The sequence below is a fragment of the Amia ocellicauda genome, chromosome 16 (genome assembly GCF_036373705.1).
Source record: "Amia ocellicauda isolate fAmiCal2 chromosome 16, fAmiCal2.hap1, whole genome shotgun sequence".
Classification (NCBI taxonomy): Eukaryota; Metazoa; Chordata; class Actinopteri; order Amiiformes; family Amiidae; genus Amia; species Amia ocellicauda.
The window spans coordinates 22,778,014-22,922,192 of NC_089865.1; positions in this window are offsets into that span (position 1 = coordinate 22,778,014).

Genomic DNA, 144,179 nt, shown 5'->3' on the forward strand with positions numbered 1-144,179 from the left:
ATGTTGTAAAATTCCATTTGTAAGCATATGTATTGCAATTGAGCACATCAAACTTTACAGAATGAAGTTATTGCAAAACCATCCAAAACAAGCTTCTTTCAGTCTGATATGCTCCCACACTATACTTTAGAGCACTCTCTGTCATAGGTGAAGAGTGTACAAGTATATTTGCAAGATAACATTACAATTCATCAATCTCTTGAAACCATGTCAGTTCTGACCTGAAACAACATGAAATGTTGTAAAATTCCATTTGTAAGCATATGTATTGCAATTGAGCACATCAAACTTTACAGAATGAAGATATTGCAAAACCATCCAAAACAAGCTTCTTTCAGTCTGATATGCTCCCACACTATACTTTAGAGCACTCTCTGTCATAGGTGAAGAGTTTACATGTATATTTGCAAGATAACATGACAATTCATCAAACTCTTGAAACCAAGTCAGTTCTGACCTGAAACAACATGAAATGTTGTAAAATTCCATTTGTAAGCATATGTATTGCAATTGAGCACTTAAACTTTACAGAATGAAGTTATTGCAAAACCATCCAAAACAAGCTTCTTTCAGTCTGATATGCTCCCACACTATACTTTAGAGCACTCTCTGTCATAGGTGAAGAGTTTACATGTATTGTTCATCAAACTCTTGAAACCAAGTCAGGTCTGACCTGAAACAACATGAAATGTTGTAAAATTCCATTTGTAAGCATATGTATAGCAAGTGAGCACATCAAACTTTACAGAATGAAGTTATTGCAAAACCATCCAAAACAAGCTTCTTTCAGTCTGATATGCTCCCACACTATACTTTAGAGTACTCTCTGTCATAGGTGAAAGGTTTACATGTATATTTGCAAGATAACATTACAATTCATCAAACTCTTGAAACCAAGTCAGTTCTGACCTGAAACAACATGAATGGTGTAAAATTCCATTTGTAAGCATATGTATTGCAATTGAGCACATCAAACTTTACAGAATGAAGTTATTGCAAAACCATCCAAAACAAGCTTCTTTCAGTCTGATATACTCCCACACTATACTTTAGAGCACTCTCTGTCATAGGTGAAGAGTTCACATGTATACTTGCAAGATAACATTACAATTCATCAAACTCTTGAAACCAAGTCAGTTCTGACCTGAAACAACATGAAATGTTGTAAAATTCAATATGTAAGCATATGTATTGCAATTGAGCACATCAAACTTTACAGAATGAAGATATTGCAAAACCATCCAAAACAAGCTTCTTTAAGTCTGATATGCTCCCACACTATACTTTAGAGCACTCTCTGTCATAGGTGAAGAGTTTACATGTATATTTGCAAGATAACATTACAATTCATCAAACTCTTGAAACCAAGTCAGTTCTGACCTGAAACAACATGAAATGTTGTAAAATTCAATATGTAAGCATATGTATTGCAATTGAGCACATCAAACTTTACAGAATGAAGATATTGCAAAACCATCCAAAACAAGCTTCATTCAGTCTGATATACTCCCATACTATACTTTAGAGCACTCTCTGTCATAGGTGAAGAGTTTACATGTATATTTGCAAGATAACATTACAATTCATCAAACTCTTGAAACCAAGTCAGTTCTGACCTGAAACAACATGAAATGTTGTAAAATGCCATTTGTAAGCATATGAATTGCAATTGAGCACATCAAACTTTACAGAATGAAGTTATTGCAAAACCATCCAAAACAAGCTTCTTTCAGTCTGATATGCTCCCACACTATACTTTAGAGCACTCTCTGTCATAGGTGAAGAGTTTACATGTATATTTGCAAGATAACATTACAATTCATCAAACTCTTGAAACCAAGTCAGTTCTGACCTGAAACAACATGAAATGTTGTAAAATGCCATTTGTAAGCATATGTATTGCAATTGAGCACATCAAACTTTACAGAATGAAGTTATTCCAAAACCATCCAAAACAAGCTTCTTTCAGTCTGATATGCTCCCACACTATACTTTAGAGCACTCTCTGTCATAGGTGAAGAGTTTACATGTATATTTGCAAGATAACATTACAATTCATCAAACTCTTGAAACCAAGTCAGTTCTGACCTGAAACAACATGAAATGTTGTAAAATTCCATTTGTAAGCATATGTATTGCAATTGAGCACATCAAACTTTACAGAATGAAGTTATTGCAAAACCATCCAAAACAAGCTTCTTTCAGTCTGATATACTCCCACACTATACTTTAGAGCACTCTCTGTCATAGGTGAAGAGTTCACATGTATACTTGCAAGATAACATTACAATTCATCAAACTCTTGAAACCAAGTCAGTTCTGACCTGAAACAACATGAAATGTTGTAAAATTCAATATGTAAGCATATGTATTGCAATTGAGCACATCAAACTTTACAGAATGAAGATATTGCAAAACCATCCAAAACAAGCTTCATTCAGTCTGATATACTCCCACACTATACTTTAGAGCACTCTCTGTCATAGGTGAAGAGTTCACATGTATATTTGCAAGATAACATTACAATTCATCAAACTCTTGAAACCAAGTCAGTTCTGACCTGAAACAACATGAAATGTTGTAAAATTCCATTTGTAAGCATATGTATTGCAATTGAGCACATCAAACTTTACAGAATGAAGTTATTGCAAAACCATCCAAAACAAGCTTCTTTCAGTCTGATATGCTCCCACACTATACTTTAGAGCACTCTCTGTCATCGGTGAAGAGTTTACATGTATATTTGCAAGATAACATTACAATTCATCAAACTCTTGAAACCAAGTCAGTTCTGACCTGAAACAACATGAAATGTTGTAAAATTCCATTTGTAAGCATATGAATTGCAATTGAGCACATCAAACTTTACAGAATGAAGTTATTGCAAAACCATCCAAAACAAGCTTCTTTCAGTTTGATATGCTCCCACACTATACTTTAGAGCACTCTCTGTCATAGGTGAAGAGTTTACATGTATATTTGCAAGATAACATTACAATTCATCAAACTCTTGAAACCAAGTCAGTTCTGACCTGAAACAACATGAAATGTTGTAAATTGCCATTTGTAAGCATATGTATTGCAATTGAGCACATCAAACTTTACAGAATGAAGTTATTGCAAAACCATCCAAAACAAGCTTCTTTCAGTCTGATATGCTCCCATACTATACTTTAGAGTACTCTCTGTCATAGGTGAAGAGTTTACATGTATATTTGCAAGATAACATTACAATTCATCACACTCTTGAAACCAAGTCAGTTCTGACCTGAAACAACATGAAATGTTGTAAAATTCCATTTGTAAGCATATGTATAGCAAGTGAGCACATCAAACTTTACAGAATGAAGTTATTGCAAAACCATCCAAAACAAGCTTCATTCAGTCTGATATACTCCCACACTATACTTTAGAGCACTCTCTGTCATAGGTGAAGAGTTCACATGTATATTTGCAAGATAACATTACAATTCATCAAACTCTTGAAACCAAGTCAGTTCTGACCTGAAACAACATGAAATGTTGTAAAATTCCATTTGTAAGCATATGTATTGCAATTGAGCACATCAAACTTTACAGAATGAAGTTATTGCAAAACCATCCAAAACAAGCTTCTTTCAGTCTGATATGCTCCCACACTATACTTTAGAGCACTCTCTGTCATAGGTGAAGAGTGTACAAGTATATTTGCAAGATAACATTACAATTCATCAATCTCTTGAAACCATGTCAGTTCTGACCTGAAACAACATGAAATGTTGTAAAATTCCATTTGTAAGCATATGTATTGCAATTGAGCACATCAAACTTTACAGAATGAAGATATTGCAAAACCATCCAAAACAAGCTTCTTTCAGTCTGATATGCTCCCACACTATACTTTAGAGCACTCTCTGTCATAGGTGAAGAGTTTACATGTATATTTGCAAGATAACATTACAATTCATCAAACTCTTGAAACCAAGTCAGTTCTGACCTGAAACAACATGAAATGTTGTAAAATTCCATTTGTAAGCATATGTATTGCAATTGAGCACTTAAACTTTACAGAATGAAGTTATTGCAAAACCATCCAAAACAAGCCTCTTTCAGTCTGATATGCTCTCACACTATACTTTAGAGCACTCTCTGTCATAGGTGAAGAGTTTACATGTGTATTTGCAAGATAACATTACAATTCATCAAACTCTTGAAACCAAGTCAGTTCTGACCTGAAACAACATGAAATGTTGTAAAATTCCATTTGTAAGCATATGTATTGCAATTGAGCACATCAAACTTTACAGAATGAAGTTATTGCAAAACCATCCAAAACAAGCTTCTTTCAGTCTGATATGCTCCCACACTATACTTTAGAGCACTCTCTGTAATAGGTGAAGAGTGTACAAGTATATTTGCAAGATAACATTACAATTCATCAATCTCTTGAAACCATGTCAGTTCTGACCTGAAACAACATGAAATGTTGTAAAATTCCATTTGTAAGCATATGTATTGCAATTGAGCACATCAAACTTTACAGAATGAAGATATTGCAAAACCATCCAAAACAAGCTTCTTTCAGTCTGATATGCTCCCACACTATACTTTATAGCACTCTCTGTCATAGGTGAAGAGTTTACATGTATATTTGCAAGATAACATTACAATTCATCAAACTCTTGAAACCAAGTCAGTTCTGACCTGAAACAACATGAAATGTTGTAAAATTCCATTTGTAAGCATATGTATTGCAATTGAGCACTTAAACTTTACAGAATGAAGTTATTGCAAAACCATCCAAAACAAGCTTCTTTCAGTCTGATATGCTCCCACACTATACTTTAGAGCACTCTCTGTCATAGGTGAAGAGTTTACATGTATATTTGCAAGATAACATTACAATTCATCAAACTCTTGAAACCAAGTCAGTTCTGACCTGAAACAACATGAAATGTTGTAAAATGCCATTTGTAAGCATATGTATTGCAATTGAGCACATCAAACTTTACAGAATGAAGTTATTCCAAAACCATCCAAAACAAGCTTCTTTCAGTCTGATATGCTCCCACACTATACTTTAGAGCACTCTCTGTCATAGGTGAAGAGTTTACATGTATATTTGCAAGATAACATTACAATTCATCAAACTCTTGAAACCAAGTCAGTTCTGACCTGAAACAACATGAAATGTTGTAAAATTCCATTTGTAAGCATATGTATTGCAATTGAGCACATCAAACTTTACAGAATGAAGTTATTGCAAAACCATCCAAAACAAGCTTCTTTCAGTCTGATATACTCCCACACTATACTTTAGAGCACTCTCTGTCATAGGTGAAGAGTTCACATGTATACTTGCAAGATAACATTACAATTCATCAAACTCTTGAAACCAAGTCAGTTCTGACCTGAAACAACATGAAATGTTGTAAAATTCAATATGTAAGCATATGTATTGCAATTGAGCACATCAAACTTTACAGAATGAAGATATTGCAAAACCATCCAAAACAAGCTTCATTCAGTCTGATATACTCCCACACTATACTTTAGAGCACTCTCTGTCATAGGTGAAGAGTTCACATGTATATTTGCAAGATAACATTACAATTCATCAAACTCTTGAAACCAAGTCAGTTCTGACCTGAAACAACATGAAATGTTGTAAAATTCCATTTGTAAGCATATGTATAGCAATTGAGCACATCAAACTTTACAGAATGAAGTTATTGCAAAACCATCCAAAACAAGCTTCTTTCAGTCTGATATGCTCCCACACTATACTTTAGAGCACTCTCTGTCATAGGTGAAGAGTTTACATGTATATTTGCAAGATAACATTACAATTCATCAAACTCTTGAAACCAAGTCAGTTCTGACCTGAAACAACATGAAATGTTGTAAAATTCCATTTGTAAGCATATGAATTGCAATTGAGCACATCAAACTTTACAGAATGAAGTTATTGCAAAACCATCCAAAACAAGCTTCTTTCAGTTTGATATGCTCCCACACTATACTTTAGAGCACTCTCTGTCATAGGTGAAGAGTTTACATGTATATTTGCAAGATAACATTACAATTCATCAAACTCTTGAAACCAAGTCAGTTCTGACCTGAAACAACATGAAATGTTGTAAATTGCCATTTGTAAGCATATGTATTGCAATTGAGCACATCAAACTTTACAGAATGAAGTTATTGCAAAACCATCCAAAACAAGCTTCTTTCAGTCTGATATGCTCCCATACTATACTTTAGAGTACTCTCTGTCATAGGTGAAGAGTTTACATGTATATTTGCAAGATAACATTACAATTCATCACACTCTTGAAACCAAGTCAGTTCTGACCTGAAACAACATGAAATGTTGTAAAATTCCATTTGTAAGCATATGTATAGCAAGTGAGCACATCAAACTTTACAGAATGAAGTTATTGCAAAACCATCCAAAACAAGCTTCATTCAGTCTGATATACTCCCACACTATACTTTAGAGCACTCTCTGTCATAGGTGAAGAGTTCACATGTATATTTGCAAGATAACATTACAATTCATCAAACTCTTGAAACCAAGTCAGTTCTGACCTGAAACAACATGAAATGTTGTAAAATTCCATTTGTAAGCATATGTATAGCAATTGAGCACATCAAACTTTACAGAATGAAGTTATTGCAAAACCATCCAAAACAAGCTTCTTTCAGTCTGATATGCTCCCACACTATACTTTAGAGCACTCTCTGTCATAGGTGAAGAGTTTACATGTATATTTGCAAGATAACATTACAATTCATCAAACTCTTGAAACCAAGTCAGTTCTGACCTGAAACAACATGAAATGTTGTAAAATTCCATTTGTAAGCATATGAATTGCAATTGAGCACATCAAACTTTACAGAATGAAGTTATTGCAAAACCATCCAAAACAAGCTTCTTTCAGTTTGATATGCTCCCACACTATACTTTAGAGCACTCTCTGTCATAGGTGAAGAGTTTACATGTATATTTGCAAGATAACATTACAATTCATCAAACTCTTGAAACCAAGTCAGTTCTGACCTGAAACAACATGAAATGTTGTAAAATGCCATTTGTAAGCATATGTATTGCAATTGAGCACATCAAACTTTACAGAATGAAGTTATTGCAAAACCATCCAAAACAAGCTTCTTTCAGTCTGATATGCTCCCACACTATACTTTAGAGTACTCTCTGTCATAGGTGAAGAGTTTACATGTATATTTGCAAGATAACATTACAATTCATCACACTCTTGAAACCAAGTCAGTTCTGACCTGAAACAACATGAAATGTTGTAAAATTCCATTTGTAAGCATATGTATAGCAAGTGAGCACATCAAACTTTACAGAATGAAGTTATTGCAAAACCATCCAAAACAAGCTTCATTCAGTCTGATATACTCCCACACTATACTTTAGAGCACTCTCTGTCATAGGTGAAGAGTTCACATGTATATTTGCAAGATAACATTACAATTCATCAAACTCTTGAAACCAAGTCAGTTCTGACCTGAAACAACATGAAATGTTGTAAAATTCCATTTGTAAGCATATGTATTGCAATTGAGCACATCAAACTTTACAGAATGAAGTTATTGCAAAACCATCCAAAACAAGCTTCTTTCAGTCTGATATGCTCCCACACTATACTTTAGAGCACTCTCTGTCATAGGTGAAGAGTGTACAAGTATATTTGCAAGATAACATTACAATTCATCAATCTCTTGAAACCATGTCAGTTCTGACCTGAAACAACATGAAATGTTGTAAAATTCCATTTGTAAGCATATGTATTGCAATTGAGCACATCAAACTTTACAGAATGAAGATATTGCAAAACCATCCAAAACAAGCTTCTTTCAGTCTGATATGCTCCCACACTATACTTTAGAGCACTCTCTGTCATAGGTGAAGAGTTTACATGTATATTTGCAAGATAACATTACAATTCATCAAACTCTTGAAACCAAGTCAGTTCTGACCTGAAACAACATGAAATGTTGTAAAATTCCATTTGTAAGCATATGTATTGCAATTGAGCACTTAAACTTTACAGAATGAAGTTATTGCAAAACCATCCAAAACAAGCCTCTTTCAGTCTGATATGCTCTCACACTATACTTTAGAGCACTCTCTGTCATAGGTGAAGAGTTTACATGTGTATTTGCAAGATAACATTACAATTCATCAAACTCTTGAAACCAAGTCAGTTCTGACCTAAAACAACATGAAATGTTGTAAAATTCCATTTGTAAGCATATGTATTGCAATTGAGCACATCAAACTTTACAGAATGAAGTTATTGCAAAACCATCCAAAACAAGCTTCTTTCAGTCTGATATGCTCCCACACTATACTTTAGAGCACTCTCTGTAATAGGTGAAGAGTGTACAAGTATATTTGCAAGATAACATTACAATTCATCAATCTCTTGAAACCATGTCAGTTCTGACCTGAAACAACATGAAATGTTGTAAAATTCCATTTGTAAGCATATGTATTGCAATTGAGCACATCAAACTTTACAGAATGAAGATATTGCAAAACCATCCAAAACAAGCTTCTTTCAGTCTGATATGCTCCCACACTATACTTTATAGCACTCTCTGTCATAGGTGAAGAGTTTACATGTATATTTGCAAGATAACATTACAATTCATCAAACTCTTGAAACCAAGTCAGTTCTGACCTGAAACAACATGAAATGTTGTAAAATTCCATTTGTAAGCATATGTATTGCAATTGAGCACTTAAACTTTACAGAATGAAGTTATTGCAAAACCATCCAAAACAAGCTTCTTTCAGTCTGATATGCTCCCACACTATACTTTAGAGCACTCTCTGTCATAGGTGAAGAGTTTACATGTATTGTTCATCAAACTCTTGAAACCAAGTCAGGTCTGACCTGAAACAACATGAAATGTTGTAAAATTCCATTTGTAAGCATATGTATAGCAAGTGAGCACATCAAACTTTACAGAATGAAGTTATTGCAAAACCATCCAAAACAAGCTTCTTTCAGTCTGATATGCTCCCACACTATACTTTAGAGTACTCTCTGTCATAGGTGAAAGGTTTACATGTATATTTGCAAGATAACATTACAATTCATCAAACTCTTGAAACCAAGTCAGTTCTGACCTGAAACAACATGAATGGTGTAAAATTCCATTTGTAAGCATATGTATTGCAATTGAGCACATCAAACTTTACAGAATGAAGTTATTGCAAAACCATCCAAAACAAGCTTCTTTCAGTCTGATATACTCCCACACTATACTTTAGAGCACTCTCTGTCATAGGTGAAGAGTTCACATGTATACTTGCAAGATAACATTACAATTCATCAAACTCTTGAAACCAAGTCAGTTCTGACCTGAAACAACATGAAATGTTGTAAAATTCAATATGTAAGCATATGTATTGCAATTGAGCACATCAAACTTTACAGAATGAAGATATTGCAAAACCATCCAAAACAAGCTTCTTTAAGTCTGATATGCTCCCACACTATACTTTAGAGCACTCTCTGTCATAGGTGAAGAGTGTACAAGTATATTTGCAAGATAACATTACAATTCATCAATCTCTTGAAACCATGTCAGTTCTGACCTGAAACAACATGAAATGTTGTAAAATTCCATTTGTAAGCATATGTATTGCAATTGAGCACATCAAACTTTACAGAATGAAGATATTGCAAAACCATCCAAAACAAGCTTCTTTCAGTCTGATATGCTCCCACACTATACTTTAGAGCACTCTCTGTCATAGGTGAAGAGTTTACATGTATATTTGCAAGATAACATTACAATTCATCAAACTCTTGAAACCAAGTCAGTTCTGACCTGAAACAACATGAAATGTTGTAAAATTCCATTTGTAAGCATATGTATTGCAATTGAGCACTTAAACTTTACAGAATGAAGTTATTGCAAAACCATCCAAAACAAGCCTCTTTCAGTCTGATATGCTCTCACACTATACTTTAGAGCACTCTCTGTCATAGGTGAAGAGTTTACATGTGTATTTGCAAGATAACATTACAATTCATCAAACTCTTGAAACCAAGTCAGTTCTGACCTAAAACAACATGAAATGTTGTAAAATTCCATTTGTAAGCATATGTATTGCAATTGAGCACATCAAACTTTACAGAATGAAGTTATTGCAAAACCATCCAAAACAAGCTTCTTTCAGTCTGATATGCTCCCACACTATACTTTAGAGCACTCTCTGTAATAGGTGAAGAGTGTACAAGTATATTTGCAAGATAACATTACAATTCATCAATCTCTTGAAACCATGTCAGTTCTGACCTGAAACAACATGAAATGTTGTAAAATTCCATTTGTAAGCATATGTATTGCAATTGAGCACATCAAACTTTACAGAATGAAGATATTGCAAAACCATCCAAAACAAGCTTCTTTCAGTCTGATATGCTCCCACACTATACTTTATAGCACTCTCTGTCATAGGTGAAGAGTTTACATGTATATTTGCAAGATAACATTACAATTCATCAAACTCTTGAAACCAAGTCAGTTCTGACCTGAAACAACATGAAATGTTGTAAAATTCCATTTGTAAGCATATGTATTGCAATTGAGCACTTAAACTTTACAGAATGAAGTTATTGCAAAACCATCCAAAACAAGCTTCTTTCAGTCTGATATGCTCCCACACTATACTTTAGAGCACTCTCTGTCATAGGTGAAGAGTTTACATGTATTGTTCATCAAACTCTTGAAACCAAGTCAGGTCTGACCTGAAACAACATGAAATGTTGTAAAATTCCATTTGTAAGCATATGTATAGCAAGTGAGCACATCAAACTTTACAGAATGAAGTTATTGCAAAACCATCCAAAACAAGCTTCTTTCAGTCTGATATGCTCCCACACTATACTTTAGAGTACTCTCTGTCATAGGTGAAAGGTTTACATGTATATTTGCAAGATAACATTACAATTCATCAAACTCTTGAAACCAAGTCAGTTCTGACCTGAAACAACATGAATGGTGTAAAATTCCATTTGTAAGCATATGTATTGCAATTGAGCACATCAAACTTTACAGAATGAAGTTATTGCAAAACCATCCAAAACAAGCTTCTTTCAGTCTGATATACTCCCACACTATACTTTAGAGCACTCTCTGTCATAGGTGAAGAGTTCACATGTATACTTGCAAGATAACATTACAATTCATCAAACTCTTGAAACCAAGTCAGTTCTGACCTGAAACAACATGAAATGTTGTAAAATTCAATATGTAAGCATATGTATTGCAATTGAGCACATCAAACTTTACAGAATGAAGATATTGCAAAACCATCCAAAACAAGCTTCTTTAAGTCTGATATGCTCCCACACTATACTTTAGAGCACTCTCTGTCATAGGTGAAGAGTTTACATGTATATTTGCAAGATAACATTACAATTCATCAAACTCTTGAAACCAAGTCAGTTCTGACCTGAAACAACATGAAATGTTGTAAAATTCAATATGTAAGCATATGTATTGCAATTGAGCACATCAAACTTTACAGAATGAAGATATTGCAAAACCATCCAAAACAAGCTTCATTCAGTCTGATATACTCCCATACTATACTTTAGAGCACTCTCTGTCATAGGTGAAGAGTTTACATGTATATTTGCAAGATAACATTACAATTCATCAAACTCTTGAAACCAAGTCAGTTCTGACCTGAAACAACATGAAATGTTGTAAAATGCCATTTGTAAGCATATGAATTGCAATTGAGCACATCAAACTTTACAGAATGAAGTTATTGCAAAACCATCCAAAACAAGCTTCTTTCAGTCTGATATGCTCCCACACTATACTTTAGAGCACTCTCTGTCATAGGTGAAGAGTTTACATGTATATTTGCAAGATAACATTACAATTCATCAAACTCTTGAAACCAAGTCAGTTCTGACCTGAAACAACATGAAATGTTGTAAAATGCCATTTGTAAGCATATGTATTGCAATTGAGCACATCAAACTTTACAGAATGAAGTTATTCCAAAACCATCCAAAACAAGCTTCTTTCAGTCTGATATGCTCCCACACTATACTTTAGAGCACTCTCTGTCATAGGTGAAGAGTTTACATGTATATTTGCAAGATAACATTACAATTCATCAAACTCTTGAAACCAAGTCAGTTCTGACCTGAAACAACATGAAATGTTGTAAAATTCCATTTGTAAGCATATGTATTGCAATTGAGCACATCAAACTTTACAGAATGAAGTTATTGCAAAACCATCCAAAACAAGCTTCTTTCAGTCTGATATACTCCCACACTATACTTTAGAGCACTCTCTGTCATAGGTGAAGAGTTCACATGTATACTTGCAAGATAACATTACAATTCATCAAACTCTTGAAACCAAGTCAGTTCTGACCTGAAACAACATGAAATGTTGTAAAATTCAATATGTAAGCATATGTATTGCAATTGAGCACATCAAACTTTACAGAATGAAGATATTGCAAAACCATCCAAAACAAGCTTCATTCAGTCTGATATACTCCCACACTATACTTTAGAGCACTCTCTGTCATAGGTGAAGAGTTCACATGTATATTTGCAAGATAACATTACAATTCATCAAACTCTTGAAACCAAGTCAGTTCTGACCTGAAACAACATGAAATGTTGTAAAATTCCATTTGTAAGCATATGTATAGCAATTGAGCACATCAAACTTTACAGAATGAAGTTATTGCAAAACCATCCAAAACAAGCTTCTTTCAGTCTGATATGCTCCCACACTATACTTTAGAGCACTCTCTGTCATAGGTGAAGAGTTTACATGTATATTTGCAAGATAACATTACAATTCATCAAACTCTTGAAACCAAGTCAGTTCTGACCTGAAACAACATGAAATGTTGTAAAATTCCATTTGTAAGCATATGAATTGCAATTGAGCACATCAAACTTTACAGAATGAAGTTATTGCAAAACCATCCAAAACAAGCTTCTTTCAGTTTGATATGCTCCCACACTATACTTTAGAGCACTCTCTGTCATAGGTGAAGAGTTTACATGTATATTTGCAAGATAACATTACAATTCATCAAACTCTTGAAACCAAGTCAGTTCTGACCTGAAACAACATGAAATGTTGTAAATTGCCATTTGTAAGCATATGTATTGCAATTGAGCACATCAAACTTTACAGAATGAAGTTATTGCAAAACCATCCAAAACAAGCTTCTTTCAGTCTGATATGCTCCCATACTATACTTTAGAGTACTCTCTGTCATAGGTGAAGAGTTTACATGTATATTTGCAAGATAACATTACAATTCATCACACTCTTGAAACCAAGTCAGTTCTGACCTGAAACAACATGAAATGTTGTAAAATTCCATTTGTAAGCATATGTATAGCAAGTGAGCACATCAAACTTTACAGAATGAAGTTATTGCAAAACCATCCAAAACAAGCTTCATTCAGTCTGATATACTCCCACACTATACTTTAGAGCACTCTCTGTCATAGGTGAAGAGTTCACATGTATATTTGCAAGATAACATTACAATTCATCAAACTCTTGAAACCAAGTCAGTTCTGACCTGAAACAACATGAAATGTTGTAAAATTCCATTTGTAAGCATATGTATTGCAATTGAGCACATCAAACTTTACAGAATGAAGTTATTGCAAAACCATCCAAAACAAGCTTCTTTCAGTCTGATATGCTCCCACACTATACTTTAGAGCACTCTCTGTCATAGGTGAAGAGTGTACAAGTATATTTGCAAGATAACATTACAATTCATCAATCTCTTGAAACCATGTCAGTTCTGACCTGAAACAACATGAAATGTTGTAAAATTCCATTTGTAAGCATATGTATTGCAATTGAGCACATCAAACTTTACAGAATGAAGATATTGCAAAACCATCCAAAACAAGCTTCTTTCAGTCTGATATGCTCCCACACTATACTTTAGAGCACTCTCTGTCATAGGTGAAGAGTTTACATGTATATTTGCAAGATAACATTACAATTCATCAAACTCTTGAAACCAAGTCAGTTCTGACCTGAAACAACATGAAATGTTGTAAAATTCCATTTGTAAGCATATGTATTGCAATTGAGCACTTAAACTTTACAGAATGAAGTTATTGCAAAACCATCCAAAACAAGCCTCTTTCAGTCTGATATGCTCTCACACTATACTTTAGAGCACTCTCTGTCATAGGTGAAGAGTTTACATGTGTATTTGCAAGATAACATTACAATTCATCAAACTCTTGAAACCAAGTCAGTTCTGACCTGAAACAACATGAAATGTTGTAAAATTCCATTTGTAAGCATATGTATTGCAATTGAGCACATCAAACTTTACAGAATGAAGTTATTGCAAAACCATCCAAAACAAGCTTCTTTCAGTCTGATATGCTCCCACACTATACTTTAGAGCACTCTCTGTAATAGGTGAAGAGTGTACAAGTATATTTGCAAGATAACATTACAATTCATCAATCTCTTGAAACCATGTCAGTTCTGACCTGAAACAACATGAAATGTTGTAAAATTCCATTTGTAAGCATATGTATTGCAATTGAGCACATCAAACTTTACAGAATGAAGATATTGCAAAACCATCCAAAACAAGCTTCTTTCAGTCTGATATGCTCCCACACTATACTTTATAGCACTCTCTGTCATAGGTGAAGAGTTTACATGTATATTTGCAAGATAACATTACAATTCATCAAACTCTTGAAACCAAGTCAGTTCTGACCTGAAACAACATGAAATGTTGTAAAATTCCATTTGTAAGCATATGTATTGCAATTGAGCACTTAAACTTTACAGAATGAAGTTATTGCAAAACCATCCAAAACAAGCTTCTTTCAGTCTGATATGCTCCCACACTATACTTTAGAGCACTCTCTGTCATAGGTGAAGAGTTTACATGTATTGTTCATCAAACTCTTGAAACCAAGTCAGGTCTGACCTGAAACAACATGAAATGTTGTAAAATTCCATTTGTAAGCATATGTATAGCAAGTGAGCACATCAAACTTTACAGAATGAAGTTATTGCAAAACCATCCAAAACAAGCTTCTTTCAGTCTGATATGCTCCCACACTATACTTTAGAGTACTCTCTGTCATAGGTGAAAGGTTTACATGTATATTTGCAAGATAACATTACAATTCATCAAACTCTTGAAACCAAGTCAGTTCTGACCTGAAACAACATGAATGGTGTAAAATTCCATTTGTAAGCATATGTATTGCAATTGAGCACATTAAACTTTACAGAATGAAGTTATTGCAAAACCATCCAAAACAAGCTTCTTTCAGTCTGATATACTCCCACACTATACTTTAGAGCACTCTCTGTCATAGGTGAAGAGTTCACATGTATACTTGCAAGATAACATTACAATTCATCAAACTCTTGAAACCAAGTCAGTTCTGACCTGAAACAACATGAAATGTTGTAAAATTCAATATGTAAGCATATGTATTGCAATTGAGCACATCAAACTTTACAGAATGAAGATATTGCAAAACCATCCAAAACAAGCTTCTTTAAGTCTGATATGCTCCCACACTATACTTTAGAGCACTCTCTGTCATAGGTGAAGAGTTTACATGTATATTTGCAAGATAACATTACAATTCATCAAACTCTTGAAACCAAGTCAGTTCTGACCTGAAACAACATGAAATGTTGTAAAATTCAATATGTAAGCATATGTATTGCAATTGAGCACATCAAACTTTACAGAATGAAGATATTGCAAAACCATCCAAAACAAGCTTCATTCAGTCTGATATACTCCCATACTATACTTTAGAGCACTCTCTGTCATAGGTGAAGAGTTTACATGTATATTTGCAAGATAACATTACAATTCATCAAACTCTTGAAACCAAGTCAGTTCTGACCTGAAACAACATGAAATGTTGTAAAATGCCATTTGTAAGCATATGAATTGCAATTGAGCACATCAAACTTTACAGAATGAAGTTATTGCAAAACCATCCAAAACAAGCTTCTTTCAGTCTGATATGCTCCCACACTATACTTTAGAGCACTCTCTGTCATAGGTGAAGAGTTTACATGTATATTTGCAAGATAACATTACAATTCATCAAACTCTTGAAACCAAGTCAGTTCTGACCTGAAACAACATGAAATGTTGTAAAATGCCATTTGTAAGCATATGTATTGCAATTGAGCACATCAAACTTTACAGAATGAAGTTATTCCAAAACCATCCAAAACAAGCTTCTTTCAGTCTGATATGCTCCCACACTATACTTTAGAGCACTCTCTGTCATAGGTGAAGAGTTTACATGTATATTTGCAAGATAACATTACAATTCATCAAACTCTTGAAACCAAGTCAGTTCTGACCTGAAACAACATGAAATGTTGTAAAATTCCATTTGTAAGCATATGTATTGCAATTGAGCACATCAAACTTTACAGAATGAAGTTATTGCAAAACCATCCAAAACAAGCTTCTTTCAGTCTGATATACTCCCACACTATACTTTAGAGCACTCTCTGTCATAGGTGAAGAGTTCACATGTATACTTGCAAGATAACATTACAATTCATCAAACTCTTGAAACCAAGTCAGTTCTGACCTGAAACAACATGAAATGTTGTAAAATTCAATATGTAAGCATATGTATTGCAATTGAGCACATCAAACTTTACAGAATGAAGATATTGCAAAACCATCCAAAACAAGCTTCATTCAGTCTGATATACTCCCACACTATACTTTAGAGCACTCTCTGTCATAGGTGAAGAGTTCACATGTATATTTGCAAGATAACATTACAATTCATCAAACTCTTGAAACCAAGTCAGTTCTGACCTGAAACAACATGAAATGTTGTAAAATTCCATTTGTAAGCATATGTATAGCAATTGAGCACATCAAACTTTACAGAATGAAGTTATTGCAAAACCATCCAAAACAAGCTTCTTTCAGTCTGATATGCTCCCACACTATACTTTAGAGCACTCTCTGTCATAGGTGAAGAGTTTACATGTATATTTGCAAGATAACATTACAATTCATCAAACTCTTGAAACCAAGTCAGTTCTGACCTGAAACAACATGAAATGTTGTAAAATTCCATTTGTAAGCATATGAATTGCAATTGAGCACATCAAACTTTACAGAATGAAGTTATTGCAAAACCATCCAAAACAAGCTTCTTTCAGTTTGATATGCTCCCACACTATACTTTAGAGCACTCTCTGTCATAGGTGAAGAGTTTACATGTATATTTGCAAGATAACATTACAATTCATCAAACTCTTGAAACCAAGTCAGTTCTGACCTGAAACAACATGAAATGTTGTAAATTGCCATTTGTAAGCATATGTATTGCAATTGAGCACATCAAACTTTACAGAATGAAGTTATTGCAAAACCATCCAAAACAAGCTTCTTTCAGTCTGATATGCTCCCATACTATACTTTAGAGTACTCTCTGTCATAGGTGAAGAGTTTACATGTATATTTGCAAGATAACATTACAATTCATCACACTCTTGAAACCAAGTCAGTTCTGACCTGAAACAACATGAAATGTTGTAAAATTCCATTTGTAAGCATATGTATAGCAAGTGAGCACATCAAACTTTACAGAATGAAGTTATTGCAAAACCATCCAAAACAAGCTTCTTTCAGTCTGATATGCTCCCACACTATACTTTAGAGCACTCTCTGTCATAGGTGAAGAGTTCACATGTATACTTGCAAGATAACATTACAATTCATCAAACTCTTGAAACCAAGTCAGTTCTGACCTGAAACAACATGAAATGTTGTAAAATTCAATATGTAAGCATATGTATTGCAATTGAGCACATCAAACTTTACAGAATGAAGATATTGCAAAACCATCCAAAACAAGCTTCATTCAGTCTGATATACTCCCACACTATACTTTAGAGCACTCTCTGTCATAGGTGAAGAGTTCACATGTATATTTGCAAGATAACATTACAATTCATCAAACTCTTGAAACCAAGTCAGTTCTGACCTGAAACAACATGAAATGTTGTAAAATTCCATTTGTAAGCATATGTATAGCAATTGAGCACATCAAACTTTACAGAATGAAGTTATTGCAAAACCATCCAAAACAAGCTTCTTTCAGTCTGATATGCTCCCACACTATACTTTAGAGCACTCTCTGTCATAGGTGAAGAGTTTACATGTATATTTGCAAGATAACATTACAATTCATCAAACTCTTGAAACCAAGTCAGTTCTGACCTGAAACAACATGAAATGTTGTAAAATTCCATTTGTAAGCATATGAATTGCAATTGAGCACATCAAACTTTACAGAATGAAGTTATTGCAAAACCATCCAAAACAAGCTTCTTTCAGTTTGATATGCTCCCACACTATACTTTAGAGCACTCTCTGTCATAGGTGAAGAGTTTACATGTATATTTGCAAGATAACATTACAATTCATCAAACTCTTGAAACCAAGTCAGTTCTGACCTGAAACAACATGAAATGTTGTAAATTGCCATTTGTAAGCATATGTATTGCAATTGAGCACATCAAACTTTACAGAATGAAGTTATTGCAAAACCATCCAAAACAAGCTTCTTTCAGTCTGATATGCTCCCATACTATACTTTAGAGTACTCTCTGTCATAGGTGAAGAGTTTACATGTATATTTGCAAGATAACATTACAATTCATCACACTCTTGAAACCAAGTCAGTTCTGACCTGAAACAACATGAAATGTTGTAAAATTCCATTTGTAAGCATATGTATAGCAAGTGAGCACATCAAACTTTACAGAATGAAGTTATTGCAAAACCATCCAAAACAAGCCTCTTTCAGTCTGATATGCTCCCACACTATACTTTAGAGCACTCTCTGTCATAGGTGAAGAGTTTACATGTGTATTTGCAAGATAACATTACAATTCATCAAACTCTTGAAACCAAGTCAGTTCTGACCTGAAACAACATGAAATGTTGTAAAATTCCATTTGTAAGCATATGTATTGCAATTGAGCACATCAAACTTTACAGAATGAAGTTATTGCAAAACCATCCAAAACAAGCTTCTTTCAGTCTGATATGCTCCCACACTATACTTTAGAGCACTCTCTGTCATAGGTGAAGAGTGTACAAGTATATTTGCAAGATAACATTACAATTCATCAATCTCTTGAAACCATGTCAGTTCTGACCTGAAACAACATGAAATGTTGTAAAATTCCATTTGTAAGCATATGTATTGCAATTGAGCACATCAAACTTTACAGAATGAAGATATTGCAAAACCATCCAAAACAAGCTTCTTTCAGTCTGATATGCTCCCACACTATACTTTAGAGCACTCTCTGTCATAGGTGAAGAGTTTACATGTATATTTGCAAGATAACATTACAATTCATCAAACTCTTGAAACCAAGTCAGTTCTGACCTGAAACAACATGAAATGTTGTAAAATTCCATTTGTAAGCATATGTATTGCAATTGAGCACTTAAACTTTACAGAATGAAGTTATTGCAAAACCATCCAAAACAAGCCTCTTTCAGTCTGATATGCTCCCACACTATACTTTAGAGCACTCTCTGTCATAGGTGAAGAGTTTACATGTGTATTTGCAAGATAACATTACAATTCATCAAACTCTTGAAACCAAGTCAGTTCTGACCTGAAACAACATGAAATGTTGTAAAATTCCATTTGTAAGCATATGTATTGCAATTGAGCACATCAAACTTTACAGAATGAAGTTATTGCAAAACCATCCAAAACAAGCTTCTTTCAGTCTGATATGCTCCCACACTATACTTTAGAGCACTCTCTGTAATAGGTGAAGAGTGTACAAGTATATTTGCAAGATAACATTACAATTCATCAATCTCTTGAAACCATGTCAGTTCTGACCTGAAACAACATGAAATGTTGTAAAATTCCATTTGTAAGCATATGTATTGCAATTGAGCACATCAAACTTTACAGAATGAAGATATTGCAAAACCATCCAAAACAAGCTTCTTTCAGTCTGATATGCTCCCACACTATACTTTATAGCACTCTCTGTCATAGGTGAAGAGTTTACATGTATATTTGCAAGATAACATTACAATTCATCAAACTCTTGAAACCAAGTCAGTTCTGACCTGAAACAACATGAAATGTTGTAAAATTCCATTTGTAAGCATATGTATTGCAATTGAGCACTTAAACTTTACAGAATGAAGTTATTGCAAAACCATCCAAAACAAGCTTCTTTCAGTCTGATATGCTCCCACACTATACTTTAGAGCACTCTCTGTCATAGGTGAAGAGTTTACATGTATTGTTCATCAAACTCTTGAAACCAAGTCAGGTCTGACCTGAAACAACATGAAATGTTGTAAAATTCCATTTGTAAGCATATGTATTGCAATTGAGCACATCGAACTTTACAGAATGAAGTTATTGCAAAACCATCCAAAACAAGCTTCTTTCAGTCTGATATGCTCCCACACTATACTTTAGAGCACTCTCTGTCATAGGTGAAGAGTTTACAAGTATATTTGCAAGATAACATTACAATTCATCAAACTCTTGAAACCAAGTCAGTTCTGACCTGAAACAACATGAAATGTTGTAAAATTCCATTTGTAAGCATATGTATTGCAATTGAGCACATCAAACTTTACAGAATGAAGTTATTGCAAAACCATCCAAAACAAGCTTCTTTCAGTCTGATATGCTCCCACACTATACTTTAGAGCACTCTCTGTCATAGGTGAAGAGTTTACATGTATATTTGCAAGATAACATTACAATTCATCAAACTCTTGAAACCAAGTCAGTTCTGACCTGAAACAACATGACATGTTGTAAAATTCCATTTGAAAGCATATGTATTGCAATTGAGCACATCAAACTTTACAGAATGAAGTTATTGCAAAACCATCCAAAACAAGCTTCTTTCAGTCTGATATGCTCCCACACTATACTGTGGAGCACTCTCTGTCATAGGTGAAGAGTTTACATGTATTGTTCATCAAACTCTTGAAACCAAGTCAGTTCTGACCTGAAACAACATGAAATGTTGTAAAATTCCATTTGTAAGCATATGTATTGCAATTGAGCACATCAAACTTTACAGTATGAAGTTATTGCAAAACCATCCAAAACAAGCTTCTTTCAGTCTGATATGCTCCCACACTATACTTTAGAGCACTCTCTGTCATAGGTGAAGAGTTTACAAGTATATTTGCAAGATAACATTACAATTCATCAATCTCTTGAAACCAAGTCAGTTCTGACCTGAAACAACATGAAATGTTGTAAAATTCCATTTGTAAGCATATGTATTGCAATTGAGCACATCAAACTTTACAGAATGAATTTATTTATTGCAAAACCATCCAAAACAAGCTTCTTTCAGTCTGATATGCTCCCACACTATACTTTAGAGCACTCTCTGTCATAGGTGAAGAGTTTACATGTATATTTGCAAGATAACATTACAATTCATCAAACTCTTGAAACCAAGTCAGTTCTGACCTGAAACAACATGAAATGTTGTAAAATTCCATTTGTAAGCATATGTATTGCAATTGAGCACATCAAACTTTACAGAATGAAGTTATTGCAAAACCATCCAAAACAAGCTTCTTTCAGTCTGATATGCTCCCACACTATACTTTAGAGCACTCTCTGTCATAGGTGAAGAGTTTACATGTATATTTGCAAGATAACATTACAATTCATCAATCTCTTGAAACCAAGTCAGTTCTGACCTGAAACAACATGAAATGTTGAAAAATTCCATTTGTAAGCATATGTATTGCATTTGAGCACATCAAACTTCACAGAATGAAGATATTGCAAAACCATCCAAAACAAGCTTCTTTCAGTCTGATATGCTCCCACACTATACTTTACAGCACTCTCTGTCATAGGTGAAGAGTTTACATGTATTGTTCATCAAACTCTTGAAACCAAGTCAGTTCTGACCTGAAACAACATGAAAAGTTGTAAAATTTTATTTGTAACCATATGTTTTGCAATTGAGCACATCAAACTTTACAGAATGAAGTTATTGCAAAACCATCCAAAACAAGCTTCTATCAGTCTGAAATGCTCCCACACTATACTTTAGAGCACTCTCTGTCATAGGTGTAGAGTTTACATGTATATTTGCAAGATAACATTACAATTCATCAAACTCTTGAAACCAAGTCAGTTCTGACCTGAAACAACATGAAGTGTTGTATAATTCCATTTGTAAGCATATGTATTGCAATTGAGCACATCAAACTTTACAGAATGAAGTTATTGCAAAACCATCCAAAACAAGCTTCTATCAGTCTGATATGCTCCCACACTATACTTTAGAGCACTCTCTGTCATAGGTGAAGAGTTTACATGTATATTTGCAAGATAACATTACAATTCATCAAACTCTTGAAACCAAGTCAGTTCTGACCTGAAACAACATGAAGTGTTGTATAATTCCATTTGTAAGCATATGTATTGCAATTGAGCACATCAAACTTTACAGAATGAAGTTATTGCAAAACCATCCAAAACAAGCTTCTATCAGTCTGATATGCTCCCACACTATACTTTAGAGCACTCTCTGTCATAGGTGAAGAGTTTACATGTATATTTGCAAGATAACATTACAATTCATCAAACTCTTGAAACCAAGTCAGTTCTGACCTGAAACAACATGAAAAGTTGTAAAATTTTATTTGTAAGCATATGTATTGCAATTGAGCACATCAAACTTTACAGAATGAAGTTATTGCAAAACCATCCAAAACAAGCTTCTTTCAGTCTGATATGCTCCCACACTATACTTTAGAGCACTCTCTGTCATAGGTGAAGAGTTTACATGTATATTTGCAAGATAACATTACAATTCATCAAACTCTTGAAACCAAGTCAGTTCTGACCTGAAACAACAAGAAATGTTGTAAAATTCCATTTGTAAGCATATGTATTGCAATTGAGCACATCAAACTTTACAGAATGAAGTTATTGCAAAACCATCCAAAACAAGCTTCTTTCAGTCTGATATGCTCCCACACTATACTTTAGAGCACTCTCTGTCATAGGTGAAGAGTTTACATTTATAATTGAAAGAAAACATTAGAATTCATCAAACTCTTGAAACCAAGTCAGTTCTGACCTGAAACAACATGAAATGTTGAAAAATTCCATTTGTAAGCATATGTATTGCAATTGAGCACATCAAACTTCACAGAATGAAGTTATTGCAAAACCATCCAAAACAAGCTTCTTTCAGTCTGATATGCTCCCACACTATACTTTAGAGCACTCTCTGTCATAGATGAAGAGTTTACATTTATAATTGAAAGAAAACATTACAATTCATCAAACTCTTGAAACCAAGTCAGTTCTGACCTGAAACAACATGAAGTGTTGTATAATTCCATTTGTAAGCATATGTATTGCAATTGAGCACATCAAACTTTACAGAATGAAGTTATTGCAAAACCATCCAAAACAAGCTTCTATCAGTCTGATATGCTCCCACACTATACTTTAGAGCACTCTCTGTCATAGGTGAAGAGTTTACATGTATATTTGCAAGATAACATTACAATTCATCAAACTCTTGAAACCAAGTCAGTTCTGACCTGAAACAACATGAAATGTTGTAAAATTCCATTTGTAAGCATATGTATTGCAATTGAGCACATCAAACTTTACAGAATGAAGTTATTGCAAAACCATCCAAAACAAGCTTCTATCAGTCTGATATGCTCCCACACTATACTTTAGAGCACTCTCTGTCATAGGTGAAGAGTTTACATGTATATTTGCAAGATAACATTACAATTCATCAAACTCTTGAAACCAAGTCAGTTCTGACCTGAAACAACATGAAATGTTGTAAAATTCCATTTGTAAGCATATGTATTGCAATTGAGCACATCAAACTTTACAGAATGAAGTTATTGCAAAACCATCCAAAACAAGCTTCTATCAGTCTGATATACTCCCACACTATACTTTAGAGCACTCTCTGTCATAGGTGAAGAGTTTACATGTATATTTGCAAGATAACATTACAATTCATCAAACTCTTGAAACCAAGTCAGTTCTGACCTGAAACAACATGAAAAGTTGTAAAATTTTATTTGTAAGCATATGTATTGCAATTGAGCACATCAAACTTTACAGAATGAAGATATTGCAAAACCATCCAAAACAAGCTTCATTCAGTCTGATATACTCCCACACTATACTTTAGAGCACTCTCTGTCATAGGAGAAGAGTTCACATGTATATTTGCAAGATAACATTACAATTCATCAAACTCTTGAAACCAAGTCAGTTCTGACCTGAAACAACATGAAATGTTGTAAAATTCCATTTGTAAGCATATGTATTGCAATTGAGCACATCAAACTTTACAGAATGAATTTATTTATTGCAAAACCATCCAAAACAAGCTTCTTTCAGTCTGATATGCTCCCACACTGTACTTTAGAGCACTCTCTGTCATAGGTGAAGAGTTTACATGTATATTTGCAAGATAACATTACAATTCATCAAACTCTTGAAACCAAGTCAGTTCTGACCTGAAACAACATGAAATGTTGTAAAATTCCATTTGAAAGCATATGTATTGCAATTGAGCACATCAAACTTTACAGAATGAAATTATTGCAAATCCATCCAAAACAAGCTTCTTTCAGTCTGATATGCTCCCACACTATACTTTAGAGCACTCTCTGTCATAGGTGAAGAGTTTACATGTATATTTGCAAGATAACATTACAATTCATCAAACTCTTGAAACCAAGTCAGTTCTGACCTGAAACAACATGAAATGTTGTAAAATTCCATTTGTAAGCATATGTATTGCAATTGAGCACATCAAACTTTACAGAATGAAGTTATTGCAAAACCATCCAAAACAAGCTTCTTTCAGTCTGATATGCTCCCACACTATACTTTAGAGTACTCTCTGTCATAGGTGAAGAGTTTACATGTATATTTGCAAGATAACATTACAATTCATCAAACTCTTGAAACCAAGTCAGTTCTGACCTGAAACAACATGAAATGTTGTAAAATTCCATTTGTATACATTTGTATTGCAATTGAGCACATCAAACTTTACAGAATGAAGTTATTGCAAAACCATCCAAAACAAGCTTCTTTCAGTCTGATATGCTCCCACACTATACTTTAGAGCACTCTCTGTCATAGGTGAAGAGTTTACATGTATATTTGCAAGATAACATTACAATTCATCAAACTCTTGAAACCAAGTCAGTTCTGACCTGAAACAACATGAAATGTTGTAAAATTCCATTTGTAAGCATATGTATTGCAATTGAGCACATCAAACTTTACAGAATGAAGTTATTGCAAAACCATCCAAAACAAGCTTCTTTCAGTCTGATATGCTCCCACACTATACTTTAGAGTACTCTCTGTCATAGGTGAAGAGTTTACATGTATATTTGCAAGATAACATTACAATTCATCAAACTCTTGAAACCAAGTCAGTTCTGACCTGAAACAACATGAAATGTTGTAAAATTCAATATGTAAGCATATGTATTGCAATTGAGCACATCAAACTTTACAGAATGAAGATATTGCAAAACCATCCAAAACAAGCTTCATTCAGTCTGATATACTACCACACTATACTTTAGAGCACTCTCTGTCATAGGTGAAGAGTTCACATGTATATTTGCAAGATAACATTACAATTCATCAAACTCTTGAAACCAAGTCAGTTCTGACCTGAAACAACATGAAATGTTGTAAAATTCCATTTGTAAGCATATTTATAGCAATTGAGCACATCAAACTTTACAGAATGAAGTTATTGCAAAACCATCCAAAACAAGCTTCTTTCAGTCTGATATGCTCCCACACTATACTTTAGAGCACTCTCTGTCATAGGTGAAGAGTTTACATGTATATTTGCAAGATAACATTACAATTCATCAAACTCTTGAAACCAAGTCAGTTCTGACCTGAAACAACATGAAATGTTGTAAAATTCCATTTGTAAGCATATGTATTTCAATTGAGCACATCAAACTTTACAGAATGAAGTTATTGCAAAACCATCCAAAACAAGCTTCTTTCAGTCTGATATACTCCCACACTATACTTTAGAGCACTCTCTGTCATAGGTGAAGAGTTCACATGTATATTTGCAAGATAACATTACAATTCATCAAACTCTTTTGAAACCAAGTCAGTTCTGACCTGAAACAACATGAAATGTTGTAAAATTCCATTTGTAAGCATATGTATTGCAATTGAGCACATCAAACTTTACAGAATGAAGTTATTGCAAAACCATCCAAAACAAGCTTCTTTCAGTCTGATATGCTCCCACACTATACTTTAGAGTACTCTCTGTCATAGGTGAAGAGTTTACATGTATATTTGCAAGATAACATTACAATTCATCAAACTCTTGAAACCAAGTCAGTTCTGACCTGAAACAACATGAAATGTTGTAAAATTCAATATGTAAGCATATGTATTGCAATTGAGCACATCAAACTTTACAGAATGAAGATATTGCAAAACCATCCAAAACAAGCTTCATTCAGTCTGATATACTACCACACTATACTTTAGAGCACTCTCTGTCATAGGTGAAGAGTTCACATGTATATTTGCAAGATAACATTACAATTCATCAAACTCTTGAAACCAAGTCAGTTCTGACCTGAAACAACATGAAATGTTGTAAAATTCCATTTGTAAGCATATTTATAGCAATTGAGCACATCAAACTTTACAGAATGAAGTTATTGCAAAACCATCCAAAACAAGCTTCTTTCAGTCTGATATGCTCCCACACTATACTTTAGAGCACTCTCTGTCATAGGTGAAGAGTTTACATGTATATTTGCAAGATAACATTACAATTCATCAAACTCTTGAAACCAAGTCAGTTCTGACCTGAAACAACATGAAATGTTGTAAAATTCCATTTGTAAGCATATGAATTGCAATTGAGCACATCAAACTTTACAGAATGAAGTTATTGCAAAACCATCCAAAACAAGCTTCTATCAGTCTGATATACTCCCACACTATACTTTAGAGCACTCTCTGTCATAGGTGAAGAGTTTACATGTATATTTGCAAGATAACATTACAATTCATCAAACTCTTGAAACCAAGTCAGTTCTGACCTGAAACAACATGAAAAGTTGTAAAATTTTATTTGTAAGCATATGTATTGCAATTGAGCACATCAAACTTTACAGAATGAAGATATTGCAAAACCATCCAAAACAAGCTTCATTCAGTCTGATATACTCCCACACTATACTTTAGAGCACTCTCTGTCATAGGAGAAGAGTTCACATGTATATTTGCAAGATAACATTACAATTCATCAAACTCTTGAAACCAAGTCAGTTCTGACCTGAAACAACATGAAATGTTGTAAAATTCCATTTGTAAGCATATGTATTGCAATTGAGCACATCAAACTTTACAGAATGAAGTTATTGCAAAACCATCCAAAACAAGCTTCTTTCAGTCTGATATGCTCCCACACTATACTTTAGAGCACTCTCTGTCATAGGTGAAGAGTTTACATGTATATTTGCAAGATAACATTACAATTCATCAATCTCTTGAAACCAAGTCAGTTCTGACCTGAAACAACATGAAATGTTGAAAAATTCCATTTGTAAGCATATGTATTGCATTTGAGCACATCAAACTTCACAGAATGAAGATATTGCAAAACCATCCAAAACAAGCTTCTTTCAGTCTGATATGCTCCCACACTATACTTTACAGCACTCTCTGTCATAGGTGAAGAGTTTACATGTATTGTTCATCAAACTCTTGAAACCAAGTCAGTTCTGACCTGAAACAACATGAAAAGTTGTAAAATTTTATTTGTAACCATATGTTTTGCAATTGAGCACATCAAACTTTACAGAATGAAGTTATTGCAAAACCATCCAAAACAAGCTTCTATCAGTCTGAAATGCTCCCACACTATAATTTAGAGCACTCTCTGTCATAGGTGTAGAGTTTACATGTATATTTGCAAGATAACATTACAATTCATCAAACTCTTGAAACCAAGTCAGTTCTGACCTGAAACAACATGAAGTGTTGTATAATTCCATTTGTAAGCATATGTATTGCAATTGAGCACATCAAACTTTACAGAATGAAGTTATTGCAAAACCATCCAAAACAAGCTTCTATCAGTCTGATATGCTCCCACACTATACTTTAGAGCACTCTCTGTCATAGGTGAAGAGTTTACATGTATATTTGCAAGATAACATTACAATTCATCAAACTCTTGAAACCAAGTCAGTTCTGACCTGAAACAACATGAAGTGTTGTATAATTCCATTTGTAAGCATATGTATTGCAATTGAGCACATCAAACTTTACAGAATGAAGTTATTGCAAAACCATCCAAAACAAGCTTCTATCAGTCTGATATGCTCCCACACTATACTTTAGAGCACTCTCTGTCATAGGTGAAGAGTTTACATGTATATTTGCAAGATAACATTACAATTCATCAAACTCTTGAAACCAAGTCAGTTCTGACCTGAAACAACATGAAAAGTTGTAAAATTTTATTTGTAAGCATATGTATTGCAATTGAGCACATCAAACTTTACAGAATGAAGTTATTGCAAAACCATCCAAAACAAGCTTCTTTCAGTCTGATATGCTCCCACACTATACTTTAGAGCACTCTCTGTCATAGGTGAAGAGTTTACATGTATATTTGCAAGATAACATTACAATTCATCAAACTCTTGAAACCAAGTCAGTTCTGACCTGAAACAACATGAAATGTTGTAAATTGCCATTTGTAAGCATATGTATTGCAATTGAGCACATCAAACTTTACAGAATGAAGTTATTGCAAAACCATCCAAAACAAGCTTCTTTCAGTCTGATATGCTCCCATACTATACTTTAGAGTACTCTCTGTCATAGGTGAAGAGTTTACATGTATATTTGCAAGATAACATTACAATTCATCACACTCTTGAAACCAAGTCAGTTCTGACCTGAAACAACATGAAATGTTGTAAAATTCCATTTGTAAGCATATGTATAGCAAGTGAGCACATCAAACTTTACAGAATGAAGTTATTGCAAAACCATCCAAAACAAGCTTCATTCAGTCTGATATACTCCCACACTATACTTTAGAGCACTCTCTGTCATAGGTGAAGAGTTCACATGTATATTTGCAAGATAACATTACAATTCATCAAACTCTTGAAACCAAGTCAGTTCTGACCTGAAACAACATGAAATGTTGTAAAATTCCATTTGTAAGCATATGTATTGCAATTGAGCACATCAAACTTTACAGAATGAAGTTATTGCAAAACCATCCAAAACAAGCTTCTTTCAGTCTGATATGCTCCCACACTATACTTTAGAGCACTCTCTGTCATAGGTGAAGAGTGTACAAGTATATTTGCAAGATAACATTACAATTCATCAATCTCTTGAAACCATGTCAGTTCTGACCTGAAACAACATGAAATGTTGTAAAATTCCATTTGTAAGCATATGTATTGCAATTGAGCACATCAAACTTTACAGAATGAAGATATTGCAAAACCATCCAAAACAAGCTTCTTTCAGTCTGATATGCTCCCACACTATACTTTAGAGCACTCTCTGTCATAGGTGAAGAGTTTACATGTATATTTGCAAGATAACATTACAATTCATCAAACTCTTGAAACCAAGTCAGTTCTGACCTGAAACAACATGAAATGTTGTAAAATTCCATTTGTAAGCATATGTATTGCAATTGAGCACTTAAACTTTACAGAATGAAGTTATTGCAAAACCATCCAAAACAAGCCTCTTTCAGTCTGATATGCTCTCACACTATACTTTAGAGCACTCTCTGTCATAGGTGAAGAGTTTACATGTGTATTTGCAAGATAACATTACAATTCATCAAACTCTTGAAACCAAGTCAGTTCTGACCTGAAACAACATGAAATGTTGTAAAATTCCATTTGTAAGCATATGTATTGCAATTGAGCACATCAAACTTTACAGAATGAAGTTATTGCAAAACCATCCAAAACAAGCTTCTTTCAGTCTGATATGCTCCCACACTATACTTTAGAGCACTCTCTGTAATAGGTGAAGAGTGTACAAGTATATTTGCAAGATAACATTACAATTCATCAATCTCTTGAAACCATGTCAGTTCTGACCTGAAACAACATGAAATGTTGTAAAATTCCATTTGTAAGCATATGTATTGCAATTGAGCACATCAAACTTTACAGAATGAAGATATTGCAAAACCATCCAAAACAAGCTTCTTTCAGTCTGATATGCTCCCACACTATACTTTATAGCACTCTCTGTCATAGGTGAAGAGTTTACATGTATATTTGCAAGATATTACAATTCATCAAACTCTTGAAACCAAGTCAGTTCTGACCTGAAACAACATGAAATGTTGTAAAATTCCATTTGTAAGCATATGTATTGCAATTGAGCACTTAAACTTTACAGAATGAAGTTATTGCAAAACCATCCAAAACAAGCTTCTTTCAGTCTGATATGCTCCCACACTATACTTTAGAGCACTCTCTGTCATAGGTGAAGAGTTTACATGTATATTTGCAAGATAACATTACAATTCATCAAACTCTTGAAACCAAGTCAGTTCTGACCTGAAACAACATGAAATGTTGTAAAATGCCATTTGTAAGCATATGTATTGCAATTGAGCACATCAAACTTTACAGAATGAAGTTATTCCAAAACCATCCAAAACAAGCTTCTTTCAGTCTGATATGCTCCCACACTATACTTTAGAGCACTCTCTGTCATAGGTGAAGAGTTTACATGTATATTTGCAAGATAACATTACAATTCATCAAACTCTTGAAACCAAGTCAGTTCTGACCTGAAACAACATGAAATGTTGTAAAATTCCATTTGTAAGCATATGTATTGCAATTGAGCACATCAAACTTTACAGAATGAAGTTATTGCAAAACCATCCAAAACAAGCTTCTTTCAGTCTGATATACTCCCACACTATACTTTAGAGCACTCTCTGTCATAGGTGAAGAGTTCACATGTATACTTGCAAGATAACATTACAATTCATCAAACTCTTGAAACCAAGTCAGTTCTGACCTGAAACAACATGAAATGTTGTAAAATTCAATATGTAAGCATATGTATTGCAATTGAGCACATCAAACTTTACAGAATGAAGATATTGCAAAACCATCCAAAACAAGCTTCATTCAGTCTGATATACTCCCACACTATACTTTAGAGCACTCTCTGTCATAGGTGAAGAGTTCACATGTATATTTGCAAGATAACATTACAATTCATCAAACTCTTGAAACCAAGTCAGTTCTGACCTGAAACAACATGAAATGTTGTAAAATTCCATTTGTAAGCATATGTATAGCAATTGAGCACATCAAACTTTACAGAATGAAGTTATTGCAAAACCATCCAAAACAAGCTTCTTTCAGTCTGATATGCTCCCACACTATACTTTAGAGCACTCTCTGTCATAGGTGAAGAGTTTACATGTATATTTGCAAGATAACATTACAATTCATCAAACTCTTGAAACCAAGTCAGTTCTGACCTGAAACAACATGAAATGTTGTAAAATTCCATTTGTAAGCATATGAATTGCAATTGAGCACATCAAACTTTACAGAATGAAGTTATTGCAAAACCATCCAAAACAAGCTTCTTTCAGTTTGATATGCTCCCACACTATACTTTAGAGCACTCTCTGTCATAGGTGAAGAGTTTACATGTATATTTGCAAGATAACATTACAATTCATCAAACTCTTGAAACCAAGTCAGTTCTGACCTGAAACAACATGAAATGTTGTAAATTGCCATTTGTAAGCATATGTATTGCAATTGAGCACATCAAACTTTACAGAATGAAGTTATTGCAAAACCATCCAAAACAAGCTTCTTTCAGTCTGATATGCTCCCATACTATACTTTAGAGTACTCTCTGTCATAGGTGAAGAGTTTACATGTATATTTGCAAGATAACATTACAATTCATCACACTCTTGAAACCAAGTCAGTTCTGACCTGAAACAACATGAAATGTTGTAAAATTCCATTTGTAAGCATATGTATAGCAAGTGAGCACATCAAACTTTACAGAATGAAGTTATTGCAAAACCATCCAAAACAAGCTTCATTCAGTCTGATATACTCCCACACTATACTTTAGAGCACTCTCTGTCATAGGTGAAGAGTTCACATGTATATTTGCAAGATAACATTACAATTCATCAAACTCTTGAAACCAAGTCAGTTCTGACCTGAAACAACATGAAATGTTGTAAAATTCCATTTGTAAGCATATGTATAGCAATTGAGCACATCAAACTTTACAGAATGAAGTTATTGCAAAACCATCCAAAACAAGCTTCTTTCAGTCTGATATGCTCCCACACTATACTTTAGAGCACTCTCTGTCATAGGTGAAGAGTTTACATGTATATTTGCAAGATAACATTACAATTCATCAAACTCTTGAAACCAAGTCAGTTCTGACCTGAAACAACATGAAATGTTGTAAAATTCCATTTGTAAGCATATGAATTGCAATTGAGCACATCAAACTTTACAGAATGAAGTTATTGCAAAACCATCCAAAACAAGCTTCTTTCAGTTTGATATGCTCCCACACTATACTTTAGAGCACTCTCTGTCATAGGTGAAGAGTTTACATGTATATTTGCAAGATAACATTACAATTCATCAAACTCTTGAAACCAAGTCAGTTCTGACCTGAAACAACATGAAATGTTGTAAAATGCCATTTGTAAGCATATGTATTGCAATTGAGCACATCAAACTTTACAGAATGAAGTTATTGCAAAACCATCCAAAACAAGCTTCTTTCAGTCTGATATGCTCCCACACTATACTTTAGAGTACTCTCTGTCATAGGTGAAGAGTTTACATGTATATTTGCAAGATAACATTACAATTCATCACACTCTTGAAACCAAGTCAGTTCTGACCTGAAACAACATGAAATGTTGTAAAATTCCATTTGTAAGCATATGTATAGCAAGTGAGCACATCAAACTTTACAGAATGAAGTTATTGCAAAACCATCCAAAACAAGCTTCATTCAGTCTGATATACTCCCACACTATACTTTAGAGCACTCTCTGTCATAGGTGAAGAGTTCACATGTATATTTGCAAGATAACATTACAATTCATCAAACTCTTGAAACCAAGTCAGTTCTGACCTGAAACAACATGAAATGTTGTAAAATTCCATTTGTAAGCATATGTATTGCAATTGAGCACATCAAACTTTACAGAATGAAGTTATTGCAAAACCATCCAAAACAAGCTTCTTTCAGTCTGATATGCTCCCACACTATACTTTAGAGCACTCTCTGTCATAGGTGAAGAGTGTACAAGTATATTTGCAAGATAACATTACAATTCATCAATCTCTTGAAACCATGTCAGTTCTGACCTGAAACAACATGAAATGTTGTAAAATTCCATTTGTAAGCATATGTATTGCAATTGAGCACATCAAACTTTACAGAATGAAGATATTGCAAAACCATCCAAAACAAGCTTCTTTCAGTCTGATATGCTCCCACACTATACTTTAGAGCACTCTCTGTCATAGGTGAAGAGTTTACATGTATATTTGCAAGATAACATTACAATTCATCAAACTCTTGAAACCAAGTCAGTTCTGACCTGAAACAACATGAAATGTTGTAAAATTCCATTTGTAAGCATATGTATTGCAATTGAGCACTTAAACTTTACAGAATGAAGTTATTGCAAAACCATCCAAAACAAGCCTCTTTCAGTCTGATATGCTCTCACACTATACTTTAGAGCACTCTCTGTCATAGGTGAAGAGTTTACATGTGTATTTGCAAGATAACATTACAATTCATCAAACTCTTGAAACCAAGTCAGTTCTGACCTAAAACAACATGAAATGTTGTAAAATTCCATTTGTAAGCATATGTATTGCAATTGAGCACATCAAACTTTACAGAATGAAGTTATTGCAAAACCATCCAAAACAAGCTTCTTTCAGTCTGATATGCTCCCACACTATACTTTAGAGCACTCTCTGTAATAGGTGAAGAGTGTACAAGTATATTTGCAAGATAACATTACAATTCATCAATCTCTTGAAACCATGTCAGTTCTGACCTGAAACAACATGAAATGTTGTAAAATTCCATTTGTAAGCATATGTATTGCAATTGAGCACATCAAACTTTACAGAATGAAGATATTGCAAAACCATCCAAAACAAGCTTCTTTCAGTCTGATATGCTCCCACACTATACTTTATAGCACTCTCTGTCATAGGTGAAGAGTTTACATGTATATTTGCAAGATAACATTACAATTCATCAAACTCTTGAAACCAAGTCAGTTCTGACCTGAAACAACATGAAATGTTGTAAAATTCCATTTGTAAGCATATGTATTGCAATTGAGCACTTAAACTTTACAGAATGAAGTTATTGCAAAACCATCCAAAACAAGCTTCTTTCAGTCTGATATGCTCCCACACTATACTTTAGAGCACTCTCTGTCATAGGTGAAGAGTTTACATGTATTGTTCATCAAACTCTTGAAACCAAGTCAGGTCTGACCTGAAACAACATGAAATGTTGTAAAATTCCATTTGTAAGCATATGTATAGCAAGTGAGCACATCAAACTTTACAGAATGAAGTTATTGCAAAACCATCCAAAACAAGCTTCTTTCAGTCTGATATGCTCCCACACTATACTTTAGAGTACTCTCTGTCATAGGTGAAAGGTTTACATGTATATTTGCAAGATAACATTACAATTCATCAAACTCTTGAAACCAAGTCAGTTCTGACCTGAAACAACATGAATGGTGTAAAATTCCATTTGTAAGCATATGTATTGCAATTGAGCACATCAAACTTTACAGAATGAAGTTATTGCAAAACCATCCAAAACAAGCTTCTTTCAGTCTGATATACTCCCACACTATACTTTAGAGCACTCTCTGTCATAGGTGAAGAGTTCACATGTATACTTGCAAGATAACATTACAATTCATCAAACTCTTGAAACCAAGTCAGTTCTGACCTGAAACAACATGAAATGTTGTAAAATTCAATATGTAAGCATATGTATTGCAATTGAGCACATCAAACTTTACAGAATGAAGATATTGCAAAACCATCCAAAACAAGCTTCTTTAAGTCTGATATGCTCCCACACTATACTTTAGAGCACTCTCTGTCATAGGTGAAGAGTGTACAAGTATATTTGCAAGATAACATTACAATTCATCAATCTCTTGAAACCATGTCAGTTCTGACCTGAAACAACATGAAATGTTGTAAAATTCCATTTGTAAGCATATGTATTGCAATTGAGCACATCAAACTTTACAGAATGAAGATATTGCAAAACCATCCAAAACAAGCTTCTTTCAGTCTGATATGCTCCCACACTATACTTTAGAGCACTCTCTGTCATAGGTGAAGAGTTTACATGTATATTTGCAAGATAACATTACAATTCATCAAACTCTTGAAACCAAGTCAGTTCTGACCTGAAACAACATGAAATGTTGTAAAATTCCATTTGTAAGCATATGTATTGCAATTGAGCACTTAAACTTTACAGAATGAAGTTATTGCAAAACCATCCAAAACAAGCCTCTTTCAGTCTGATATGCTCTCACACTATACTTTAGAGCACTCTCTGTCATAGGTGAAGAGTTTACATGTGTATTTGCAAGATAACATTACAATTCATCAAACTCTTGAAACCAAGTCAGTTCTGACCTAAAACAACATGAAATGTTGTAAAATTCCATTTGTAAGCATATGTATTGCAATTGAGCACATCAAACTTTACAGAATGAAGTTATTGCAAAACCATCCAAAACAAGCTTCTTTCAGTCTGATATGCTCCCACACTATACTTTAGAGCACTCTCTGTAATAGGTGAAGAGTGTACAAGTATATTTGCAAGATAACATTACAATTCATCAATCTCTTGAAACCATGTCAGTTCTGACCTGAAACAACATGAAATGTTGTAAAATTCCATTTGTAAGCATATGTATTGCAATTGAGCACATCAAACTTTACAGAATGAAGATATTGCAAAACCATCCAAAACAAGCTTCTTTCAGTCTGATATGCTCCCACACTATACTTTATAGCACTCTCTGTCATAGGTGAAGAGTTTACATGTATATTTGCAAGATAACATTACAATTCATCAAACTCTTGAAACCAAGTCAGTTCTGACCTGAAACAACATGAAATGTTGTAAAATTCCATTTGTAAGCATATGTATTGCAATTGAGCACTTAAACTTTACAGAATGAAGTTATTGCAAAACCATCCAAAACAAGCTTCTTTCAGTCTGATATGCTCCCACACTATACTTTAGAGCACTCTCTGTCATAGGTGAAGAGTTTACATGTATTGTTCATCAAACTCTTGAAACCAAGTCAGGTCTGACCTGAAACAACATGAAATGTTGTAAAATTCCATTTGTAAGCATATGTATAGCAAGTGAGCACATCAAACTTTACAGAATGAAGTTATTGCAAAACCATCCAAAACAAGCTTCTTTCAGTCTGATATGCTCCCACACTATACTTTAGAGTACTCTCTGTCATAGGTGAAAGGTTTACATGTATATTTGCAAGATAACATTACAATTCATCAAACTCTTGAAACCAAGTCAGTTCTGACCTGAAACAACATGAATGGTGTAAAATTCCATTTGTAAGCATATGTATTGCAATTGAGCACATCAAACTTTACAGAATGAAGTTATTGCAAAACCATCCAAAACAAGCTTCTTTCAGTCTGATATACTCCCACACTATACTTTAGAGCACTCTCTGTCATAGGTGAAGAGTTCACATGTATACTTGCAAGATAACATTACAATTCATCAAACTCTTGAAACCAAGTCAGTTCTGACCTGAAACAACATGAAATGTTGTAAAATTCAATATGTAAGCATATGTATTGCAATTGAGCACATCAAACTTTACAGAATGAAGATATTGCAAAACCATCCAAAACAAGCTTCTTTAAGTCTGATATGCTCCCACACTATACTTTAGAGCACTCTCTGTCATAGGTGAAGAGTTTACATGTATATTTGCAAGATAACATTACAATTCATCAAACTCTTGAAACCAAGTCAGTTCTGACCTGAAACAACATGAAATGTTGTAAAATTCAATATGTAAGCATATGTATTGCAATTGAGCACATCAAACTTTACAGAATGAAGATATTGCAAAACCATCCAAAACAAGCTTCATTCAGTCTGATATACTCCCATACTATACTTTAGAGCACTCTCTGTCATAGGTGAAGAGTTTACATGTATATTTGCAAGATAACATTACAATTCATCAAACTCTTGAAACCAAGTCAGTTCTGACCTGAAACAACATGAAATGTTGTAAAATGCCATTTGTAAGCATATGAATTGCAATTGAGCACATCAAACTTTACAGAATGAAGTTATTGCAAAACCATCCAAAACAAGCTTCTTTCAGTCTGATATGCTCCCACACTATACTTTAGAGCACTCTCTGTCATAGGTGAAGAGTTTACATGTATATTTGCAAGATAACATTACAATTCATCAAACTCTTGAAACCAAGTCAGTTCTGACCTGAAACAACATGAAATGTTGTAAAATGCCATTTGTAAGCATATGTATTGCAATTGAGCACATCAAACTTTACAGAATGAAGTTATTCCAAAACCATCCAAAACAAGCTTCTTTCAGTCTGATATGCTCCCACACTATACTTTAGAGCACTCTCTGTCATAGGTGAAGAGTTTACATGTATATTTGCAAGATAACATTACAATTCATCAAACTCTTGAAACCAAGTCAGTTCTGACCTGAAACAACATGAAATGTTGTAAAATTCCATTTGTAAGCATATGTATTGCAATTGAGCACATCAAACTTTACAGAATGAAGTTATTGCAAAACCATCCAAAACAAGCTTCTTTCAGTCTGATATACTCCCACACTATACTTTAGAGCACTCTCTGTCATAGGTGAAGAGTTCACATGTATACTTGCAAGATAACATTACAATTCATCAAACTCTTGAAACCAAGTCAGTTCTGACCTGAAACAACATGAAATGTTGTAAAATTCAATATGTAAGCATATGTATTGCAATTGAGCACATCAAACTTTACAGAATGAAGATATTGCAAAACCATCCAAAACAAGCTTCATTCAGTCTGATATACTCCCACACTATACTTTAGAGCACTCTCTGTCATAGGTGAAGAGTTCACATGTATATTTGCAAGATAACATTACAATTCATCAAACTCTTGAAACCAAGTCAGTTCTGACCTGAAACAACATGAAATGTTGTAAAATTCCATTTGTAAGCATATGTATAGCAATTGAGCACATCAAACTTTACAGAATGAAGTTATTGCAAAACCATCCAAAACAAGCTTCTTTCAGTCTGATATGCTCCCACACTATACTTTAGAGCACTCTCTGTCATAGGTGAAGAGTTTACATGTATATTTGCAAGATAACATTACAATTCATCAAACTCTTGAAACCAAGTCAGTTCTGACCTGAAACAACATGAAATGTTGTAAAATTCCATTTGTAAGCATATGAATTGCAATTGAGCACATCAAACTTTACAGAATGAAGTTATTGCAAAACCATCCAAAACAAGCTTCTTTCAGTTTGATATGCTCCCACACTATACTTTAGAGCACTCTCTGTCATAGGTGAAGAGTTTACATGTATATTTGCAAGATAACATTACAATTCATCAAACTCTTGAAACCAAGTCAGTTCTGACCTGAAACAACATGAAATGTTGTAAATTGCCATTTGTAAGCATATGTATTGCAATTGAGCACATCAAACTTTACAGAATGAAGTTATTGCAAAACCATCCAAAACAAGCTTCTTTCAGTCTGATATGCTCCCATACTATACTTTAGAGTACTCTCTGTCATAGGTGAAGAGTTTACATGTATATTTGCAAGATAACATTACATTTCATCACACTCTTGAAACCAAGTCAGTTCTGACCTGAAACAACATGAAATGTTGTAAAATTCCATTTGTAAGCATATGTATAGCAAGTGAGCACATCAAACTTTACAGAATGAAGTTATTGCAAAACCATCCAAAACAAGCTTCATTCAGTCTGATATACTCCCACACTATACTTTAGAGCACTCTCTGTCATAGGTGAAGAGTTCACATGTATATTTGCAAGATAACATTACAATTCATCAAACTCTTGAAACCAAGTCAGTTCTGACCTGAAACAACATGAAATGTTGTAAAATTCCATTTGTAAGCATATGTATTGCAATTGAGCACATCAAACTTTACAGAATGAAGTTATTGCAAAACCATCCAAAACAAGCTTCTTTCAGTCTGATATGCTCCCACACTATACTTTAGAGCACTCTCTGTCATAGGTGAAGAGTGTACAAGTATATTTGCAAGATAACATTACAATTCATCAATCTCTTGAAACCATGTCAGTTCTGACCTGAAACAACATGAAATGTTGTAAAATTCCATTTGTAAGCATATGTATTGCAATTGAGCACATCAAACTTTACAGAATGAAGATATTGCAAAACCATCCAAAACAAGCTTCTTTCAGTCTGATATGCTCCCACACTATACTTTAGAGCACTCTCTGTCATAGGTGAAGAGTTTACATGTATATTTGCAAGATAACATTACAATTCATCAAACTCTTGAAACCAAGTCAGTTCTGACCTGAAACAACATGAAATGTTGTAAAATTCCATTTGTAAGCATATGTATTGCAATTGAGCACTTAAACTTTACAGAATGAAGTTATTGCAAAACCATCCAAAACAAGCCTCTTTCAGTCTGATATGCTCTCACACTATACTTTAGAGCACTCTCTGTCATAGGTGAAGAGTTTACATGTGTATTTGCAAGATAACATTACAATTCATCAAACTCTTGAAACCAAGTCAGTTCTGACCTGAAACAACATGAAATGTTGTAAAATTCCATTTGTAAGCATATGTATTGCAATTGAGCACATCAAACTTTACAGAATGAAGTTATTGCAAAACCATCCAAAACAAGCTTCTTTCAGTCTGATATGCTCCCACACTATACTTTAGAGCACTCTCTGTAATAGGTGAAGAGTGTACAAGTATATTTGCAAGATAACATTACAATTCATCAATCTCTTGAAACCATGTCAGTTCTGACCTGAAACAACATGAAATGTTGTAAAATTCCATTTGTAAGCATATGTATTGCAATTGAGCACATCAAACTTTACAGAATGAAGATATTGCAAAACCATCCAAAACAAGCTTCTTTCAGTCTGATATGCTCCCACACTATACTTTATAGCACTCTCTGTCATAGGTGAAGAGTTTACATGTATATTTGCAAGATAACATTACAATTCATCAAACTCTTGAAACCAAGTCAGTTCTGACCTGAAACAACATGAAATGTTGTAAAATTCCATTTGTAAGCATATGTATTGCAATTGAGCACTTAAACTTTACAGAATGAAGTTATTGCAAAACCATCCAAAACAAGCTTCTTTCAGTCTGATATGCTCCCACACTATACTTTAGAGCACTCTCTGTCATAGGTGAAGAGTTTACATGTATTGTTCATCAAACTCTTGAAACCAAGTCAGGTCTGACCTGAAACAACATGAAATGTTGTAAAATTCCATTTGTAAGCATATGTATAGCAAGTGAGCACATCAAACTTTACAGAATGAAGTTATTGCAAAACCATCCAAAACAAGCTTCTTTCAGTCTGATATGCTCCCACACTATACTTTAGAGTACTCTCTGTCATAGGTGAAAGGTTTACATGTATATTTGCAAGATAACATTACAATTCATCAAACTCTTGAAACCAAGTCAGTTCTGACCTGAAACAACATGAATGGTGTAAAATTCCATTTGTAAGCATATGTATTGCAATTGAGCACATTAAACTTTACAGAATGAAGTTATTGCAAAACCATCCAAAACAAGCTTCTTTCAGTCTGATATACTCCCACACTATACTTTAGAGCACTCTCTGTCATAGGTGAAGAGTTCACATGTATACTTGCAAGATAACATTACAATTCATCAAACTCTTGAAACCAAGTCAGTTCTGACCTGAAACAACATGAAATGTTGTAAAATTCAATATGTAAGCATATGTATTGCAATTGAGCACATCAAACTTTACAGAATGAAGATATTGCAAAACCATCCAAAACAAGCTTCTTTAAGTCTGATATGCTCCCACACTATACTTTAGAGCACTCTCTGTCATAGGTGAAGAGTTTACATGTATATTTGCAAGATAACATTACAATTCATCAAACTCTTGAAACCAAGTCAGTTCTGACCTGAAACAACATGAAATGTTGTAAAATTCAATATGTAAGCATATGTATTGCAATTGAGCACATCAAACTTTACAGAATGAAGATATTGCAAAACCATCCAAAACAAGCTTCATTCAGTCTGATATACTCCCATACTATACTTTAGAGCACTCTCTGTCATAGGTGAAGAGTTTACATGTATATTTGCAAGATAACATTACAATTCATCAAACTCTTGAAACCAAGTCAGTTCTGACCTGAAACAACATGAAATGTTGTAAAATGCCATTTGTAAGCATATGAATTGCAATTGAGCACATCAAACTTTACAGAATGAAGTTATTGCAAAACCATCCAAAACAAGCTTCTTTCAGTCTGATATGCTCCCACACTATACTTTAGAGCACTCTCTGTCATAGGTGAAGAGTTTACATGTATATTTGCAAGATAACATTACAATTCATCAAACTCTTGAAACCAAGTCAGTTCTGACCTGAAACAACATGAAATGTTGTAAAATGCCATTTGTAAGCATATGTATTGCAATTGAGCACATCAAACTTTACAGAATGAAGTTATTCCAAAACCATCCAAAACAAGCTTCTTTCAGTCTGATATGCTCCCACACTATACTTTAGAGCACTCTCTGTCATAGGTGAAGAGTTTACATGTATATTTGCAAGATAACATTACAATTCATCAAACTCTTGAAACCAAGTCAGTTCTGACCTGAAACAACATGAAATGTTGTAAAATTCCATTTGTAAGCATATGTATTGCAATTGAGCACATCAAACTTTACAGAATGAAGTTATTGCAAAACCATCCAAAACAAGCTTCTTTCAGTCTGATATACTCCCACACTATACTTTAGAGCACTCTCTGTCATAGGTGAAGAGTTCACATGTATACTTGCAAGATAACATTACAATTCATCAAACTCTTGAAACCAAGTCAGTTCTGACCTGAAACAACATGAAATGTTGTAAAATTCAATATGTAAGCATATGTATTGCAATTGAGCACATCAAACTTTACAGAATGAAGATATTGCAAAACCATCCAAAACAAGCTTCATTCAGTCTGATATACTCCCACACTATACTTTAGAGCACTCTCTGTCATAGGTGAAGAGTTCACATGTATATTTGCAAGATAACATTACAATTCATCAAACTCTTGAAACCAAGTCAGTTCTGACCTGAAACAACATGAAATGTTGTAAAATTCCATTTGTAAGCATATGTATAGCAATTGAGCACATCAAACTTTACAGAATGAAGTTATTGCAAAACCATCCAAAACAAGCTTCTTTCAGTCTGATATGCTCCCACACTATACTTTAGAGCACTCTCTGTCATAGGTGAAGAGTTTACATGTATATTTGCAAGATAACATTACAATTCATCAAACTCTTGAAACCAAGTCAGTTCTGACCTGAAACAACATGAAATGTTGTAAAATTCCATTTGTAAGCATATGAATTGCAATTGAGCACATCAAACTTTACAGAATGAAGTTATTGCAAAACCATCCAAAACAAGCTTCTTTCAGTTTGATATGCTCCCACACTATACTTTAGAGCACTCTCTGTCATAGGTGAAGAGTTTACATGTATATTTGCAAGATAACATTACAATTCATCAAACTCTTGAAACCAAGTCAGTTCTGACCTGAAACAACATGAAATGTTGTAAATTGCCATTTGTAAGCATATGTATTGCAATTGAGCACATCAAACTTTACAGAATGAAGTTATTGCAAAACCATCCAAAACAAGCTTCTTTCAGTCTGATATGCTCCCATACTATACTTTAGAGTACTCTCTGTCATAGGTGAAGAGTTTACATGTATATTTGCAAGATAACATTACAATTCATCACACTCTTGAAACCAAGTCAGTTCTGACCTGAAACAACATGAAATGTTGTAAAATTCCATTTGTAAGCATATGTATAGCAAGTGAGCACATCAAACTTTACAGAATGAAGTTATTGCAAAACCATCCAAAACAAGCTTCTTTCAGTCTGATATGCTCCCACACTATACTTTAGAGCACTCTCTGTCATAGGTGAAGAGTTCACATGTATACTTGCAAGATAACATTACAATTCATCAAACTCTTGAAACCAAGTCAGTTCTGACCTGAAACAACATGAAATGTTGTAAAATTCAATATGTAAGCATATGTATTGCAATTGAGCACATCAAACTTTACAGAATGAAGATATTGCAAAACCATCCAAAACAAGCTTCATTCAGTCTGATATACTCCCACACTATACTTTAGAGCACTCTCTGTCATAGGTGAAGAGTTCACATGTATATTTGCAAGATAACATTACAATTCATCAAACTCTTGAAACCAAGTCAGTTCTGACCTGAAACAACATGAAATGTTGTAAAATTCCATTTGTAAGCATATGTATAGCAATTGAGCACATCAAACTTTACAGAATGAAGTTATTGCAAAACCATCCAAAACAAGCTTCTTTCAGTCTGATATGCTCCCACACTATACTTTAGAGCACTCTCTGTCATAGGTGAAGAGTTTACATGTATATTTGCAAGATAACATTACAATTCATCAAACTCTTGAAACCAAGTCAGTTCTGACCTGAAACAACATGAAATGTTGTAAAATTCCATTTGTAAGCATATGAATTGCAATTGAGCACATCAAACTTTACAGAATGAAGTTATTGCAAAACCATCCAAAACAAGCTTCTTTCAGTTTGATATGCTCCCACACTATACTTTAGAGCACTCTCTGTCATAGGTGAAGAGTTTACATGTATATTTGCAAGATAACATTACAATTCATCAAACTCTTGAAACCAAGTCAGTTCTGACCTGAAACAACATGAAATGTTGTAAATTGCCATTTGTAAGCATATGTATTGCAATTGAGCACATCAAACTTTACAGAATGAAGTTATTGCAAAACCATCCAAAACAAGCTTCTTTCAGTCTGATATGCTCCCATACTATACTTTAGAGTACTCTCTGTCATAGGTGAAGAGTTTACATGTATATTTGCAAGATAACATTACAATTCATCACACTCTTGAAACCAAGTCAGTTCTGACCTGAAACAACATGAAATGTTGTAAAATTCCATTTGTAAGCATATGTATAGCAAGTGAGCACATCAAACTTTACAGAATGAAGTTATTGCAAAACCATCCAAAACAAGCTTCATTCAGTCTGATATACTCCCACACTATACTTTAGAGCACTCTCTGTCATAGGTGAAGAGTTCACATGTATATTTGCAAGATAACATTACAATTCATCAAACTCTTGAAACCAAGTCAGTTCTGACCTGAAACAACATGAAATGTTGTAAAATTCCATTTGTAAGCATATGTATTGCAATTGAGCACATCAAACTTTACAGAATGAAGTTATTGCAAAACCATCCAAAACAAGCTTCTTTCAGTCTGATATGCTCCCACACTATACTTTAGAGCACTCTCTGTCATAGGTGAAGAGTTTACATGTATTGTTCATCAAACTCTTGAAACCAAGTCAGGTCTGACCTGAAACAACATGAAATGTTGTAAAATTCCATTTGTAAGCATATGTATTGCAATTGAGCACATCGAACTTTACAGAATGAAGTTATTGCAAAACCATCCAAAACAAGCTTCTTTCAGTCTGATATGCTCCCACACTATACTTTAGAGCACTCTCTGTCATAGGTGAAGAGTTTACAAGTATATTTGCAAGATAACATTACAATTCATCAAACTCTTGAAACCAAGTCAGTTCTGACCTGAAACAACATGAAATGTTGTAAAATTCCATTTGTAAGCATATGTATTGCAATTGAGCACATCAAACTTTACAGAATGAAGTTATTGCAAAACCATCCAAAACAAGCTTCTTTCAGTCTGATATGCTCCCACACTATACTTTAGAGCACTCTCTGTCATAGGTGAAGAGTTTACATGTATATTTGCAAGATAACATTACAATTCATCAAACTCTTGAAACCAAGTCAGTTCTGACCTGAAACAACATGACATGTTGTAAAATTCCATTTGAAAGCATATGTATTGCAATTGAGCACATCAAACTTTACAGAATGAAGTTATTGCAAAACCATCCAAAACAAGCTTCTTTCAGTCTGATATGCTCCCACACTATACTGTGGAGCACTCTCTGTCATAGGTGAAGAGTTTACATGTATTGTTCATCAAACTCTTGAAACCAAGTCAGTTCTGACCTGAAACAACATGAAATGTTGTAAAATTCCATTTGTAAGCATATGTATTGCAATTGAGCACATCAAACTTTACAGTATGAAGTTATTGCAAAACCATCCAAAACAAGCTTCTTTCAGTCTGATATGCTCCCACACTATACTTTAGAGCACTCTCTGTCATAGGTGAAGAGTTTACAAGTATATTTGCAAGATAACATTACAATTCATCAATCTCTTGAAACCAAGTCAGTTCTGACCTGAAACAACATGAAATGTTGTAAAATTCCATTTGTAAGCATATGTATTGCAATTGAGCACATCAAACTTTACAGAATGAATTTATTTATTGCAAAACCATCCAAAACAAGCTTCTTTCAGTCTGATATGCTCCCACACTATACTTTAGAGCACTCTCTGTCATAGGTGAAGAGTTTACATGTATATTTGCAAGATAACATTACAATTCATCAAACTCTTGAAACCAAGTCAGTTCTGACCTGAAACAACATGAAATGTTGTAAAATTCCATTTGTAAGCATATGTATTGCAATTGAGCACATCAAACTTTACAGAATGAAGTTATTGCAAAACCATCCAAAACAAGCTTCTTTCAGTCTGATATGCTCCCACACTATACTTTAGAGCACTCTCTGTCATAGGTGAAGAGTTTACATGTATATTTGCAAGATAACATTACAATTCATCAATCTCTTGAAACCAAGTCAGTTCTGACCTGAAACAACATGAAATGTTGAAAAATTCCATTTGTAAGCATATGTATTGCATTTGAGCACATCAAACTTCACAGAATGAAGATATTGCAAAACCATCCAAAACAAGCTTCTTTCAGTCTGATATGCTCCCACACTATACTTTACAGCACTCTCTGTCATAGGTGAAGAGTTTACATGTATTGTTCATCAAACTCTTGAAACCAAGTCAGTTCTGACCTGAAACAACATGAAAAGTTGTAAAATTTTATTTGTAACCATATGTTTTGCAATTGAGCACATCAAACTTTACAGAATGAAGTTATTGCAAAACCATCCAAAACAAGCTTCTATCAGTCTGAAATGCTCCCACACTATACTTTAGAGCACTCTCTGTCATAGGTGTAGAGTTTACATGTATATTTGCAAGATAACATTACAATTCATCAAACTCTTGAAACCAAGTCAGTTCTGACCTGAAACAACATGAAGTGTTGTATAATTCCATTTGTAAGCATATGTATTGCAATTGAGCACATCAAACTTTACAGAATGAAGTTATTGCAAAACCATCCAAAACAAGCTTCTATCAGTCTGATATGCTCCCACACTATACTTTAGAGCACTCTCTGTCATAGGTGAAGAGTTTACATGTATATTTGCAAGATAACATTACAATTCATCAAACTCTTGAAACCAAGTCAGTTCTGACCTGAAACAACATGAAGTGTTGTATAATTCCATTTGTAAGCATATGTATTGCAATTGAGCACATCAAACTTTACAGAATGAAGTTATTGCAAAACCATCCAAAACAAGCTTCTATCAGTCTGATATGCTCCCACACTATACTTTAGAGCACTCTCTGTCATAGGTGAAGAGTTTACATGTATATTTGCAAGATAACATTACAATTCATCAAACTCTTGAAACCAAGTCAGTTCTGACCTGAAACAACATGAAAAGTTGTAAAATTTTATTTGTAAGCATATGTATTGCAATTGAGCACATCAAACTTTACAGAATGAAGTTATTGCAAAACCATCCAAAACAAGCTTCTTTCAGTCTGATATGCTCCCACACTATACTTTAGAGCACTCTCTGTCATAGGTGAAGAGTTTACATGTATATTTGCAAGATAACATTACAATTCATCAAACTCTTGAAACCAAGTCAGTTCTGACCTGAAACAACAAGAAATGTTGTAAAATTCCATTTGTAAGCATATGTATTGCAATTGAGCACATCAAACTTTACAGAATGAAGTTATTGCAAAACCATCCAAAACAAGCTTCTTTCAGTCTGATATGCTCCCACACTATACTTTAGAGCACTCTCTGTCATAGGTGAAGAGTTTACATTTATAATTGAAAGAAAACATTAGAATTCATCAAACTCTTGAAACCAAGTCAGTTCTGACCTGAAACAACATGAAATGTTGAAAAATTCCATTTGTAAGCATATGTATTGCAATTGAGCACATCAAACTTCACAGAATGAAGTTATTGCAAAACCATCCAAAACAAGCTTCTTTCAGTCTGATATGCTCCCACACTATACTTTAGAGCACTCTCTGTCATAGATGAAGAGTTTACATTTATAATTGAAAGAAAACATTACAATTCATCAAACTCTTGAAACCAAGTCAGTTCTGACCTGAAACAACATGAAGTGTTGTATAATTCCATTTGTAAGCATATGTATTGCAATTGAGCACATCAAACTTTACAGAATGAAGTTATTGCAAAACCATCCAAAACAAGCTTCTATCAGTCTGATATGCTCCCACACTATACTTTAGAGCACTCTCTGTCATAGGTGAAGAGTTTACATGTATATTTGCAAGATAACATTACAATTCATCAAACTCTTGAAACCAAGTCAGTTCTGACCTGAAACAACATGAAATGTTGTAAAATTCCATTTGTAAGCATATGTATTGCAATTGAGCACATCAAACTTTACAGAATGAAGTTATTGCAAAACCATCCAAAACAAGCTTCTATCAGTCTGATATGCTCCCACACTATACTTTAGAGCACTCTCTGTCATAGGTGAAGAGTTTACATGTATATTTGCAAGATAACATTACAATTCATCAAACTCTTGAAACCAAGTCAGTTCTGACCTGAAACAACATGAAATGTTGTAAAATTCCATTTGTAAGCATATGTATTGCAATTGAGCACATCAAACTTTACAGAATGAAGTTATTGCAAAACCATCCAAAACAAGCTTCTATCAGTCTGATATACTCCCACACTATACTTTAGAGCACTCTCTGTCATAGGTGAAGAGTTTACATGTATATTTGCAAGATAACATTACAATTCATCAAACTCTTGAAACCAAGTCAGTTCTGACCTGAAACAACATGAAAAGTTGTAAAATTTTATTTGTAAGCATATGTATTGCAATTGAGCACATCAAACTTTACAGAATGAAGATATTGCAAAACCATCCAAAACAAGCTTCATTCAGTCTGATATACTCCCACACTATACTTTAGAGCACTCTCTGTCATAGGAGAAGAGTTCACATGTATATTTGCAAGATAACATTACAATTCATCAAACTCTTGAAACCAAGTCAGTTCTGACCTGAAACAACATGAAATGTTGTAAAATTCCATTTGTAAGCATATGTATTGCAATTGAGCACATCAAACTTTACAGAATGAATTTATTTATTGCAAAACCATCCAAAACAAGCTTCTTTCAGTCTGATATGCTCCCACACTGTACTTTAGAGCACTCTCTGTCATAGGTGAAGAGTTTACATGTATATTTGCAAGATAACATTACAATTCATCAAACTCTTGAAACCAAGTCAGTTCTGACCTGAAACAACATGAAATGTTGTAAAATTCCATTTGAAAGCATATGTATTGCAATTGAGCACATCAAACTTTACAGAATGAAATTATTGCAAAACCATCCAAAACAAGCTTCTTTCAGTCTGATATGCTCCCACACTATACTTTAGAGCACTCTCTGTCATAGGTGAAGAGTTTACATGTATATTTGCAAGATAACATTACAATTCATCAAACTCTTGAAACCAAGTCAGTTCTGACCTGAAACAACATGAAATGTTGTAAAATTCCATTTGTAAGCATATGTATTGCAATTGAGCACATCAAACTTTACAGAATGAAGTTATTGCAAAACCATCCAAAACAAGCTTCTTTCAGTCTGATATGCTCCCACACTATACTTTAGAGTACTCTCTGTCATAGGTGAAGAGTTTACATGTATATTTGCAAGATAACATTACAATTCATCAAACTCTTGAAACCAAGTCAGTTCTGACCTGAAACAACATGAAATGTTGTAAAATTCCATTTGTATACATTTGTATTGCAATTGAGCACATCAAACTTTACAGAATGAAGTTATTGCAAAACCATCCAAAACAAGCTTCTTTCAGTCTGATATGCTCCCACACTATACTTTAGAGCACTCTCTGTCATAGGTGAAGAGTTTACATGTATATTTGCAAGATAACATTACAATTCATCAAACTCTTGAAACCAAGTCAGTTCTGACCTGAAACAACATGAAATGTTGTAAAATTCCATTTGTAAGCATATGTATTGCAATTGAGCACATCAAACTTTACAGAATGAAGTTATTGCAAAACCATCCAAAACAAGCTTCTTTCAGTCTGATATACTCCCACACTATACTTTAGAGCACTCTCTGTCATAGGTGAAGAGTTCACATGTATATTTGCAAGATAACATTACAATTCATCAAACTCTTGAAACCAAGTCAGTTCTGACCTGAAACAACATGAAATGTTGTAAAATTCCATTTGTAAGCATATGTATTGCAATTGAGCACATCAAACTTTACAGAATGAAGTTATTGCAAAACCATCCAAAACAAGCTTCTTTCAGTCTGATATGCTCCCACACTATACTTTAGAGTACTCTCTGTCATAGGTGAAGAGTTTACATGTATATTTGCAAGATAACATTACAATTCATCAAACTCTTGAAACCAAGTCAGTTCTGACCTGAAACAACATGAAATGTTGTAAAATTCAATATGTAAGCATATGTATTGCAATTGAGCACATCAAACTTTACAGAATGAAGATATTGCAAAACCATCCAAAACAAGCTTCATTCAGTCTGATATACTACCACACTATACTTTAGAGCACTCTCTGTCATAGGTGAAGAGTTCACATGTATATTTGCAAGATAACATTACAATTCATCAAACTCTTGAAACCAAGTCAGTTCTGACCTGAAACAACATGAAATGTTGTAAAATTCCATTTGTAAGCATATTTATAGCAATTGAGCACATCAAACTTTACAGAATGAAGTTATTGCAAAACCATCCAAAACAAGCTTCTTTCAGTCTGATATGCTCCCACACTATACTTTAGAGCACTCTCTGTCATAGGTGAAGAGTTTACATGTATATTTGCAAGATAACATTACAATTCATCAAACTCTTGAAACCAAGTCAGTTCTGACCTGAAACAACATGAAATGTTGTAAAATTCCATTTGTAAGCATATGTATTTCAATTGAGCACATCAAACTTTACAGAATGAAGTTATTGCAAAACCATCCAAAACAAGCTTCTTTCAGTCTGATATACTCCCACACTATACTTTAGAGCACTCTCTGTCATAGGTGAAGAGTTCACATGTATATTTGCAAGATAACATTACAATTCATCAAACTCTTTTGAAACCAAGTCAGTTCTGACCTGAAACAACATGAAATGTTGTAAAATTCCATTTGTAAGCATATGTATTGCAATTGAGCACATCAAACTTTACAGAATGAAGTTATTGCAAAACCATCCAAAACAAGCTTCTTTCAGTCTGATATGCTCCCACACTATACTTTAGAGTACTCTCTGTCATAGGTGAAGAGTTTACATGTATATTTGCAAGATAACATTACAATTCATCAAACTCTTGAAACCAAGTCAGTTCTGACCTGAAACAACATGAAATGTTGTAAAATTCAATATGTAAGCATATGTATTGCAATTGAGCACATCAAACTTTACAGAATGAAGATATTGCAAAACCATCCAAAACAAGCTTCATTCAGTCTGATATACTACCACACTATACTTTAGAGCACTCTCTGTCATAGGTGAAGAGTTCACATGTATATTTGCAAGATAACATTACAATTCATCAAACTCTTGAAACCAAGTCAGTTCTGACCTGAAACAACATGAAATGTTGTAAAATTCCATTTGTAAGCATATTTATAGCAATTGAGCACATCAAACTTTACAGAATGAAGTTATTGCAAAACCATCCAAAACAAGCTTCTTTCAGTCTGATATGCTCCCACACTATACTTTAGAGCACTCTCTGTCATAGGTGAAGAGTTTACATGTATATTTGCAAGATAACATTACAATTCATCAAACTCTTGAAACCAAGTCAGTTCTGACCTGAAACAACATGAAATGTTGTAAAATTCCATTTGTAAGCATATGAATTGCAATTGAGCACATCAAACTTTACAGAATGAAGTTATTGCAAAACCATCCAAAACAAGCTTCTATCAGTCTGATATACTCCCACACTATACTTTAGAGCACTCTCTGTCATAGGTGAAGAGTTTACATGTATATTTGCAAGATAACATTACAATTCATCAAACTCTTGAAACCAAGTCAGTTCTGACCTGAAACAACATGAAAAGTTGTAAAATTTTATTTGTAAGCATATGTATTGCAATTGAGCACATCAAACTTTACAGAATGAAGATATTGCAAAACCATCCAAAACAAGCTTCATTCAGTCTGATATACTCCCACACTATACTTTAGAGCACTCTCTGTCATAGGAGAAGAGTTCACATGTATATTTGCAAGATAACATTACAATTCATCAAACTCTTGAAACCAAGTCAGTTCTGACCTGAAACAACATGAAATGTTGTAAAATTCCATTTGTAAGCATATGTATTGCAATTGAGCACATCAAACTTTACAGAATGAAGTTATTGCAAAACCATCCAAAACAAGCTTCTTTCAGTCTGATATGCTCCCACACTATACTTTAGAGCACTCTCTGTCATAGGTGAAGAGTTTACATGTATATTTGCAAGATAACATTACAATTCATCAATCTCTTGAAACCAAGTCAGTTCTGACCTGAAACAACATGAAATGTTGAAAAATTCCATTTGTAAGCATATGTATTGCATTTGAGCACATCAAACTTCACAGAATGAAGATATTGCAAAACCATCCAAAACAAGCTTCTTTCAGTCTGATATGCTCCCACACTATACTTTACAGCACTCTCTGTCATAGGTGAAGAGTTTACATGTATTGTTCATCAAACTCTTGAAACCAAGTCAGTTCTGACCTGAAACAACATGAAAAGTTGTAAAATTTTATTTGTAACCATATGTTTTGCAATTGAGCACATCAAACTTTACAGAATGAAGTTATTGCAAAACCATCCAAAACAAGCTTCTATCAGTCTGAAATGCTCCCACACTATAATTTAGAGCACTCTCTGTCATAGGTGTAGAGTTTACATGTATATTTGCAAGATAACATTACAATTCATCAAACTCTTGAAACCAAGTCAGTTCTGACCTGAAACAACATGAAGTGTTGTATAATTCCATTTGTAAGCATATGTATTGCAATTGAGCACATCAAACTTTACAGAATGAAGTTATTGCAAAACCATCCAAAACAAGCTTCTATCAGTCTGATATGCTCCCACACTATACTTTAGAGCACTCTCTGTCATAGGTGAAGAGTTTACATGTATATTTGCAAGATAACATTACAATTCATCAAACTCTTGAAACCAAGTCAGTTCTGACCTGAAACAACATGAAGTGTTGTATAATTCCATTTGTAAGCATATGTATTGCAATTGAGCACATCAAACTTTACAGAATGAAGTTATTGCAAAACCATCCAAAACAAGCTTCTATCAGTCTGATATGCTCCCACACTATACTTTAGAGCACTCTCTGTCATAGGTGAAGAGTTTACATGTATATTTGCAAGATAACATTACAATTCATCAAACTCTTGAAACCAAGTCAGTTCTGACCTGAAACAACATGAAAAGTTGTAAAATTTTATTTGTAAGCATATGTATTGCAATTGAGCACATCAAACTTTACAGAATGAAGTTATTGCAAAACCATCCAAAACAAGCTTCTTTCAGTCTGATATGCTCCCACACTATACTTTAGAGCACTCTCTGTCATAGGTGAAGAGTTTACATGTATATTTGCAAGATAACATTACAATTCATCAAACTCTTGAAACCAAGTCAGTTCTGACCTGAAACAACAAGAAATGTTGTAAAATTCCATTTGTAAGCATATGTATTGCAATTGAGCACATCAAACTTTACAGAATGAAGTTATTGCAAAACCATCCAAAACAAGCTTCTTTCAGTCTGATATACTCCCACACTATACTTTAGAGCACTCTCTGTCATAGGTGAAGAGTTCACATGTATACTTGCAAGATAACATTACAATTCATCAAACTCTTGAAACCAAGTCAGTTCTGACCTGAAACAACATGAAATGTTGTAAAATTCAATATGTAAGCATATGTATTGCAATTGAGCACATCAAACTTTACAGAATGAAGATATTGCAAAACCATCCAAAACAAGCTTCTTTAAGTCTGATATGCTCCCACACTATACTTTAGAGCACTCTCTGTCATAGGTGAAGAGTTTACATGTATATTTGCAAGATAACATTACAATTCATCAAACTCTTGAAACCAAGTCAGTTCTGACCTGAAACAACATGAAATGTTGTAAAATTCCATTTGTAAGCATATGTATTGCAATTGAGCACATCAAACTTTACAGAATGAAGTTATTGCAAAACCATCCAAAACAAGCTTCTATCAGTCTGATATGCTCCCACACTATACTTTAGAGCACTCTCTGTCATAGGTGAAGAGTTTACATGTATATTTGCAAGATAACATTACAATTCATCAAACTCTTGAAACCAAGTCAGTTCTGACCTGAAACAACATGAAATGTTGTAAAATGCCATTTGTAAGCATATGAAATGCAATTGAGCACATCAAACTTTACAGAATGAAGTTATTGCAAAACCATCCAAAACAAGCTTCTTTCAGTCTGATATGCTCCCACACTATACTTTAGAGCACTCTCTGTCATAGGTGAAGAGTTTACATGTATATTTGCAAGATAACATTACAATTCATCAAACTCTTGAAACCAAGTCAGTTCTGACCTGAAACAACATGAAATGTTGTAAAATGCCATTTGTAAGCATATGTATTGCAATTGAGCACATCAAACTTTACAGAATGAAGTTATTGCAAAACCATCCAAAACAAGCTTCTTTCAGTCTGATATGCTCCCACACTATACTTTAGAGCACTCTCTGTCATAGGTGAAGAGTTCACATGTATACTTGCAAGATAACATTACAATTCATCAAACTCTTGAAACCAAGTCAGTTCTGACCTGAAACAACATGAAATGTTGTAAAATTCAATATGTAAGCATATGTATTGCAATTGAGCACATCAAACTTTACAGAATGAAGATATTGCAAAACCATCCAAAACAAGCTTCATTCAGTCTGATATACTCCCACACTATACTTTAGAGCACTCTCTGTCATAGGTGAAGAGTTCACATGTATATTTGCAAGATAACATTACAATTCATCAAACTCTTGAAACCAAGTCAGTTCTGACCTGAAACAACATGAAATGTTGTAAAATTCCATTTGTAAGCATATGTATAGCAATTGAGCACATCAAACTTTACAGAATGAAGTTATTGCAAAACCATCCAAAACAAGCTTCTTTCAGTCTGATATGCTCCCACACTATACTTTAGAGCACTCTCTGTCATAGGTGAAGAGTTTACATGTATATTTGCAAGATAACATTACAATTCATCAAACTCTTGAAACCAAGTCAGTTCTGACCTGAAACAACATGAAATGTTGTAAAATTCCATTTGTAAGCATATGAATTGCAATTGAGCACATCAAACTTTACAGAATGAAGTTATTGCAAAACCATCCAAAACAAGCTTCTTTCAGTTTGATATGCTCCCACACTATACTTTAGAGCACTCTCTGTCATAGGTGAAGAGTTTACATGTATATTTGCAAGATAACATTACAATTCATCAAACTCTTGAAACCAAGTCAGTTCTGACCTGAAACAACATGAAATGTTGTAAATTGCCATTTGTAAGCATATGTATTGCAATTGAGCACATCAAACTTTACAGAATGAAGTTATTGCAAAACCATCCAAAACAAGCTTCTTTCAGTCTGATATGCTCCCATACTATACTTTAGAGTACTCTCTGTCATAGGTGAAGAGTTTACATGTATATTTGCAAGATAACATTACAATTCATCACACTCTTGAAACCAAGTCAGTTCTGACCTGAAACAACATGAAATGTTGTAAAATTCCATTTGTAAGCATATGTATAGCAAGTGAGCACATCAAACTTTACAGAATGAAGTTATTGCAAAACCATCCAAAACAAGCTTCATTCAGTCTGATATACTCCCACACTATACTTTAGAGCACTCTCTGTCATAGGTGAAGAGTTCACATGTATATTTGCAAGATAACATTACAATTCATCAAACTCTTGAAACCAAGTCAGTTCTGACCTGAAACAACATGAAATGTTGTAAAATTCCATTTGTAAGCATATGTATTGCAATTGAGCACATCAAACTTTACAGAATGAAGTTATTGCAAAACCATCCAAAACAAGCTTCTTTCAGTCTGATATGCTCCCACACTATACTTTAGAGCACTCTCTGTCATAGGTGAAGATTGTACAAGTATATTTGCAAGATAACATTACAATTCATCAATCTCTTGAAACCATGTCAGTTCTGACCTGAAACAACATGAAATGTTGTAAAATTCCATTTGCAAAGCATATGTATTGCAATTGAGCACATCAAACTTTACAGAATGAAGATATTGCAAAACCATCCAAAACAAGCTTCTTTCAGTCTGATATGCTCCCACACTATACTTTAGAGCACTCTCTGTCATAGGTGAAGAGTTTACATGTATATTTGCAAGATAACATTACAATTCATCAAACTCTTGAAACCAAGTCAGTTCTGACCTGAAACAACATGAAATGTTGTAAAATTCCATTTGTAAGCATATGTATTGCAATTGAGCACTTAAACTTTACAGAATGAAGTTATTGCAAAACCATCCAAAACAAGCCTCTTTCAGTCTGATATGCTCCCACACTATACCTTAGAGCACTCTCTGTCATAGGTGAAGAGTTTACATGTGTATTTGCAAGATAACATTACAATTCATCAAACTCTTGAAACCAAGTCAGTTCTGACCTGAAACAACATGAAATGTTGTAAAATTCAATATGTAAGCATATGTATTGCAATTGAGCACATCAAACTTTACAGAATGAAGATATTGCAAAACCATCCAAAACAAGCTTCTTTAAGTCTGATATGCTCCCACACTATACTTTAGAGCACTCTCTGTCATAGGTGAAGAGTTTACATGTATATTTGCAAGATAACATTACAATTCATCAAACTCTTGAAACCAAGTCAGTTCTGACCTGAAACAACATGAAATGTTGTAAAATTCCATTTGTAAGCATATGTATTGCAATTGAGCACATCAAACTTTACAGAATGAAGTTATTGCAAAACCATCCAAAACAAGCTTCTATCAGTCTGATATGCTCCCACACTATACTTTAGAGCACTCTCTGTCATAGGTGAAGAGTTTACATGTATATTTGCAAGATAACATTACAATTCATCAAACTCTTGAAACCAAGTCAGTTCTGACCTGAAACAACATGAAATGTTGTAAAATGCCATTTGTAAGCATATGAAATGCAATTGAGCACATCAAACTTTACAGAATGAAGTTATTGCAAAACCATCCAAAACAAGCTTCTTTCAGTCTGATATGCTCCCACACTATACTTTAGAGCACTCTCTGTCATAGGTGAAGAGTTTACATGTATATTTGCAAGATAACATTACAATTCATCAAACTCTTGAAACCAAGTCAGTTCTGACCTGAAACAACATGAAGTGTTGTATAATTCCATTTGTAAGCATATGTATTGCAATTGAGCACATCAAACTTTACAGAATGAAGTTATTGCAAAACCATCCAAAACAAGCTTCTATCAGTCTGATATGCTCCCACACTATACTTTAGAGCACTCTCTGTCATAGGTGAAGAGTTTACATGTATATTTGCAAGATAACATTACAATTCATCAAACTCTTGAAACCAAGTCAGTTCTGACCTGAAACAACATGAAAAGTTGTAAAATTTTATTTGTAAGCATATGTATTGCAATTGAGCACATCAAACTTTACAGAATGAAGTTATTGCAAAACCATCCAAAACAAGCTTCTTTCAGTCTGATATGCTCCCACACTATACTTTAGAGCACTCTCTGTCATAGGTGAAGAGTTTACATGTATATTTGCAAGATAACATTACAATTCATCAAACTCTTGAAACCAAGTCAGTTCTGACCTGAAACAACAAGAAATGTTGTAAAATTCCATTTGTAAGCATATGTATTGCAATTGAGCACATCAAACTTTACAGAATGAAGTTATTGCAAAACCATCCAAAACAAGCTTCTTTCAGTCTGATATACTCCCACACTATACTTTAGAGCACTCTCTGTCATAGGTGAAGAGTTCACATGTATACTTGCAAGATAACATTACAATTCATCAAACTCTTGAAACCAAGTCAGTTCTGACCTGAAACAACATGAAATGTTGTAAAATTCAATATGTAAGCATATGTATTGCAATTGAGCACATCAAACTTTACAGAATGAAGATATTGCAAAACCATCCAAAACAAGCTTCTTTAAGTCTGATATGCTCCCACACTATACTTTAGAGCACTCTCTGTCATAGGTGAAGAGTTTACATGTATATTTGCAAGATAACATTACAATTCATCAAACTCTTGAAACCAAGTCAGTTCTGACCTGAAACAACATGAAATGTTGTAAAATTCCATTTGTAAGCATATGTATTGCAATTGAGCACATCAAACTTTACAGAATGAAGTTATTGCAAAACCATCCAAAACAAGCTTCTATCAGTCTGATATGCTCCCACACTATACTTTAGAGCACTCTCTGTCATAGGTGAAGAGTTTACATGTATATTTGCAAGATAACATTACAATTCATCAAACTCTTGAAACCAAGTCAGTTCTGACCTGAAACAACATGAAATGTTGTAAAATGCCATTTGTAAGCATATGAAATGCAATTGAGCACATCAAACTTTACAGAATGAAGTTATTGCAAAACCATCCAAAACAAGCTTCTTTCAGTCTGATATGCTCCCACACTATACTTTAGAGCACTCTCTGTCATAGGTGAAGAGTTTACATGTATATTTGCAAGATAACATTACAATTCATCAAACTCTTGAAACCAAGTCAGTTCTGACCTGAAACAACATGAAATGTTGTAAAATGCCATTTGTAAGCATATGTATTGCAATTGAGCACATCAAACTTTACAGAATGAAGTTATTGCAAAACCATCCAAAACAAGCTTCTTTCAGTCTGATATGCTCCCACACTATACTTTAGAGCACTCTCTGTCATAGGTGAAGAGTTCACATGTATACTTGCAAGATAACATTACAATTCATCAAACTCTTGAAACCAAGTCAGTTCTGACCTGAAACAACATGAAATGTTGTAAAATTCAATATGTAAGCATATGTATTGCAATTGAGCACATCAAACTTTACAGAATGAAGATATTGCAAAACCATCCAAAACAAGCTTCATTCAGTCTGATATACTCCCACACTATACTTTAGAGCACTCTCTGTCATAGGTGAAGAGTTCACATGTATATTTGCAAGATAACATTACAATTCATCAAACTCTTGAAACCAAGTCAGTTCTGACCTGAAACAACATGAAATGTTGTAAAATTCCATTTGTAAGCATATGTATAGCAATTGAGCACATCAAACTTTACAGAATGAAGTTATTGCAAAACCATCCAAAACAAGCTTCTTTCAGTCTGATATGCTCCCACACTATACTTTAGAGCACTCTCTGTCATAGGTGAAGAGTTTACATGTATATTTGCAAGATAACATTACAATTCATCAAACTCTTGAAACCAAGTCAGTTCTGACCTGAAACAACATGAAATGTTGTAAAATTCCATTTGTAAGCATATGAATTGCAATTGAGCACATCAAACTTTACAGAATGAAGTTATTGCAAAACCATCCAAAACAAGCTTCTTTCAGTTTGATATGCTCCCACACTATACTTTAGAGCACTCTCTGTCATAGGTGAAGAGTTTACATGTATATTTGCAAGATAACATTACAATTCATCAAACTCTTGAAACCAAGTCAGTTCTGACCTGAAACAACATGAAATGTTGTAAATTGCCATTTGTAAGCATATGTATTGCAATTGAGCACATCAAACTTTACAGAATGAAGTTATTGCAAAACCATCCAAAACAAGCTTCTTTCAGTCTGATATGCTCCCATACTATACTTTAGAGTACTCTCTGTCATAGGTGAAGAGTTTACATGTATATTTGCAAGATAACATTACAATTCATCACACTCTTGAAACCAAGTCAGTTCTGACCTGAAACAACATGAAATGTTGTAAAATTCCATTTGTAAGCATATGTATAGCAAGTGAGCACATCAAACTTTACAGAATGAAGTTATTGCAAAACCATCCAAAACAAGCTTCATTCAGTCTGATATACTCCCACACTATACTTTAGAGCACTCTCTGTCATAGGTGAAGAGTTCACATGTATATTTGCAAGATAACATTACAATTCATCAAACTCTTGAAACCAAGTCAGTTCTGACCTGAAACAACATGAAATGTTGTAAAATTCCATTTGTAAGCATATGTATTGCAATTGAGCACATCAAACTTTACAGAATGAAGTTATTGCAAAACCATCCAAAACAAGCTTCTTTCAGTCTGATATGCTCCCACACTATACTTTAGAGCACTCTCTGTCATAGGTGAAGATTGTACAAGTATATTTGCAAGATAACATTACAATTCATCAATCTCTTGAAACCATGTCAGTTCTGACCTGAAACAACATGAAATGTTGTAAAATTCCATTTGCAAAGCATATGTATTGCAATTGAGCACATCAAACTTTACAGAATGAAGATATTGCAAAACCATCCAAAACAAGCTTCTTTCAGTCTGATATGCTCCCACACTATACTTTAGAGCACTCTCTGTCATAGGTGAAGAGTTTACATGTATATTTGCAAGATAACATTACAATTCATCAAACTCTTGAAACCAAGTCAGTTCTGACCTGAAACAACATGAAATGTTGTAAAATTCCATTTGTAAGCATATGTATTGCAATTGAGCACTTAAACTTTACAGAATGAAGTTATTGCAAAACCATCCAAAACAAGCCTCTTTCAGTCTGATATGCTCCCACACTATACCTTAGAGCACTCTCTGTCATAGGTGAAGAGTTTACATGTGTATTTGCAAGATAACATTACAATTCATCAAACTCTTGAAACCAAGTCAGTTCTGACCTGAAACAACATGAAATGTTGTAAAATTCAATATGTAAGCATATGTATTGCAATTGAGCACATCAAACTTTACAGAATGAAGATATTGCAAAACCATCCAAAACAAGCTTCTTTAAGTCTGATATGCTCCCACACTATACTTTAGAGCACTCTCTGTCATAGGTGAAGAGTTTACATGTATATTTGCAAGATAACATTACAATTCATCAAACTCTTGAAACCAAGTCAGTTCTGACCTGAAACAACATGAAATGTTGTAAAATTCCATTTGTAAGCATATGTATTGCAATTGAGCACATCAAACTTTACAGAATGAAGTTATTGCAAAACCATCCAAAACAAGCTTCTATCAGTCTGATATGCTCCCACACTATACTTTAGAGCACTCTCTGTCATAGGTGAAGAGTTTACATGTATATTTGCAAGATAACATTACAATTCATCAAACTCTTGAAACCAAGTCAGTTCTGACCTGAAACAACATGAAATGTTGTAAAATGCCATTTGTAAGCATATGAAATGCAATTGAGCACATCAAACTTTACAGAATGAAGTTATTGCAAAACCATCCAAAACAAGCTTCTTTCAGTCTGATATGCTCCCACACTATACTTTAGAGCACTCTCTGTCATAGGTGAAGAGTTTACATGTATATTTGCAAGATAACATTACAATTCATCAAACTCTTGAAACCAAGTCAGTTCTGACCTGAAACAACATGAAATGTTGTAAAATGCCATTTGTAAGCATATGTATTGCAATTGAGCACATCAAACTTTACAGAATGAAGTTATTGCAAAACCATCCAAAACAAGCTTCTTTCAGTCTGATATGCTCCCACACTATACTTTAGAGCACTCTCTGTCATAGGTGAAGAGTTCACATGTATACTTGCAAGATAACATTACAATTCATCAAACTCTTGAAACCAAGTCAGTTCTGACCTGAAACAACATGAAATGTTGTAAAATTCAATATGTAAGCATATGTATTGCAATTGAGCACATCAAACTTTACAGAATGAAGATATTGCAAAACCATCCAAAACAAGCTTCATTCAGTCTGATATACTCCCACACTATACTTTAGAGCACTCTCTGTCATAGGTGAAGAGTTCACATGTATATTTGCAAGATAACATTACAATTCATCAAACTCTTGAAACCAAGTCAGTTCTGACCTGAAACAACATGAAATGTTGTAAAATTCCATTTGTAAGCATATGTATAGCAATTGAGCACATCAAACTTTACAGAATGAAGTTATTGCAAAACCATCCAAAACAAGCTTCTTTCAGTCTGATATGCTCCCACACTATACTTTAGAGCACTCTCTGTCATAGGTGAAGAGTTTACATGTATATTTGCAAGATAACATTACAATTCATCAAACTCTTGAAACCAAGTCAGTTCTGACCTGAAACAACATGAAATGTTGTAAAATTCCATTTGTAAGCATATGAATTGCAATTGAGCACATCAAACTTTACAGAATGAAGTTATTGCAAAACCATCCAAAACAAGCTTCTTTCAGTTTGATATGCTCCCACACTATACTTTAGAGCACTCTCTGTCATAGGTGAAGAGTTTACATGTATATTTGCAAGATAACATTACAATTCATCAAACTCTTGAAACCAAGTCAGTTCTGACCTGAAACAACATGAAATGTTGTAAATTGCCATTTGTAAGCATATGTATTGCAATTGAGCACATCAAACTTTACAGAATGAAGTTATTGCAAAACCATCCAAAACAAGCTTCTTTCAGTCTGATATGCTCCCATACTATACTTTAGAGTACTCTCTGTCATAGGTGAAGAGTTTACATGTATATTTGCAAGATAACATTACAATTCATCACACTCTTGAAACCAAGTCAGTTCTGACCTGAAACAACATGAAATGTTGTAAAATTCCATTTGTAAGCATATGTATAGCAAGTGAGCACATCAAACTTTACAGAATGAAGTTATTGCAAAACCATCCAAAACAAGCTTCATTCAGTCTGATATACTCCCACACTATACTTTAGAGCACTCTCTGTCATAGGTGAAGAGTTCACATGTATATTTGCAAGATAACATTACAATTCATCAAACTCTTGAAACCAAGTCAGTTCTGACCTGAAACAACATGAAATGTTGTAAAATTCCATTTGTAAGCATATGTATTGCAATTGAGCACATCAAACTTTACAGAATGAAGTTATTGCAAAACCATCCAAAACAAGCTTCTTTCAGTCTGATATGCTCCCACACTATACTTTAGAGCACTCTCTGTCATAGGTGAAGATTGTACAAGTATATTTGCAAGATAACATTACAATTCATCAATCTCTTGAAACCATGTCAGTTCTGACCTGAAACAACATGAAATGTTGTAAAATTCCATTTGCAAAGCATATGTATTGCAATTGAGCACATCAAACTTTACAGAATGAAGATATTGCAAAACCATCCAAAACAAGCTTCTTTCAGTCTGATATGCTCCCACACTATACTTTAGAGCACTCTCTGTCATAGGTGAAGAGTTTACATGTATATTTGCAAGATAACATTACAATTCATCAAACTCTTGAAACCAAGTCAGTTCTGACCTGAAACAACATGAAATGTTGTAAAATTCCATTTGTAAGCATATGTATTGCAATTGAGCACTTAAACTTTACAGAATGAAGTTATTGCAAAACCATCCAAAACAAGCCTCTTTCAGTCTGATATGCTCCCACACTATACCTTAGAGCACTCTCTGTCATAGGTGAAGAGTTTACATGTGTATTTGCAAGATAACATTACAATTCATCAAACTCTTGAAACCAAGTCAGTTCTGACCTGAAACAACATGAAATGTTGTAAAATTCCATTTGTAAGCATATGTATTGCAATTGAGCACATCAAACTTTACAGAATGAAGATATTGCAAAACCATCCAAAACAAGCTTCTTTCAGTCTGATATGCTCCCACACTATACTTTAGAGCACTCTCTGTCATAGGTGAAGAGTTCACATGTATATTTGCAAGATAACATTACAATTCATCAAACTCTTGAAACCAAGTCAGTTCTGACCTGAAACAACATGAAATGTTGTAAAATTCCATTTGTAAGCATATGTATAGCAATTGAGCACATCAAACTTTACAGAATGAAGTTATTGCAAAACCATCCAAAACAAGCTTCTTTCAGTCTGATATGCTCCCACACTATACTTTAGAGCACTCTCTGTCATAGGTGAAGAGTTTACATGTATATTTGCAAGATAACATTACAATTCATCAAACTCTTGAAACCAAGTCAGTTCTGACCTGAAACAACATGAAATGTTGTAAAATTCCATTTGTAAGCATATGAATTGCAATTGAGCACATCAAACTTTACAGAATGAAGTTATTGCAAAACCATCCAAAACAAGCTTCTTTCAGTTTGATATGCTCCCACACTATACTTTAGAGCACTCTCTGTCATAGGTGAAGAGTTTACATGTATATTTGCAAGATAACATTACAATTCATCAAACTCTTGAAACCAAGTCAGTTCTGACCTGAAACAACATGAAATGTTGTAAAATGCCATTTGTAAGCATATGTATTGCAATTGAGCACATCAAACTTTACAGAATGAAGTTATTGCAAGATAACATTACAATTCATCAAACTCTTGAAACCAAGTCAGTTCTGACCTGAAACAACATGAAATGTTGTAAAATTCCATTTGTAAGCATATGAATTGCAATTGAGCACATCAAACTTTACAGAATGAAGTTATTATAAAACCATCCAAAACAAGCTTCTTTCAGTTTGATATGCTCCCACACTATACTTTAGAGCACTCTCTGTCATAGGTGAAGAGTTTACATGTATATTTGCAAGATAACATTACAATTCATCAAACTCTTGAAACCAAGTCAGTTCTGACCTGAAACAACATGAAATGTTGTAAAATGCCATTTGTAAGCATATGTATTGCAATTGAGCACATCAAACTTTACAGAATGAAGTTATTGCAAAACCATCCAAAACAAGCTTCTTTCAGTCTGATATGCTCCCACACTATACTTTAGAGTACTCTCTGTCATAGGTGAAGAGTTTACATGTATATTTGCAAGATAACATTACAATTCATCACACTCTTGAAACCAAGTCAGTTCTGACCTGAAACAACATGAAATGTTGTAAAATTCCATTTGTAAGCATATGTATAGCAAGTGAGCACATCAAACTTTACAGAATGAAGTTATTGCAAAACCATCCAAAACAAGCTTCATTCAGTCTGATATACTCCCACACTATACTTTAGAGCACTCTCTGTCATAGGTGAAGAGTTCACATGTATATTTGCAAGATAACATTACAATTCATCAAACTCTTGAAACCAAGTCAGTTCTGACCTGAAACAACATGAAATGTTGTAAAATTCCATTTGTAAGCATATGTATTGCAATTGAGCACATCAAACTTTACAGAATGAAGTTATTGCAAAACCATCCAAAACAAGCTTCTTTCAGTCTGATATGCTCCCACACTATACTTTAGAGCACTCTCTGTCATAGGTGAAGATTGTACAAGTATATTTGCAAGATAACATTACAATTCATCAATCTCTTGAAACCATGTCAGTTCTGACCTGAAACAACATGAAATGTTGTAAAATTCCATTTGTAAGCATATGTATTGCAATTGAGCACATCAAACTTTACAGAATGAAGATATTGCAAAACCATCCAAAACAAGCTTCTTTCAGTCTGATATGCTCCCACACTATACTTTAGAGCACTCTCTGTCATAGGTGAAGAGTTTACATGTATATTTGCAAGATAACATTACAATTCATCAAACTCTTGAAACCAAGTCAGTTCTGACCTGAAACAACATGAAATGTTGTAAAATTCCATTTGTAAGCATATGTATTGCAATTGAGCACTTAAACTTTACAGAATGAAGTTATTGCAAAACCATCCAAAACAAGCCTCTTTCAGTCTGATATGCTCCCACACTATACCTTAGAGCACTCTCTGTCATAGGTGAAGAGTTTACATGTGTATTTGCAAGATAACATTACAATTCATCAAACTCTTGAAACCAAGTCAGTTCTGACCTGAAACAACATGAAATGTTGTAAAATTCCATTTGTAAGCATATGTATTGCAATTGAGCACGTCAAACTTTACAGAATGAAGATATTGCAAAACCATCCAAAACAAGCTTCTTTCAGTCTGATATGCTCCCACACTATACTTTAGAGCACTCTCTGTCATAGGTGAAGAGTTCACATGTATATTTGCAAGATAACATTACAATTCATCAAACTCTTGAAACCAAGTCAGTTCTGACCTGAAACAACATGAAATGTTGTAAAATTCCATTTGTAAGCATATGTATAGCAATTGAGCACATCAAACTTTACAGAATGAAGTTATTGCAAAACCATCCAAAACAAGCTTCTTTCAGTCTGATATGCTCCCACACTATACTTTAGAGCACTCTCTGTCATAGGTGAAGAGTTTACATGTATATTTGCAAGATAACATTACAATTCATCAAACTCTTGAAACCAAGTCAGTTCTGACCTGAAACAACATGAAATGTTGTAAAATTCCATTTGTAAGCATATGAATTGCAATTGAGCACATCAAACTTTACAGAATGAAGTTATTGCAAAACCATCCAAAACAAGCTTCTTTCAGTTTGATATGCTCCCACACTATACTTTAGAGCACTCTCTGTCATAGGTGAAGAGTTTACATGTATATTTGCAAGATAACATTACAATTCATCAAACTCTTGAAACCAAGTCAGTTCTGACCTGAAACAACATGAAATGTTGTAAAATGCCATTTGTAAGCATATGTATTGCAATTGAGCACATCAAACTTTACAGAATGAAGTTATTGCAAGATAACATTACAATTCATCAAACTCTTGAAACCAAGTCAGTTCTGACCTGAAACAACATGAAATGTTGTAAAATTCCATTTGTAAGCATATGAATTGCAATTGAGCACATCAAACTTTACAGAATGAAGTTATTGCAAAACCATCCAAAACAAGCTTCTTTCAGTTTGATATGCTCCCACACTATACTTTAGAGCACTCTCTGTCATAGGTGAAGAGTTTACATGTATATTTGCAAGATAACATTACAATTCATCAAACTCTTGAAACCAAGTCAGTTCTGACCTGAAACAACATGAAATGTTGTAAAATGCCATTTGTAAGCATATGTATTGCAATTGAGCACATCAAACTTTACAGAATGAAGTTATTGCAAAACCATCCAAAACAAGCTTCTTTCAGTCTGATATGCTCCCACACTATACTTTAGAGTACTCTCTGTCATAGGTGAAGAGTTTACATGTATATTTGCAAGATAACATTACAATTCATCACACTCTTGAAACCAAGTCAGTTCTGACCTGAAACAACATGAAATGTTGTAAAATTCCATTTGTAAGCATATGTATAGCAAGTGAGCACATCAAACTTTACAGAATGAAGTTATTGCAAAACCATCCAAAACAAGCTTCATTCAGTCTGATATACTCCCACACTATACTTTAGAGCACTCTCTGTCATAGGTGAAGAGTTCACATGTATATTTGCAAGATAACATTACAATTCATCAAACTCTTGAAACCAAGTCAGTTCTGACCTGAAACAACATGAAATGTTGTAAAATTCCATTTGTAAGCATATGTATTGCAATTGAGCACATCAAACTTTACAGAATGAAGTTATTGCAAAACCATCCAAAACAAGCTTCTTTCAGTCTGATATGCTCACACACTATACTTTAGAGCACTCTCTGTCATAGGTGAAGAGTTTACATGTATATTTGCAAGATAACATTACAATTCATCAAACTCTTGAAACCAAGTCAGTTCTGACCTGAAACAACATGAAATGTTGTAAAATTCCATTTGTAAGCATATGTATTGCAATTGAGCACTTAAACTTTACAGAATGAAGTTATTGCAAAACCATCCAAAACAAGCCTCTTTCAGTCTGATATGCTCCCACACTATACTTTAGAGCACTCTCTGTCATAGGTGAAGAGTTTACATGTGTATTTGCAAGATAACATTACAATTCATCAAACTCTTGAAACCAAGTCAGTTCTGACCTGAAACAACATGAAATGTTGTAAAATTCCATTTGTAAGCATATGTATTGCAATTGAGCACATCAAACTTTACAGAATGAAGTTATTGCAAAACCATCCAAAACAAGCTTCTTTCAGTCTGATATGCTCCCACACTATACTTTAGAGCACTCTCTGTAATAGGTGAAGAGTGTACAAGTATATTTGCAAGATAACATTACAATTCATCAATCTCTTGAAACCATGTCAGTTCTGACCTGAAACAACATGAAATGTTGTAAAATTCCATTTGTAAGCATATGTATTGCAATTGAGCACATCAAACTTTACAGAATGAAGATATTGCAAAACCATCCAAAACAAGCTTCTTTCAGTCTGATATGCTCCCACACTATACTTTAGAGCACTCTCTGTCATAGGTGAAGAGTTTACATGTATATTTGCAAGATAACATTACAATTCATCAAACTCTTGAAACCAAGTCAGTTCTGACCTGAAACAACATGAAATGTTGTAAAATTCCATTTGTAAGCATATGTATTGCAATTGAGCACTTAAACTTTACAGAATGAAGTTATTGCAAAACCATCCAAAACAAGCTTCTTTCAGTCTGATATGCTCCCACCATATACTTTAGAGCACTCTCTGTCATAGGTGAAGAGTTTACATGTATTGTTCATCAAACTCTTGAAACCAAGTCAGGTCTGACCTGAAACAACATGAATGGTGTAAAATTCCATTTGTAAGCATATGTATTGCAATTGAGCACATCAAACTTTACAGAATGAAGATATTGCAAAACCATCCAAAACAAGCTTCTTTAAGTCTGATATGCTCCCACCATATACTTTAGAGCACTCTCTGTCATAGGTGAAGAGTTTACATGTATATTTGCAAGATAACATTACAATTCATCAAACTCTTGAAACCAAGTCAGTTCTGACCTGAAACAACATGAAATGTTGTAAAATTCAATATGTAAGCATATGTATTGCAATTGAGCACATCAAACTTTACAGAATGAAGATATTGCAAAACCATCCAAAACAAGCTTCATTCAGTCTGATATACTCCCACACTATACTTTAGAGCACTCTCTGTCATAGGTGAAGAGTTTACATGTATATTTGCAAGATAACATTACAATTCATCAAACTCTTGAAACCAAGTCAGTTCTGACCTGAAACAACATGAAATGTTGTAAAATGCCATTTGTAAGCATATGAATTGCAATTGAGCACATCAAACTTTACAGAATGAAGTTATTGCAAAACCATCCAAAACAAGCTTCTTTCAGTCTGATATGCTCCCACACTATACTTTAGAGCACTCTCTGTCATAGGTGAAGAGTTTACATGTATATTTGCAAGATAACATTACAATTCATCAAACTCTTGAAACCAAGTCAGTTCTGACCTGAAACAACATGAAATGTTGTAAAATGCCATTTGTAAGCATATGTATTGCAATTGAGCACATCAAACTTTACAGAATGAAGTTATTGCAAAACCATCCAAAACAAGCTTCTTTCAGTCTGATATGCTCCCACACTATACTTTAGAGCACTCTCTGTCATAGGTGAAGAGTTTACATGTATATTTGCAAGATAACATTACAATTCATCAAACTCTTGAAACCAAGTCAGTTCTGACCTGAAACAACATGAAATGTTGTAAAATTCCATTTGTAAGCATATGAATTGCAATTGAGCACATCAAACTTTACAGAATGAAGTTATTGCAAAACCATCCAAAACAAGCTTCTTTCAGTTTGATATGCTCCCACACTATACTTTAGAGCACTCTCTGTCATAGGTGAAGAGTTTACATGTATATTTGCAAGGTAACATTACAATTCATCAAACTCTTGAAACCAAGTCAGTTCTGACCTGAAACAACATGAAATGTTGTAAAATGCCATTTGTAAGCATATGTATTGCAATTGAGCACATCAAACTTTACAGAATGAAGTTATTGCAAGATAACATTACAATTCATCAAACTCTTGAAACCAAGTCAGTTCTGACCTGAAACAACATGAAATGTTGTAAAATTCCATTTGTAAGCATATGAATTGCAATTGAGCACATCAAACTTTACAGAATGAAGTTATTGCAAAACCATCCAAAACAAGCTTCTTTCAGTTTGATATGCTCCCACACTATACTTTAGAGCACTCTCTGTCATAGGTGAAGAGTTTACATGTATATTTGCAAGATAACATTACAATTCATCAAACTCTTGAAACCAAGTCAGTTCTGACCTGAAACAACATGAAATGTTGTAAAATGCCATTTGTAAGCATATGTATTGCAATTGAGCACATCAAACTTTACAGAATGAAGTTATTGCAAAACCATCCAAAACAAGCTTCTTTCAGTCTGATATGCTCCCACACTATACTTTAGAGTACTCTCTGTCATAGGTGAAGAGTTTACATGTATATTTGCAAGATAACATTACAATTCATCACACTCTTGAAACCAAGTCAGTTCTGACCTGAAACAACATGAAATGTTGTAAAATTCCATTTGTAAGCATATGTATAGCAAGTGAGCACATCAAACTTTACAGAATGAAGTTATTGCAAAACCATCCAAAACAAGCTTCATTCAGTCTGATATACTCCCACACTATACTTTAGAGCACTCTCTGTCATAGGTGAAGAGTTCACATGTATATTTGCAAGATAACATTACAATTCATCAAACTCTTGAAACCAAGTCAGTTCTGACCTGAAACAACATGAAATGTTGTAAAATTCCATTTGTAAGCATATGTATTGCAATTGAGCACATCAAACTTTACAGAATGAAGTTATTGCAAAACCATCCAAAACAAGCTTCTTTCAGTCTGATATGCTCACACACTATACTTTAGAGCACTCTCTGTCATAGGTGAAGAGTTTACATGTATATTTGCAAGATAACATTACAATTCATCAAACTCTTGAAACCAAGTCAGTTCTGACCTGAAACAACATGAAATGTTGTAAAATTCCATTTGTAAGCATATGTATTGCAATTGAGCACTTAAACTTTACAGAATGAAGTTATTGCAAAACCATCCAAAACAAGCCTCTTTCAGTCTGATATGCTCCCACACTATACTTTAGAGCACTCTCTGTCATAGGTGAAGAGTTTACATGTGTATTTGCAAGATAACATTACAATTCATCAAACTCTTGAAACCAAGTCAGTTCTGACCTGAAACAACATGAAATGTTGTAAAATTCCATTTGTAAGCATATGTATTGCAATTGAGCACATCAAACTTTACAGAATGAAGTTATTGCAAAACCATCCAAAACAAGCTTCTTTCAGTCTGATATGCTCCCACACTATACTTTAGAGCACTCTCTGTAATAGGTGAAGAGTGTACAAGTATATTTGCAAGATAACATTACAATTCATCAATCTCTTGAAACCATGTCAGTTCTGACCTGAAACAACATGAAATGTTGTAAAATTCCATTTGTAAGCATATGTATTGCAATTGAGCACATCAAACTTTACAGAATGAAGATATTGCAAAACCATCCAAAACAAGCTTCTTTCAGTCTGATATGCTCCCACACTATACTTTATAGCACTCTCTGTCATAGGTGAAGAGTTTACATGTATATTTGCAAGATAACATTACAATTCATCAAACTCTTGAAACCAAGTCAGTTCTGACCTGAAACAACATGAAATGTTGTAAAATTCCATTTGTAAGCATATGTATTGCAATTGAGCACTTAAACTTTACAGAATGAAGTTATTGCAAAACCATCCAAAACAAGCTTCTTTCAGTCTGATATGCTCCCACACTATACTTTAGAGCACTCTCTGTCATAGGTGAAGAGTTTACATGTATTGTTCATCAAACTCTTGAAACCAAGTCAGGTCTGACCTGAAACAACATGAAATGTTGTAAAATTCCATTTGTAAGCATATGTATAGCAAGTGAGCACATCAAACTTTACAGAATGAAGTTATTGCAAAACCATCCAAAACAAGCTTCTTTCAGTCTGATATGCTCCCACACTATACTTTAGAGTACTCTCTGTCATAGGTGAAAGGTTTACATGTATATTTGCAAGATAACATTACAATTCATCAAACTCTTGAAACCAAGTCAGTTCTGACCTGAAACAACATGAATGGTGTAAAATTCCATTTGTAAGCATATGTATAGCAAGTGAGCACATCAAACTTTACAGAATGAAGTTATTGCAAAACCATCCAAAACAAGCTTCTTTCAGTCTGATATGCTCCCACACTATACTTTAGAGTACTCTCTGTCATAGGTGAAAGGTTTACATGTATATTTGCAAGATAACATTACAATTCATCAAACTCTTGAAACCAAGTCAGTTCTGACCTGAAACAACATGAATGGTGTAAAATTCCATTTGTAAGCATATGTATTGCAATTGAGCACATCAAACTTTACAGAATGAAGATATTGCAAAACCATCCAAAACAAGCTTCTTTAAGTCTGATATGCTCCCACACTATACTTTAGAGCACTCTCTGTCATAGGTGAAGAGTTTACATGTATATTTGCAAGATAACATTACAATTCATCAAACTCTTGAAACCAAGTCAGTTCTGACCTGAAACAACATGAAATGTTGTAAAATTCAATATGTAAGCATATGTATTGCAATTGAGCACATCAAACTTTACAGAATGAAGATATTGCAAAACCATCCAAAACAAGCTTCATTCAGTCTGATATACTCCCACACTATACTTTAGAGCACTCTCTGTCATAGGTGAAGAGTTTACATGTATATTTGCAAGATAACATTACAATTCATCAAACTCTTGAAACCAAGTCAGTTCTGACCTGAAACAACATGAAATGTTGTAAAATGCCATTTGTAAGCATATGAATTGCAATTGAGCACATCAAACTTTACAGAATGAAGTTATTGCAAAACCATCCAAAACAAGCTTCTTTCAGTCTGATATGCTCCCACACTATACTTTAGAGCACTCTCTGTCATAGGTGAAGAGTTTACATGTATATTTGCAAGATAACATTACAATTCATCAAACTCTTGAAACCAAGTCAGTTCTGACCTGAAACAACATGAAATGTTGTAAAATGCCATTTGTAAGCATATGTATTGCAATTGAGCACATCAAACTTTACAGAATGAAGTTATTGCAAAACCATCCAAAACAAGCTTCTTTCAGTCTGATATGCTCCCACACTATACTTTAGAGCACTCTCTGTCATAGGTGAAGAGTTTACATGTATATTTGCAAGATAACATTACAATTCATCAAACTCTTGAAACCAAGTCAGTTCTGACCTGAAACAACATGAAATGTTGTAAAATTCCATTTGTAAGCATATGAATTGCAATTGAGCACATCAAACTTTACAGAATGAAGTTATTGCAAAACCATCCAAAACAAGCTTCTTTCAGTTTGATATGCTCCCACACTATACTTTAGAGCACTCTCTGTCATAGGTGAAGAGTTTACATGTATATTTGCAAGGTAACATTACAATTCATCAAACTCTTGAAACCAAGTCAGTTCTGACCTGAAACAACATGAAATGTTGTAAAATGCCATTTGTAAGCATATGTATTGCAATTGAGCACATCAAACTTTACAGAATGAAGTTATTGCAAGATAACATTACAATTCATCAAACTCTTGAAACCAAGTCAGTTCTGACCTGAAACAACATGAAATGTTGTAAAATTCCATTTGTAAGCATATGAATTGCAATTGAGCACATCAAACTTTACAGAATGAAGTTATTGCAAAACCATCCAAAACAAGCTTCTTTCAGTTTGATATGCTCCCACACTATACTTTAGAGCACTCTCTGTCATAGGTGAAGAGTTTACATGTATATTTGCAAGATAACATTACAATTCATCAAACTCTTGAAACCAAGTCAGTTCTGACCTGAAACAACATGAAATGTTGTAAAATGCCATTTGTAAGCATATGTATTGCAATTGAGCACATCAAACTTTACAGAATGAAGTTATTGCAAAACCATCCAAAACAAGCTTCTTTCAGTCTGATATGCTCCCACACTATACTTTAGAGTACTCTCTGTCATAGGTGAAGAGTTTACATGTATATTTGCAAGATAACATTACAATTCATCACACTCTTGAAACCAAGTCAGTTCTGACCTGAAACAACATGAAATGTTGTAAAATTCCATTTGTAAGCATATGTATAGCAAGTGAGCACATCAAACTTTACAGAATGAAGTTATTGCAAAACCATCCAAAACAAGCTTCATTCAGTCTGATATACTCCCACACTATACTTTAGAGCACTCTCTGTCATAGGTGAAGAGTTCACATGTATATTTGCAAGATAACATTACAATTCATCAAACTCTTGAAACCAAGTCAGTTCTGACCTGAAACAACATGAAATGTTGTAAAATTCCATTTGTAAGCATATGTATTGCAATTGAGCACATCAAACTTTACAGAATGAAGTTATTGCAAAACCATCCAAAACAAGCTTCTTTCAGTCTGATATGCTCACACACTATACTTTAGAGCACTCTCTGTCATAGGTGAAGAGTTTACATGTATATTTGCAAGATAACATTACAATTCATCAAACTCTTGAAACCAAGTCAGTTCTGACCTGAAACAACATGAAATGTTGTAAAATTCCATTTGTAAGCATATGTATTGCAATTGAGCACTTAAACTTTACAGAATGAAGTTATTGCAAAACCATCCAAAACAAGCCTCTTTCAGTCTGATATGCTCCCACACTATACTTTAGAGCACTCTCTGTCATAGGTGAAGAGTTTACATGTGTATTTGCAAGATAACATTACAATTCATCAAACTCTTGAAACCAAGTCAGTTCTGACCTGAAACAACATGAAATGTTGTAAAATTCCATTTGTAAGCATATGTATTGCAATTGAGCACATCAAACTTTACAGAATGAAGATATTGCAAAACCATCCAAAACAAGCTTCTTTCAGTCTGATATGCTCCCACACTATACTTTAGAGCACTCTCTGTAATAGGTGAAGAGTGTACAAGTATATTTGCAAGATAACATTACAATTCATCAATCTCTTGAAACCATGTCAGTTCTGACCTGAAACAACATGAAATGTTGTAAAATTCCATTTGTAAGCATATGTATTGCAATTGAGCACATCAAACTTTACAGAATGAAGATATTGCAAAACCATCCAAAACAAGCTTCTTTCAGTCTGATATGCTCCCACACTATACTTTATAGCACTCTCTGTCATAGGTGAAGAGTTTACATGTATATTTGCAAGATAACATTACAATTCATCAAACTCTTGAAACCAAGTCAGTTCTGACCTGAAACAACATGAAATGTTGTAAAATTCCATTTGTAAGCATATGTATTGCAATTGAGCACTTAAACTTTACAGAATGAAGTTATTGCAAAACCATCCAAAACAAGCTTCTTTCAGTCTGATATGCTCCCACACTATACTTTAGAGCACTCTCTGTCATAGGTGAAGAGTTTACATGTATTGTTCATCAAACTCTTGAAACCAAGTCAGGTCTGACCTGAAACAACATGAAATGTTGTAAAATTCCATTTGTAAGCATATGTATAGCAAGTGAGCACATCAAACTTTACAGAATGAAGTTATTGCAAAACCATCCAAAACAAGCTTCTTTCAGTCTGATATGCTCCCACACTATACTTTAGAGTACTCTCTGTCATAGGTGAAAGGTTTACATGTATATTTGCAAGATAACATTACAATTCATCAAACTCTTGAAACCAAGTCAGTTCTGACCTGAAACAACATGAATGGTGTAAAATTCCATTTGTAAGCATATGTATTGCAATTGAGCACATCAAACTTTACAGAATGAAGTTATTGCAAAACCATCCAAAACAAGCTTCTTTCAGTCTGATATACTCCCACACTATACTTTAGAGCACTCTCTGTCATAGGTGAAGAGTTCACATGTATACTTGCAAGATAACATTACAATTCATCAAACTCTTGAAACCAAGTCAGTTCTGACCTGAAACAACATGAAATGTTGTAAAATTCAATATGTAAGCATATGTATTGCAATTGAGCACATCAAACTTTACAGAATGAAGATATTGCAAAACCATCCAAAACAAGCTTCTTTAAGTCTGATATGCTCCCACACTATACTTTAGAGCACTCTCTGTCATAGGTGAAGAGTTTACATGTATATTTGCAAGATAACATTACAATTCATCAAACTCTTGAAACCAAGTCAGTTCTGACCTGAAACAACATGAAATGTTGTAAAATTCAATATGTAAGCATATGTATTGCAATTGAGCACATCAAACTTTACAGAATGAAGATATTGCAAAACCATCCAAAACAAGCTTCATTCAGTCTGATATACTCCCACACTATACTTTAGAGCACTCTCTGTCATAGGTGAAGAGTTTACATGTATGTTTGCAAGATAACATTACAATTCATCAAACTCTTGAAACCAAGTCAGTTCTGACCTGAAACAACATGAAATGTTGTAAAATGCCATTTGTAAGCATATGAATTGCAATTGAGCACATCAAACTTTACAGAATGAAGTTATTGCAAAACCATCCAAAACAAGCTTCTTTCAGTCTGATATGCTCCCACACAATACTTTAGAGCACTCTCTGTCATAGGTGAAGAGTTTACATGTATATTTGCAAGATAACATTACAATTCATCAAACTCTTGAAACCAAGTCAGTTCTGACCTGAAACAACATGAAATGTTGTAAAATGCCATTTGTAAGCATATGTATTGCAATTGAGCACATCAAACTTTACAGAATGAAGTTATTGCAAAACCATCCAAAACAAGCTTCTTTCAGTCTGATATGCTCCCACACTATACTTTAGAGCACTCTCTGTCATAGGTGAAGAGTTTACATGTATATTTGCAAGATAACATTACAATTCATCAAACTCTTGAAACCAAGTCAGTTCTGACCTGAAACAACATGAAATGTTGTAAAATTCCATTTGTAAGCATATGTATTGCAATTGAGCACATCAAACTTTACAGAATGAAGTTATTGCAAAACCATCCAAAACAAGCTTCTTTCAGTCTGATATACTCCCACACTATACTTTAGAGCACTCTCTGTCATAGGTGAAGAGTTCACATGTATACTTGCAAGATAACATTACAATTCATCAAACTCTTGAAACCAAGTCAGTTCTGACCTGAAACAACATGAAATGTTGTAAAATTCAATATGTAAGCATATGTATTGCAATTGAGCACATCAAACTTTACAGAATGAAGATATTGCAAAACCATCCAAAACAAGCTTCATTCAGTCTGATATACTCCCACACTATACTTTAGAGCACTCTCTGTCATAGGTGAAGAGTTCACATGTATATTTGCAAGATAACATTACAATTCATCAAACTCTTGAAACCAAGTCAGTTCTGACCTGAAACAACATGAAATGTTGTAAAATTCCATTTGTAAGCATATGTATAGCAATTGAGCACATCAAACTTTACAGAATGAAGTTATTGCAAAACCATCCAAAACAAGCTTCTTTCAGTCTGATATGCTCCCACACTATACTTTAGAGCACTCTCTGTCATAGGTGAAGAGTTTACATGTATATTTGCAAGATAACATTACAATTCATCAAACTCTTGAAACCAAGTCAGTTCTGACCTGAAACAACATGAAATGTTGTAAATTGCCATTTGTAAGCATATGTATTGCAATTGAGCACATCAAACTTTACAGAATGAAGTTATTGCAAAACCATCCAAAACAAGCTTCTTTCAGTCTGATATGCTCCCATACTATACTTTAGAGCACTCTCTGTCATAGGTGAAGAGTGTACAAGTATATTTGCAGATAACATTACAATTCATCAAACTCTTGAAACCAAGTCAGTTCTGACCTGAAACAACATGAAATGTTGTAAAATTCCATTTGTAAGCATATGTATTGCAATTGAGCACATCAAACTTTACAGAATGAAGTTATTGCAAAACCATCCAAAACAAGCTTCTTTCAGTCTGATATGCTCCCACACTAAACTTTAGAGCACTCTCTGTCATAGGTGAAGAGTTTACATGTATTGTTCATCAAACTCTTGAAACCAAGTCAGGTCTGACCTGAAACAACATGAAATGTTGTAAAATTCCATTTGTAAGCATATGTATTGCAATTGAGCACATCGAACTTTACAGAATGAAGTTATTGCAAAACCATCCAAAACAAGCTTCTTTCAGTCTGATATGCTCCCACACTATACTTTAGAGCACTCTCTGTCATAGGTGAAGAGTTTACAAGTATATTTGCAAGATAACATTACAATTCATCAAACTCTTGAAACCAAGTCAGTTCTGACCTGAAACAACATGAAATGTTGTAAAATTCCATTTGTAAGCATATGTATTGCAATTGAGCACATCAAACTTTACAGAATGAAGTTATTGCAAAACCATCCAAAACAAGCTTCTTTCAGTCTGATATGCTCCCACACTATACTTTAGAGCACTCTCTGTCATAGGTGAAGAGTTTACATGTATATTTGCAAGATAACATTACAATTCATCAAACTCTTGAAACCAAGTCAGTTCTGACCTGAAACAACATGACATGTTGTAAAATTCCATTTGAAAGCATATGTATTGCAATTGAGCACATCAAACTTTACAGAATGAAGTTATTGCAAAACCATCCAAAACAAGCTTCTTTCAGTCTGATATGCTCCCACACTATACTGTGGAGCACTCTCTGTCATAGGTGAAGAGTTTACATGTATTGTTCATCAAACTCTTGAAACCAAGTCAGTTCTGACCTGAAACAACATGAAATGTTGTAAAATTCCATTTGTAAGCATATGTATTGCAATTGAGCACATCAAACTTTACAGTATGAAGTTATTGCAAAACCATCCAAAACAAGCTTCTTTCAGTCTGATATGCTCCCACACTATACTTTAGAGCACTCTCTGTCATAGGTGAAGAGTTTACAAGTATATTTGCAAGATAACATTACAATTCATCAATCTCTTGAAACCAAGTCAGTTCTGACCTGAAACAACATGAAATGTTGTAAAATTCCATTTGTAAGCATATGTATTGCAATTGAGCACATCAAACTTTACAGAATGAAGATATTGCAAAACCATCCAAAACAAGCTTCTTTCAGTCTGATATGCTCCCACACTATACTTTAGAGCACTCTCTGTCATAGGTGAAGAGTTTACATGTATATTTGCAAGATAACATTACAATTCATCAAACTCTTGAAACCAAGTCAGTTCTGACCTGAAACAACATGAAATGTTGTAAAATTCCATTTGTAAGCATATGTATTGCAATTGAGCACATCAAACTTTACAGAATGAAGTTATTGCAAAACCATCCAAAACAAGCTTCTTTCAGTCTGATATGCTCCCACACTATACTTTAGAGCACTCTCTGTCATAGGTGAAGAGTTTACATGTATATTTGCAAGATAACATTACAATTCATCAATCTCTTGAAACCAAGTCAGTTCTGACCTGAAACAACATGAAATGTTGAAAAATTCCATTTGTAAGCATATGTATTGCATTTGAGCACATCAAACTTCACAGAATGAAGATATTGCAAAACCATCCAAAACAAGCTTCTTTCAGTCTGATATGCTCCCACACTATACTTTAGAGCACTCTCTGTCATAGGTGAAGAGTTTACATGTATTGTTCATCAAACTCTTGAAACCAAGTCAGTTCTGACCTGAAACAACATGAAAAGTTGTAAAATTTTATTTGTAACCATATGTTTTGCAATTGAGCACATCAAACTTTACAGAATGAAGTTATTGCAAAACCATCCAAAACAAGCTTCTATCAGTCTGAAATGCTCCCACACTATACTTTAGAGCACTCTCTGTCATAGGTGTAGAGTTTACATGTATATTTGCAAGATAACATTACAATTCATCAAACTCTTGAAACCAAGTCAGTTCTGACCTGAAACAACATGAAGTGTTGTATAATTCCATTTGTAAGCATATGTATTGCAATTGAGCACATCAAACTTTACAGAATGAAGTTATTGCAAAACCATCCAAAACAAGCTTCTATCAGTCTGATATGCTCCCACACTATACTTTAGAGCACTCTCTGTCATAGGTGAAGAGTTTACATGTATATTTGCAAGATAACATTACAATTCATCAAACTCTTGAAACCAAGTCAGTTCTGACCTGAAACAACATGAAGTGTTGTATAATTCCATTTGTAAGCATATGTATTGCAATTGAGCACATCAAACTTTACAGAATGAAGTTATTGCAAAACCATCCAAAACAAGCTTCTTTCAGTCTGATATGCTCCCACACTATACTTTAGAGCACTCTCTGTCATAGGTGAAGAGTTTACATTTATAATTGAAAGAAAACATTAGAATTCATCAAACTCTTGAAACCAAGTCAGTTCTGACCTGAAACAACATGAAATGTTGAAAAATTCCATTTGTAAGCATATGTATTGCAATTGAGCACATCAAACTTCACAGAATGAAGATATTGCAAAACCATCCAAAACAAGCTTCTTTCAGTCTGATATGCTCCCACACTATACCTTAGAGCACTCTGTCATAGGTGAAGAGTTTACATGTATATTTGCAAGATAACATTACAATTAATCAAACTCTTGAAACCAAGTCAGTTCTGACTTGAAACAACATGAATTGTGTAAAATTCCATTTGTAAGCATATGTATTGCAATTGAGCACATCAAACTTTACAGAATGAAGTTATTGCAAAACCATCCAAAACAAGCTTCTTTCAGTCTGATATACTCCCACACTATACTTTAGAGCACTCTCTGTCATAGGTGAAGAGTTCACATGTATACTTGCAAGATAACATTACAATTCATCAAACTCTTGAAACCAAGTCAGTTCTGACCTGAAACAACATGAAATGTTGTAAAATTCAATATGTAAGCATATGTATTGCAATTGAGCACATCAAACTTTACAGAATGAAGATATTGCAAAACCATCCAAAACAAGCTTCTTTAAGTCTGATATGCTCCCACACTATACTTTAGAGCACTCTCTGTCATAGGTGAAGAGTTTACATGTATATTTGCAAGATAACATTACAATTCATCAAACTCTTGAAACCAAGTCAGTTCTGACCTGAAACAACATGAAATGTTGTAAAATTCAATATGTAAGCATATGTATTGCAATTGAGCACATCAAACTTTACAGAATGAAGATATTGCAAAACCATCCAAAACAAGCTTCATTCAGTCTGATATACTCCCACACTATACTTTAGAGCACTCTCTGTCATAGGTGAAGAGTTTACATGTATATTTGCAAGATAACATTACAATTCATCAAACTCTTGAAACCAAGTCAGTTCTGACCTGAAACAACATGAAATGTTGTAAAATGCCATTTGTAAGCATATGAATTGCAATTGAGCACATCAAACTTTACAGAATGAAGTTATTGCAAAACCATCCAAAACAAGCTTCTTTCAGTCTGATATGCTCCCACACTATACTTTAGAGCACTCTCTGTCATAGGTGAAGAGTTTACATGTATATTTGCAAGATAACATTACAATTCATCAAACTCTTGAAACCAAGTCAGTTCTGACCTGAAACAACATGAAATGTTGTAAAATGCCATTTGTAAGCATATGTATTGCAATTGAGCACATCAAACTTTACAGAATTAAGTTATTGCAAAACCATCCAAAACAAGCTTCTTTCAGTCTGATATGCTCCCACACTATACTTTAGAGCACTCTCTGTCATAGGTGAAGAGTTAACATGTATATTTGCAAGATAACATTACAATTCATCAAACTCTTGAAACCAAGTCAGTTCTGACCTGAAACAACATGAAATGTTGTAAAATTCCATTTGTAAGCATATGTATTGCAATTGAGCACATCAAACTTTACAGAATGAAGTTATTGCAAAACCATCCAAAACAAGCTTCTTTCAGTCTGATATACTCCCACACTATACTTTAGAGCACTCTCTGTCATAGGTGAAGAGTTCACATGTATACTTGCAAGATAACATTACAATTCATCAAACTCTTGAAACCAAGTCAGTTCTGACCTGAAACAAATGAAATGTTGTAAAATTCAATATGTAAGCATATGTATTGCAATTGAGCACATCAAACTTTACAGAATGAAGATATTGCAAAACCATCCAAAACAAGCTTCATTCAGTCTGATATACTCCCACACTATACTTTAGAGCACTCTCTGTCATAGGTGAAGAGTTCACATGTATATTTGCAAGATAACATTACAATTCATCAAACTCTTGAAACCAAGTCAGTTCTGACCTGAAACAACATGAAATGTTGTAAAATTCCATTTGTAAGCATATGTATAGCAATTGAGCACATCAAACTTTACAGAATGAAGTTATTGCAAAACCATCCAAAACAAGCTTCTTTCAGTCTGATATGCTCCCACACTATACTTTAGAGCACTCTCTGTCATAGGTGAAGAGTTTACATGTATATTTGCAAGATAACATTACAATTCATCAAACTCTTGAAACCAAGTCAGTTCTGACCTGAAACAACATGAAATGTTGTAAAATTCCATTTGTAAGCATATGAATTGCAATTGAGCACATCAAACTTTACAGAATGAAGTTATTGCAAAACCATCCAAAACAAGCTTCTTTCAGTTTGATATGCTCCCACACTATACTTTAGAGCACTCTCTGTCATAGGTGAAGAGTTTACATGTATATTTGCAAGATAACATTACAATTCATCAAACTCTTGAAACCAAGTCAGTTCTGACCTGAAACAACATGAAATGTTGTAAAATGCCATTTGTAAGCATATGTATTGCAATTGAGCACATCAAACTTTACAGAATGAAGTTATTGCAAAACCATCCAAAACAAGCTTCTTTCAGTCTGATATGCTCCCACACTATACTTTAGAGTACTCTCTGTCATAGGTGAAGAGTTTACATGTATATTTGCAAGATAACATTACAATTCATCACACTCTTGAAACCAAGTCAGTTCTGACCTGAAACAACATGAAATGTTGTAAAATTCCATTTGTAAGCATATGTATAGCAAGTGAGCACATCAAACTTTACAGAATGAAGTTATTGCAAAACCATCCAAAACAAGCTTCATTCAGTCTGATATACTCCCACACTATACTTTAGAGCACTCTCTGTCATAGGTGAAGAGTTCACATGTATATTTGCAAGATAACATTACAATTCATCAAACTCTTGAAACCAAGTCAGTTCTGACCTGAAACAACATGAAATGTTGTAAAATTCCATTTGTAAGCATATGTATTGCAATTGAGCACATCAAACTTTACAGAATGAAGTTATTGCAAAACCATCCAAAACAAGCTTCTTTCAGTCTGATATGCTCCCACACTATACTTTAGAGCACTCTCTGTCATAGGTGAAGAGTGTACAAGTATATTTGCAAGATAACATTACAATTCATCAATCTCTTGAAACCATGTCAGTTCTGACCTGAAACAACATGAAATGTTGTAAAATTCCATTTGTAAGCATATGTATTGCAATTGAGCACATCAAACTTTACAGAATGAAGATATTGCAAAACCATCCAAAACAAGCTTCTTTCAGTCTGATATGCTCCCACACTATACTTTAGAGCACTCTCTGTCATAGTTGAAGAGTTTACATGTATATTTGCAAGATAACATTACAATTCATCAAACTCTTGAAACCAAGTCAGTTCTGACCTGAAACAACATGAAATGTTGTAAAATTCCATTTGTAAGCATATGTATTGCAATTGAGCACTTAAACTTTACAGAATGAAGTTATTGCAAAACCATCCAAAACAAGCCTCTTTCAGTCTGATATGCTCTCACACTATACTTTAGAGCACTCTCTGTCATAGGTGAAGAGTTTAATGTGTATTTGCAAGATAACATTACAATTCATCAAACTCTTGAAACCAAGTCAGTTCTGACCTAAAACAACATGAAATGTTGTAAAATTCCATTTGTAAGCATATGTATTGCAATTGAGCACATCAAACTTTACAGAATGAAGTTATTGCAAAACCATCCAAAACAAGCTTCTTTCAGTCTGATATGCTCCCACACTATACTTTAGAGCACTCTCTGTAATAGGTGAAGAGTGTACAAGTATATTTGCAAGATAACATTACAATTCATCAATCTCTTGAAACCATGTCAGTTCTGACCTGAAACAACATGAAATGTTGTAAAATTCCATTTGTAAGCATATGTATTGCAATTGAGCACATCAAACTTTACAGAATGAAGATATTGCAAAACCATCCAAAACAAGCTTCTTTCAGTCTGATATGCTCCCACACTATACTTTATAGCACTCTCTGTCATAGGTGAAGAGTTTACATGTATATTTGCAAGATAACATTACAATTCATCAAACTCTTGAAACCAAGTCAGTTCTGACCTGAAACAACATGAAATGTTGTAAAATTCCATTTGTAAGCATATGTATTGCAATTGAGCACTTAAACTTTACAGAATGAAGTTATTGCAAAACCATCCAAAACAAGCTTCTTTCAGTCTGATATGCTCCCACACTATACTTTAGAGCACTCTCTGTCATAGGTGAAGAGTTTACATGTATTGTTCATCAAACTCTTGAAACCAAGTCAGGTCTGACCTGAAACAACATGAAATGTTGTAAAATTCCATTTGTAAGCATATGTATAGCAAGTGAGCACATCAAACTTTACAGAATGAAGTTATTGCAAAACCATCCAAAACAAGCTTCTTTCAGTCTGATATGCTCCCACACTATACTTTAGAGTACTCTCTGTCATAGGTGAAAGGTTTACATGTATATTTGCAAGATAACATTACAATTCATCAAACTCTTGAAACCAAGTCAGTTCTGACCTGAAACAACATGAATGGTGTAAAATTCCATTTGTAAGCATATGTATTGCAATTGAGCACATCAAACTTTACAGAATGAAGTTATTGCAAAACCATCCAAAACAAGCTTCTTTCAGTCTGATATACTCCCACACTATACTTTAGAGCACTCTCTGTCATAGGTGAAGAGTTCACATGTATACTTGCAAGATAACATTACAATTCATCAAACTCTTGAAACCAAGTCAGTTCTGACCTGAAACAACATGAAATGTTGTAAAATTCAATATGTAAGCATATGTATTGCAATTGAGCACATCAAACTTTACAGAATGAAGATATTGCAAAACCATCCAAAACAAGCTTCTTTAAGTCTGATATGCTCCCACACTATACTTTAGAGCACTCTCTGTCATAGGTGAAGAGTTTACATGTATATTTGCAAGATAACATTACAATTCATCAAACTCTTGAAACCAAGTCAGTTCTGACCTGAAACAACATGAAATGTTGTAAAATTCAATATGTAAGCATATGTATTGCAATTGAGCACATCAAACTTTACAGAATGAAGATATTGCAAAACCATCCAAAACAAGCTTCATTCAGTCTGATATACTCCCATACTATACTTTAGAGCACTCTCTGTCATAGGTGAAGAGTTTACATGTATATTTGCAAGATAACATTACAATTCATCAAACTCTTGAAACCAAGTCAGTTCTGACCTGAAACAACATGAAATGTTGTAAAATGCCATTTGTAAGCATATGAATTGCAATTGAGCACATCAAACTTTACAGAATGAAGTTATTGCAAAACCATCCAAAACAAGCTTCTTTCAGTCTGATATGCTCCCACACTATACTTTAGAGCACTCTCTGTCATAGGTGAAGAGTTTACATGTATATTTGCAAGATAACATTACAATTCATCAAACTCTTGAAACCAAGTCAGTTCTGACCTGAAACAACATGAAATGTTGTAAAATGCCATTTGTAAGCATATGTATTGCAATTGAGCACATCAAACTTTACAGAATGAAGTTATTCCAAAACCATCCAAAACAAGCTTCTTTCAGTCTGATATGCTCCCACACTATACTTTAGAGCACTCTCTGTCATAGGTGAAGAGTTTACATGTATATTTGCAAGATAACATTACAATTCATCAAACTCTTGAAACCAAGTCAGTTCTGACCTGAAACAACATGAAATGTTGTAAAATTCCATTTGTAAGCATATGTATTGCAATTGAGCACATCAAACTTTACAGAATGAAGTTATTGCAAAACCATCCAAAACAAGCTTCTTTCAGTCTGATATACTCCCACACTATACTTTAGAGCACTCTCTGTCATAGGTGAAGAGTTCACATGTATACTTGCAAGATAACATTACAATTCATCAAACTCTTGAAACCAAGTCAGTTCTGACCTGAAACAACATGAAATGTTGTAAAATTCAATATGTAAGCATATGTATTGCAATTGAGCACATCAAACTTTACAGAATGAAGATATTGCAAAACCATCCAAAACAAGCTTCATTCAGTCTGATATACTCCCACACTATACTTTAGAGCACTCTCTGTCATAGGTGAAGAGTTCACATGTATATTTGCAAGATAACATTACAATTCATCAAACTCTTGAAACCAAGTCAGTTCTGACCTGAAACAACATGAAATGTTGTAAAATTCCATTTGTAAGCATATGTATAGCAATTGAGCACATCAAACTTTACAGAATGAAGTTATTGCAAAACCATCCAAAACAAGCTTCTTTCAGTCTGATATGCTCCCACACTATACTTTAGAGCACTCTCTGTCATAGGTGAAGAGTTTACATGTATATTTGCAAGATAACATTACAATTCATCAAACTCTTGAAACCAAGTCAGTTCTGACCTGAAACAACATGAAATGTTGTAAAATTCCATTTGTAAGCATATGAATTGCAATTGAGCACATCAAACTTTACAGAATGAAGTTATTGCAAAACCATCCAAAACAAGCTTCTTTCAGTTTGATATGCTCCCACACTATACTTTAGAGCACTCTCTGTCATAGGTGAAGAGTTTACATGTATATTTGCAAGATAACATTACAATTCATCAAACTCTTGAAACCAAGTCAGTTCTGACCTGAAACAACATGAAATGTTGTAAATTGCCATTTGTAAGCATATGTATTGCAATTGAGCACATCAAACTTTACAGAATGAAGTTATTGCAAAACCATCCAAAACAAGCTTCTTTCAGTCTGATATGCTCCCATACTATACTTTAGAGTACTCTCTGTCATAGGTGAAGAGTTTACATGTATATTTGCAAGATAACATTACAATTCATCACACTCTTGAAACCAAGTCAGTTCTGACCTGAAACAACATGAAATGTTGTAAAATTCCATTTGTAAGCATATGTATAGCAAGTGAGCACATCAAACTTTACAGAATGAAGTTATTGCAAAACCATCCAAAACAAGCTTCATTCAGTCTGATATACTCCCACACTATACTTTAGAGCACTCTCTGTCATAGGTGAAGAGTTCACATGTATATTTGCAAGATAACATTACAATTCATCAAACTCTTGAAACCAAGTCAGTTCTGACCTGAAACAACATGAAATGTTGTAAAATTCCATTTGTAAGCATATGTATAGCAATTGAGCACATCAAACTTTACAGAATGAAGTTATTGCAAAACCATCCAAAACAAGCTTCTTTCAGTTTGATATGCTCCCACACTATACTTTAGAGCACTCTCTGTCATAGGTGAAGAGTTTACATGTATATTTGCAAGATAACATTACAATTCATCAAACTCTTGAAACCAAGTCAGTTCTGACCTGAAACAACATGAAATGTTGTAAAATGCCATTTGTAAGCATATGTATTGCAATTGAGCACATCAAACTTTACAGAATGAAGTTATTGCAAAACCATCCAAAACAAGCTTCTTTCAGTCTGATATGCTCCCACACTATACTTTAGAGTACTCTCTGTCATAGGTGAAGAGTTTACATGTATATTTGCAAGATAACATTACAATTCATCACACTCTTGAAACCAAGTCAGTTCTGACCTGAAACAACATGAAATGTTGTAAAATTCCATTTGTAAGCATATGTATAGCAAGTGAGCACATCAAACTTTACAGAATGAAGTTATTGCAAAACCATCCAAAACAAGCTTCATTCAGTCTGATATACTCCCACACTATACTTTAGAGCACTCTCTGTCATAGGTGAAGAGTTCACATGTATATTTGCAAGATAACATTACAATTCATCAAACTCTTGAAACCAAGTCAGTTCTGACCTGAAACAACATGAAATGTTGTAAAATTCCATTTGTAAGCATATGTATTGCAATTGAGCACATCAAACTTTACAGAATGAAGTTATTGCAAAACCATCCAAAACAAGCTTCTTTCAGTCTGATATGCTCCCACACTATACTTTAGAGCACTCTCTGTCATAGGTGAAGAGTGTACAAGTATATTTGCAAGATAACATTACAATTCATCAATCTCTTGAAACCATGTCAGTTCTGACCTGAAACAACATGAAATGTTGTAAAATTCCATTTGTAAGCATATGTATTGCAATTGAGCACATCAAACTTTACAGAATGAAGATATTGCAAAACCATCCAAAACAAGCTTCTTTCAGTCTGATATGCTCCCACACTATACTTTAGAGCACTCTCTGTCATAGGTGAAGAGTTTACATGTATATTTGCAAGATAACATTACAATTCATCAAACTCTTGAAACCAAGTCAGTTCTGACCTGAAACAACATGAAATGTTGTAAAATTCCATTTGTAAGCATATGTATTGCAATTGAGCACTTAAACTTTACAGAATGAAGTTATTGCAAAACCATCCAAAACAAGCCTCTTTCAGTCTGATATGCTCTCACACTATACTTTAGAGCACTCTCTGTCATAGGTGAAGAGTTTACATGTGTATTTGCAAGATAACATTACAATTCATCACACTCTTGAAACCAAGTCAGTTCTGACCTGAAACAACATGAAATGTTGTAAAATTCCATTTGTAAGCATATGTATAGCAAGTGAGCACATCAAACTTTACAGAATGAAGTTATTGCAAAACCATCCAAAACAAGCTTCATTCAGTCTGATATACTCCCACACTATACTTTAGAGCACTCTCTGTCATAGGTGAAGAGTTCACATGTATATTTGCAAGATAACATTACAATTCATCAAACTCTTGAAACCAAGTCAGTTCTGACCTGAAACAACATGAAATGTTGTAAAATTCCATTTGTAAGCATATGTATAGCAATTGAGCACATCAAACTTTACAGAATGAAGTTATTGCAAAACCATCCAAAACAAGCTTCTTTCAGTTTGATATGCTCCCACACTATACTTTAGAGCACTCTCTGTCATAGGTGAAGAGTTTACATGTATATTTGCAAGATAACATTACAATTCATCAAACTCTTGAAACCAAGTCAGTTCTGACCTGAAACAACATGAAATGTTGTAAAATGCCATTTGTAAGCATATGTATTGCAATTGAGCACATCAAACTTTACAGAATGAAGTTATTGCAAAACCATCCAAAACAAGCTTCTTTCAGTCTGATATGCTCCCACACTATACTTTAGAGTACTCTCTGTCATAGGTGAAGAGTTTACATGTATATTTGCAAGATAACATTACAATTCATCACACTCTTGAAACCAAGTCAGTTCTGACCTGAAACAACATGAAATGTTGTAAAATTCCATTTGTAAGCATATGTATAGCAAGTGAGCACATCAAACTTTACAGAATGAAGTTATTGCAAAACCATCCAAAACAAGCTTCATTCAGTCTGATATACTCCCACACTATACTTTAGAGCACTCTCTGTCATAGGTGAAGAGTTCACATGTATATTTGCAAGATAACATTACAATTCATCAAACTCTTGAAACCAAGTCAGTTCTGACCTGAAACAACATGAAATGTTGTAAAATTCCATTTGTAAGCATATGTATTGCAATTGAGCACATCAAACTTTACAGAATGAAGTTATTGCAAAACCATCCAAAACAAGCTTCTTTCAGTCTGATATGCTCCCACACTATACTTTAGAGCACTCTCTGTCATAGGTGAAGAGTGTACAAGTATATTTGCAAGATAACATTACAATTCATCAATCTCTTGAAACCATGTCAGTTCTGACCTGAAACAACATGAAATGTTGTAAAATTCCATTTGTAAGCATATGTATTGCAATTGAGCACATCAAACTTTACAGAATGAAGATATTGCAAAACCATCCAAAACAAGCTTCTTTCAGTCTGATATGCTCCCACACTATACTTTAGAGCACTCTCTGTCATAGGTGAAGAGTTTACATGTATATTTGCAAGATAACATTACAATTCATCAAACTCTTGAAACCAAGTCAGTTCTGACCTGAAACAACATGAAATGTTGTAAAATTCCATTTGTAAGCATATGTATTGCAATTGAGCACTTAAACTTTACAGAATGAAGTTATTGCAAAACCATCCAAAACAAGCCTCTTTCAGTCTGATATGCTCTCACACTATACTTTAGAGCACTCTCTGTCATAGGTGAAGAGTTTACATGTGTATTTGCAAGATAACATTACAATTCATCAAACTCTTGAAACCAAGTCAGTTCTGACCTAAAACAACATGAAATGTTGTAAAATTCCATTTGTAAGCATATGTATTGCAATTGAGCACATCAAACTTTACAGAATGAAGTTATTGCAAAACCATCCAAAACAAGCTTCTTTCAGTCTGATATGCTCCCACACTATACTTTAGAGCACTCTCTGTAATAGGTGAAGAGTGTACAAGTATATTTGCAAGATAACATTACAATTCATCAATCTCTTGAAACCATGTCAGTTCTGACCTGAAACAACATGAAATGTTGTAAAATTCCATTTGTAAGCATATGTATTGCAATTGAGCACATCAAACTTTACAGAATGAAGATATTGCAAAACCATCCAAAACAAGCTTCTTTCAGTCTGATATGCTCCCACACTATACTTTATAGCACTCTCTGTCATAGGTGAAGAGTTTACATGTATATTTGCAAGATAACATTACAATTCATCAAACTCTTGAAACCAAGTCAGTTCTGACCTGAAACAACATGAAATGTTGTAAAATTCCATTTGTAAGCATATGTATTGCAATTGAGCACTTAAACTTTACAGAATGAAGTTATTGCAAAACCATCCAAAACAAGCTTCTTTCAGTCTGATATGCTCCCACACTATACTTTAGAGCACTCTCTGTCATAGGTGAAGAGTTTACATGTATTGTTCATCAAACTCTTGAAACCAAGTCAGGTCTGACCTGAAACAACATGAAATGTTGTAAAATTCCATTTGTAAGCATATGTATAGCAAGTGAGCACATCAAACTTTACAGAATGAAGTTATTGCAAAACCATCCAAAACAAGCTTCTTTCAGTCTGATATGCTCCCACACTATACTTTAGAGTACTCTCTGTCATAGGTGAAAGGTTTACATGTATATTTGCAAGATAACATTACAATTCATCAAACTCTTGAAACCAAGTCAGTTCTGACCTGAAACAACATGAATGGTGTAAAATTCCATTTGTAAGCATATGTATTGCAATTGAGCACATCAAACTTTACAGAATGAAGTTATTGCAAAACCATCCAAAACAAGCTTCTTTCAGTCTGATATACTCCCACACTATACTTTAGAGCACTCTCTGTCATAGGTGAAGAGTTCACATGTATACTTGCAAGATAACATTACAATTCATCAAACTCTTGAAACCAAGTCAGTTCTGACCTGAAACAACATGAAATGTTGTAAAATTCAATATGTAAGCATATGTATTGCAATTGAGCACATCAAACTTTACAGAATGAAGATATTGCAAAACCATCCAAAACAAGCTTCTTTAAGTCTGATATGCTCCCACACTATACTTTAGAGCACTCTCTGTCATAGGTGAAGAGTTTACATGTATATTTGCAAGATAACATTACAATTCATCAAACTCTTGAAACCAAGTCAGTTCTGACCTGAAACAACATGAAATGTTGTAAAATTCAATATGTAAGCATATGTATTGCAATTGAGCACATCAAACTTTACAGAATGAAGATATTGCAAAACCATCCAAAACAAGCTTCATTCAGTCTGATATACTCCCATACTATACTTTAGAGCACTCTCTGTCATAGGTGAAGAGTTTACATGTATATTTGCAAGATAACATTACAATTCATCAAACTCTTGAAACCAAGTCAGTTCTGACCTGAAACAACATGAAATGTTGTAAAATGCCATTTGTAAGCATATGAATTGCAATTGAGCACATCAAACTTTACAGAATGAAGTTATTGCAAAACCATCCAAAACAAGCTTCTTTCAGTCTGATATGCTCCCACACTATACTTTAGAGCACTCTCTGTCATAGGTGAAGAGTTTACATGTATATTTGCAAGATAACATTACAATTCATCAAACTCTTGAAACCAAGTCAGTTCTGACCTGAAACAACATGAAATGTTGTAAAATGCCATTTGTAAGCATATGTATTGCAATTGAGCACATCAAACTTTACAGAATGAAGTTATTCCAAAACCATCCAAAACAAGCTTCTTTCAGTCTGATATGCTCCCACACTATACTTTAGAGCACTCTCTGTCATAGGTGAAGAGTTTACATGTATATTTGCAAGATAACATTACAATTCATCAAACTCTTGAAACCAAGTCAGTTCTGACCTGAAACAACATGAAATGTTGTAAAATTCCATTTGTAAGCATATGAATTGCAATTGAGCACATCAAACTTTACAGAATGAAGTTATTGCAAAACCATCCAAAACAAGCTTCTTTCAGTTTGATATGCTCCCACACTATACTTTAGAGCACTCTCTGTCATAGGTGAAGAGTTTACATGTATATTTGCAAGATAACATTACAATTCATCAAACTCTTGAAACCAAGTCAGTTCTGACCTGAAACAACATGAAATGTTGTAAATTGCCATTTGTAAGCATATGTATTGCAATTGAGCACATCAAACTTTACAGAATGAAGTTATTGCAAAACCATCCAAAACAAGCTTCTTTCAGTCTGATATGCTCCCATACTATACTTTAGAGTACTCTCTGTCATAGGTGAAGAGTTTACATGTATATTTGCAAGATAACATTACAATTCATCACACTCTTGAAACCAAGTCAGTTCTGACCTGAAACAACATGAAATGTTGTAAAATTCCATTTGTAAGCATATGTATAGCAAGTGAGCACATCAAACTTTACAGAATGAAGTTATTGCAAAACCATCCAAAACAAGCTTCATTCAGTCTGATATACTCCCACACTATACTTTAGAGCACTCTCTGTCATAGGTGAAGAGTTCACATGTATATTTGCAAGATAACATTACAATTCATCAAACTCTTGAAACCAAGTCAGTTCTGACCTGAAACAACATGAAATGTTGTAAAATTCCATTTGTAAGCATATGTATTGCAATTGAGCACATCAAACTTTACAGAATGAAGTTATTGCAAAACCATCCAAAACAAGCTTCTTTCAGTCTGATATGCTCCCACACTATACTTTAGAGCACTCTCTGTCATAGGTGAAGAGTGTACAAGTATATTTGCAAGATAACATTGCAATTCATCAATCTCTTGAAACCATGTCAGTTCTGACCTGAAACAACATGAAATGTTGTAAAATTCCATTTGTAAGCATATGTATTGCAATTGAGCACATCAAACTTTACAGAATGAAGATATTGCAAAACCATCCAAAACAAGCTTCTTTCAGTCTGATATGCTCCCACACTATACTTTAGAGCACTCTCTGTCATAGGTGAAGAGTTTACATGTATATTTGCAAGATAACATTACAATTCATCAAACTCTTGAAACCAAGTCAGTTCTGACCTGAAACAACATGAAATGTTGTAAAATTCCATTTGTAAGCATATGTATTGCAATTGAGCACTTAAACTTTACAGAATGAAGTTATTGCAAAACCATCCAAAACAAGCCTCTTTCAGTCTGATATGCTCTCACACTATACTTTAGAGCACTCTCTGTCATAGGTGAAGAGTTTACATGTGTATTTGCAAGATAACATTACAATTCATCAAACTCTTGAAACCAAGTCAGTTCTGACCTGAAACAACATGAAATGTTGTAAAATTCCATTTGTAAGCATATGTATTGCAATTGAGCACATCAAACTTTACAGAATGAAGTTATTGCAAAACCATCCAAAACAAGCTTCTTTCAGTCTGATATGCTCCCACACTATACTTTAGAGCACTCTCTGTAATAGGTGAAGAGTGTACAAGTATATTTGCAAGATAACATTACAATTCATCAATCTCTTGAAACCATGTCAGTTCTGACCTGAAACAACATGAAATGTTGTAAAATTCCATTTGTAAGCATATGTATTGCAATTGAGCACATCAAACTTTACAGAATGAAGATATTGCAAAACCATCCAAAACAAGCTTCTTTCAGTCTGATATGCTCCCACACTATACTTTATAGCACTCTCTGTCATAGGTGAAGAGTTTACATGTATATTTGCAAGATAACATTACAATTCATCAAACTCTTGAAACCAAGTCAGTTCTGACCTGAAACAACATGAAATGTTGTAAAATTCCATTTGTAAGCATATGTATTGCAATTGAGCACTTAAACTTTACAGAATGAAGTTATTGCAAAACCATCCAAAACAAGCTTCTTTCAGTCTGATATGCTCCCACACTATACTTTAGAGCACTCTCTGTCATAGGTGAAGAGTTTACATGTATTGTTCATCAAACTCTTGAAACCAAGTCAGGTCTGACCTGAAACAACATGAAATGTTGTAAAATTCCATTTGTAAGCATATGTATAGCAAGTGAGCACATCAAACTTTACAGAATGAAGTTATTGCAAAACCATCCAAAACAAGCTTCTTTCAGTCTGATATGCTCCCACACTATACTTTAGAGTACTCTCTGTCATAGGTGAAAGGTTTACATGTATATTTGCAAGATAACATTACAATTCATCAAACTCTTGAAACCAAGTCAGTTCTGACCTGAAACAACATGAATGGTGTAAAATTCCATTTGTAAGCATATGTATTGCAATTGAGCACATTAAACTTTACAGAATGAAGTTATTGCAAAACCATCCAAAACAAGCTTCTTTCAGTCTGATATACTCCCACACTATACTTTAGAGCACTCTCTGTCATAGGTGAAGAGTTCACATGTATACTTGCAAGATAACATTACAATTCATCAAACTCTTGAAACCAAGTCAGTTCTGACCTGAAACAACATGAAATGTTGTAAAATTCAATATGTAAGCATATGTATTGCAATTGAGCACATCAAACTTTACAGAATGAAGATATTGCAAAACCATCCAAAACAAGCTTCTTTAAGTCTGATATGCTCCCACACTATACTTTAGAGCACTCTCTGTCATAGGTGAAGAGTTTACATGTATATTTGCAAGATAACATTACAATTCATCAAACTCTTGAAACCAAGTCAGTTCTGACCTGAAACAACATGAAATGTTGTAAAATTCAATATGTAAGCATATGTATTGCAATTGAGCACATCAAACTTTACAGAATGAAGATATTGCAAAACCATCCAAAACAAGCTTCATTCAGTCTGATATACTCCCATACTATACTTTAGAGCACTCTCTGTCATAGGTGAAGAGTTTACATGTATATTTGCAAGATAACATTACAATTCATCAAACTCTTGAAACCAAGTCAGTTCTGACCTGAAACAACATGAAATGTTGTAAAATGCCATTTGTAAGCATATGAATTGCAATTGAGCACATCAAACTTTACAGAATGAAGTTATTGCAAAACCATCCAAAACAAGCTTCTTTCAGTCTGATATGCTCCCACACTATACTTTAGAGCACTCTCTGTCATAGGTGAAGAGTTTACATGTATATTTGCAAGATAACATTACAATTCATCAAACTCTTGAAACCAAGTCAGTTCTGACCTGAAACAACATGAAATGTTGTAAAATGCCATTTGTAAGCATATGTATTGCAATTGAGCACATCAAACTTTACAGAATGAAGTTATTCCAAAACCATCCAAAACAAGCTTCTTTCAGTCTGATATGCTCCCACACTATACTTTAGAGCACTCTCTGTCATAGGTGAAGAGTTTACATGTATATTTGCAAGATAACATTACAATTCATCAAACTCTTGAAACCAAGTCAGTTCTGACCTGAAACAACATGAAATGTTGTAAAATTCCATTTGTAAGCATATGTATTGCAATTGAGCACATCAAACTTTACAGAATGAAGTTATTGCAAAACCATCCAAAACAAGCTTCTTTCAGTCTGATATACTCCCACACTATACTTTAGAGCACTCTCTGTCATAGGTGAAGAGTTCACATGTATACTTGCAAGATAACATTACAATTCATCAAACTCTTGAAACCAAGTCAGTTCTGACCTGAAACAACATGAAATGTTGTAAAATTCAATATGTAAGCATATGTATTGCAATTGAGCACATCAAACTTTACAGAATGAAGATATTGCAAAACCATCCAAAACAAGCTTCATTCAGTCTGATATACTCCCACACTATACTTTAGAGCACTCTCTGTCATAGGTGAAGAGTTCACATGTATATTTGCAAGATAACATTACAATTCATCAAACTCTTGAAACCAAGTCAGTTCTGACCTGAAACAACATGAAATGTTGTAAAATTCCATTTGTAAGCATATGTATAGCAATTGAGCACATCAAACTTTACAGAATGAAGTTATTGCAAAACCATCCAAAACAAGCTTCTTTCAGTCTGATATGCTCCCACACTATACTTTAGAGCACTCTCTGTCATAGGTGAAGAGTTTACATGTATATTTGCAAGATAACATTACAATTCATCAAACTCTTGAAACCAAGTCAGTTCTGACCTGAAACAACATGAAATGTTGTAAAATTCCATTTGTAAGCATATGAATTGCAATTGAGCACATCAAACTTTACAGAATGAAGTTATTGCAAAACCATCCAAAACAAGCTTCTTTCAGTTTGATATGCTCCCACACTATACTTTAGAGCACTCTCTGTCATAGGTGAAGAGTTTACATGTATATTTGCAAGATAACATTACAATTCATCAAACTCTTGAAACCAAGTCAGTTCTGACCTGAAACAACATGAAATGTTGTAAATTGCCATTTGTAAGCATATGTATTGCAATTGAGCACATCAAACTTTACAGAATGAAGTTATTGCAAAACCATCCAAAACAAGCTTCTTTCAGTCTGATATGCTCCCATACTATACTTTAGAGTACTCTCTGTCATAGGTGAAGAGTTTACATGTATATTTGCAAGATAACATTACAATTCATCACACTCTTGAAACCAAGTCAGTTCTGACCTGAAACAACATGAAATGTTGTAAAATTCCATTTGTAAGCATATGTATAGCAAGTGAGCACATCAAACTTTACAGAATGAAGTTATTGCAAAACCATCCAAAACAAGCTTCTTTCAGTCTGATATGCTCCCACACTATACTTTAGAGCACTCTCTGTCATAGGTGAAGAGTGTACAAGTATATTTGCAAGATAACATTGCAATTCATCAATCTCTTGAAACCATGTCAGTTCTGACCTGAAACAACATGAAATGTTGTAAAATTCCATTTGTAAGCATATGTATTGCAATTGAGCACATCAAACTTTACAGAATGAAGATATTGCAAAACCATCCAAAACAAGCTTCTTTCAGTCTGATATGCTCCCACACTATACTTTAGAGCACTCTCTGTCATAGGTGAAGAGTTTACATGTATATTTGCAAGATAACATTACAATTCATCAAACTCTTGAAACCAAGTCAGTTCTGACCTGAAACAACATGAAATGTTGTAAAATTCCATTTGTAAGCATATGTATTGCAATTGAGCACTTAAACTTTACAGAATGAAGTTATTGCAAAACCATCCAAAACAAGCCTCTTTCAGTCTGATATGCTCTCACACTATACTTTAGAGCACTCTCTGTCATAGGTGAAGAGTTTACATGTGTATTTGCAAGATAACATTACAATTCATCAAACTCTTGAAACCAAGTCAGTTCTGACCTGAAACAACATGAAATGTTGTAAAATTCCATTTGTAAGCATATGTATTGCAATTGAGCACATCAAACTTTACAGAATGAAGTTATTGCAAAACCATCCAAAACAAGCTTCTTTCAGTCTGATATGCTCCCACACTATACTTTAGAGCACTCTCTGTAATAGGTGAAGAGTGTACAAGTATATTTGCAAGATAACATTACAATTCATCAATCTCTTGAAACCATGTCAGTTCTGACCTGAAACAACATGAAATGTTGTAAAATTCCATTTGTAAGCATATGTATTGCAATTGAGCACATCAAACTTTACAGAATGAAGATATTGCAAAACCATCCAAAACAAGCTTCTTTCAGTCTGATATGCTCCCACACTATACTTTATAGCACTCTCTGTCATAGGTGAAGAGTTTACATGTATATTTGCAAGATAACATTACAATTCATCAAACTCTTGAAACCAAGTCAGTTCTGACCTGAAACAACATGAAATGTTGTAAAATTCCATTTGTAAGCATATGTATTGCAATTGAGCACTTAAACTTTACAGAATGAAGTTATTGCAAAACCATCCAAAACAAGCTTCTTTCAGTCTGATATGCTCCCACACTATACTTTAGAGCACTCTCTGTCATAGGTGAAGAGTTTACATGTATTGTTCATCAAACTCTTGAAACCAAGTCAGGTCTGACCTGAAACAACATGAAATGTTGTAAAATTCCATTTGTAAGCATATGTATAGCAAGTGAGCACATCAAACTTTACAGAATGAAGTTATTGCAAAACCATCCAAAACAAGCTTCTTTCAGTCTGATATGCTCCCACACTATACTTTAGAGTACTCTCTGTCATAGGTGAAAGGTTTACATGTATATTTGCAAGATAACATTACAATTCATCAAACTCTTGAAACCAAGTCAGTTCTGACCTGAAACAACATGAATGGTGTAAAATTCCATTTGTAAGCATATGTATTGCAATTGAGCACATTAAACTTTACAGAATGAAGTTATTGCAAAACCATCCAAAACAAGCTTCTTTCAGTCTGATATACTCCCACACTATACTTTAGAGCACTCTCTGTCATAGGTGAAGAGTTCACATGTATACTTGCAAGATAACATTACAATTCATCAAACTCTTGAAACCAAGTCAGTTCTGACCTGAAACAACATGAAATGTTGTAAAATTCAATATGTAAGCATATGTATTGCAATTGAGCACATCAAACTTTACAGAATGAAGATATTGCAAAACCATCCAAAACAAGCTTCTTTAAGTCTGATATGCTCCCACACTATACTTTAGAGCACTCTCTGTCATAGGTGAAGAGTTTACATGTATATTTGCAAGATAACATTACAATTCATCAAACTCTTGAAACCAAGTCAGTTCTGACCTGAAACAACATGAAATGTTGTAAAATTCAATATGTAAGCATATGTATTGCAATTGAGCACATCAAACTTTACAGAATGAAGATATTGCAAAACCATCCAAAACAAGCTTCATTCAGTCTGATATACTCCCATACTATACTTTAGAGCACTCTCTGTCATAGGTGAAGAGTTTACATGTATATTTGCAAGATAACATTACAATTCATCAAACTCTTGAAACCAAGTCAGTTCTGACCTGAAACAACATGAAATGTTGTAAAATGCCATTTGTAAGCATATGAATTGCAATTGAGCACATCAAACTTTACAGAATGAAGTTATTGCAAAACCATCCAAAACAAGCTTCTTTCAGTCTGATATGCTCCCACACTATACTTTAGAGCACTCTCTGTCATAGGTGAAGAGTTTACATGTATATTTGCAAGATAACATTACAATTCATCAAACTCTTGAAACCAAGTCAGTTCTGACCTGAAACAACATGAAATGTTGTAAAATGCCATTTGTAAGCATATGTATTGCAATTGAGCACATCAAACTTTACAGAATGAAGTTATTCCAAAACCATCCAAAACAAGCTTCTTTCAGTCTGATATGCTCCCACACTATACTTTAGAGCACTCTCTGTCATAGGTGAAGAGTTTACATGTATATTTGCAAGATAACATTACAATTCATCAAACTCTTGAAACCAAGTCAGTTCTGACCTGAAACAACATGAAATGTTGTAAAATTCCATTTGTAAGCATATGTATTGCAATTGAGCACATCAAACTTTACAGAATGAAGTTATTGCAAAACCATCCAAAACAAGCTTCTTTCAGTCTGATATACTCCCACACTATACTTTAGAGCACTCTCTGTCATAGGTGAAGAGTTCACATGTATACTTGCAAGATAACATTACAATTCATCAAACTCTTGAAACCAAGTCAGTTCTGACCTGAAACAACATGAAATGTTGTAAAATTCAATATGTAAGCATATGTATTGCAATTGAGCACATCAAACTTTACAGAATGAAGATATTGCAAAACCATCCAAAACAAGCTTCATTCAGTCTGATATACTCCCACACTATACTTTAGAGCACTCTCTGTCATAGGTGAAGAGTTCACATGTATATTTGCAAGATAACATTACAATTCATCAAACTCTTGAAACCAAGTCAGTTCTGACCTGAAACAACATGAAATGTTGTAAAATTCCATTTGTAAGCATATGTATAGCAATTGAGCACATCAAACTTTACAGAATGAAGTTATTGCAAAACCATCCAAAACAAGCTTCTTTCAGTCTGATATGCTCCCACACTATACTTTAGAGCACTCTCTGTCATAGGTGAAGAGTTTACATGTATATTTGCAAGATAACATTACAATTCATCAAACTCTTGAAACCAAGTCAGTTCTGACCTGAAACAACATGAAATGTTGTAAAATTCCATTTGTAAGCATATGAATTGCAATTGAGCACATCAAACTTTACAGAATGAAGTTATTGCAAAACCATCCAAAACAAGCTTCTTTCAGTTTGATATGCTCCCACACTATACTTTAGAGCACTCTCTGTCATAGGTGAAGAGTTTACATGTATATTTGCAAGATAACATTACAATTCATCAAACTCTTGAAACCAAGTCAGTTCTGACCTGAAACAACATGAAATGTTGTAAATTGCCATTTGTAAGCATATGTATTGCAATTGAGCACATCAAACTTTACAGAATGAAGTTATTGCAAAACCATCCAAAACAAGCTTCTTTCAGTCTGATATGCTCCCATACTATACTTTAGAGTACTCTCTGTCATAGGTGAAGAGTTTACATGTATATTTGCAAGATAACATTACAATTCATCACACTCTTGAAACCAAGTCAGTTCTGACCTGAAACAACATGAAATGTTGTAAAATTCCATTTGTAAGCATATGTATAGCAAGTGAGCACATCAAACTTTACAGAATGAAGTTATTGCAAAACCATCCAAAACAAGCTTCTTTCAGTCTGATATGCTCCCACACTATACTTTAGAGCACTCTCTGTCATAGGTGAAGAGTTCACATGTATACTTGCAAGATAACATTACAATTCATCAAACTCTTGAAACCAAGTCAGTTCTGACCTGAAACAACATGAAATGTTGTAAAATTCAATATGTAAGCATATGTATTGCAATTGAGCACATCAAACTTTACAGAATGAAGATATTGCAAAACCATCCAAAACAAGCTTCATTCAGTCTGATATACTCCCACACTATACTTTAGAGCACTCTCTGTCATAGGTGAAGAGTTCACATGTATATTTGCAAGATAACATTACAATTCATCAAACTCTTGAAACCAAGTCAGTTCTGACCTGAAACAACATGAAATGTTGTAAAATTCCATTTGTAAGCATATGTATAGCAATTGAGCACATCAAACTTTACAGAATGAAGTTATTGCAAAACCATCCAAAACAAGCTTCTTTCAGTCTGATATGCTCCCACACTATACTTTAGAGCACTCTCTGTCATAGGTGAAGAGTTTACATGTATATTTGCAAGATAACATTACAATTCATCAAACTCTTGAAACCAAGTCAGTTCTGACCTGAAACAACATGAAATGTTGTAAAATTCCATTTGTAAGCATATGAATTGCAATTGAGCACATCAAACTTTACAGAATGAAGTTATTGCAAAACCATCCAAAACAAGCTTCTTTCAGTTTGATATGCTCCCACACTATACTTTAGAGCACTCTCTGTCATAGGTGAAGAGTTTACATGTATATTTGCAAGATAACATTACAATTCATCAAACTCTTGAAACCAAGTCAGTTCTGACCTGAAACAACATGAAATGTTGTAAATTGCCATTTGTAAGCATATGTATTGCAATTGAGCACATCAAACTTTACAGAATGAAGTTATTGCAAAACCATCCAAAACAAGCTTCTTTCAGTCTGATATGCTCCCATACTATACTTTAGAGTACTCTCTGTCATAGGTGAAGAGTTTACATGTATATTTGCAAGATAACATTACAATTCATCACACTCTTGAAACCAAGTCAGTTCTGACCTGAAACAACATGAAATGTTGTAAAATTCCATTTGTAAGCATATGTATAGCAAGTGAGCACATCAAACTTTACAGAATGAAGTTATTGCAAAACCATCCAAAACAAGCTTCATTCAGTCTGATATACTCCCACACTATACTTTAGAGCACTCTCTGTCATAGGTGAAGAGTTCACATGTATATTTGCAAGATAACATTACAATTCATCAAACTCTTGAAACCAAGTCAGTTCTGACCTGAAACAACATGAAATGTTGTAAAATTCCATTTGTAAGCATATGTATTGCAATTGAGCACATCAAACTTTACAGAATGAAGTTATTGCAAAACCATCCAAAACAAGCTTCTTTCAGTCTGATATGCTCCCACACTATACTTTAGAGCACTCTCTGTCATAGGTGAAGAGTGTACAAGTATATTTGCAAGATAACATTACAATTCATCAATCTCTTGAAACCATGTCAGTTCTGACCTGAAACAACATGAAATGTTGTAAAATTCCATTTGTAAGCATATGTATTGCAATTGAGCACATCAAACTTTACAGAATGAAGATATTGCAAAACCATCCAAAACAAGCTTCTTTCAGTCTGATATGCTCCCACACTATACTTTAGAGCACTCTCTGTCATAGGTGAAGAGTTTACATGTATATTTGCAAGATAACATTACAATTCATCAAACTCTTGAAACCAAGTCAGTTCTGACCTGAAACAACATGAAATGTTGTAAAATTCCATTTGTAAGCATATGTATTGCAATTGAGCACTTAAACTTTACAGAATGAAGTTATTGCAAAACCATCCAAAACAAGCCTCTTTCAGTCTGATATGCTCCCACACTATACTTTAGAGCACTCTCTGTCATAGGTGAAGAGTTTACATGTGTATTTGCAAGATAACATTACAATTCATCAAACTCTTGAAACCAAGTCAGTTCTGACCTGAAACAACATGAAATGTTGTAAAATTCCATTTGTAAGCATATGTATTGCAATTGAGCACATCAAACTTTACAGAATGAAGTTATTGCAAAACCATCCAAAACAAGCTTCTTTCAGTCTGATATGCTCCCACACTATACTTTAGAGCACTCTCTGTAATAGGTGAAGAGTGTACAAGTATATTTGCAAGATAACATTACAATTCATCAATCTCTTGAAACCATGTCAGTTCTGACCTGAAACAACATGAAATGTTGTAAAATTCCATTTGTAAGCATATGTATTGCAATTGAGCACATCAAACTTTACAGAATGAAGATATTGCAAAACCATCCAAAACAAGCTTCTTTCAGTCTGATATGCTCCCACACTATACTTTATAGCACTCTCTGTCATAGGTGAAGAGTTTACATGTATATTTGCAAGATAACATTACAATTCATCAAACTCTTGAAACCAAGTCAGTTCTGACCTGAAACAACATGAAATGTTGTAAAATTCCATTTGTAAGCATATGTATTGCAATTGAGCACTTAAACTTTACAGAATGAAGTTATTGCAAAACCATCCAAAACAAGCTTCTTTCAGTCTGATATGCTCCCACACTATACTTTAGAGCACTCTCTGTCATAGGTGAAGAGTTTACATGTATTGTTCATCAAACTCTTGAAACCAAGTCAGGTCTGACCTGAAACAACATGAAATGTTGTAAAATTCCATTTGTAAGCATATGTATTGCAATTGAGCACATCGAACTTTACAGAATGAAGTTATTGCAAAACCATCCAAAACAAGCTTCTTTCAGTCTGATATGCTCCCACACTATACTTTAGAGCACTCTCTGTCATAGGTGAAGAGTTTACAAGTATATTTGCAAGATAACATTACAATTCATCAAACTCTTGAAACCAAGTCAGTTCTGACCTGAAACAACATGAAATGTTGTAAAATTCCATTTGTAAGCATATGTATTGCAATTGAGCACATCAAACTTTACAGAATGAAGTTATTGCAAAACCATCCAAAACAAGCTTCTTTCAGTCTGATATGCTCCCACACTATACTTTAGAGCACTCTCTGTCATAGGTGAAGAGTTTACATGTATATTTGCAAGATAACATTACAATTCATCAAACTCTTGAAACCAAGTCAGTTCTGACCTGAAACAACATGACATGTTGTAAAATTCCATTTGAAAGCATATGTATTGCAATTGAGCACATCAAACTTTACAGAATGAAGTTATTGCAAAACCATCCAAAACAAGCTTCTTTCAGTCTGATATGCTCCCACACTATACTGTGGAGCACTCTCTGTCATAGGTGAAGAGTTTACATGTATTGTTCATCAAACTCTTGAAACCAAGTCAGTTCTGACCTGAAACAACATGAAATGTTGTAAAATTCCATTTGTAAGCATATGTATTGCAATTGAGCACATCAAACTTTACAGTATGAAGTTATTGCAAAACCATCCAAAACAAGCTTCTTTCAGTCTGATATGCTCCCACACTATACTTTAGAGCACTCTCTGTCATAGGTGAAGAGTTTACAAGTATATTTGCAAGATAACATTACAATTCATCAATCTCTTGAAACCAAGTCAGTTCTGACCTGAAACAACATGAAATGTTGTAAAATTCCATTTGTAAGCATATGTATTGCAATTGAGCACATCAAACTTTACAGAATGAATTTATTTATTGCAAAACCATCCAAAACAAGCTTCTTTCAGTCTGATATGCTCCCACACTATACTTTAGAGCACTCTCTGTCATAGGTGAAGAGTTTACATGTATATTTGCAAGATAACATTACAATTCATCAAACTCTTGAAACCAAGTCAGTTCTGACCTGAAACAACATGAAATGTTGTAAAATTCCATTTGTAAGCATATGTATTGCAATTGAGCACATCAAACTTTACAGAATGAAGTTATTGCAAAACCATCCAAAACAAGCTTCTTTCAGTCTGATATGCTCCCACACTATACTTTAGAGCACTCTCTGTCATAGGTGAAGAGTTTACATGTATATTTGCAAGATAACATTACAATTCATCAATCTCTTGAAACCAAGTCAGTTCTGACCTGAAACAACATGAAATGTTGAAAAATTCCATTTGTAAGCATATGTATTGCATTTGAGCACATCAAACTTCACAGAATGAAGATATTGCAAAACCATCCAAAACAAGCTTCTTTCAGTCTGATATGCTCCCACACTATACTTTACAGCACTCTCTGTCATAGGTGAAGAGTTTACATGTATTGTTCATCAAACTCTTGAAACCAAGTCAGTTCTGACCTGAAACAACATGAAAAGTTGTAAAATTTTATTTGTAACCATATGTTTTGCAATTGAGCACATCAAACTTTACAGAATGAAGTTATTGCAAAACCATCCAAAACAAGCTTCTATCAGTCTGAAATGCTCCCACACTATACTTTAGAGCACTCTCTGTCATAGGTGTAGAGTTTACATGTATATTTGCAAGATAACATTACAATTCATCAAACTCTTGAAACCAAGTCAGTTCTGACCTGAAACAACATGAAGTGTTGTATAATTCCATTTGTAAGCATATGTATTGCAATTGAGCACATCAAACTTTACAGAATGAAGTTATTGCAAAACCATCCAAAACAAGCTTCTATCAGTCTGATATGCTCCCACACTATACTTTAGAGCACTCTCTGTCATAGGTGAAGAGTTTACATGTATATTTGCAAGATAACATTACAATTCATCAAACTCTTGAAACCAAGTCAGTTCTGACCTGAAACAACATGAAGTGTTGTATAATTCCATTTGTAAGCATATGTATTGCAATTGAGCACATCAAACTTTACAGAATGAAGTTATTGCAAAACCATCCAAAACAAGCTTCTATCAGTCTGATATGCTCCCACACTATACTTTAGAGCACTCTCTGTCATAGGTGAAGAGTTTACATGTATATTTGCAAGATAACATTACAATTCATCAAACTCTTGAAACCAAGTCAGTTCTGACCTGAAACAACATGAAAAGTTGTAAAATTTTATTTGTAAGCATATGTATTGCAATTGAGCACATCAAACTTTACAGAATGAAGTTATTGCAAAACCATCCAAAACAAGCTTCTTTCAGTCTGATATGCTCCCACACTATACTTTAGAGCACTCTCTGTCATAGGTGAAGAGTTTACATGTATATTTGCAAGATAACATTACAATTCATCAAACTCTTGAAACCAAGTCAGTTCTGACCTGAAACAACAAGAAATGTTGTAAAATTCCATTTGTAAGCATATGTATTGCAATTGAGCACATCAAACTTTACAGAATGAAGTTATTGCAAAACCATCCAAAACAAGCTTCTTTCAGTCTGATATGCTCCCACACTATACTTTAGAGCACTCTCTGTCATAGGTGAAGAGTTTACATTTATAATTGAAAGAAAACATTAGAATTCATCAAACTCTTGAAACCAAGTCAGTTCTGACCTGAAACAACATGAAATGTTGAAAAATTCCATTTGTAAGCATATGTATTGCAATTGAGCACATCAAACTTCACAGAATGAAGTTATTGCAAAACCATCCAAAACAAGCTTCTTTCAGTCTGATATGCTCCCACACTATACTTTAGAGCACTCTCTGTCATAGATGAAGAGTTTACATTTATAATTGAAAGAAAACATTACAATTCATCAAACTCTTGAAACCAAGTCAGTTCTGACCTGAAACAACATGAAGTGTTGTATAATTCCATTTGTAAGCATATGTATTGCAATTGAGCACATCAAACTTTACAGAATGAAGTTATTGCAAAACCATCCAAAACAAGCTTCTATCAGTCTGATATGCTCCCACACTATACTTTAGAGCACTCTCTGTCATAGGTGAAGAGTTTACATGTATATTTGCAAGATAACATTACAATTCATCAAACTCTTGAAACCAAGTCAGTTCTGACCTGAAACAACATGAAATGTTGTAAAATTCCATTTGTAAGCATATGTATTGCAATTGAGCACATCAAACTTTACAGAATGAAGTTATTGCAAAACCATCCAAAACAAGCTTCTATCAGTCTGATATGCTCCCACACTATACTTTAGAGCACTCTCTGTCATAGGTGAAGAGTTTACATGTATATTTGCAAGATAACATTACAATTCATCAAACTCTTGAAACCAAGTCAGTTCTGACCTGAAACAACATGAAATGTTGTAAAATTCCATTTGTAAGCATATGTATTGCAATTGAGCACATCAAACTTTACAGAATGAAGTTATTGCAAAACCATCCAAAACAAGCTTCTATCAGTCTGATATACTCCCACACTATACTTTAGAGCACTCTCTGTCATAGGTGAAGAGTTTACATGTATATTTGCAAGATAACATTACAATTCATCAAACTCTTGAAACCAAGTCAGTTCTGACCTGAAACAACATGAAAAGTTGTAAAATTTTATTTGTAAGCATATGTATTGCAATTGAGCACATCAAACTTTACAGAATGAAGATATTGCAAAACCATCCAAAACAAGCTTCATTCAGTCTGATATACTCCCACACTATACTTTAGAGCACTCTCTGTCATAGGAGAAGAGTTCACATGTATATTTGCAAGATAACATTACAATTCATCAAACTCTTGAAACCAAGTCAGTTCTGACCTGAAACAACATGAAATGTTGTAAAATTCCATTTGTAAGCATATGTATTGCAATTGAGCACATCAAACTTTACAGAATGAAGTTATTGCAAAACCATCCAAAACAAGCTTCTTTCAGTCTGATATGCTCCCACACTATACTTTAGAGCACTCTCTGTCATAGGTGAAGAGTTTACATGTATATTTGCAAGATAACATTACAATTCATCAATCTCTTGAAACCAAGTCAGTTCTGACCTGAAACAACATGAAATGTTGAAAAATTCCATTTGTAAGCATATGTATTGCATTTGAGCACATCAAACTTCACAGAATGAAGATATTGCAAAACCATCCAAAACAAGCTTCTTTCAGTCTGATATGCTCCCACACTATACTTTACAGCACTCTCTGTCATAGGTGAAGAGTTTACATGTATTGTTCATCAAACTCTTGAAACCAAGTCAGTTCTGACCTGAAACAACATGAAAAGTTGTAAAATTTTATTTGTAACCATATGTTTTGCAATTGAGCACATCAAACTTTACAGAATGAAGTTATTGCAAAACCATCCAAAACAAGCTTCTATCAGTCTGAAATGCTCCCACACTATAATTTAGAGCACTCTCTGTCATAGGTGTAGAGTTTACATGTATATTTGCAAGATAACATTACAATTCATCAAACTCTTGAAACCAAGTCAGTTCTGACCTGAAACAACATGAAGTGTTGTATAATTCCATTTGTAAGCATATGTATTGCAATTGAGCACATCAAACTTTACAGAATGAAGTTATTGCAAAACCATCCAAAACAAGCTTCTATCAGTCTGATATGCTCCCACACTATACTTTAGAGCACTCTCTGTCATAGGTGAAGAGTTTACATGTATATTTGCAAGATAACATTACAATTCATCAAACTCTTGAAACCAAGTCAGTTCTGACCTGAAACAACATGAAGTGTTGTATAATTCCATTTGTAAGCATATGTATTGCAATTGAGCACATCAAACTTTACAGAATGAAGTTATTGCAAAACCATCCAAAACAAGCTTCTATCAGTCTGATATGCTCCCACACTATACTTTAGAGCACTCTCTGTCATAGGTGAAGAGTTTACATGTATATTTGCAAGATAACATTACAATTCATCAAACTCTTGAAACCAAGTCAGTTCTGACCTGAAACAACATGAAAAGTTGTAAAATTTTATTTGTAAGCATATGTATTGCAATTGAGCACATCAAACTTTACAGAATGAAGTTATTGCAAAACCATCCAAAACAAGCTTCTTTCAGTCTGATATGCTCCCACACTATACTTTAGAGCACTCTCTGTCATAGGTGAAGAGTTTACATGTATATTTGCAAGATAACATTACAATTCATCAAACTCTTGAAACCAAGTCAGTTCTGACCTGAAACAACAAGAAATGTTGTAAAATTCCATTTGTAAGCATATGTATTGCAATTGAGCACATCAAACTTTACAGAATGAAGTTATTGCAAAACCATCCAAAACAAGCTTCTTTCAGTCTGATATGCTCCCACACTATACTTTAGAGCACTCTCTGTCATAGGTGAAGAGTTTACATTTATAATTGAAAGAAAACATTAGAATTCATCAAACTCTTGAAACCAAGTCAGTTCTGACCTGAAACAACATGAAATGTTGAAAAATTCCATTTGTAAGCATATGTATTGCAATTGAGCACATCAAACTTCACAGAATGAAGTTATTGCAAAACCATCCAAAACAAGCTTCTTTCAGTCTGATATGCTCCCACACTATACTTTAGAGCACTCTCTGTCATAGATGAAGAGTTTACATTTATAATTGAAAGAAAACATTACAATTCATCAAACTCTTGAAACCAAGTCAGTTCTGACCTGAAACAACATGAAGTGTTGTATAATTCCATTTGTAAGCATATGTATTGCAATTGAGCACATCAAACTTTACAGAATGAAGTTATTGCAAAACCATCCAAAACAAGCTTCTATCAGTCTGATATGCTCCCACACTATACTTTAGAGCACTCTCTGTCATAGGTGAAGAGTTTACATGTATATTTGCAAGATAACATTACAATTCATCAAACTCTTGAAACCAAGTCAGTTCTGACCTGAAACAACATGAAATGTTGTAAAATTCCATTTGTAAGCATATGTATTGCAATTGAGCACATCAAACTTTACAGAATGAAGTTATTGCAAAACCATCCAAAACAAGCTTCTATCAGTCTGATATACTCCCACACTATACTTTAGAGCACTCTCTGTCATAGGTGAAGAGTTTACATGTATATTTGCAAGATAACATTACAATTCATCAAACTCTTGAAACCAAGTCAGTTCTGACCTGAAACAACATGAAAAGTTGTAAAATTTTATTTGTAAGCATATGTATTGCAATTGAGCACATCAAACTTTACAGAATGAAGATATTGCAAAACCATCCAAAACAAGCTTCATTCAGTCTGATATACTCCCACACTATACTTTAGAGCACTCTCTGTCATAGGAGAAGAGTTCACATGTATATTTGCAAGATAACATTACAATTCATCAAACTCTTGAAACCAAGTCAGTTCTGACCTGAAACAACATGAAATGTTGTAAAATTCCATTTGTAAGCATATGTATTGCAATTGAGCACATCAAACTTTACAGAATGAATTTATTTATTGCAAAACCATCCAAAACAAGCTTCTTTCAGTCTGATATGCTCCCACACTGTACTTTAGAGCACTCTCTGTCATAGGTGAAGAGTTTACATGTATATTTGCAAGATAACATTACAATTCATCAAACTCTTGAAACCAAGTCAGTTCTGACCTGAAACAACATGAAATGTTGTAAAATTCCATTTGAAAGCATATGTATTGCAATTGAGCACATCAAACTTTACAGAATGAAATTATTGCAAAACCATCCAAAACAAGCTTCTTTCAGTCTGATATGCTCCCACACTATACTTTAGAGCACTCTCTGTCATAGGTGAAGAGTTTACATGTATATTTGCAAGATAACATTACAATTCATCAAACTCTTGAAACCAAGTCAGTTCTGACCTGAAACAACATGAAATGTTGTAAAATTCCATTTGTAAGCATATGTATTGCAATTGAGCACATCAAACTTTACAGAATGAAGTTATTGCAAAACCATCCAAAACAAGCTTCTTTCAGTCTGATATGCTCCCACACTATACTTTAGAGTACTCTCTGTCATAGGTGAAGAGTTTACATGTATATTTGCAAGATAACATTACAATTCATCAAACTCTTGAAACCAAGTCAGTTCTGACCTGAAACAACATGAAATGTTGTAAAATTCCATTTGTATACATTTGTATTGCAATTGAGCACATCAAACTTTACAGAATGAAGTTATTGCAAAACCATCCAAAACAAGCTTCTTTCAGTCTGATATGCTCCCACACTATACTTTAGAGCACTCTCTGTCATAGGTGAAGAGTTTACATGTATATTTGCAAGATAACATTACAATTCATCAAACTCTTGAAACCAAGTCAGTTCTGACCTGAAACAACATGAAATGTTGTAAAATTCCATTTGTAAGCATATGTATTGCAATTGAGCACATCAAACTTTACAGAATGAAGTTATTGCAAAACCATCCAAAACAAGCTTCTTTCAGTCTGATATACTCCCACACTATACTTTAGAGCACTCTCTGTCATAGGTGAAGAGTTCACATGTATATTTGCAAGATAACATTACAATTCATCAAACTCTTGAAACCAAGTCAGTTCTGACCTGAAACAACATGAAATGTTGTAAAATTCCATTTGTAAGCATATGTATTGCAATTGAGCACATCAAACTTTACAGAATGAAGTTATTGCAAAACCATCCAAAACAAGCTTCTTTCAGTCTGATATGCTCCCACACTATACTTTAGAGTACTCTCTGTCATAGGTGAAGAGTTTACATGTATATTTGCAAGATAACATTACAATTCATCAAACTCTTGAAACCAAGTCAGTTCTGACCTGAAACAACATGAAATGTTGTAAAATTCAATATGTAAGCATATGTATTGCAATTGAGCACATCAAACTTTACAGAATGAAGATATTGCAAAACCATCCAAAACAAGCTTCATTCAGTCTGATATACTACCACACTATACTTTAGAGCACTCTCTGTCATAGGTGAAGAGTTCACATGTATATTTGCAAGATAACATTACAATTCATCAAACTCTTGAAACCAAGTCAGTTCTGACCTGAAACAACATGAAATGTTGTAAAATTCCATTTGTAAGCATATTTATAGCAATTGAGCACATCAAACTTTACAGAATGAAGTTATTGCAAAACCATCCAAAACAAGCTTCTTTCAGTCTGATATGCTCCCACACTATACTTTAGAGCACTCTCTGTCATAGGTGAAGAGTTTACATGTATATTTGCAAGATAACATTACAATTCATCAAACTCTTGAAACCAAGTCAGTTCTGACCTGAAACAACATGAAATGTTGTAAAATTCCATTTGTAAGCATATGTATTTCAATTGAGCACATCAAACTTTACAGAATGAAGTTATTGCAAAACCATCCAAAACAAGCTTCTTTCAGTCTGATATACTCCCACACTATACTTTAGAGCACTCTCTGTCATAGGTGAAGAGTTCACATGTATATTTGCAAGATAACATTACAATTCATCAAACTCTTTTGAAACCAAGTCAGTTCTGACCTGAAACAACATGAAATGTTGTAAAATTCCATTTGTAAGCATATGTATTGCAATTGAGCACATCAAACTTTACAGAATGAAGTTATTGCAAAACCATCCAAAACAAGCTTCTTTCAGTCTGATATGCTCCCACACTATACTTTAGAGTACTCTCTGTCATAGGTGAAGAGTTTACATGTATATTTGCAAGATAACATTACAATTCATCAAACTCTTGAAACCAAGTCAGTTCTGACCTGAAACAACATGAAATGTTGTAAAATTCAATATGTAAGCATATGTATTGCAATTGAGCACATCAAACTTTACAGAATGAAGATATTGCAAAACCATCCAAAACAAGCTTCATTCAGTCTGATATACTACCACACTATACTTTAGAGCACTCTCTGTCATAGGTGAAGAGTTCACATGTATATTTGCAAGATAACATTACAATTCATCAAACTCTTGAAACCAAGTCAGTTCTGACCTGAAACAACATGAAATGTTGTAAAATTCCATTTGTAAGCATATTTATAGCAATTGAGCACATCAAACTTTACAGAATGAAGTTATTGCAAAACCATCCAAAACAAGCTTCTTTCAGTCTGATATGCTCCCACACTATACTTTAGAGCACTCTCTGTCATAGGTGAAGAGTTTACATGTATATTTGCAAGATAACATTACAATTCATCAAACTCTTGAAACCAAGTCAGTTCTGACCTGAAACAACATGAAATGTTGTAAAATTCCATTTGTAAGCATATGAATTGCAATTGAGCACATCAAACTTTACAGAATGAAGTTATTGCAAAACCATCCAAAACAAGCTTCTATCAGTCTGATATACTCCCACACTATACTTTAGAGCACTCTCTGTCATAGGTGAAGAGTTTACATGTATATTTGCAAGATAACATTACAATTCATCAAACTCTTGAAACCAAGTCAGTTCTGACCTGAAACAACATGAAAAGTTGTAAAATTTTATTTGTAAGCATATGTATTGCAATTGAGCACATCAAACTTTACAGAATGAAGATATTGCAAAACCATCCAAAACAAGCTTCATTCAGTCTGATATACTCCCACACTATACTTTAGAGCACTCTCTGTCATAGGAGAAGAGTTCACATGTATATTTGCAAGATAACATTACAATTCATCAAACTCTTGAAACCAAGTCAGTTCTGACCTGAAACAACATGAAATGTTGTATAATTCCATTTGTAAGCATATGTATTGCAATTGAGCACATCAAACTTTACAGAATGAAGTTATTGCAAAACCATCCAAAACAAGCTTCTTTCAGTCTGATATGCTCCCACACTATACTTTAGAGCACTCTCTGTCATAGGTGAAGAGTTTACATGTATATTTGCAAGATAACATTACAATTCATCAATCTCTTGAAACCAAGTCAGTTCTGACCTGAAACAACATGAAATGTTGAAAAATTCCATTTGTAAGCATATGTATTGCATTTGAGCACATCAAACTTCACAGAATGAAGATATTGCAAAACCATCCAAAACAAGCTTCTTTCAGTCTGATATGCTCCCACACTATACTTTACAGCACTCTCTGTCATAGGTGAAGAGTTTACATGTATTGTTCATCAAACTCTTGAAACCAAGTCAGTTCTGACCTGAAACAACATGAAAAGTTGTAAAATTTTATTTGTAACCATATGTTTTGCAATTGAGCACATCAAACTTTACAGAATGAAGTTATTGCAAAACCATCCAAAACAAGCTTCTATCAGTCTGAAATGCTCCCACACTATAATTTAGAGCACTCTCTGTCATAGGTGTAGAGTTTACATGTATATTTGCAAGATAACATTACAATTCATCAAACTCTTGAAACCAAGTCAGTTCTGACCTGAAACAACATGAAGTGTTGTATAATTCCATTTGTAAGCATATGTATTGCAATTGAGCACATCAAACTTTACAGAATGAAGTTATTGCAAAACCATCCAAAACAAGCTTCTATCAGTCTGATATGCTCCCACACTATACTTTAGAGCACTCTCTGTCATAGGTGAAGAGTTTACATGTATATTTGCAAGATAACATTACAATTCATCAAACTCTTGAAACCAAGTCAGTTCTGACCTGAAACAACATGAAGTGTTGTATAATTCCATTTGTAAGCATATGTATTGCAATTGAGCACATCAAACTTTACAGAATGAAGTTATTGCAAAACCATCCAAAACAAGCTTCTATCAGTCTGATATGCTCCCACACTATACTTTAGAGCACTCTCTGTCATAGGTGAAGAGTTTACATGTATATTTGCAAGATAACATTACAATTCATCAAACTCTTGAAACCAAGTCAGTTCTGACCTGAAACAACATGAAAAGTTGTAAAATTTTATTTGTAAGCATATGTATTGCAATTGAGCACATCAAACTTTACAGAATGAAGTTATTGCAAAACCATCCAAAACAAGCTTCTTTCAGTCTGATATGCTCCCACACTATACTTTAGAGCACTCTCTGTCATAGGTGAAGAGTTTACATGTATATTTGCAAGATAACATTACAATTCATCAAACTCTTGAAACCAAGTCAGTTCTGACCTGAAACAACAAGAAATGTTGTAAAATTCCATTTGTAAGCATATGTATTGCAATTGAGCACATCAAACTTTACAGAATGAAGTTATTGCAAAACCATCCAAAACAAGCTTCTTTCAGTCTGATATGCTCCCACACTATACTTTAGAGCACTCTCTGTCATAGGTGAAGAGTTTACATTTATAATTGAAAGAAAACATTAGAATTCATCAAACTCTTGAAACCAAGTCAGTTCTGACCTGAAACAACATGAAATGTTGAAAAATTCCATTTGTAAGCATATGTATTGCAATTGAGCACATCAAACTTCACAGAATGAAGTTATTGCAAAACCATCCAAAACAAGCTTCTTTCAGTCTGATATGCTCCCACACTATACTTTAGAGCACTCTCTGTCATAGATGAAGAGTTTACATTTATAATTGAAAGAAAACATTACAATTCATCAAACTCTTGAAACCAAGTCAGTTCTGACCTGAAACAACATGAAGTGTTGTATAATTCCATTTGTAAGCATATGTATTGCAATTGAGCACATCAAACTTTACAGAATGAAGTTATTGCAAAACCATCCAAAACAAGCTTCTATCAGTCTGATATGCTCCCACACTATACTTTAGAGCACTCTCTGTCATAGGTGAAGAGTTTACATGTATATTTGCAAGATAACATTACAATTCATCAAACTCTTGAAACCAAGTCAGTTCTGACCTGAAACAACATGAAATGTTGTAAAATTCCATTTGTAAGCATATGTATTGCAATTGAGCACATCAAACTTTACAGAATGAAGTTATTGCAAAACCATCCAAAACAAGCTTCTATCAGTCTGATATGCTCCCACACTATACTTTAGAGCACTCTCTGTCATAGGTGAAGAGTTTACATGTATATTTGCAAGATAACATTACAATTCATCAAACTCTTGAAACCAAGTCAGTTCTGACCTGAAACAACATGAAATGTTGTAAAATTCCATTTGTAAGCATATGTATTGCAATTGAGCACATCAAACTTTACAGAATGAAGTTATTGCAAAACCATCCAAAACAAGCTTCTATCAGTCTGATATACTCCCACACTATACTTTAGAGCACTCTCTGTCATAGGTGAAGAGTTTACATGTATATTTGCAAGATAACATTACAATTCATCAAACTCTTGAAACCAAGTCAGTTCTGACCTGAAACAACATGAAAAGTTGTAAAATTTTATTTGTAAGCATATGTATTGCAATTGAGCACATCAAACTTTACAGAATGAAGATATTGCAAAACCATCCAAAACAAGCTTCATTCAGTCTGATATACTCCCACACTATACTTTAGAGCACTCTCTGTCATAGGAGAAGAGTTCACATGTATATTTGCAAGATAACATTACAATTCATCAAACTCTTGAAACCAAGTCAGTTCTGACCTGAAACAACATGAAATGTTGTAAAATTCCATTTGTAAGCATATGTATTGCAATTGAGCACATCAAACTTTACAGAATGAATTTATTTATTGCAAAACCATCCAAAACAAGCTTCTTTCAGTCTGATATGCTCCCACACTGTACTTTAGAGCACTCTCTGTCATAGGTGAAGAGTTTACATGTATATTTGCAAGATAACATTACAATTCATCAAACTCTTGAAACCAAGTCAGTTCTGACCTGAAACAACATGAAATGTTGTAAAATTCCATTTGAAAGCATATGTATTGCAATTGAGCACATCAAACTTTACAGAATGAAATTATTGCAAAACCATCCAAAACAAGCTTCTTTCAGTCTGATATGCTCCCACACTATACTTTAGAGCACTCTCTGTCATAGGTGAAGAGTTTACATGTATATTTGCAAGATAACATTACAATTCATCAAACTCTTGAAACCAAGTCAGTTCTGACCTGAAACAACATGAAATGTTGTAAAATTCCATTTGTAAGCATATGTATTGCAATTGAGCACATCAAACTTTACAGAATGAAGTTATTGCAAAACCATCCAAAACAAGCTTCTTTCAGTCTGATATGCTCCCACACTATACTTTAGAGTACTCTCTGTCATAGGTGAAGAGTTTACATGTATATTTGCAAGATAACATTACAATTCATCAAACTCTTGAAACCAAGTCAGTTCTGACCTGAAACAACATGAAATGTTGTAAAATTCCATTTGTATACATTTGTATTGCAATTGAGCACATCAAACTTTACAGAATGAAGTTATTGCAAAACCATCCAAAACAAGCTTCTTTCAGTCTGATATGCTCCCACACTATACTTTAGAGCACTCTCTGTCATAGGTGAAGAGTTTACATGTATATTTGCAAGATAACATTACAATTCATCAAACTCTTGAAACCAAGTCAGTTCTGACCTGAAACAACATGAAATGTTGTAAAATTCCATTTGTAAGCATATGTATTGCAATTGAGCACATCAAACTTTACAGAATGAAGTTATTGCAAAACCATCCAAAACAAGCTTCTTTCAGTCTGATATACTCCCACACTATACTTTAGAGCACTCTCTGTCATAGGTGAAGAGTTCACATGTATATTTGCAAGATAACATTACAATTCATCAAACTCTTGAAACCAAGTCAGTTCTGACCTGAAACAACATGAAATGTTGTAAAATTCCATTTGTAAGCATATGTATTGCAATTGAGCACATCAAACTTTACAGAATGAAGTTATTGCAAAACCATCCAAAACAAGCTTCTTTCAGTCTGATATGCTCCCACACTATACTTTAGAGTACTCTCTGTCATAGGTGAAGAGTTTACATGTATATTTGCAAGATAACATTACAATTCATCAAACTCTTGAAACCAAGTCAGTTCTGACCTGAAACAACATGAAATGTTGTAAAATTCAATATGTAAGCATATGTATTGCAATTGAGCACATCAAACTTTACAGAATGAAGATATTGCAAAACCATCCAAAACAAGCTTCATTCAGTCTGATATACTACCACACTATACTTTAGAGCACTCTCTGTCATAGGTGAAGAGTTCACATGTATATTTGCAAGATAACATTACAATTCATCAAACTCTTGAAACCAAGTCAGTTCTGACCTGAAACAACATGAAATGTTGTAAAATTCCATTTGTAAGCATATTTATAGCAATTGAGCACATCAAACTTTACAGAATGAAGTTATTGCAAAACCATCCAAAACAAGCTTCTTTCAGTCTGATATGCTCCCACACTATACTTTAGAGCACTCTCTGTCATAGGTGAAGAGTTTACATGTATATTTGCAAGATAACATTACAATTCATCAAACTCTTGAAACCAAGTCAGTTCTGACCTGAAACAACATGAAATGTTGTAAAATTCCATTTGTAAGCATATGTATTTCAATTGAGCACATCAAACTTTACAGAATGAAGTTATTGCAAAACCATCCAAAACAAGCTTCTTTCAGTCTGATATACTCCCACACTATACTTTAGAGCACTCTCTGTCATAGGTGAAGAGTTCACATGTATATTTGCAAGATAACATTACAATTCATCAATCTCTTGAAACCAAGTCAGTTCTGACCTGAAACAACATGAAATGTTGTAAAATTCAATATGTAAGCATATGTATTGCAATTGAGCACATCAAACTTTACAGAATGAAGATATTGCAAAACCATCCAAAACAAGCTTCATTCAGTCTGATATACTACCACACTATACTTTAGAGCACTCTCTGTCATAGGTGAAGAGTTCACATGTATATTTGCAAGATAACATTACAATTCATCAAACTCTTGAAACCAAGTCAGTTCTGACCTGAAACAACATGAAATGTTGTAAAATTCCATTTGTAAGCATATTTATAGCAATTGAGCACATCAAACTTTACAGAATGAAGTTATTGCAAAACCATCCAAAACAAGCTTCTTTCAGTCTGATATGCTCCCACACTATACTTTAGAGCACTCTCTGTCATAGGTGAAGAGTTTACATGTATATTTGCAAGATAACATTACAATTCATCAAACTCTTGAAACCAAGTCAGTTCTGACCTGAAACAACATGAAATGTTGTAAAATTCCATTTGTAAGCATATGAATTGCAATTGAGCACATCAAACTTTACAGAATGAAGTTATTGCAAAACCATCCAAAACAAGCTTCTTTCAGTCTGATATGCTCCCACACTATACTTTAGAGCACTCTCTGTCATAGGTGAAGAGTTTACATGTATATTTGCAAGATAACATTACAATTCATCAAACTCTTGAAACCAAGTCAGTTCTGACCTGAAACAACATGAAATGTTGTAAAATGCCATTTGTAAGCATATGTATTGCAATTGAGCACATCAAACTTTACAGAATGAAGTTATTGCAAAACCATCCAAAACAAGCTTCTTTCAGTCTGATATGCTCCCACACTATACTTTAGAGCACTCTCTGTCATAGGTGAAGAGTTTACATGTATATTTGCAAGATAACATTACAATTCATCAAACTCTTGAAACCAAGTCAGTTCTGACCTGAAACAACATGAAATGTTGTAAAATTCCATTTGTAAGCATATGTATTGCAATTGAGCACATCAAACTTTACAGAATGAAGTTATTGCAAAACCATCCAAAACAAGCTTCTTTCAGTCTGAAATGCTCCCACACTATACTTTAGAGCACTCTCTGTCATAGGTGAAGAGTTTACATGTATATTTGCAAGATAACATTACAATTCATCAAACTCTTGAAACCAAGTCAGTTCTGACCTGAAACAACATGAAGTGTTGTATAATTCCATTTGTAAGCATATGTATTGCAATTGAGCACATCAAACTTTACAGAATGAAGTTATTGCAAAACCATCCAAAACAAGCTTCTATCAGTCTGATATGCTCCCACACTATACTTTAGAGCACTCTCTGTCATAGGTGAAGAGTTTACATGTATATTTGCAAGATAACATTACAATTCATCAAACTCTTGAAACCAAGTCAGTTCTGACCTGAAACAACATGAAATGTTGTAAAATTCCATTTGTAAGCATATGTATTGCAATTGAGCACATCAAACTTTACAGAATGAAGTTATTGCAAAACCATCCAAAACAAGCTTCTTTCAGTCTGATATGCTCCCACACTATACTTTAGAGCACTCTCTGTCATAGGTGAAGAGTTTACATGTATATTTGCAAGATAACATTACAATTCATCAAACTCTTGAAACCAAGTCAGTTCTGACCTGAAACAACATGAAGTGTTGTATAATTCCATTTGTAAGCATATGTATTGCAATTGAGCACATCAAACTTTACAGAATGAAGTTATTGCAAAACCATCCAAAACAAGCTTCTATCAGTCTGATATGCTCCCACACTATACTTTAGAGCACTCTCTGTCATAGGTGAAGAGTTTACATGTATATTTGCAAGATAACATTACAATTCATCAAACTCTTGAAACCAAGTCAGTTCTGACCTGAAACAACATGAAATGTTGTAAAATTCAATTTGTAAGCATATGTATTGCAATTGAGCACATCAAACTTTACAGAATGAAGATATTGCAAAACCATCCAAAACAAGCTTCATTCAGTCTGATATACTCCCACACTATACTTTAGAGCACTCTCTGTCATAGGAGAAGAGTTCACATGTATATTTGCAAGATAACATTACAATTCATCAAACTCTTGAAACCAAGTCAGTTCTGACCTGAAACAACATGAAATGTTGTAAAATTCCATTTGTAAGCATATGTATTGCAATTGAGCACATCAAACTTTACAGAATGAATTTATTTATTGCAAAACCATCCAAAACAAGCTTCTTTCAGTCTGATATGCTCCCACACTATACTTTAGAGCACTCTCTGTCATAGGTGAAGAGTTTACATGTATATTTGCAAGATAACATTACAATTCATCAAACTCTTGAAACCAAGTCAGTTCTGACCTGAAACAACATGAAAAGTTGTAAAATTTTATTTGTAAGCATATGTATTGCAATTGAGCACATCAAACTTTACAGAATGAAGATATTGCAAAACCATCCAAAACAAGCTTCATTCAGTCTGATATACTCCCACACTATACTTTAGAGCACTCTCTGTCATAGGAGAAGAGTTCACATGTATATTTGCAAGATAACATTACAATTCATCAAACTCTTGAAACCAAGTCAGTTCTGACCTGAAACAACATGAAATGTTGTAAAATTCCATTTGTAAGCATATGTATTGCAATTGAGCACATCAAACTTTACAGAATGAATTTATTTATTGCAAAACCATCCAAAACAAGCTTCTTTCAGTCTGATATGCTCCCACACTGTACTTTAGAGCACTCTCTGTCATAGGTGAAGAGTTTACATGTATATTTGCAAGATAACATTACAATTCATCAAACTCTTGAAACCAAGTCAGTTCTGACCTGAAACAACATGAAATGTTGTAAAATTCCATTTGAAAGCATATGTATTGCAATTGAGCACATCAAACTTTACAGAATGAAATTATTGCAAAACCATCCAAAACAAGCTTCTTTCAGTCTGATATGCTCCCACACTATACTTTAGAGCACTCTCTGTCATAGGTGAAGAGTTTACATGTATATTTGCAAGATAACATTACAATTCATCAAACTCTTGAAACCAAGTCAGTTCTGACCTGAAACAACATGAAATGTTGTAAAATTCCATTTGTAAGCATATGTATTGCAATTGAGCACATCAAACTTTACAGAATGAAGTTATTGCAAAACCATCCAAAACAAGCTTCTTTCAGTCTGATATGCTCCCACACTATACTTTAGAGTACTCTCTGTCATAGGTGAAGAGTTTACATGTATATTTGCAAGATAACATTACAATTCATCAAACTCTTGAAACCAAGTCAGTTCTGACCTGAAACAACATGAAATGTTGTAAAATTCCATTTGTATACATTTGTATTGCAATTGAGCACATCAAACTTTACAGAATGAAGTTATTGCAAAACCATCCAAAACAAGCTTCTTTCAGTCTGATATGCTCCCACACTATACTTTAGAGCACTCTCTGTCATAGGTGAAGAGTTTACATGTATATTTGCAAGATAACATTACAATTCATCAAACTCTTGAAACCAAGTCAGTTCTGACCTGAAACAACATGAAATGTTGTAAAATTCCATTTGTAAGCATATGTATTGCAATTGAGCACATCAAACTTTACAGAATGAAGTTATTGCAAAACCATCCAAAACAAGCTTCTTTCAGTCTGATATACTCCCACACTATACTTTAGAGCACTCTCTGTCATAGGTGAAGAGTTCACATGTATATTTGCAAGATAACATTACAATTCATCAAACTCTTGAAACCAAGTCAGTTCTGACCTGAAACAACATGAAATGTTGTAAAATTCCATTTGTAAGCATATGTATTGCAATTGAGCACATCAAACTTTACAGAATGAAGTTATTGCAAAACCATCCAAAACAAGCTTCTTTCAGTCTGATATGCTCCCACACTATACTTTAGAGTACTCTCTGTCATAGGTGAAGAGTTTACATGTATATTTGCAAGATAACATTACAATTCATCAAACTCTTGAAACCAAGTCAGTTCTGACCTGAAACAACATGAAATGTTGTAAAATTCAATATGTAAGCATATGTATTGCAATTGAGCACATCAAACTTTACAGAATGAAGATATTGCAAAACCATCCAAAACAAGCTTCATTCAGTCTGATATACTACCACACTATACTTTAGAGCACTCTCTGTCATAGGTGAAGAGTTCACATGTATATTTGCAAGATAACATTACAATTCATCAAACTCTTGAAACCAAGTCAGTTCTGACCTGAAACAACATGAAATGTTGTAAAATTCCATTTGTAAGCATATTTATAGCAATTGAGCACATCAAACTTTACAGAATGAAGTTATTGCAAAACCATCCAAAACAAGCTTCTTTCAGTCTGATATGCTCCCACACTATACTTTAGAGCACTCTCTGTCATAGGTGAAGAGTTTACATGTATATTTGCAAGATAACATTACAATTCATCAAACTCTTGAAACCAAGTCAGTTCTGACCTGAAACAACATGAAATGTTGTAAAATTCCATTTGTAAGCATATGTATTTCAATTGAGCACATCAAACTTTACAGAATGAAGTTATTGCAAAACCATCCAAAACAAGCTTCTTTCAGTCTGATATACTCCCACACTATACTTTAGAGCACTCTCTGTCATAGGTGAAGAGTTCACATGTATATTTGCAAGATAACATTACAATTCATCAAACTCTTTTGAAACCAAGTCAGTTCTGACCTGAAACAACATGAAATGTTGTAAAATTCCATTTGTAAGCATATGTATTGCAATTGAGCACATCAAACTTTACAGAATGAAGTTATTGCAAAACCATCCAAAACAAGCTTCTTTCAGTCTGATATGCTCCCACACTATACTTTAGAGTACTCTCTGTCATAGGTGAAGAGTTTACATGTATATTTGCAAGATAACATTACAATTCATCAAACTCTTGAAACCAAGTCAGTTCTGACCTGAAACAACATGAAATGTTGTAAAATTCAATATGTAAGCATATGTATTGCAATTGAGCACATCAAACTTTACAGAATGAAGATATTGCAAAACCATCCAAAACAAGCTTCATTCAGTCTGATATACTACCACACTATACTTTAGAGCACTCTCTGTCATAGGTGAAGAGTTCACATGTATATTTGCAAGATAACATTACAATTCATCAAACTCTTGAAACCAAGTCAGTTCTGACCTGAAACAACATGAAATGTTGTAAAATTCCATTTGTAAGCATATTTATAGCAATTGAGCACATCAAACTTTACAGAATGAAGTTATTGCAAAACCATCCAAAACAAGCTTCTTTCAGTCTGATATGCTCCCACACTATACTTTAGAGCACTCTCTGTCATAGGTGAAGAGTTTACATGTATATTTGCAAGATAACATTACAATTCATCAAACTCTTGAAACCAAGTCAGTTCTGACCTGAAACAACATGAAATGTTGTAAAATTCCATTTGTAAGCATATGAATTGCAATTGAGCACATCAAACTTTACAGAATGAAGTTATTGCAAAACCATCCAAAACAAGCTTCTTTCAGTCTGATATGCTCCCACACTATACTTTAGAGCACTCTCTGTCATAGGTGAAGAGTTTACATGTATATTTGCAAGATAACATTACAATTCATCAAACTCTTGAAACCAAGTCAGTTCTGACCTGAAACAACATGAAATGTTGTAAAATGCCATTTGTAAGCATATGTATTGCAATTGAGCACATCAAACTTTACAGAATGAAGTTATTGCAAAACCATCCAAAACAAGCTTCTTTCAGTCTGATATGCTCCCACACTATACTTTAGAGCACTCTCTGTCATAGGTGAAGAGTTTACATGTATATTTGCAAGATAACATTACAATTCATCAAACTCTTGAAACCAAGTCAGTTCTGACCTGAAACAACATGAAATGTTGTAAAATTCCATTTGTAAGCATATGTATTGCAATTGAGCACATCAAACTTTACAGAATGAAGTTATTGCAAAACCATCCAAAACAAGCTTCTTTCAGTCTGAAATGCTCCCACACTATACTTTAGAGCACTCTCTGTCATAGGTGAAGAGTTTACATGTATATTTGCAAGATAACATTACAATTCATCAAACTCTTGAAACCAAGTCAGTTCTGACCTGAAACAACATGAAGTGTTGTATAATTCCATTTGTAAGCATATGTATTGCAATTGAGCACATCAAACTTTACAGAATGAAGTTATTGCAAAACCATCCAAAACAAGCTTCTATCAGTCTGATATGCTCCCACACTATACTTTAGAGCACTCTCTGTCATAGGTGAAGAGTTTACATGTATATTTGCAAGATAACATTACAATTCATCAAACTCTTGAAACCAAGTCAGTTCTGACCTGAAACAACATGAAATGTTGTAAAATTCCATTTGTAAGCATATGTATTGCAATTGAGCACATCAAACTTTACAGAATGAAGTTATTGCAAAACCATCCAAAACAAGCTTCTTTCAGTCTGATATGCTCCCACACTATACTTTAGAGCACTCTCTGTCATAGGTGAAGAGTTTACATGTATATTTGCAAGATAACATTACAATTCATCAAACTCTTGAAACCAAGTCAGTTCTGACCTGAAACAACATGAAGTGTTGTATAATTCCATTTGTAAGCATATGTATTGCAATTGAGCACATCAAACTTTACAGAATGAAGTTATTGCAAAACCATCCAAAACAAGCTTCTATCAGTCTGATATGCTCCCACACTATACTTTAGAGCACTCTCTGTCATAGGTGAAGAGTTTACATGTATATTTGCAAGATAACATTACAATTCATCAAACTCTTGAAACCAAGTCAGTTCTGACCTGAAACAACATGAAATGTTGTAAAATTCAATTTGTAAGCATATGTATTGCAATTGAGCACATCAAACTTTACAGAATGAAGATATTGCAAAACCATCCAAAACAAGCTTCATTCAGTCTGATATACTCCCACACTATACTTTAGAGCACTCTCTGTCATAGGAGAAGAGTTCACATGTATATTTGCAAGATAACATTACAATTCATCAAACTCTTGAAACCAAGTCAGTTCTGACCTGAAACAACATGAAATGTTGTAAAATTCCATTTGTAAGCATATGTATTGCAATTGAGCACATCAAACTTTACAGAATGAATTTATTTATTGCAAAACCATCCAAAACAAGCTTCTTTCAGTCTGATATGCTCCCACACTATACTTTAGAGCACTCTCTGTCATAGGTGAAGAGTTTACATGTATATTTGCAAGATAACATTACAATTCATCAAACTCTTGAAACCAAGTCAGTTCTGACCTGAAACAACATGAAATGTTGTAAAATTCCATTTGTAAGCATATGTATTGCAATTGAGCACATCAAACTTTACAGAATGAAGTTATTGCAAAACCATCCAAAACAAGCTTCTTTCAGTCTGATATACTCCCACACTATACTTTAGAGCACTCTCTGTCATAGGTGAAGAGTTCACATGTATATTTGCAAGATAACATTACAATTCATCAAACTCTTGAAACCAAGTCAGTTCTGACCTGAAACAACATGAAATGTTGTAAAATTCCATTTGTAAGCATATGAATTGCAATTGAGCACATCAAACTTTACAGAATGAAGTTATTGCAAAACCATCCAAAACAAGCTTCTTTCAGTCTGATATGCTCCCACACTATACTTTAGAGCACTCTCTGTCATAGGTGAAGAGTTTACATGTATATTTGCAAGATAACATTACAATTCATCAAACTCTTGAAACCAAGTCAGTTCTGACCTGAAACAACATGAAATGTTGTAAAATTCAATTTGTAAGCATATGTATTGCAATTGAGCACATCAAACTTTACAGAATGAAGATATTGCAAAACCATCCAAAACAAGCTTCATTCAGTCTGATATACTCCCACACTATACTTTAGAGCACTCTCTGTCATAGGAGAAGAGTTCACATGTATATTTGCAAGATAACATTACAATTCATCAAACTCTTGAAACCAAGTCAGTTCTGACCTGAAACAACATGAAATGTTGTAAAATTCCATTTGTAAGCATATGTATTGCAATTGAGCACATCAAACTTTACAGAATGAATTTATTTATTGCAAAACCATCCAAAACAAGCTTCTTTCAGTCTGATATGCTCCCACACTATACTTTAGAGCACTCTCTGTCATAGGTGAAGAGTTTACATGTATATTTGCAAGATAACATTACAATTCATCAAACTCTTGAAACCAAGTCAGTTCTGACCTGAAACAACATGAAATGTTGTAAAATTCCATTTGTAAGCATATGTATTGCAATTGAGCACATCAAACTTTACAGAATGAAGTTATTGCAAAACCATCCAAAACAAGCTTCTTTCAGTCTGATATACTCCCACACTATACTTTAGAGCACTCTCTGTCATAGGTGAAGAGTTCACATGTATATTTGCAAGATAACATTACAATTCATCAAACTCTTGAAACCAAGTCAGTTCTGACCTGAAACAACATGAAATGTTGTAAAATTCCATTTGTAAGCATATGTATTGCAATTGAGCACATCAATCTTTACAGAATGAAGTTATTGCAAAACCATCCAAAACAAGCTTCTTTCAGTCTGATATGCTCCCACACCATACTTTAGAGTACTCTCTGTCATAGGTGAAGAGTTTACATGTATATTTGCAAGATAACATTACAATTCATCAAACTCTTGAAACCAAGTCAGTTCTGACCTGAAACAACATGAAATGTTGTAAAATTCAATATGTAAGCATATGTATTGCAATTGAGCACATCAAACTTTACAGAATGAAGATATTGCAAAACCATCCAAAACAAGCTTCATTCAGTCTGATATACTACCACACTATACTTTAGAGCACTCTCTGTCATAGGTGAAGAGTTCACATGTATATTTGCAAGATAACATTACAATTCATCAAACTCTTGAAACCAAGTCAGTTCTGACCTGAAACAACATGAAATGTTGTAAAATTCCATTTGTAAGCATATTTATAGCAATTGAGCACATCAAACTTTACAGAATGAAGTTATTGCAAAACCATCCAAAACAAGCTTCGTTCAGTCTGATATGCTCCCACACTATACTTTAGAGCACTCTCTGTCATAGGTGAAGAGTTTACATGTATATTTGCAAGATAACATTACAATTCATCAAACTCTTGAAACCAAGTCAGTTCTGACCTGAAACAACATGAAATGTTGTAAAATTCCATTTGTAAGCATATGAATTGCAATTGAGCACATCAAACTTTACAGAATGAAGTTATTGCAAAACCATCCAAAACAAGCTTCATTCAGTCTGATATGCTCCCACACTATACTTTAGAGCACTCTCTGTCATAGGTGAAGAGTTTACATGTATATTTGCAAGATAACATTACAATTCATCAAACTCTTGAAACCAAGTCAGTTCTGACCTGAAACAACATGAAATGTTGTAAAATTCCATTTGTAAGCATATGTATTGCAATTGAGCACATCAAACTTTACAGAATGAAGTTATTGCAAAACCATCCAAAACAAGCTTCTTTCAGTCTGATATACTCCCACACTATACTTTAGAGCACTCTCTGTCATAGGTGAAGAGTTCACATGTATATTTGCAAGATAACATTACAATTCATCAAACTCTTGAAACCAAGTCAGTTCTGACCTGAAACAACATGAATTGTTGTAAAATTCCATTTGTAAGCATATGAATTGCAATTGAGCACATCAAACTTTACAGAATGAAGTTATTGCAAAACCATCCAAAACAAGCTTCTTTCAGTCTGATATGCTCCCACACTATACTTTAGAGCACTCTCTGTCATAGGTGAAGAGTTTACATGTATATTTGCAAGATAACATTACAATTCATCAAACTCTTGAAACCAAGTCAGTTCTGACCTGAAACAACATGAAATGTTGTAAAATGCCATTTGTAAGCATATGTATTGCAATTGAGCACATCAAACTTTACAGAATGAAGTTATTGCAAAACCATCCAAAACAAGCTTCTTTCAGTCTGATATGCTCCCACACTATACTTTAGAGCACTCTCTGTCATAGGTGAAGAGTTTACATGTATATTTGCAAGATAACATTACAATTCATCAAACTCTTGAAACCAAGTCAGTTCTGACCTGAAACAACATGAAATGTTGTAAAATTCCATTTGTAAGCATATGTATTGCAATTGAGCACATCAAACTTTACAGAATGAAGTTATTGCAAAACCATCCAAAACAAGCTTCTATCAGTCTGATATGCTCCCACACTATACTTTAGAGCACTCTCTGTCATAGGTGAAGAGTTTACATGTATATTTGCAAGATAACATTACAATTCATCAAACTCTTGAAACCAAGTGAGTTCTGACCTGAAACAACATGAAATGTTGTAAAATTCAATATGTAAGCATATGTATTGCAATTGAGCACATCAAACTTTACAGAATGAAGTTATTGCAAAACCATCCAAAACAAGCTTCTATCAGTCTGATATACTCCCACACTATACTTTAGAGCACTCTCTGTCATAGGTGAAGAGTTTACATGTATATTTGCAAGATATTACAATTCATCAAACTCTTGAAACCAAGTCAGTTCTGACCTTAAACAACATGAAAAGTTGTAAAATTTTATTTGTAAGCATATGTATTGCAATTGAGCACATCAAACTTTACAGAATGAAGTTATTGCAAAACCATCCAAAACAAGCTTCTTTCAGTCTGATATGCTCCCACACTATACTTTAGAGCACTCTTTGTCATAGGTGAAGAGTTTACATGTATATTTGCAAGATAACATTACAATTCATCAAACTCTTGAAACCAAGTCAGTTCTGACCTGAAACAACATGAAATGTTGTAAAATTCCATTTGTAAGCATATGTATTGCAATTGAGCACATCAAACTTTACAGAATGAAGTTATTGCAAAACCATCCAAAACAAGCTTCTTTCAGTCTGATATGCTCCCACACTATACTTTAGAGCACTCTCTGTCATAGGTGAAGAGTTTACATGTATATTTGCAAGATAACATTACAATTCATCAAACTCTTGAAACCAAGTCAGTTCTGACCTGAAACAACATGAAGTGTTGTATAATTCCATTTGTAAGCATATGTATTGCAATTGAGCACATCAAACTTTACAGAATGAAGTTATTGCAAAACCATCCAAAACAAGCTTCTATCAGTCTGATATGCTCCCACACTATACTTTAGAGCACTCTCTGTCATAGGTGAAGAGTTTACATGTATATTTGCAAGATAACATTACAATTCATCAAACTCTTGAAACCAAGTCAGTTCTGACCTGAAACAACATGAAATGTTGTAAAATTCCATTTGTAAGCATATGTATTGCAATTGAGCACATCAAACTTTACAGAATGAAGATATTGCAAAACCATCCAAAACAAGCTTCATTCAGTCTGATATACTCCCACACTATACTTTAGAGCACTCTCTGTCATAGGAGAAGAGTTCACATGTATATTTGCAAGATAACATTACAATTCATCAAACTCTTGAAACCAAGTCAGTTCTGACCTGAAACAACATGAAATGTTGTAAAATTCCATTTGTAAGCATATGTATTGCAATTGAGCACATCAAACTTTACAGAATGAAGTTATTGCAAAACCATCCAAAACAAGCTTCTTTCAGTCTGATATGCTCCCACACTATACTTTAGAGCACTCTCTGTCATAGGTGAAGAGTTTACATGTATATTTGCAAGATATTACAATTCATCAAACTCTTGAAACCAAGTCAGTTCTGACCTGAAACAACATGAAAAGTTGTAAAATTTTATTTGTAAGCATATGTATTGCAATTGAGCACATCAAACTTTACAGAATGAAGTTATTGCAAAACCATCCAAAACAAGCTTCTTTCAGTCTGATATGCTCCCACACTATACTTTAGAGCACTCTTTGTCATAGGTGAAGAGTTTACATGTATATTTGCAAGATAACATTACAATTCATCAAACTCTTGAAACCAAGTCAGTTCTGACCTGAAACAACATGAAAAGTTGTAAAATTTTATTTGTAAGCATATGTATTGCAATTGAGCACATCAAACTTTACAGAATGAAGTTATTGCAAAACCATCCAAAACAAGCTTCTTTCAGTCTGATATGCTCCCACACTATACTTTAGAGCACTCTTTGTCATAGGTGAAGAGTTTACATGTATATTTGCAAGATAACATTACAATTCATCAAACTCTTGAAACCAAGTCAGTTCTGACCTGAAACAACATGAAATGTTGTAAAATTCCATTTGTAAGCATATGTATTGCAATTGAGCACATCAAACTTTACAGAATGAAGTTATTGCAAAACCATCCAAAACAAGCTTCTTTCAGTCTGATATGCTCCCACACTATACTTTAGAGCACTCTCTGTCATAGGTGAAGAGTTTACATGTATATTTGCAAGATAACATTACAATTCATCAAACTCTTGAAACCAAGTCAGTTCTGACCTGAAACAACATGAAATGTTGTAAAATTCCATTTGTAAGCATATGTATTGCAATTGAGCACATCAAACTTTACAGAATGAAGTTATTGCAAAACCATCCAAAACAAGCTTCTATCAGTCTGATATGCTCCCACACTATACTTTAGAGCACTCTCTGTCATAGGTGAAGAGTTTACATGTATATTTGCAAGATAACATTACAATTCATCAAACTCTTGAAACCAAGTGAGTTCTGACCTGAAACAACATGAAATGTTGTAAAATTCAATATGTAAGCATATGTATTGCAATTGAGCACATCAAACTTTACAGAATGAAGTTATTGCAAAACCATCCAAAACAAGCTTCTATCAGTCTGATATACTCCCACACTATACTTTAGAGCACTCTCTGTCATAGGTGAAGAGTTTACATGTATATTTGCAAGATATTACAATTCATCAAACTCTTGAAACCAAGTCAGTTCTGACCTTAAACAACATGAAAAGTTGTAAAATTTTATTTGTAAGCATATGTATTGCAATTGAGCACATCAAACTTTACAGAATGAAGTTATTGCAAAACCATCCAAAACAAGCTTCTTTCAGTCTGATATGCTCCCACACTATACTTTAGAGCACTCTTTGTCATAGGTGAAGAGTTTACATGTATATTTGCAAGATAACATTACAATTCATCAAACTCTTGAAACCAAGTCAGTTCTGACCTGAAACAACATGAAATGTTGTAAAATTCCATTTGTAAGCATATGTATTGCAATTGAGCACATCAAACTTTACAGAATGAAGTTATTGCAAAACCATCCAAAACAAGCTTCTTTCAGTCTGATATGCTCCCACACTATACTTTAGAGCACTCTCTGTCATAGGTGAAGAGTTTACATGTATATTTGCAAGATAACATTACAATTCATCAAACTCTTGAAACCAAGTCAGTTCTGACCTGAAACAACATGAAGTGTTGTATAATTCCATTTGTAAGCATATGTATTGCAATTGAGCACATCAAACTTTACAGAATGAAGTTATTGCAAAACCATCCAAAACAAGCTTCTATCAGTCTGATATGCTCCCACACTATACTTTAGAGCACTCTCTGTCATAGGTGAAGAGTTTACATGTATATTTGCAAGATAACATTACAATTCATCAAACTCTTGAAACCAAGTCAGTTCTGACCTGAAACAACATGAAATGTTGTAAAATTCCATTTGTAAGCATATGTATTGCAATTGAGCACATCAAACTTTACAGAATGAAGTTATTGCAAAACCATCCAAAACAAGCTTCTTTCAGTCTGATATGCTCCCACACTATACTTTAGAGCACTCTCTGTCATAGGTGAAGAGTTTACATGTATATTTGCAAGATATTACAATTCATCAAACTCTTGAAACCAAGTCAGTTCTGACCTGAAACAACATGAAAAGTTGTAAAATTTTATTTGTAAGCATATGTATTGCAATTGAGCACATCAAACTTTACAGAATGAAGTTATTGCAAAACCATCCAAAACAAGCTTCTTTCAGTCTGATATGCTCCCACACTATACTTTAGAGCACTCTTTGTCATAGGTGAAGAGTTTACATGTATATTTGCAAGATAACATTACAATTCATCAAACTCTTGAAACCAAGTCAGTTCTGACCTGAAACAACATGAAAAGTTGTAAAATTTTATTTGTAAGCATATGTATTGCAATTGAGCACATCAAACTTTACAGAATGAAGTTATTGCAAAACCATCCAAAACAAGCTTCTTTCAGTCTGATATGCTCCCACACTATACTTTAGAGCACTCTTTGTCATAGGTGAAGAGTTTACATGTATATTTGCAAGATAACATTACAATTCATCAAACTCTTGAAACCAAGTCAGTTCTGACCTGAAACAACATGAAATGTTGTAAAATTCCATTTGTAAGCATATGTATTGCAATTGAGCACATCAAACTTTACAGAATGAAGTTATTGCAAAACCATCCAAAACAAGCTTCTATCAGTCTGATATACTCCCACACTATACTTTAGAGCACTCTCTGTCATAGGTGAAGAGTTTACATGTATATTTGCAAGATATTACAATTCATCAAACTCTTGAAACCAAGTCAGTTCTGACCTGAAACAACATGAAAAGTTGTAAAATTTTATTTGTAAGCATATGTATTGCAATTGAGCACATCAAACTTTACAGAATGAAGTTATTGCAAAACCATCCAAAACAAGCTTCTTTCAGTCTGATATGCTCCCACACTATACTTTAGAGCACTCTTTGTCATAGGTGAAGAGTTTACATGTATATTTGCAAGATAACATTACAATTCATCAAACTCTTGAAACCAAGTCAGTTCTGACCTGAAACAACATGAAATGTTGTAAAATTCCATTTGTAAGCATATGTATTGCAATTGAGCACATCAAACTTTACAGAATGAAGTTATTGCAAAACCATCCAAAACAAGCTTCTTTCAGTCTGATATGCTCCCACACTATACTTTAGAGCACTTTCTGTCATAGGTGAAGAGTTTACATGTATATTTGCAAGATAACATTACAATTCATCAAACTCTTGAAACCAAGTCAGTTCTGACCTGAAACAACATGAAGTGTTGTATAATTCCATTTGTAAGCATATGTATTGCAATTGAGCACATCAAACTTTACAGAATGAAGTTATTGCAAAACCATCCAAAACAAGCTTCTATCAGTCTGATATGCTCCCACACTATACTTTAGAGCACTCTCTGTCATAGGTGAAGAGTTTACATGTATATTTGCAAGATAACATTACAATTCATCAAACTCTTGAAACCAAGTCAGTTCTGACCTGAAACAACATGAAATGTTGTAAAATTCCATTTGTAAGCATATGTATTGCAATTGAGCACATCAAACTTTACAGAATGAAGATATTGCAAAACCATCCAAAACAAGCTTCATTCAGTCTGATATACTCCCACACTATACTTTAGAGCACTCTCTGTCATAGGAGAAGAGTTCACATGTATATTTGCAAGATAACATTACAATTCATCAAACTCTTGAAACCAAGTCAGTTCTGACCTGAAACAACATGAAATGTTGTAAAATTCCATTTGAAAGCATATGTATTGCAATTGAGCACATCAAACTTTACAGAATGAAGTTATTGCAAAACCATCCAAAACAAGCTTCTTTCAGTCTGATATGCTCCCACACTATACTTTAGAGCACTCTCTGTCATAGGTGAAGAGTTTACATGTATATTTGCAAGATAACATTACAATTCATCAAACTCTTGAAACCAAGTCAGTTCTGACCTGAAACAACATGAAATGTTGTAAAATTCCATTTGTAAGCATATGTATTGCAATTGAGCACATCAAACTTTACAGAATGAAGTTATTGCAAAACCATCCAAAACAAGCTTCTTTCAGTCTGATATGCTCCCACACTATACTTTAGAGTACTCTCTGTCATAGGTGAAGAGTTTACATGTATATTTGCAAGATAACATTACAATTCATCAAACTCTTGAAACCAAGTCAGTTCTGACCTGAAACAACATGAAATGTTGTAAAATTCCATTTGTATATATTTGTATTGCAATTGAGCACATCAAACTTTACAGAATGAAGTTATTGCAAAACCATCCAAAACAAGCTTCTTTCAGTCTGATATGCTCCCACACTATACTTTAGAGCACTCTCTGTCATAGGTGAAGAGTTTACATGTATATTTGCAAGATAACATTACAATTCATCAAACTCTTGAAACCAAGTCAGTTCTGACCTGAAACAACATGAAATGTTGTAAAATTCCATTTGTAAGCATATGTATTGCAATTGAGCACATCAAACTTTACAGAATGAAGTTATTGCAAAACCATCCAAAACAAGCTTCTTTCAGTCTGATATGCTCCCACACTATACTTTAGAGCACTCTCTGTCATAGGTGAAGAGTTCACATGTATATTTGCAAGATAACATTACAATTCATCAAGCTCTTGAAACCAAGTCAGTTCTGACCTGAAACAACATGAAAAGTTGTAAAATTTTATTTGTAAGCATATGTATTGCAATTGAGCACATCAAACTTTACAGAATGAAGTTATTGCCAAACCATCCAAAACAAGCTTCTTTCAGTCTGATATGCTCCCACACTATACTTTAGAGCACTCTCTGTCATAGGTGAAGAGTTTACATGTATATTTGCAAGATAACATTACAATTCATCAAACTCTTGAAACCAAGTCAGTTCTGACCTGAAACAACATGAAGTGTTGTATAATTCCATTTGTAAGCATATGTATTGCAATTGAGCACATCAAACTTTACAGAATGAAGTTATTGCAAAACCATCCAAAACAAGCTTCTTTCAGTCTGATATGCTCCCACACTATACTTTAGAGCACTCTTTGTCATAGGTGAAGAGTTTACATGTATATTTGCAAGATAACATTACAATTCATCAAACTCTTGAAACCAAGTCAGTTCTGACCTGAAACAACATGAAATGTTGTAAAATTCCATTTGTAAGCATATGTATTGCAATTGAGCACATCAAACTTTACAGAATGAAGTTATTGCAAAACCATCCAAAACAAGCTTCTTTCAGTCTGATATGCTCCCACACTATACTTTAGAGCACTCTCTGTCATAGGTGAAGAGTTTACATGTATATTTGCAAGATAACATTACAATTCATCAAACTCTTGAAACCAAGTCAGTTCTGACCTGAAACAACATGAAGTGTTGTATAATTCCATTTGTAAGCATATGTATTGCAATTGAGCACATCAAACTTTACAGAATGAAGTTATTGCAAAACCATCCAAAACAAGCTTCTATCAGTCTGATATGCTCCCACACTATACTTTAGAGCACTCTCTGTCATAGGTGAAGAGTTTACATGTATATTTGCAAGATAACATTACAATTCATCAAACTCTTGAAACCAAGTCAGTTCTGACCTGAAACAACATGAAATGTTGTAAAATTCCATTTGTAAGCATATGTATTGCAATTGAGCACATCAAACTTTACAGAATGAAGATATTGCAAAACCATCCAAAACAAGCTTCATTCAGTCTGATATACTCCCACACTATACTTTAGAGCACTCTCTGTCATAGGAGAAGAGTTCACATGTATATTTGCAAGATAACATTACAATTCATCAAACTCTTGAAACCAAGTCAGTTCTGACCTGAAACAACATGAAATGTTGTAAAATTCCATTTGAAAGCATATGTATTGCAATTGAGCACATCAAACTTTACAGAATGAAGTTATTGCAAAACCATCCAAAACAAGCTTCTTTCAGTCTGATATGCTCCCACACTATACTTTAGAGCACTCTCTGTCATAGGTGAAGAGTTTACATGTATATTTGCAAGATAACATTACAATTCATCAAACTCTTGAAACCAAGTCAGTTCTGACCTGAAACAACATGAAATGTTGTAAAATTCCATTTGTAAGCATATGTATTGCAATTGAGCACATCAAACTTTACAGAATGAAGTTATTGCAAAACCATCCAAAACAAGCTTCTATCAGTCTGATATACTCCCACACTATACTTTAGAGCACTCTCTGTCATAGGTGAAGAGTTTACATGTATATTTGCAAGATATTACAATTCATCAAACTCTTGAAACCAAGTCAGTTCTGACCTGAAACAACATGAAAAGTTGTAAAATTTTATTTGTAAGCATATGTATTGCAATTGAGCACATCAAACTTTACAGAATGAAGTTATTGCAAAACCATCCAAAACAAGCTTCTTTCAGTCTGATATGCTCCCACACTATACTTTAGAGCACTCTTTGTCATAGGTGAAGAGTTTACATGTATATTTGCAAGATAACATTACAATTCATCAAACTCTTGAAACCAAGTCAGTTCTGACCTGAAACAACATGAAATGTTGTAAAATTCCATTTGTAAGCATATGTATTGCAATTGAGCACATCAAACTTTACAGAATGAAGTTATTGCAAAACCATCCAAAACAAGCTTCTTTCAGTCTGATATGCTCCCACACTATACTTTAGAGCACTCTCTGTCATAGGTGAAGAGTTTACATGTATATTTGCAAGATAACATTACAATTCATCAAACTCTTGAAACCAAGTCAGTTCTGACCTGAAACAACATGAAATGTTGTAAAATTCCATTTGTAAGCATATGTATTGCAATTGAGCACATCAAACTTTACAGAATGAAGTTATTGCAAAACCATCCAAAACAAGCTTCTTTCAGTCTGATATGCTCCCACACTATACTTTAGAGTACTCTCTGTCATAGGTGAAGAGTTTACATGTATATTTGCAAGATAACATTACAATTCATCAAACTCTTGAAACCAAGTCAGTTCTGACCTGAAACAACATGAAATGTTGTAAAATTCCATTTGTATACATTTGTATTGCAATTGAGCACATCAAACTTTACAGAATGAAGTTATTGCAAAACCATCCAAAACAAGCTTCTTTCAGTCTGATATGCTCCCACACTATACTTTAGAGCACTCTCTGTCATAGGTGAAGAGTTTACATGTATATTTGCAAGATAACATTACAATTCATCAAACTCTTGAAACCAAGTCAGTTCTGACCTGAAACAACATGAAATGTTGTAAAATTCCATTTGTAAGCATATGTATTGCAATTGAGCACATCAAACTTTACAGAATGAAGTTATTGCAAAACCATCCAAAACAAGCTTCTTTCAGTCTGATATGCTCCCACACTATACTTTAGAGCACTCTCTGTCATAGGTGAAGAGTTTACATGTATATTTGCAAGATAACATTACAATTCATCAAACTCTTGAAACCAAGTCATTTCTGACCTGAAACAACATGAAATGTAAAATTCCATTTGTAAGCATATGTATTGCAATTGAGCACATCAAACTTTACAGAATGAAGTTATTGCAAAACCATCCAAAACAAGCTTCTTTCAGTCTGATATACTCCCACACTATACTTTAGAGCACTCTCTGTCATAGGTGAAGAGTTCACATGTATACTTGCAAGATAACATTACAATTCATCAAACTCTTGAAACCAAGTCAGTTCTGACCTGAAACAACATGAAATGTTGTAAAATTCAATATGTAAGCATATGTATTGCAATTGAGCACATCAAACTTTACAGAATGAAGTTATTGCAAAACCATCCAAAACAAGCTTCTTTAAGTCTGATATGCTCCCACACTATACTTTAGAGCACTCTCTGTCATAGGTGAAGAGTTTACATGTATATTTGCAAGATAACATTACAATTCATCAAACTCTTGAAACCAAGTCAGTTCTGACCTGAAACAACATGAAATGTTGTAAAATTCAATATGTAAGCATATGTATTGCAATTGAGCACATCAAACTTTACAGAATGAAGATATTGCAAAACCATCCAAAACAAGCTTCATTCAGTCTGATATACTCCCACACTATACTTTAGAGCACTCTCTGTCATAGGTGAAGAGTTCACATGTATATTTGCAAGATAACATTACAATTCATCAAACTCTTGAAACCAAGTCAGTTCTGACCTGAAACAACATGAAATGTTGTAAAATTCCATTTGTAAGCATATGTATAGCAATTGAGCACATCAAACTTTACAGAATGAAGTTATTGCAAAACCATCCAAACAAGCTTCTTTCAGTCTGATATGCTCCCACACTATACTTTAGAGCACTCTCTGTCATAGGTGAAGAGTTTACATGTATATTTGCAAGATAACATTACAATTCATCAAACTCTTGAAACCAAATCAGTTCTGACCTGAAACAACATGAAATGTTGTAAAATTCCATTTGTAAGCATATGAATTGCAATTGAGCACATCAAACTTTACAGAATGAAGTTATTGCAAAACCATCCAAAACAAGCTTCTTTCAGTCTGATATGCTCCCACACTATACTTTAGAGCACTCTCTGTCATAGGTGAAGAGTTTACATGTATATTTGCAAGATAACATTACAATTCATCAAACTCTTGAAACCAAGTCAGTTCTGACCTGAAACAACATGAAATGTTGTAAAATGCCATTTGTAAGCATATGTATTGCAATTGAGCACATCAAACTTTACAGAATGAAGTTATTGCAAAACCATCCAAAACAAGCTTCTTTCAGTCTGATATGCTCCCACACTATACTTTAGAGTACTCTCTGTCATAGGTGAAGAGTTTACATGTATATTTGCAAGATAACATTACAATTCATCACACTCTTGAAACCAAGTCAGTTCTGACCTGAAACAACATGAAATGTTGTAAAATTCCATTTGTAAGCAATGTATAGCAAGTGAGCACATCAAACTTTACAGAATGAAGTTATTGCAAAACCATCCAAAACAAGCTTCTTTCAGTCTGATATACTCCCACACTATACTTTAGAGCACTCTCTGTCATAGGTGAAGAGTTCATATGTATACTTGCAAGATAACATTACAATTCATCAAACTCTTGAAACCAAGTCAGTTCTGACCTGAAACAACATGAAATGTTGTAAAATTCAATATGTAAGCATATGTATTGCAATTGAGCACATCAAACTTTACAGAATGAAGATATTGCAAAACCATCCAAAGCAAGCTTCTTTAAGTCTGATATGCTCCCACACTATACTTTAGAGCACTCTCTGTCATAGGTGAAGAGTTTACATGTATATTTGCAAGATAACATTACAATTCATCAAACTCTTGAAACCAAGTCAGTTCTGACCTGAAACAACATGAAATGTTGTAAAATTCCATTTGTAAGCATATGAATAGCAATTGAGCACATCAAACTTTACAGAATGAAGTTATTGCAAAACCAACCAAAACAAGCTTCTTTCAGTCTGATATGCTCCCACACTATACTTTAGAGCACTCTCTGTCATAGGTGATGAGTTTACATGTATATTTGCAAGATAACATTACAATTCATCAAACTCTTGAAACCAAGTCAGTTCTGACCTGAAACAACATGAAATGTTGTAAAATTCCATTTGTAAGTATATGAATTGCAATTGAGCACATCAAACTTTACAGAATGAAGTTATTGCAAAACCATCCAAAACAAGCTTCTTTCAGTCTGATATGCTCCCACACTATACTTTAGAGTACTCTCTGTCATAGGTGAAGAGTTTACATGTATATTTGCAAGATAACATTACAATTCATCACACTCTTGAAACCAAGTCAGTTCTGACCTGAAACAACATGAAATGTTGTAAAATTCCATTTGTAAGCATATGTATAGCAAGTGAGCACATCAAACTTTACAGAATGAAGTTATTGCAAAACCATCCAAAACAAGCTTCATTCAGTCTGATATACTCCCACACTATACTTTAGAGCACTCTCTGTCATAGGTGAAGAGTTCACATGTATATTTGCAAGATAACATTACAATTCATCAAACTCTTGAAACCAAGTCAGTTCTGACCTGAAACAACATGAAATGTTGTAAAATTCCATTTGTAAGCATATGTAATGCAATTGAGCACATCAAACTTTACAGAATGAAGATATTGCAAAACCATCCAAAACAAGCTTCTTTCAGTCTGATATGCTCCCACACTATACTTTAGAGCACTCTCTGTCATAGGTGAAGAGTTTACATGTATATTTGCAAGATAACATTACAATTCATCAAACTCTTGAAACCAAGTCAGTTCTGACCTGAAACAACATGAATGGTGTAAAATTCCATTTGTAAGCATATGTATAGCAAGTGAGCACATCAAACTTTACAGAATGAAGTTATTGCAAAACCATCCAAAACAAGCGTCTTTCAGTCTGATATGCTCCCACACTATACTTTAGAGTACTCTCTGTCATAGGTGAAGAGTTTACATGTATATTTGCAAGATAACATTACAATTCATCAAACTCTTGAAACCAAGTCAGTTCTGACCTGAAACAACATGAATGGTGTAAAATTCCATTTGTAAGCATATGTATTGCAATTGAGCACATCAAACTTTACAGAATGAAGTTATTGCAAAACCATCCAAAACAAGCTTCTTTCAGTCTGATATACTCCCACACTATACTTTAGAGCACTCTCTGTCATAGGTGAAGAGTTCACATGTATACTTGCAAGATAACATTACAATTCATCAAACTCTTGAAACCAAGTCAGTGCTGACCTGAAACAACATGAAATGTTGTAAAATTCCATTTGTAAGCATATGTATAGCAATTGAGCACATCAAACTTTACAGAATGAAGTTATTGCAAAACCATCCAAAACAAGCTTCTTTCAGTCTGATATACTCCCACATTATACTTTAGAGCACTCTCTGTCATAGGTGAAGAGTTCACATGTATACTTGCAAGATAACATTACAATTCATCAAACTCTTGAAACCAAGTCAGTTCTGACCTGAAACAACATGAAATGTTGTAAAATTCAATATGTAAGCATATGTATTGCAATTGAGCACATCAAACTTTACAGAATGAAGATATTGCAAAACCATCCAAAACAAGCTTCATTCAGTCTGATATACTCCCACACTATACTTTAGAGCACTCTCTGTCATAGGTGAAGAGTTCACATGTATATTTGCAAGATAACATTACAATTCATCAAACTCTTGAAACCAAGTCAGTTCTGACCTGAAACAACATGAAATGTTGTAAAATTCCATTTGTAAGCATATGTATAGCAATTGAGCACATCAAACTTTACAGAATGAAGTTATTGCAAAACCATCCAAAACAAGCTTCTCTCAGTCTGATATGCTCCCACACTATACTTTAGAGCACTCTCTGTCATAGGTGAAGAGTTTACATGTATATTTGCAAGATAACATTACAATTCATCAAACTCTTGAAACCAAGTCAGTTCTGACCTGAAACAACATGAAATGTTGTAAAATTCCATTTGTAAGCATATGAATTGCAATTGAGCACATCAAACTTTACAGAATGAAGTTATTGCAAAACCATCCAAAACAAGCTTCTTTCAGTTTGATATGCTCCCACACTATACTTTAGAGCTCTCTCTGTCATAGGTGAAGAGTTTACATGTATATTTGCAAGATAACATTACAATTCATCAAACTCTTGAAACCAAGTCAGTTCTGACCTGAAACAACATGAAATGTTGTAAAATGCCATTTGTAAGCATATGTATTGCAATTGAGCACATCAAACTTTACAGAATGAAGTTATTGCAAAACCATCCAAAACAAGCTTCTTTCAGTCTGATATGCTCCCACACTATACTTTAGAGTACTCTCTGTCATAGGTGAAGAGTTTACATGTATATTTGCAAGATAACATTACAATTCATCACACTCTTGAAACCAAGTCAGTTCTGACCTGAAACAACATGAAATGTTGTAAAATTCCATTTGTAAGCATATGTATAGCAAGTGAGCACATCAAACTTTACAGAATGAAGTTATTGCAAAACCATCCAAAACAAGCTTCTTTCAGTCTGATATGCTCCCACACTATACTTTAGAGTACTCTCTGTCATAGGTGAAGAGTTTACATGTATATTAGCAAGATAACATTACAATTCATCAAACTCTTGAAACCAAGTCAGTTCTGACCTGAAACAACATGAATGGTGTAAAATTCCATTTGTAAGCATATGTATTGCAATTGAGCACATCAAACTTTACAGAATGAAGTTATTGCAAAACCATCCAAAACAAGCTTCTTTCAGTCTGATATACTCCCACACTATACTTTAGAGCACTCTCTGTCATAGGTGAAGAGTTCACATGTATACTTGCAAGATAACATTACAATTCATCAAACTCTTGAAACCAAGTCAGTTCTGACCTGAAACAACATGAAATGTTGTAAAATTCAATATGTAAGCATATGTATTGCAATTGAGCACATCAAACTTTACAGAATGAAGATATTGCAAAACCATCCAAAACAAGCTTCTTTAAGTCTGATATGCTCCCACACTATACTTTAGAGCACTCTCTGTCATAGGTGAAGAGTTTACATGTATATTTGCAAGATAACATTACATTTCATCAAACACTTGAAACCAAGTCAGTTCTGACCTGAAACAACATGAAATGTTGTAAAATGCCATTTGTAAGCATATGTATTGCAATTGAGCACATCAAACTTTACAGAATGAAGTTATTGCAAAACCATCCAAAACAAGCTTCTTTCAGTCTGATATGCTCCCACACTATACTTTAGAGTACTCTCTGTCATAGGTGAAGAGTTTACATGTATATTTGCAAGATAACATTACAATTCATCACACTCTTGAAACCAAGTCAGTTCTGACCTGAAACAACATGAAATGTTGTAAAATTCCATTTGTAAGCATATGTATAGCAAGTGAGCACATCAAACTTTACAGAATGAAGTTATTGCAAAACCATCCAAAACAAGCTTCTTTCAGTCTGATATGCTCCCACACTATACTTTAGAGTACTCTCTGTCATAGGTGAAGAGTTTACATGTATATTAGCAAGATAACATTACAATTCATCAAACTCTTGAAACCAAGTCAGTTCTGACCTGAAACAACATGAATGGTGTAAAATTCCATTTGTAAGCATATGTATTGCA